The sequence below is a fragment of the Calliphora vicina genome, chromosome 2, assembly GCF_958450345.1.
Source record: "Calliphora vicina chromosome 2, idCalVici1.1, whole genome shotgun sequence".
In the NCBI taxonomy this organism is placed as follows: Eukaryota; Metazoa; Arthropoda; class Insecta; order Diptera; family Calliphoridae; genus Calliphora; species Calliphora vicina.
The window spans coordinates 22,801,870-22,941,255 of NC_088781.1; the positions used below are offsets into that span (position 1 = coordinate 22,801,870).

The 139,386-nt window shown below is 29.6% G+C and overlaps 1 protein-coding gene across 1 annotated transcript; it reads left to right on the forward strand.

Moving 5' to 3' along the window:
- Positions 1-22,091: 22,091 nt before the first annotated feature.
- wry (weary) lies at positions 22,092-113,470 on the forward strand. Its single transcript, XM_065499901.1, has 13 exons — positions 22,092-23,424; positions 23,560-24,424; positions 24,533-24,692; positions 47,538-47,683; positions 67,129-67,289; positions 72,850-73,122; positions 78,929-79,025; positions 82,940-83,067; positions 92,761-92,903; positions 95,522-95,644; positions 100,719-100,821; positions 107,701-107,882; positions 112,800-113,470. Exons 1-13 carry the CDS (start codon positions 22,092-22,094, stop codon positions 113,217-113,219), a joined length of 4,134 nt encoding a protein of 1,377 aa, XP_065355973.1. The 3' UTR covers positions 113,220-113,470.
- The last annotated feature ends 25,916 nt before the right edge of the window (positions 113,471-139,386 follow it).

The following is a 139,386-nucleotide window of genomic DNA, read 5'->3' on the forward strand; positions in this document are numbered from 1 at the left end:
AAAATTTTTTAATTTTTTTAAATTTAAAATTTTTTTTTTTTGTTTTTTCAATTTTTTTTTTTTGAAAAAAAACTTCGGGTTAAAATTTTTTTTTTCCGATTTTGACCCATTGTAGGTCCATCTTACTATGATCTTATATACGTCGTTGCAAATGTCTTTGAAATATCTATCATTAGATATCCATAATGTCTATATTAATGTCTTAGTAATCCAGATATAGGTCAAAAATAGGTCAAAAATCGAGTTTGTCTTGGTTTTTTCTTCATATCTCAGCCATTTGTGGACCGATTTTGCTGATTTTAAATAGAAAAATTCTCGAAAGCATGTCTGACAGAATTATTGAAGATTTGGATCCCGAAGATATCTGGGGTCTTCAGAAAATTGATTTCAACATTAATTAATTAATTAATTAATTAATTAATTAATTAATTAATTAATTAATTAATTAATTAATTAATTAATTAATTAATTAATTAATTAATTAATTAATTAATTAATTAATTAATTAATTAATTAATTAATTAATTAATTAATTAATTAATTAATTAATTAATTAATTAATTAATTAATTAATTAATTAATTAATTAATTAATTAATTAATTAATTAATTAATTAATTAATTAATTAATAAATTAATAATTAATTAATTAATTAATTAATTAATTAATTAATTAATTAATTAATTAATTAATTAATTAATTAATTAATTTTTTTTCCTGTTGTTTTTTTTTTCATTTTTTGGAAAAAAAATTTTTTCGATTGTTATTTAAAATTTTTTAATTTTTTTAAATTTAAAAATTTATTTTTTTGTTTTTTAAATTTTTTTTGGTGGAAAAATTTTTTTTTTCCGATTTTGAGCCATTGTAGGTCCATCTTACTATGATCTTATATACGTCGTTGCAAATGTCTTTGAAATATCTATCATTAGATATCCATATTGTCTATATTAATGACTTTGTAATCCAGATATAGGTCAAAAATAGGTCAAAAATCGAGGTTGTCTTGGTTTTTTCCTCATATCTCAGCCATTTGTGGACCGATTTTGCTGATTTTAAATAGCAAAATTCTCGAAAGCATGTCTGACAGAATTATTGAAGATTTGGATCCCGATGATATCTGGGGTCTTCAGAAAATTGATTTCAACAGACGGACATACAGACGGACGTGGCTTAATCGACTCCGCTATCTATAAGGATCCAGAATATATATACTTTATAGCGTCGGAAATGAAAAATGTAGAAATTACAAACGCAATGACAAACTTATATATACCCTTCTCACGATGGTGAAGGGTATAAAAAAACAAGTAATAGAGCTGTATTCGGCTATGCCGAATCTTATATACCCTTCGCCAAATTGTACTTTAAAATATTATACAATAATTGTAGAAGGTAGAATCACTAGGGAGAGTTTTCAATATTTAGCCCCATAACGTCAAACTTTTTGATTTTGATTTTTTTTCACATTTTTTTATATTTTCTTTTGTTTGACGTTACAAGAATTGTATAATTGAGAATCTATTTTCTACTGGGTGTACCTTATGTTGTTGTATCATGCTTTAAAATACAAATTTAAAATATATTTAGGTAAACAGAATTTCAATTTTTTTTTAAATTTAAAATTTTTTTTTTTTAATTTATTAGTGAAAAAAATGTATGACAAAAAAAATTGTTTGGTAAAAAAAAATACGGTTAACAAATATTTTTCCGATTTTGACACATTGTAGGTCCAAATTATTATAGCTTACATCGTTGCAATGGACTTTGAAATATCTATCATTAGATATCCATATTGTGTAAATCTATTAGTAATCCAGATATAGATCAAAAATAGGCTAAAAATCGATTTTCTCGATTTTAAATAGCAACCGAGGAGAATTCCCGATATATTGATGTACCATGTTTCTAAGATATATGGGGGCTACGGAAAGTTGATTTCAAGATACAGACGGACAGACTATATCGACTTCGCTATCTCTAATGGTCCAGAATATATATACTTTGTGGGCTCGCAAATGAAAAATGCAGAAATTACAAACGGAATGACAAACTTATATATACCCTTGCAACTCATGATGAAGGGTATAATTATATTTAATGACAAATTTTGTTTTAAAAGTTTAACTACCCTTCACATTTGCAAAATTGCAAGTCATTACCAAGTTTTTGGTGGCTTGTTAAACTAAGTATATTTGCAAAATTTTATATAAACTTTGTTATCACAATAACAATGATGACCTTTAAAAACTAGCCTTTTATTATATGAATTATAGTTGTTCAAAGTTTACTTTAATATTTCAATGATTTTGACATTTGCTATTTATGTATTTGTTTGTTAAATAAAGTGAAACCATTAGCTTTATTTGTATTTGCAATATATTTAAGCTTTTGAACAAAGTCTATGTTTACTTAACCAAATTCATAATATATTGGCTTGCTCAAATGCCAACACATATCTGTATTGTACACATTGCTACACATGGGCATTAGGGTGGTCTTGTTTTTATGGAAATATTTTTCCCCAAAATCTTTTCTATAACCTTACAAAAACGTAATTTGTGTGATTTTCCTGATATTGTCCCATTTTTCTTCTAAAGGAATATTACGCAGTTTCTTATCGTAGGCAAGTTATAGGCCCACTTTGACAGTTTAAATATTTATTATCCCACCTGGAACATATTAAGTGCTACGACTAGAGGTGTTATGTGGATGAAACTGGGCCTCTAAAATAGATTACAATATTGTCCCCAAATGCAGGACAGTGACAGAAAGGACGTTCACTTATCTCCTCTTCAAACTCGATGTAATGGATTCACAGCTCTTGAAAGTATCATTCAAAAATGGTATATTGAAATTAAGATTATGATATGAAATTCCATTATGATAATATAAATAATTCAACAGCTACCGAATAATTTCAAAAATAAAACTTTCTAAACCCTGAAAGTGCCCTGAATGTTCTTAAGAAGGGAAACATACTATATTGATGGTATAACTCTATTCATTCTGCCGAATTTCATTCAATTTATTGCTTATGAAAAATCATTTTAGTTCATACTTGTTACGTATGAGTAATATTTTTACTCAATTCATATAAATATAACAATATTAATCATACGCTCCATATATGTATTTAAATGGCAGTTTTGTATAGAGTTGTATCTGAAAATTATGAACAAAATTGTTCATTCAGATTTTTATGATATAATTGCTAGTGAGTTCTCTCTGCCAAATATCTTTGGCAATGAGTTGAAGTTTTTGTTAAATTTATTGCTTTTCCTTCACTAACGGAATGACACTTATACTACATAATTCGTTTGAATTAAGGGTAGTGCCAGCTTTCGAAAGTACATCAGCTCTGTCACCAAGTGTTGAAACCCATATAATAACCGCTGAATGTTTTCCTATCTTCTCCATCGGCTCCTTAGCTCCAAGTAAATGTATGTTAACCTTGTCTTTATCCAGAGGGTGGTGTTTAGTTAATTTGTTTACTAGGAGGAGTCTTTTGAGTTTACTGAAGGTCTTATCTTCCTAATATTCCGAATTGGCAAATGATGACAAGTATATCATGTTTTGTTGCTGATGGAGGAGACAACTTTATGGAAATATTGCTGAGAGGTATGAATGGAAATGGCTGAAATATCCTGCAAAGTTTTGAGTTCAGCATCGTTTACGGTGGCAGTATCGCTTTAAAATGAAAGCTTTTCCGGCGGATTAATAAAGGCCTTGAATAAAGGAAATTTTACCAAAATTTATGAATCTTATTGCTGAAGATCTTGAAAAGCAACACAAAAGTTTTCTTGTTTTATTTTTAATAAAAAAATAAACCTTTATTTCACAAATATGAACTTATGAACTCCAAAGCTAAACACCAAACTGAATATCCCTGCTCTTTACTAAATGGATAACTCTGGCTCTGTCAACAGCTATCTGTCAGTTGACTCCTGTGAAAATCTTAAGAAGCTGCATCATTTCGCTTGTGTTTGACATCCATTGATAGCAGACTATTATGTGACCTGAGAAGAAATGGGAAAAAAGTGAATATCGTCTGCTAATTAAGCATTATTGAAGAAAACATCACTCAAGTAAAGGCTGAGTTTGATATGGAAACTTTGCACCAACAATTTCAATGGCAAAAAAAATTATTCACTGAATTTCATTATGGTCGTACAAGAACGGAAGATGCCGAACGTTCTGGACGCCAAGTTGAGGTCTCCACACCAGAAACACCCAATCGAAGATTGAAAATTCGAGAGATAGTTTCTCAGTGGTTTCAATTCTGAATGATTACTTGGGTATGAGGATGCTTTCCGCAAGACTGTAAAAGTACTCAATTTGAGAGCCAACGATTCTTATCTGAACAACTTTTGAACTAAAAATAGTCAATAGTAGCAATCAATATGATTTGTATTTTTCAGGGACCGTAAGTGATATCAAAAAAGTTATTTTATAACAGTTTTTTTGTGACTTTAAAAATAAGAATCCATCTAAAACAGTTATTAATCAACGTAAAAATAAATGAAGAATTTTAAATAGCCGTCATAAAAAAATCAATTGAGGAGTTTTTTTTCCCCGTCAGAAAATAAACTCACTTGAGGAGTTTTATTTTTCTAGTCAGAAGATAAAACTCATTTGAGGAGTTTTATTTTCGGCGTCGGAAAGTAAAACTAATTTTATGTAAATTAACACCTAAAACTTGCCGCTTGTCAGATCAATACAATTTTTAAAGCACCTTGCATAGCAATTGAATAAATTGTCATTAAAATCAAAACAAGTGGGGTTTTAATTTGCTATTTTTTGATTCCTATTATTAAATTTTTTTTTCTTAAACAAATAAATTACTACAAACATTATATCAGATAGACTCAATAAAGAAAGATACTGAAAAAAGTAGAAAATAAACGAAAAGAATTTTATTTTCTGATGGGAAAAATAAAACTCCTCAAATGATTTTTTTTCTGACTTTAAAAATAAAACTCCTCAAATAAGTTTCTTTTATGACGGCTATTTAAAACTCTTTAAAATGTCAATACGAATCGATTGGAATATAACAGTATAGGTCTCCGTTGACTAAAACATAGAGAGTTTTTGATTTTAAATGTTCTGGATAACCGTTATTTATGGTCCCTGTTACTTTTGGATAATCAGAAAGTTTGTTACAGCTTTAATGGTTCAATTTTAAGTACTCAGGTACCAAGTAATTTCAATATGAATTCTTTGTTCAAGATATTTGCCATGAATATAGTTGTGAATAGTTTTACTGTTTTAATTTATTATAAGGGCAGGTCTAATTATCATACATAGTTACAATGGAAAACTAAAATATTAATATCTGTTAAGTGTGTAGAAGATTTGTGTGTATTTGAATGTCTGCCTGAGAGTGTGAGTGTAAAAGTGTAAATTTCATTTTGATTTATTGTAACCATAAAATATCATAAATTATTTTTGTTATTTGCAAATCACAGAGTTCTAACAATTTAACATTAATAAATATAAACAAGCAAAAATATACAGTGAAGGATAATAAAACTAACACCTGAAAATTTCTATAAAAAAAAATATTTTAAAAAAGTAAGAGGCTGTGGCGAATATTGTATATCCACCATCAATATGTGGCAATAAAATATTTTTCTGATATAGGAGTTCTAAGGGGTGTTGGGTAAATTATGAACCGATCCTCACAAAAGTTGATCAAAACATTTAGCTTCAAATAATTTCCAATTTCATAATGATATTAATTAAACTGTCCAACAGCATTTTTGGAACAGAATAGCGATAATTTTGAAAGGGCATGTTGAGTAGAGCATTTTTGTAGAATAAACTTATAGTCCAGCTGGTCTGAATTTTTATTTACAGTGGGTCAAAGTTTTCATTTTTTGATCGAAGGGAGCAGTATACTAACTGAGAAAAATGTTGTAAGTTAATATCTGAGAGAATTCTTATGGTCAGAGTTGTATTATGGAATTTTATGGGGATCATCTTAACCCCTTGTGGAAGATCTTAACACTTTAGCTCTTCTCTTTAGGGGTCAATTTGACCCTTTTTTTGAGTAAATCAAATAAAGTCCTTTCAAAAAGGACATTTAAGGATTCAAATATTCTAAATTTTTGCCGGAAAATTTCAGTGGGGGTCACCAAAGATACCAAAGTTGTAAATAAAGCCCTTTACGCTTAATTCGCAAGATTACACGCCACCATGGGTCTCTATAAAAAGCTAGAGACCCCTATAAAAAGTTACACGCATCCAAAGTTGGAACATGTACAAATGGCCGTTTTTTTAAGTTTTTTCAAAAAACACATTTTGCGTGGAATATATAAAAAAACGTTAAAATTTTTCAAAAGGGAGCAAGGTTTGTGGAGCTCCTGATGAACAGTTATAAGCTTTTGTATAAGTAGTTGGTATTGGTGAAATCCTTAGGACTTGAAGATTAACAGTTTAGTGAAATGAAATAATTTTATGAATTTTTCGGACTTCATTTACCTTAGAAACTATAAAATTTGAATATTGGGATTTTCCATGAACAAAAATATAAAATTTTAATTAATGTAAAATTTTAACGGTTAAAGATATTATAACAAAATTTGGAAATAGTGTAGATCCAAATGTCCTTAAAGCAATGGAATTATAATCTTTAACACTTTTTACTTTCAAATACCAAAATTCCTAATACGGGGAAAATGTGTTCCAAAAACTGAGTTTTTTAGAAAACACCCTACGGCGACGTTATTTTCTGTGTGATAGTAAAATAACTTTGTACGTGTTTAAATAAGATATAGGGCTATACACGCATGGAGCTTTTTAGAGGATCGGTGCTTTGCCTTTTTAGAATTTTTTGCTCAAACCAAAATTTTTTTATTTAATTGACAAAGTTTGGATAAGTCTGGAGGCGGCTAGGTCCACTTAAGAGAGACAAGTTTTACTTTCTACGCTTTTGCATTAGGTTTTCTTTTCGAATCATGTACAAATTTTATATAGTCCCGAAGAAAATTTTTGTCCACAAAAGAAAATATATAGGGACTTTTTTGGGAAAAAACGTAAAAAATACGGCCATGTTTACATGTACCAACTTTGGATGCGTGTAACTTTTTATAGGGACGACATGAAAAGTTACACGCATCCAAAAATTTAAAAAAGATCGAACAAAATTAAAAAAAGTAAATAAATAAACCTAAATAACTCTTGACCTAAAAGTGATAATCTATTTATATAAATTTTTGTAGATCTTCTCTAGGGCTATTTACATTTTAAATATGAGCTCATTCGAATTATAAATAGATTTTTGGCGATTTTTTTTAAAAAATGTGAAACCCAAGTTGGCGTGCAATTTTGCTAATTAAGCGTAAAGTGCTTTATCTTCATCTTTGGTATCTTTTGTGACCAGCACTGAAATTTTCCGGCAAAAATTTTCGTGGAATATTTTAATCCTTAAATGTCATATTTGAAAGGACTTTTTTCATTTTCTCGAAAAAAGGGTCAAATCGACCCCTAAGGAGAGGAGCTAGAGGGTTAAGATCTTCCACAAAAATTATCCCCATAAAATTCCACAATATAACTCTGAGAATAAGAATTCTCTTAGACATTAACTTACAACATTTTTTTCAGTAAGTATACTGCTCCCATCGGTCAAAAAATTAAAATTTTGACCCACTGTAGAAAAAAATTCCGACCAGGTGGACTATAAGTTTATTCTACAAAAATGATCTACTCAACATGCCCTTTCAGAATTATAGGGTCGCTATTCTGTTCCAATCAAAAAGTCTCAATTTGTTGGACAGACAATTATGAATGTTGTAGTGATATTCTGAGGGGGGCCTTCTATGTGGACTAGGGAAAAATGTATCTTTTACTTCAGCAATTTTAACTTTTCTATATTTATGTACTTAAACTTCAATGAGTTTTAAAAACTTAGATATCTTTATGCCGTATCTTTCTTTTTTGTCCCACTATATGGTTATATTTCTATTTTCTATTATATTTTTTAACTCACAAATATTCTTAATGATTTTGACTTTGTACTTCCCCTAGCAATATACATGTACACCAACAACTTATACATAATTAACAACTGACTCAGATATAATCGTTACAAATAACGATTACACAGAGAAAACAGATTCGTGATAGCAACCGAATTTGTAGCCAATCGAATGATTCTGTCTTAGTGACCGAATTTTACAGTTGTGGCTACAATATTTTGGAAGGGGCAACTAAAGTTTGGTTGCCTCAACTGAAATTCTTCTTTATCAACTGACTTTCTGTTGTTAGAACTGAAAAATTCTATGTGTGCAACCGAATCATTCGATTGGCAACAAATTCGGTTGCTATCACGAATCTGTTTTCTCTGTGTAGAATACATTCTATATAAAAGTAAATAATTACTACACACCATATTACTACACAACCACTTTCTCTCTTATTTATAACTTTAGCTTTAAATCACCACCTACTCATCTCATATACATACAAAGTATCCATCAAGAGTAAATAACATTTGCTACAATTTAATTTATTACAAAAATAAATACAAATACACCCACCTTAACCCATCTAAACATATAAGTAAAAATTCGAACAGTAAAATAAATAGAAATCGAAATAGAGTAATACTCATCATACTTACACATGAGTAAACACACATTACACTACATTGATTATTTAAGTGCTTGTCCTCATTTTCCTTTTAGCTTTTAGATTTAGTTGGTTTTTTTTTTGTTCTCTTCCTTTTTGTCCCCACATTTTCTCGCGCTTTCAGAAGTATGCAACAGTTTTTGTTTTGTAATGTAATATTAATGAAGCATCTTTTGTTGGGAATCTTTTCATCTTTGTATATTTTCTTTTATGTGTTTTAAATAGATTTTTGTTTTATTTCTCATTTTTCTTATATATAGATGCATTCTCTTTGCTCTATTACACTCTCAAAGATACGAGTACTTTATGTTTTTGTAGATAACGTGCAAAAACACTTTGCGTATGATAGTTTTTCTATTTGTAGATATAGTCTGTGAAATGATTATTAAATAAATAATTACTTTTTGGAAGGGAAGAACTTACTTCACTAAAGTAATAATAGCGGTGATTTTGTAGTGAGTTTTTTTTTTTTGTCATATGTTGAACATCTTTTAGTTGAAAGAATAAAGAGATATTTTTTTAGAAAATATTTGAAAATGAAACAAATTTCTAATTTAATTTGTGAGAGATCTAAGCTACCAGTAGTCTATTTTTATAAATTTAACAACTAAACTCAATTTTAGTTACATATAATTTGACTTTATTGAAAATAGCAAATGTTTGCTTTATATATGTATATATGTGTCATCTGTCATCTTATCGATGACTTCCACTCTTTTCGATATTCTATTTGATAGCTTGCTGAGTTTTCAGCTTTTTCGCATAGACCAGTGACTTCAGAAAATTCCAAACATAAATTCTGGACCACGTGACCTTGAAATCCATCAAATTTTCACTTTCTAGGGAGCTTTGTTAACAGTTGAGTGTGACCAATTATGGACCGATCACCATGAAATTAGGTCGTGTGATTTATGTCTATATGGAAGTTTATTATGTTGAATTTTGTGAGTATAACAACATTTTTAAGCGATTTATGCACGTTAAAGTGATTTTCGGAAGCGGGTCATATGACTAATTATGGACCGATCGTAACAAAATTTGGTGACATGAATTTTGTATATATAAAACCTATTTGGAGCGCAATTTGCGGAGATACATTTATAAATTAAACATTTATGACCGATAAAGTCCAATTTCGGAAGGACATTTGTATGGGACAATTGTATCGGTCCATTATAGGTGAAATAATGGACCGATTTCAGCTAGTTTCAATAGGCTTGGTCTTTGGGCCGAAAAAATAATATGTACCAAATTTGATCGAAATATCTTCAAAATTGCGACCTGTACTCTGCTCACAAGGTTTATATGGACAGCCAGCCAACCAGACGGACGGACATCGTTTAATCAACTCAGAAAGTGATTCTAAGTCGATCGGTATACTTTAAGGTGGGCGTTAGACTAATATTTTTTGGCGTTACAAACATCTGCACAAACGCATTATACCCTCCCTACTATGGTGGTGTAGGGTATAATAAGGTCCGATTAAACCTCCGGCATAAATGGGCACAATTCAAAGTTTTTGAGCGGATATAAAGGCTTATCTAGAAAACCCAGAAGTGCAAATTTTTTTTGCTTACACAGAGAAAACAGATTCGTGTTAGCAACCGAATTTGTTGCCAATCGAATGATTGGTTACTTCAACCGAAATTCTTCTTTATCAACTGACTTTCTGTTGATAGAACCGAAAAATTCTATGTGTGCAACCGAATGATTCGATTGATTCGGTTGCTATCACGAATCTGTTTTCTCTGTTTAGCTAGTACTCGACCCTCATGACAAATTAAGATCGAAAATTATTTAATAGCCAGTTGTGGTTCAGGAGAACTTATGGGTAATTTGACTGATCATCCGTGACATGAGCAGTCGGCGTAATAATGAGGAATTTTGACCACCTGCAATTTTATACTGTTTTGCAAGAAATGTTGGAATTATTTTTTAACGATCAGATTCAGTCAGACTTGGATGAATTGTGGATTAGGACTCAGAGCTGTTGCATCTGTCGAGAGAAGTGCGGGTGTTTTTTAACTGTTTAGCTATTTTTATAATATTAATTTATACAAAGGATTGGCCATTGCTAGCTCAGAACTTTGTCTATCTTTCTGGCTACATATGGATTCCGAGTCAAAAGAACTGTTAATCGGATACTCTGTTGCAAATAAAATCGTATCCCAGTGATAAGCGTGACTATAAAGCGGCCGAATATTCTGGGCGTTCTCGGCCACGGTTCGCTTCAAACGAATCAGTTCCATGTGATGGTCTGGACAGATTTCAGCAGCTCATATCAGACACGACACTTGCTCCTACCAAATTCAAAGAGAATTATTTTTGCACCATGGATATTTCGGCTGGTTGGATGGACTTCACATACGATCGTTACGCTTCGGCTAATCGTAATGGATATATTTTTCATCGCAATTAATTATTCGGGTCAAAAATGTTTTTCGTTTATAACGTTCATGCTGCATTTTAGACATACAAAATCGTCTACCAAGGTCTCTCATCTTTAATTAGTATGGTACCCAATTTCGCTGGTTTTGGATGAATCCGGCTGCTTGCTGCTTGAAATTACTAATTGAGTAGCTCCCAATGATTTTGCAAGCTCTTGTTGAGTTTGACAACACTATTCATGGAGTAAAGCCTCCAATTCTTGGTCTTCAAACTTTTTTGGCTAGGATGAGCGATTTTTGTTTTTTGTGTCAAAATTACCACTTCTGAACCGTTTTTTTTTTAACTTGAAAAATAAAGCAAAACTTCCCGCATATGACTCTTTGATGGCACAAAATTTTTAATTTTCGAAGCAAAAACAAAATTTTGTTTACACTATAATATTCAATAAGTGAGAATAAATGTACCCCTTAAAATCACAAAAGAAAACAAAAACTACGTTCAAAGCATACGCCTTCTATTGCAAATCCCGCAGTTTTAATTCATATACCCAATAATTGTATTCGAAAATACTGCTACATGAGAAAGTCCATAACAAAATGCAATAATTCCATTTTTAATTTTTTACTGTATCCAATTCTACTCATTTTAATCGATGTAACCATTGTTAAAAACCATACCATATGTCACTAATCCAAAATGAAAGTGAGATATATCCAATATTTAATTAAATTTATTCGTTTTTAACCAAAATAAATTAAATGTGAACTTACGGCGTTTTTTCGTACCTCTTTATATACATTTGGAGGTCTTCATTTTACGGACATTACACTGAATTTCAATTTAACTACATACGCGACCATACGCTGAGTGAAAATCTCGTTATGTTTTGTAACTACTATATACAAAGTTTATTTAAATATAAATTTGAAAAAAGAAAAAATATTGGTTTTACAAAATCAAATATAGAAAGCAGAGAATTGTTAAATTTTCTAATAATATACTACTACTTTCCCATTTGTTACATATATTTTATTTGGTTTTTCATCACCACCTTAAAGTTTACCATAACTTTTTAAATTTAACTGCTCTGTTCCATCTCCTCCATTAATGGCAAATCATCACACACTGTTTATTGATTCGTCTGCAACATTCAAAACAAGTACGTGTCTTTTACACTTCACTACATCTTAAATTGATTTTATAGTGTCATTTCACTTTTTCACACACTCTCTCCCTCAACTACTCTCTCATTCCTCATATTCCCTTTTCATTTCCTGCAGCTTTCTCTTACCTCAGTTTATTTTACGATAGAAAATTCATTTTTAAACTTGGTTATTTCCATGAAGCAAACATGCATACATGTTGACAATCTTAAATAATCTTTTACTTTGTACTTTATTCCCAACAAAACATTTAATAATTCCCCTTGTTCGCTGAGCTGTTTTTTTCTTTTGTTTTTCAACTTAAATTATTTTTAAAATCAATAAAAAATATTTGTTATTGTTTTTTTTTCTATTAACGTTGCTGTTTTTTAATACCCTACACCACCATAGTAGGGAGGGTGTTATGATTTTGTGCTGATGTTTGTAACAACCAAAATACTAGACTAACACTCATCTTAAAGTATTCCGATCAACTCAGAAAGTTATTCTAAAACATGTCCGTCCGTCTGGCTGAATGGCATTCAGTGAATGCCCATATAAACCTTGTACGCAAAGTACAGGTCGCAATTTTGAAGAAATTTCGATAAAATTTAATTATTTTCGGCTACTGAAACTGGCGGAAATCAGTACATTATTTCACCATACAAATTTCCTCCCGAAATAGGATCTTATCGGTCATAAATATTTAATTTATATTGGTATCTATACACATTTCTCTCCAAATAAGTTCTATATATACGGAAGTCATGTCGCATAATTCTATGATGATCGGACCATAACTTAGTCATAGCTCCCATATAAGGCCCTCTTTTGAATATCATTCCCGGAAATAAATTATTGAAATTTTAAAAGAAAAATTTTTTGCTCATTTACTCAGTGTAGAGTATTATATGGTCGGCCTTAACCTAACGTACTTTCTTACTTGTTTTATTTTCAGTCTTGGCAAAGTCTTTTCATATTGAAAGTGACATTAAAATACTTATCAAATGAGCTTAACTAATTCATGAATACCAAGCTTAGGGGGATGGGGGCTAAAACTTTGTCGTGGTTCTACTTACTGTGTATAATAAGGCGAACGTTGCTAGGGAATATCATTGTTGTGGCGGCTGAGGCAACTACTGCTGTAGCTATTCTTATAATACTTATATGAGTATTCCCTGAAAGAACAAACAAGTTGAAACTGTTCTATTAAATAAAGGGAAGGATAGCCGGTTAAAATAGTGGATATGTTTTAAAAAATTAGATCTTAACTTCTTTTCTATCATCTTTATTACTTATTTATATGACACCAACATAGTTTGTATTGTAATGTGTATCGTTTATTTAGAATATAGTTAACTTATTTTGGTTATACTTCCCTTAGCTCTTCAATTTCTAATAAATGTAAATATTTTACATCTTCTAGCTGTATGTATAGTGGTATAGAAGGAATTTTCATTGTCACTTGTTAGCAATATGTCTTTTCAATATGTGAGTAGTTTATGGTTTACTACAATAAATCTATGTACTTCAATCTATGTATGAGTAAATTTAATCGCAGCAGGAAAAAGAAGCAATGAAGATGCCTTCCTAAAAGGCCTTATTTTGAAACAAGACTCAAGGACACCCACCTTAAAGTATACCGATCGACTTAGAATCACTTTCTGAGTCGATTAAACGATGTCCGTCCGTCCGTCTGGCCAGCTGGCTGGCTGTCCATGTAAACTTTGTGCGCAGAGTACAAATCGCAATTTTGAAGATATTTCGATGAAATTTGGTACATATTATTTTTTCGGCTCAAGGACCAAGCCTATTTAAACTGGCTGAAATAGGTCCATTATTTCACACCATACAAATGTTCTCCCGAAATTGGACTTTATCGGTCATAAATGTTTAATTTATAAATGTATCTCCACAAATTGCGCTCCGAATAATTTTTATATATACAAAATTCATGTCACCAAATTTTGTTACGATCGGTACATAATTAGTCATAGCTCCCATATATGTCCGCTTCCGAAAATCACTTTAACGTACATAAATCGCTTAAAAATGTTGGTATACTCACAAAATTCAACATAGTAAACTTTTATATAGACACAAATCACACGACCTAATTTCATGATGATCGGTCCATAATTGGTCATAGCCCCCATATAAGGCCCACTTCCGAAAATCACTCAAAAATATAAATTATTGAAATTTTAAAAGAAAAATGTTTTTGCTCTTTTACTTAGTGTAGGATATTATATGGTCGGGCTTAACCGATCATACTTTCTTACTTGTTTTCATTTCAAACTATTTTTTTTTTTAATTTTTGAAATTTATTAGCGAAAAAAAATTCGTGTTTAAAAATATTTTTCCCGATTTTGATCCATTGTTGGTCCGACTTACCATGGAGTTATATACATCGTTGGAAATGTCTTCGAAATATTTATTATTAGATTAATGACTTAGTAATCCAGATATATGTAGAAAAAAAAATCGAGGTTCTACTGGGTTTTCCTTATATCTCAGCCATTTGTGGGCCGATTTTCTCGATTTTAAATATCAACCGAATCGGGTATATAGCGGATATATTGAAGTATGAATTATGTATGTAAGTTATTAAGCCTAACTTATCAGTTATCTTTAACGATCCAGAATATATTTACTGTGTGGGGTAGCAAATGAAAAATATCGAAATTACAAACGGTATGAAAATCTTATATAACTGATGGTGAAGGGTATAAAAATTATTTCATACTAACATCACAACACTTGCTGTTAAAAAAATATTAAATTTTGAGGAGGACTTTCTACCATCTTTTGGTTTCGTCTAACGGTTTATAATAAAGGAAGCAAAATAAATTTTATTCTAGAGAGACAACATATAACAATAATTGCAAACCCAATCATGTTTTAATTTTAAACAAATGTTTCTTAGACCATATTTTGTAATGCAAGTTTTAATGAGTTTGAAATTTTTTAGAAAGAGAAGCAAAGTCGTTCTATAACATCTGCTGAGAGAAGATTGGGTAAATATGTCTTTTGAAGGCCTAAAAAATGAAGCCCTAGCTTTATTTTCCACTGGGCCCTAAAACATTTCCGACATTCATACGCAAATACAGTGTCATTTAAAAATGTTTAAACCATAAAAGTCGAGGATAAACCTAAAACTAATTATATTGATTTATTATATCACTTAATAATGATGGATTTTTTCAAACTTTTAACTTTTATTTTTCAATATTTGTACAATATAAATTTATTCAAAGTATCGGCCATTGTTAGCTATGACCTTCTCCCGTCTCTCTGGCAACATATGGATTCCGAGACAAAAAAACTTCTTATATTTTGAGGTCAAGGCCGAATTAAGCTAATATCTGCTCTGTTTTTCCCAGAAAAAGCGTTCTGCATAGATTGAAGCAAAGAGTAGTCGGATGGGGCAAGGTCCCAACCACTTCCTTCGAAATACTTTTTAACAGGTATTAACTCAACCACATGTTGAGTGTTGTCATGATGGAATATTACGGTTGAATGACTGGCCGTATATTCTGGGCGTTTTATGGCCAATGCTCACTTTATAATATATAGGACCCTTTTTCACCCACAACATTCATACATATAATTACATAAGCGCCATGGATATTTGGCTTTGGCGTCGAGTCGGCTGGTAGGTATTGCTTCACATACAATCTTTTACGCTTCGGGTTATCATAATGGATCCTTTTGTTACCGCAAGTTATGATTCGGTGCAAAATCGTCTTTCAAGGTATCTCGGCTTCAATTCGTATGGTACCCAATTTTCCAGCTTTTGGATGAATCCTGCTGCTCGCACATGTTTTAAAATTGCAGTTTTACAAAAATCTTCATGGAGTAATGCCTCCACTTTTTTGGCTGGCCTGGGCGATCTTTGACTTCCGTGTCAAAATCAGCATTTCTGGACGGCACAAACAATCTCTCGCACATCAAACCCGATGGAACACATTCACCATAAGCTTCGGTGTGTTCTACTTCTTTTTTTTAAATTAAGGAAGTAAAGCAAAACTTCCCGAAGCAAAAAAACTTTTTGCTTACACTAAGCGACCAAAAACTGGACCTAAGCTTTACTTTGAGCAAAAAAATATTAAAAAATGTGCACATTTTGGAAAAAGTTAGATTTTGAAAAAAAAAAAAAGTAAAAAATTTTATGTCTTCAGTTACAAAATATTAGTTTTGACAGATATCCCACTCGCCACCCACTATTCGACCAAAAAGGTTTGCAAGGAAAAAAGTCTAAGCTTTCTATTAGGCAACAAAAATAAATAAAAAAAAGGCTATATTTTTAAAAAAAAATCAACAAAATTTTTGATTTTTGAATTTTTGAGTTACAATACATTTATTTTAATAGATATCGAACTCGCATCCCACTAAGCGACCAAATAGTCCTTCAATTTAAATAGCTATACTTTCATTAAAGAAAAAAGTCAAAAAAGTTTTAGATTTCGGAAAAAAAAATATTAAATTTTTTTATTTTTTTTAAATATTTTTTTCCGAAAGATTGAAGAAATAGCAATCTAACTAGTTACATTAATGAGAAAAAACATATGTTTGGCTCCCCTCTAACTCAGAGAGTTCTTGTTGTGTTTGAATTATCATCCAATAGGTTTAAGTAGTTAAAATGATATAAAGACACAAAATAATGTATAAGAATTGTTGCTACTAAAGGGATATAGTTTAAATCCTATTTAAATGAATTTTTTAAAGCGGAAAACGAGTTACTTTTATATTACTTTTATACCTCCTTCGATGATAAAGTTTTCAAAATTGAACGCAATAATTAACTTATGAAAAACGTTATTCAAAAATCTATTGGGCCCTCAAAAAATATCGAAATTTGCAGGTTTAGTGGATTAAAGAAAAAGTAGTCGAGATTATTAAGTTAGTTATGAGCCTGACTGTAAATCAATATACCGCACAAGTATGCGTATTTGTATTTACTTATATGACAGCATGAGCAGCATGAGCAGCATTGTCGTTATATTTTATAACAAAAATGTACAACAAATATAGACAGTTTAAGTGTTATTTTAGCCTTTCTAGGGTTTTATTATTTCTTTTACATTATTTCTTATTTTATACTTCTTTTGATTTAATATATTTCTTATATATAGTGTTGTTGTTATAATTGTTATATATATACTTAAGGGAATAACTACAAACTGTATTTAATACATCCATCCATACATAAGTATTTAGTTCAGACAATACATGTGACAGTACATTTAAACATATCTATGTGAGTGTATTAGATACGGTCTGTCTTTGTCTGAACTTTTGCAACAACATTTAATCACTGCTTTAATGTATGTATGAGTTTCAATATTTCTACTGTAGCGATAAAATCAATTTGTATAGATAATCGAAAATATACATACATGCTAGGGCAGTGTTTATTTTGCATTTTTTAGTTTTTCCAATCTGCCAATGTCTAAAATTGTTCCCGTCATCTAAAGCCAAATACTGAACAAATTTAAACCTCTAACTAAAGCAGGAGTTTGTTTGTTAACATTGATTTTTGTACTCTATTGAAATGTGAATATTACACAATTGATTATTTACTTAGACCTTGGAAGCATTGAAAATCGAGAAACTGGCAAAATAAGGGCCATCCTAATATACTTATATGTACTTTGTATATGAGTATGACTCTTTTTACTACTTACTTTAAATCTGTAATACTTTTACAAATGTATTTATTGTATTTATATTTTCTTTAACATGTGATTTATTATTTTATGTTTCTTTTATTTTTATTTTTATTCTCATTCCTTATTTGTTGTGTCTTTTATCTGGGGATTACTTTACGTGTTATTTTGTATTATTTTCCTCTTAAGCTTTTTACATAAACCAGTATAATTTATAATTGTATTGAATTTAATTTTTTTTTGCATGTTTTTGTTACAATTTTTTAAATTCAATTTGTTTTTAGTGTGAAAAAATAAAGTAATTTATGTGTTTAAGGGATAAAAATGTAATGTGGAAATTAAAAAAATTGTGTAATTAATATTTAAATTGAATATGTAGCAATAGGAATTGAATATTAAATACAATTCAATAAAAAACAAGTAAGAAAGTATGGTCGGTCAAGCCCGACCATATAATACCCCAAACTAAGTAAAAGAGCAAAAACATTTTTCTTTCAAAATTTCAATAATTTATATTTTTGAGTGAATTTCGGAAGTGGGCCTTATATGGGGGCTGTGACCAATTATGGACCGATCACCATGAAATTAGGTCGTGTGATTTATGTCTATATTAAAGTTAACTATGTTGAATTTTGTGTGTATACCAACATTTTTAAGCGATTTATGCACGTTAAAGTGATTTTCGGAAGCGGGTCTATATGGGAGCTATGACTAATTATGGACGGATCGTAACAAAATTTTGTGACATGAATTTTGTATATATAAAACTTATTTGGAGCGCAACTTGTGGAGATTCATTTATAAATTAAACATTTATGACTGATAAAGTCCAATTTCGGAAGGACATTTGTATGGGTGCTAGGTGAAATAATGGACCAATTTCAGCCAGTTTCAACACGCTTGGTCCTTGGGCCGAAAAAATAATATGTACCAAATTTTATCGAAATATCTTCAAAATTGCGACCTGTACTCTGCTCACAAGGTTTACATGGACAGCCAGCCAGCCAACCAGACGGTCGGATGGACATCGTTTAATCGGCTCAGAAAGTGATTCTAAGTCGATCGGTTTACTTTATGGTGGGTGTTAGACTAATATTTTTGGGCGTTACAAACATTTGCACAAACGCATAATACCCTCCCCACTAAGGTGGTGTAGGATATAAACAAGTTAGAAAGTATAGTCGGGCAAGCCTAACCATATACGAAAGAAATAAGTTTTTTTTTTAAATTTGAAATTTTTTTCTTCTTTATGTGAAGGGCCAAAATAGTTATAAAATTATGTTGAAAATGTTTAAAATTTTAATTTTAAATTATTTTTTGATGAAGAAGAAATAAGTCGTGAAATTAGGTGGCGTGATTTGTGTATTTACATATGTATAAAATATATTTAGGTTGATTTTTATTTGAATACCAACAATTTTACAAGATTTATAATTTTCTGAACTGGGCCTTATATGAGAGCTTTGTTCAATATGATGGCCGGTATTTTTGGAATTTCAATGCTCCCAAGGTCTAAAATTGTTCTACGCCTTTTGAAAACAAATGCTAAAAAATTTGAATTTATATCTATATATATAAAAATGAAATGGTCCATGTATGTAATGTCATCACGTGAGAACGGCTGGAGCGATTTGGCTGATTTTTTTTTTATTCGATTCGAAATTTTCAGGAGATGGTTTGTAAAGAAAAAAAATTCCGGGTAAATGTCGGAAATTCTTTTTTTTATGAGTCCAGTCAACTGTAATAAAAAAGCTCCCTAAAGTATGCTGTACAAATTTAGATATTTTATTTGCAAATAAATAAGAACAGGCTGGTGTACGTGGGTTGGATAAACTTGAAGAACTAACATCAACTAGTTTTTAATAATTTTTAGTGGTAGAGTTGTAACTTTACTGTCTTGGACAATTTTGAACCCAGATATAAAAGAGTTAACAACGTCCCAGTAATTAAAATTTGTACAAACTTAACAAGTAACACAATAAAAAAAATCTGAAATTAAATATTAGACAATAGGCTGCAAAATGCTTTCGAGTACTAATTTTAACAAATTTGTGACCAACTACTAACTTTACTCGAAATCTTAAACTTTCAAATTTGTACCACTAAAATCCATAATAATTACAACAGTTAAAATTTTAATTAAAGTATTTATTAGAATCTTCAAAAAAAAACTAATTTTATAAAAATTCGTTTAAATAAATTTTAAATTTGTAATTTGCTAATTTGCACCTTAACCCATTAATGCCTGACCCCCGAATCCGTTTTCCGATTTCTATAAAATACTTAAGCCATTTATATTGCCGTGGAAATTTTTAATTTTTTTTATCTGCCATGACTGAGCCTGCAGGGTATGGGTATTTTTCTACCCACTTCGGCATATAAGGGGGACCAAACCACACATATTTTACATCAGATAAGGTTGATACTTTTAGAAAAAATTATAATGTCTGATGAAATTCAAATAACTACTGAAAAGTCTGGTAAGTCTGAGATGGAGTGTATTTATAAGATCTAAAGTTGTATCTTGACGTTGAAAATAATGGAAATATTGGTCTCCATAAAAGAGGACCATTTTTATGTTAATGAAGAGAAAGTCTAGGAAACATTATATAAAACATATATGGGGTTATTGGGAATTTCTGCATCACTTTATTAATCCTATTCTACTTTTCTATAACTATTATTAAGACCATGGTAACATGGTAACTTAATAATGGATCTGGTAAAGTTTTCACAAATGAATAACAAATTGAGGAGGAATAGAACTCTCTAACTTTACCCAGTAGTTCGACAAGAACTCAATACACCCGTAAACTACACTAATTTTTACTATTGTCTAAACAACTGGCTGACTCTAACTGGTATGTATTGGGTCATTCGTCAAGAATGAACTCGTTGTAATGCAGAGAGATGGTTGTTACTTAAACATTCTCAGGTATTGCATGGCGGAGGCAGTCGTCACTTTGCTGGTCCTAAGAAATCTAGAGATGGGGACATTTGACACTTGTTTTTTTTTGTATTGTACTTCAGAAAGCAGTTATTCAACCTATTATGACAGGTTCGAATGCAGAGTAAATTGTCCATTTGCAATCGACAAAAATTAGCTATTGTCCCCAAAGAGTCAATATCATATAAAGCTTTAAGGTATTCACAATTATAGTACTCCAGTTATTCGAAAACAAACTATTGGTGTAGGTGATTTATCTAATCATGTCTATTTTCAGCCAAGCTGCGCTGAATGGTACTGAAGTAAATTCAGCGAAGTTTTGCGACTGTCTCAATTATAGTTCACCAGATATTTAATAATTACTAATTACTTTGTTTGGGTACCACGCCCACTTTAAATTCCAAAAAATAGTAGCATATGGTATCTTGCAGATATATAGGAAAATGTCAAGGCGATGGGTCCAGTAGTTTAGGATCCTATAACTAACAAATATATATGTTTATATGTATAGATAACATTTATGCTTATCCTTAAACACAAAGTCCACAAATTTTATTTTTCTAAAAATTGTTTCATTAACTAAATTTTTAAACAAACCATCGTTATAATACTTCCCTTATAAAAAATGTTCACCAATTTACAAAACAATAAGGCCAGTTACAAAACATTGTTTCAATTATTTACAAAAAGCCATTGTATTTTTTTTATTTTCTAATAATAATTGCTGCCATTAAAAGAATTTTTTTTATATTTTATTTAGCTTGCGGCTAAAACACACACATTTAGACCACAATTATATACAATTTACACATTTTTCAAATTGAAAGAAAAATGTGAATGCGAAAAAATAAACGACAACAAAATAATGAAAAACCAAAACTGAAAACAAACAAAATAATACATAAAATCAACCACAAACAATACAATTAATTAAAATCATTTACAACACAAAATATGCTATAACAAAAACGAAATTAAATAAAATAGAATAGAATAAAATTAAATGAAATAATTGTTGAGATTTTTATGAATTTTAATAAAAAAAAGTACATATTTTTTCATTCTTTTTATTTGCAGTAAAAAGCAGAAATATAAAAAAAGGAATTAAAAGGGAAACATTAAAATCCTAATACAACCAGGAATCAGCAGCAGTAAAAAGCAATATTAATGGACACTGGCATTAAATTGTTTTCCTTAATTAAACTGTGATTTTGGGTAGCAGTTTTCATGCCACCACATTAATGTTTTATTAACACTCACATTCTAAATTATAAAAAGTCTTCAATTAGCTGTTTAAAAAAATCCTGAAAATTCAATATGAATATTCAAACGAAACTCTTGAAAATCATGCTGCGATTATGGAGTCTAACGTTGGCTGTCAGTTTAATAAGTCTACAATTAACAACAGCCTCTTTGTTGGAATCATCCACAATAAAGGCTACAGACTTAGCATCATCAGTGACAGCATCACCAGCCTCTGAATCAACCACACAAGATACACAAACAAAAGTTCTGCGACTAACAACAACCGCCTCAACGATACAGTTAAGATTACAGGATAGTGATGATGATGATGACGCTGATGCTAAAGATAAAGAAAAACTTGTATTATCATCAAAAGAGTTTTCAAGTAGAGAACAGGAATTGCCAACATCAACTGCAGCTTTCACTACGATTTCATCTTCAATATCTACTCTGGGCTCTTCAAATGCACCGGCCACCATTACCAACCAGGCCAAGGATATGCTAACAAGACAACAAACAGCAGCAGCAGAAGTGGCTGAAGAACATTTAGAAAAAAGCCAGGAAGATAAAATAGCTGATACAACAACAGAAAAACCATATAAAAACAATGATGAATTAGAAAAGGAAATAAAAGAAACTGATTTAAAACAGGTCACAGAAAGTGTTGAGCAAGAACAACAGCAGCACCACCAGCAACAACAGATAACAACGGAAGTTAACTGGCAAAGGGAAACGGATATGCACAAACAATCAACGGGAAATGCCAGAAATGCAGAGAATGATATAAAAATTACAGCAACAATAGCAACACATTCCACCACTAGCAGCAGCACTACCACCACAACTACAGCGCCTCATGATACAACAACCAGCACAACCTTCTATGCAGACACCAACAACAATAATGAAGATGAGGCTGTTGTAGCTGCCACTTCCCCTACCGAACAACAACAGACAACGGATCATATTAAACAAAAGGAAATTGCAGGTGATAATATTCAATTTGCTACTCCACAGCCTTTAAATGGTGAAATGGAATCCATAACCTTGACTTTGACCCAAGACAGACAGGCTATGGAAGATTTCAGGCCTCTCATTAAGGATGCCAATGAAAAGTTAATCAAAGAACGTACCATATTCTCTAGTAAACCTGAAATCAGCAATGAGGAGTGGAAACAAAATCTGATGCCAAATGAATTGGAATATAAGGACAATAAACCTTTAAATTCCAAGAGCTATCAACATAATATTAACTGGAGTCCTTATTTACATCCAGCTACTCCGGTTACCGATTTTACCGGCAAACTATTGCAAGAGCAGGATGGTGTTATTACCGAAATAGAGCAAAAGTTTCGTTTAAATGAATTTGTTAATAATGAAGCCAAACCTACCAAGAATCCTTCCAGCACAACAGACAAAAGCTCCTTGGAGCTGACACAAACAACCACATTTTCCAAGGACTCCAATTTGGCACCTTCCTACTCGGTAAATCATGAAATTTTGGACATTAACAAAAGTCCCATATTAAATCGCTCGCCAGTGGAGTTTATAGAGAGAAGGGTAAAGAAAAGTTTTGATTTTCCCATGCATCGAGTGGCCAGTGATGCCCAGCACTTGCAGCAACACTTTGACTTTGCCAATACGAAATTCAATAGCAACACCAAGGAGCCACAAAATACCCTAGATGTTAACAGTGAATCAGGGCAGCAAAAGGAAGATGCTCCCGCTGCCAGGCCACAACCCGAGTTCTCCACCACCAAGTTTTACAATAGCAAGGAACTATACAATGAAATGCTGCAACACAAATCTAAACTAATGCAGCAGCAGCCACAACCTCTTTCACACAGCAATACTCACGAAAAAGACCTACAAGATCTCTCCAATAGAGCACCCTCGTTGGCTCTAAACAGTTTTGCGGTGTTGCACTCTCCCAAAATAGCCAAACTAGAGGAAATACACGAAACGAAAGAACCGCAACAACAGAAAAGTTTGGCCATTAAAAAAGTAACAGTTAAGACCACCAAACACAAGGAGTTAAATTTCTCTACTGCAACATCGACCACAACTAAAGCAGCTACCAGCAGCAGCAGCAGCACCAGCTCTACAACTACTATGAAACCCATTACTAAGGCAGCTCCCACAAAAGCCTTAACATTGGATACGTTAACAGAAATGCCTTTAGCTGCTTTGGTTAAAACGAAAAAATTTCAAAAGGAATTAAAACGAGCTAAGCTGTTAATCAAATCAATGATGCCCTTACAAAATACAACAGCAACATCCTCAATACCAGCCATAACAACAACTCTAACTGACAGCAACCATAAAGAAGAAATTACCACCAGCACCCTTTCTCCTTCCTTAACACAAACTCAATTGGAAACTAAAATAACCAGCCAAACACCAGCATCATTATTATCTATTCCCTATACAGCAGCCACAACATCAACATCGAGGCCAGCCTCTTCCTATTACCCCTTGTACCCTGAACATACATTGTCCGCTTCCACCTCTACAAATCCCCCCAAAACATCTTTGCGTCCCATAGTACGTCCACGCATTTTAAGTCGTCTACAAGAGAAAATCAATTCTTTGGAATGTGAATTGCAAAATCTGCCACAAGATTCACATTTATGGCGCGGCAACGAAACGCATGAATTGCTATTGCCCATAATGGTAAGTGTCACTTTAGTCGTGCTTGTACTTTATATAGATTTTCCATTTATTTTGTAGTTTGATGATGCAACCAGGGCTTCACTAGTTTTTTTTTTTTTGTTTGTATTAGTTGCATCCTTAATGCTTTTGTTTTGTTTGTTTTTCTTTCATTTTCTGTGTTTTACAAGGACTTTTTATCAGTTTAATGTTCCAGTTTCATTGTGGAGAGCGCTACATTTTAAAATAAGTTATATTTAGTTTAGTGGCGATGTTGAACAGTATTTAGGAAATCTAAACTATTTTAGTTTACAACTTAACTATTTAGCCAAATGTGTAAAAACATTTCCCTTAACTGCCATTTGAATTAATTATTTAGCAAATGCAAAAGCTTCACACTCGAGATATTCAAATTTGACATCTTGTGCTCGACCACAATAGTGTCTTCAAATAGGAACTTCCGAACTTTGACAGTTGATAGCGGCCATACTGTTGAAGCTATATCTGTCGAATTGGCAGTCATTTATTCAGTTAGTTTTGCCAAATAATCATGGACGGATATAGCGTTCAACAACACGTGCAAATTATAAAATTGTTTAATAAAAAAATGGGAGTTCTGTGCGAGCAATGACACGGGTACCTCCCATATATCCTAAATATATAATTTTGAATAAAATTCACAGTTATACTCCTAACATTTTAAAATTTCGTTATAATCATTTTAATAAAGTTATTGTTGTTTGTGGAAATATTTATTACAATCCCAGCAAGGATGGCTGCCATACATCCTTTTCCTTAAAAAACCTATAAACCTGAATAAAATTATTAATTTTCAGAAATTATTGTTCTCTTATAATATTAGATGCAAAATTATGAAAATTTCATCGGAAGGATATTCATAATTCCAAGACATCAAGATTTCAATATCCTGTATAACATCTAATTTTTTTAAAAAAAAACCAAGCATTAATTTAGTTATTAACATTTCAATTCTCGCATGAATTTACATAACTGCCATATATCCTTTTTTAAAAAAAATAGTGAAATATTGTACATATTTTCTAAATTCGGAAGGACGGACATTTTCAAATGTTCATAGACTTATGGTTCAGTTGTAATATTAGAAACTGTATGTTGGATTATACTTTAAGTGTTCATAATATTAGCAGAAGCTCATATTACTATCTCAACCTAAGGATATGTAGGTTATATTCAATATTTGAGTTACTTACATTTACGGTAAAAATGTATTATTTATGGGTACCATCAAAAACAAATTTTTTTCAAGGTCTAGTCAAAACGGACAGATAATGACTTAATATTATAATAAATAACAGATAGGAATTAGATAAAATTAAAGAAAATTTAAAATTGATTAACACGTTTTTTTCAAAATTAAATCAAAATTTGGAATTTTGTTGGATTTCAGCAAAAAAACATACAACATCAAGAACCAAATAAATACACTTTATGCCATTAAACTAATGTTGTTAAATAACGCAATATTTCTTAGTTATTTAAAAGTTTTTTCTTTTATTATTTTATAAAAAGACAAAAATCTGGAGCTATTTCCCCAATCTATTATACTGAAAATTTACAAAATATGAATTTATACATTTAAACAAAAACAAAATTTTAATAGATTTCATACGAAAGGATAAATAATGATTACATTATCTTATAGATAATACTTAACGCTATTCTATAGTAAAACATAATCAAAATAGATTAACATATATTTTACTAATATTCCAACGAAGTTTCAGAATTTCAGGCTTACAATAAAAAAATGTTAATTATTAAAAACTGCGCAGATTTAACAGTTAAAATTTTTTTGACAAAAACCGGAATTTCCCATAATTCCACATTAAAATTCTTTCATTTGCCGTCAATCGCAAGTTTATATCTTTTAAAACGAACTTTTAACAATTATTTTATTATATTATTTATTAAAATATATTTTTCTCTATAAAATTTATGTTGAAAATATACTTACTTTAGCGACCTCTAGTGACGACAAAAAATGATATTTATAAAAAATCTTTTTTACACGAATGTTTTATTTAGTTGTCTATTCAAAAATATAAATTTCATTAACATCAATGACATGAACTTGTTTTTGAATTTTGTCCATTGAACAAAGCACTGTGTAACGTGTCCTCTGTTAGTTTTTTTCTTGTGGGGTTTTCTTAAGTCACCAAACCACTGTGGCACTCAAAGCCAACATTAACATTGTCTGCGATCTAATCCAGACTGATAAATGAGATATCTTAATATCTTGTAGATAGTAGTTGAACATAAAAAGTACGTTTAAATGTTTGGGTTATCGCTTTTAGATCAAGAGACAAATTTTAAAACAAATTTTGGCCGAATTTAAAAGAAAGCAAGGCTTTTTTGTGAAGAAAATATCAAATTCGAATCAGTGTAATCATTTGAACAAGCTGCGACATTTAGTTTGTGTTTGACAACAACTGATAGCAGACTATCGCGTGACTTGAGGAGAAAATGGAAAAAAGTGAATTTTTTGTGCTTATTAAGCATTATTTTTTGCTGAAAAAATCATCACTAAAATCAAGACTAATCTTCATAAAAACTATTGAAAATTTCAATGGTAAAAAAGTGATTTACTGAATTTCGTATCATTTGATGTCTCTACATCCGAAACAAATCACGACCTGGTGTTGTGAAAGATATAGGCATCTCACATGGCTCACTGGTTTCAATTTTGAATAATCACTTGGGTATGATAAAGCTTTCGCAAGATGGCTGCCGCGTTTGCTCACAATAGTCCACAAACACAATCGTGCATACATGTGCAGTTTTCATGACAAACATCCATGAATTGTGCTACGAATTGCTCTCTCATCTGCCTTATTCTCCGGATTTAGCCCCGGGTGACTCTTTCTTGTTTCCAAAACTGAAGAAATGGATCGGAGGATTTGACTCCAACGATGAAATCATCTCACAAAAACTAACTATTTTGTTGACCTCGACAAATATTATTTTTTGGAAGGGATACAAAATTTGGAGAAACGTTGTACAAAGCGTATAGAGCTCAAAGGAGATTATGTTAGAAAATAAATTGATTTTTCTATTCAAAAACCTGTGTTTAGTTCAAAAAATCACGCATTTATTGAGCCGCCCTAATTAAAGTTGAAACTTATATAGACCGTAAAGTCTTTCAATCATTGGCTTAATAATTTTTACATTGTCTTCTCTCAAATACCAACATTTCTAAGAAGTGCAAAATATATTCCAAAAATTTTGTTTTTTCATGAAAGAAAGGCTCTGGCAACCATGATTTTTTTAAGATAATGAAAATCCTAAAATCTATCCATCGATTCAAATTAAGTTGAATAATAGATTCGGTTCTCAAAAAAAAAGTTTAAGTCGGAATATAATGATTTTTATGCTCTTAAAAAATCAAATACTCACTTCTGAGGCTGTGTGGGGTCTCAAATGAAAAATGTAGAAATTACAAACCGAATGACAAACTGGTACTCATGGTAATATATCCTTTTTATAAAGTACACACGTGTCTCTTACTAAGGCATTGATCAGAGGTATACTATATCATGAAAAAGACATTACAAACAAATGAACCTTGGTGATTAAAATTTTTAACATATTCTCTAAACGAATACTCTTGAGCCATTTGGACATTTCCATTTTTATGTTTTTTTAATTTAAAAATATCGATTTTGACTTTTGTCAAAAGTTCGGGCCATAACTGATTCAAGTCTCCATAGAAGGTTAAAACTACATATTAATGGTGGGTATACAAGATTCAGAACGGCCGAATATAACACTCTTAGTTGCTTAACTTCCACTCATTTTATTTTAATGACTGCAGTTTCTGGTTGCTTGGTTGGTTTATAAAACGAGTACATGGTGCATCGAGTAGTCCAATTAAATTAATAATTTTGATTTTCAAATGTTTCCCTCTAAATAACTGACAGCATTTTCATATCAACAGTGGGAATATAAATTATAGTTTCATATTAAGATTAAAGCCAGAAATTCTTAATCAAGTAAATTAAAATGCTTTTTCTTAATCAATATGACTTGATTATAAAAACACCCACTTTATTTAAATATTTGTAAACAAAGGCCTGCTATTGTATTATTTTCTAAATTAAAGTTCTTTGATTAAATAAATAAATGTCCAAAAATTTCTTTTTTATAAAAAAGTTTATTTTTCATTAAACATAAAAGCACAAAAGCATTTATAAAATTCCATTGAAAATCAATAATTGTCAAATATACAATTTTTGTACACTTCACCAAATTGCTAAATGGCTATCAAAAGTATACTTAATTGAAATTTCAAATCGTTTTAAAATATAAGCAATTTTTTTGTTTAACACCACAAAATATTATATTCATTTTAATTTTGCCATATATGAATATAATATTAAACATAAATTTTCAATTCAGCAAAATGCTTTTAGATTTTATGTTAGTTTAGTTGAAGCAATTGTCACAGAAATTGAATGGTTTTATTAATATATTGTTACGTTTTAACCTTTTCAAAACGCTGGTTTATTTCCTTTAAATAAACCGGATACTTTTGATTGCAAATAAAAGCCGTTTAGTAGTTTGAAAATTGTAACAACTCTTTATTTCTTTAAAATGTACAACAACAACAGAATTAAATAGCCACTCAATGTTTTTTATACACGTTTATAAATTCTCAGAAATACAGACACAATTTATAATGTACACGAATTTACTTGAAAAACACAACACACTTTAAGGCACTTAGTTGATGTTTATTCGAAAAGCGTCTCTGATAAACTCACTAACGACTGCAACCTCTGCTACTATTTATAACACTGCCATCTGTACTCTAGATTTCTCTTTAACTGTCTAGAGGTTTCTAATACATACGCCATCTGTGGTGTACTTTCTACAATGTTCTTTAACTGAATATTCGAAATCGAATACAGCGTTGCCAACTTACGATCAAATCAACTGAAATCTTTTATTTAATAATGCCCACAGATATGTTACAGTTATACAGCACTGTTATTTGAAAGCATTATGCTACTTTTAAATCAGCCGTTAAAATCGTTATATTTGAATTCAAGTACAATTTCGTAACAATATGTTTTTAAATGAATATTAATAATATAAACTTGGATATAAACAATTTATAGAACAAATTTCCTTAAATTTTATTTTATCTTTGAATACACAGGTGTTTTTTTTCATCAAATCTGTATAAAATATTCTTCTCACTAAACTTATTTCCTCATTTGATAAGACCATATAAAATAACTATTATTTTTCTTTTAATATACATGTCTCATTAACCCTGCAAAATATGGCCAACATAAAAACTAACCCATTTGTAAATAGAAAACACAAGAAAAAGAGTTTGCTAAAAATATATTTCCATTTAAATTTAGTTATTTAACAAACAAATCTAGATTTTTTTAAAGCATCTCTATGATAATAAATGAAATAATATTGTTAACATTTTATTCAATTTATCTACCGAAAAAGAAAACTAGAAACACAGCAAAAAATAAACTAACAATTCGATTATGCATCCAACACAATTTGTTTTAATAGAAGTGGACAGCAAAATAAACCCCAAAAGTTTTATGTAAATTTAGCTTGGGACCAAAAAAGGGCAAACAAAATGTAAGAAACCAAAAAAAAAGGTCTTTCTTAAAAAGTTTTCAAATCTTAAAGTTGCAGTAAAGGGAAATGTCGGACAACATATCCTTCCTTAACACTCACATACAAACATATGTAAATATAAATGTTAGTTAAATAATAATAACTATAAAAATAAACACAACAACAGTATTATTACAGTTATACCATACATATCTGGTATATAATGGAAAAGAACAACAAATTTAAATTTCTTATTTTAATAGAAAACAAACTGACCGGAAATATCTTTAGTTTTTCCGTAATTTAGCAGCTCACTTCCTTATCTTATTTGTCTACCCTCCACTAATACTCATGGTGGAAATGAAAACATAAGAAAAAAAGTATGTTGTTGGTGTGAACACCTAGAAAGATTTAATTACACGATAACTTGTTTTAATGCAAAACGTAAATTACTTTTTACGTTTTAAAGTTATCGATAACTTCTCTATAGAAAAGTAAAGTTATCGATAACTTTTCTATAGAAAAGTAAAGTTATCGATAACTTTTCTATAGAAAAGTAAAGTTATCGATAACTTTTCTATAGAAAAGTAAAGTTATCGATAACTTTTCTATAGAAAAGTAAAGTTATCGATAACTTTTCTATAGAAAAGTAAAGTTATCGATAACTTTTCTATAGAAAAGTAAAGTTATCGATAACTTTTCTATAGAAAAGTAAAGTTATCGATAACTTTTCTATAGAAAAGTAAAGTTATCGATAACTTTTCTATAGAAAAGTAAAGTTATCGATAACTTTTCTATAGAAAAGTAAAGTTATCGATAACTTTTCTATAGAAAAGTAAAGTTATCGATAACTTTTCTATAGAAAAGTAAAGTTATCGATAACTTTTCTATAGAAAAGTAAAGTTATCGATAACTTTTCTATAGAAAAGTAAAGTTATCGATAACTTTTCTATAGAAAAGTAAAGTTATCGATAACTTTTCTATAGAAAAGTAAAGTTATCGATAGCTTTTCTATAGACAAGTATATTTATTGATAACTTTTTTAAAGAAACGTTCTACAGAAACTGTTCCATAGAGTCTATTCTATAGAAAGTTTTCTATAGAAACTTCATTTTAGAAACATTCAAAAAAATTTCTCTATAGAAACTTCTCTAAAAAAATGTATACTATAGAATCTTCTCTATATAGAGACTTATCTAAAGAATATATTCTATAGAAGCTGTTCTATTGAAACTGTTCTATAGGAACTTTTCTATTGAAACTGATCTATAAAAACTATTCCATAGAATCTGTTCTATATAATGTTTTCTATAGAAACTTCTTTATAGAAACATTTCTATAGACATTTTGCTAACGAAATTTCTCTTTAGCAATATTTCCATAGAAACTTCTCTATAAAAAATGTATTTAGAAACTTCTCTGTAAAAAATTTATATATAAACTTCTCTATAGCATCTATTCTATAGAAACTGTTCTATTAAAATTTTTCTATAGAAACTTTTTATAGAAACTTTTCTTTAAAAAACACTCTACTGAAACTTCTCTATAAAAACCTTTCTTCAAAATATTCTCTATAGAAAATTTGCTCTAAAGGCTTCCCTATAGGAACATTCTTAAAATATTATATGAATCCTGTAATTTAATACAATACACTTTCTTATGCAAACTTTCCTCAAATATATTAAATACAGTCCAAAATGTATCTATTTTCCTTACTTAATTAAATGAATCGCATTTCTTGCAATCCGCTTTCATGTTTCATAGGTTTGCAAAGATAAAATTATAAACAACATAGAATTTAACTTACTTGTTACAAGTATTATTTGTTTATAAATTTCCAGCAACACTTTCGTGTCTAACACTTTGTTACTTTTACTATAAACAGGAGTATTTTCCTGGGTTTTTACACTTCCATAAACAATACAAGTGTATACAAGAGAAAACAAAGCAACAAGAACAGGAAATGCTTTAGCATGTTATCATCAGTATCCGTTTCCGTTTAGCCAGGGGTAGTTTTACAACACAACATTTCTCTATAAATATTTAACTCAGTGTGTATAGGAATTGTTTCTTGTATACTTCTTGTTTGTGTTTGGTTCTTTAGCAATTTTAACTTTGTTTTGTTACTTTTTTCTGCAGTTCAGCACATCCTTTTTCTTATACTTTGTTATTTAAATATGTGTCTATTCAAGATGGTGTCTAACACAATTATAACAGAAAAGGACCAAGAGCTGTAAAGAGTTAAAGCTTAAATTTGTTACAACATGTTGCCCATTAAGAGAGCTTTGATTTTACAAAATTTAATAAAGTTTTTAAATTTAATCAAATTTTTTATATTTTTAAATGTTTTATGAAATTAAGGCCATAGATAACTAGTTATTGTTATGGAAAATAAATATATATTTTATATAACGTTTTAATATGACACTGTTTTATATAGTATTTATAAATATGCATAAATGCATTTTTCCAATTCCGTTGAAAATCAATTATTATCAAATATTAATATTTTTACACTTCACCAAATTGCTAAATGGCTTTCAAAAATAGTTTAAATTGAAAATCTATTTGAAGATATATGCAATTTTTACTTTTAGCACCACAGAATATTAAATTTATTTTAATTTTGCCTTAGAAAATAAATAATATTTTAGATAAATTGTCAATTAAGCAAATTGGTTTTAGGTTTGAAATAACTTTAGTTATAAACAACTGTCACAGAAATCCACAGTTTTAACAGCGAACATTGTGCATGACTTTGCATTGAAATGTTAAATGCAATTGATAATTTGTATTTTTTTTATTAAGTTGCAATGCATTTTCTCAAATAGATTAAATATAGTCCAAACTATTCTATGGAAACTTTTCTGTAGAAATTTTTCTATAAGAAACATTTTTGTAGAAAACATTTCTATAGAAACTTTTCTATAGAAACTTCTCGATAGAAACTTTTCTATAGAAACTTCTCGATAGAAACTTTTCTATAGAAACTTCTCGATAGAAACTTTTCTATAGAAACTTCTCGATAGAAACTTTTCTATAGAAACTTCTCGATAGAAACTTTTCTATAGAAACTTCTCGATAGAAACTTTTCTATAGAAACTTCTCGATAGAAACTTCTCGATAGAAACTTTTCTATAGAAACTTCTCGATAGAAACTTTTCTATAGAAACTTTTCTATAGAAACTTCTCGATAGAAACTTTTCTATAGAAACTTCTCGATAGAAACTTTTCTATAGAAACTTCTCGATAGAAACTTTTCTATAGAAACTTCTCGATAGAAACTTTTCTATAGAAACTTCTCGATAGAAACTTTTCTATTGAAACTTCTTGATAGAAACTTTTCTATAGAGACTTCTCGATAGAAACTTTTCTATAGAAACTTCTCGATAGAAACTTTTCTATAGAAACTTCTCGATAGAAACTTTTCTATAGAAACTTCTCGATAGAAACTTTTCTATAGAAACTTCTCGATAGAAACTTTTCTATAGAAACTTCTCGATAGAAACTTTTCTATAGAAACTTCTCGATAGAAACTTTTCTATAGAAACTTCTCGATAGAAACTTTTCTATAGAAACTTCTCGATAGAAACTTCTCGATAGAAACTTTTCTATAGAAACTTCTCGATAGAAACTTTTCTATAGAAACTTCTCGATAGAAACTTTTCTATAGAAACTTCTCGATAGAAACTTTTCTATAGAAACTTCTCGATAGAAACTTTTCTATAGAAACTTCTCGATAGAAACTTTTCTATAGAAACTTCTCGATAGAAACTTTTCTATAGAAACTTCTCGATAGAAACTTTTCTATAGAAACTTCTCGATAGAAACTTTTCTATAGAAACTTCTCGATAGAAACTTTTCTATAGAAACTTCTCGATAGAAACTTTTCTATAGAAACTTCTCGATAGAAACTTTTCTATAGAAACTTCTCGATAGAAACTTTTCTATAGAAACTTCTCGATAGAAACTTTTCTATAGAAACTTCTCGATAGAAACTTTTCTATAGAAACTTCTCGATAGAATCTTTTCTATAGAAACTTTTCTATAGAAACTTTTCTATAGAAACTTTTCTATAGAAACTTCTCGATAGAAACTTTTCTATAGAAACTTCTCGATAGAAACTTTTCTATAGAAACTTCTCGATAGAAACTTTTCTATAGAAACTTTTCTATAGAAACTTTTCTATAGAAACTTTTCTATATAAACTTCTCGATAGAAACTTTTCTATAGAAACTTTTCTATAGAAACTTCTCGATAGAAACTTTTCTATAGAAACTTCTCGATAGAAACTTTTCTATAGAAACTTTTCTATATAAACTTCTCGATAGAAACTTTTCTATAGAAACTTCTAGATAGAAACTTTTCTATAGAAACTTCTCGATAGAAACTTTTCTATAGAAACTTCTCGATAGAAACTTTCCTATAGAAACTTCTCGATAGAAACTTTTCTATAGAAACTTCTCGTTAGAAACTTCTCGTTAGAAACTTTTCTATAGAAACTTTTCTATAGAAAAGTTTATAAAAATTTTCTAAAGAACTCAACAACATTTTCCACAAATTCCTGGAACTTTTTCCAAAAAAAAAGTTCTTCAGGAACTAGACAGCTTTTCCAAAAAAAGTTCTTCAAAAACAGAATAGAAACTAAACAACTTTGTCTATAAAAGTCGCTCAGAAATAAAACAAATTTTTCTATAAAAAGTCGCTTAGAAGCTGAACAACCTTTTCTATAATATTTCAAACTAATTTTTACAGACAGCGTTGTTAAGTTTCTTAGTTATTTTTAGGTATTTGATAATAGAAAAATTTGTTCAGTTTTTGAGAAAATTTGTATGAAAAAGTTGTACAGTTTCTGAGCAACACTTAACTTTTTATAAAATTATTAGTTTTTTTTAGACAATAGTTTTGAATAATTTTTTTTAGAAAATGAAAAGTTGTTCAGAAACGGAACCACCTCTTTTATAAAAAATTAAAAATCCCTCAGAAACTCAAGATCTTTTTTTTTAATAACTAAACAATTTTTCATATAGATAATTATTGTTAGAACAATACTGCACTATAACATATCATCAAAAGCTATCGAATTAGCACTTGAAAGCAGCAGAGTTTTAATCAACTTTAATTTATTTTTATCTAAAATAATTAAGCAGTCTGCTAAAGTCTTCCTCATGTCAGCCTTTGCTTTATTTCTTAACCTTAAAACTTTATGATTTTCTAATTATTTTTCTACACTATATAGATTTGCAAACCCTACTGGACTCCCACATCTTGGTTTGCTTTTAACAGATGGGTAATACGTAACTCCCGAAATTGTTCAGCAGCCAGTGATGTAAGTTGTATATATTTTTTTTGCTAATTGGCAGAGCTTAATGAAGCTAAATTGCTAGCATAGATGCAAAAAGCATAAGCTTTAGCTTAGACCAGCAAATGGCTAAAATTACTGCAAAAATGCTTTAATTTTAATTAAATATCTATCATATATAACTTGTGTTTATCGCATTGCACTTGAATCATTTAAAGTGGTAGAAATGTTTATAAAATTCCTAGTTAATTTATGGTTGTTTAGACAACAATTCTTAGTATAATCTTGAGACTGCTACAGACCTTTTTTAGTTTTTGGTTCGTTTGTGGGTACTTTTGACAGAATTTGCATTTTTGTGTGAAAATTTTAATAAAAATTTAAATAATAACAACAATATAAACTGGTTTACTGGCAAAAACAATGTACGCAATCATGAACAAAAACTTTTCTTTTGATTGTTGAAGCATTGAATGATGTTTAATTAACATCATTTTATATTGTTCAACACAGCCAACTATAAATGCATTCAGACATATAGAAAAAGATTTATTTATATTTATGTGTCTATGCAGAGATAATTGTTCAATCAAAGGGTAATCAAATATAAAGTGTTAATTTGGATAACTTAAGTCAGTACAGAAAAGCATTCTTATCTAATGCAAGTCAATTACAAAACCTAATAATTTTTAAACATTTATTATAATTCAGTTCCCATCATTTCAAATAACACTACTTGCATTTACACTTTGTTAACATTGAGCTTGATTTTGTTTATTTCTAACTCGATTTTTTGTTTTGCTTTCTTAAATTGTTTATCTATACACAATTTGTGAAATAATTAAGTTCACTTCAGCAAAAAATAAAAAATATACTTTATTTTTATAGAGATATATTTTTGCAGTTTTATTTTGGTGCTTATTTTGTACATTTCAAAGTTGTTAGAGATATGAAAACAGTAAAAAAAGATGGAATCTTAATAAATAAATACTTCAGTTGGAAATTTTTCTCTTGAATGTCTGCAATCAAAAAAGTAAATACAAACAGACATTAGTCTACAAACAGACATTGATTTAGTGTTAACAAAGAAAAAATTTTCATTTTTAAACCCAGCATGGTTAAATTGCAAGTTTATTTGAGATTTTATAAATTTAATTATTTTAGAAATGTCCAATTGGTTTGTGGTGCAAATCGTATAAGCAAGTCTTTGTTTAAACAGAATTAATAGTATTTTTTAAAAATTGTCTATATGGAAACGTATGGAGTTGCTAAACAAATTGGTTTAACTTCTGCATAATTTTCTGTACAAAAATATGTAAAGTTTCTGGATAACTTTATTATTTCTACAAAAGTTGCTTAGAAACTTAACTACTTCTACTATAAAAAGTCGCTCAGAAACTAAAAATCAATTTCTATAAAAAGTTCCTCAGAAACATAACAACATTTTATATAGAAAACCAATCAGAAACAGAACAACTTCTCCTATAAAAAGTTCCTCAGCAACTGGACATCTTTTTCTATGCGAAGTTCCTCAGAAATTGAAAAACAATTTCAATGAAATGTTCCTCAGAAACATAACATTTTATATAGAAATCCAATCAGAAACTATATAACGTTTTCTATAAAAAGTCGCTCAGAAACTGATCAACTTTTTCTACTAAAAGTGAACCAGAAACTGAAGAACTTTTTCTCAAAAACGTCGATCAGAGTCTGAAGAATAATTTCCATAAAAAGTCTTTCGGAAACTGAACAACTTTTAATAGCAAAAGTCGCTCAGAAACTGAACAACTTTTACTATAAAAAGTCACTCAGAACCATACTTACCTTTTCTAAAAAAATTCACATTTCTATAAAAAGTTGTTCAGAAACTGAACAACTTTTTCTATAAGAAATCGTTCAGAAACTGAACAACTTTTTTATAATTAGTCGGTTAGAAACTGTACAACTTTTTTTACAAAAAGTCGATCATAAACTTAACAACTTTTTCTATAAAAAGTCGTTCAGATACTGAACAACTTTATTTATAATTAGTCGCTTAGGAACTGTACAACATTTTTACAAAAAGCCGATCAGAAACTTAACAACTTTTTCTATAAAAAGTCTCACAGAAACTAAACAACTTTTTCTATGAAAAGTATCTCAGAAACTGAACAACTTTTTTATAATTAGTCGGTTAGAAACTGTACAACTTTTTTTACAAAAAGTCGATCATAAACTTAACAACTTTTTCTATAAAAAGTCGTTCAGATACTGAACAACTTTATTTATAATTAGTCGCTTAGGAACTGTACAACATTTTTACAAAAAGCCGATCAGAAACTTAACAACTTTTTCTATAAAAAGTCTCACAGAAACTAAACAACTTTTTCTATGAAAAGTATCTCAGAAACTGAACAACTTTTTCTATAAAAATTCGCTCAGAAACTGAACAACTTTTTCTATAAAAATTCGCTCAGAAAATAAACAACTTTTTCTATAAAAAGTCGCTCAGAAACTTCACAAGTTTTTCTATAAAAAGTCGCTCAGAAACTGAAAACCATTTGTATAAAAAGTTCATCAGAAACTTAGCAACATTTTCTATAGAAAGACGATCAGAAACTAAGTAACGTTTTCTGCAAAAATTCGCTGAAAATCGGAAGAATTCTTTCTCTGAAGAACTCTTTCTATGAAAAGTCATACAGACAGAAACTGAACCGCTATTTCTATAAAAATATACCCAGCAACTAAAGAACTATTTCTATGAAAAGCTCCTCACAAACATAACAACTCTTCCTATAGAAAGTTGCTCAGAAATCGACTACTTTATTTATAAACCTTGGCTCAGAAACTGAAAATTTTTTATATAGAAATCCAATCAAAAACTGAACAACTTTTTCTGCAAAAGGTTGCTCAGAAACTGAATAACTTATTCTATAAAAAGTCGTCGGAAACTGAACAACTTTTTGTAGAAAAACTGAAAATATTTTTCTATAAAAAGTATCTTAGAAAAAGTTTATAAAATGTCGCTCCAAAACTGAACAACTTTTTCTACAAAAATTTCCTCAAAAACTAAACAATATTTTAAAAACATCACAATAAAAAGTTTTTAACAACTTTTTCTATTGAAAGCCGCTAAGAAACAGAATAACTTTTTCTATAAAAAGTCGCTGCGACACTGAACAACTTTTTCTATGGAAAGCCGCTTAGGCACTGAACAAATTTTCTATAAAAGGTCGCTCAGGCACTGAACAACGTTTTTCTATGAAAAGTCGCTCAGGCACTGAACAATGTTTTTCTATGAAAAGTCGCTCAGGCACTGAACAACGTTTTTCTATGAAAAGTCGCTCAGGCACTGAACAACGTTTTTCTATGAAAAGTCGCTCAGGCACTGAACAACGTTTTTCTATGAAAAGTCGCTCAGACACTGAACAACTTTTTCTATAAAAAGTCGCTCAGGCACTGAACAACTTTTTCTATAAAAACTTTTTCTATAAAAACTTTTTCTCAGGCACTGAACAACTTTTTCTATAAAAAGTCGCTCAGGCACTGAACAACTTTTTCTATAAAAAGTCGCTCAGGAACTGAACAACTTTTTCTATAAAAAGTCGCTGAGGCACTGAACAACTTTTTCTATAAAAAGTCGCGCAGGCAATAAACAACTTTTTCTACAAAAAGTCGCTCAGAAACTCAACAAATTTTTCTATAAAAAGTCCTCTGATACCGAATAACTTTTTCTACAAAAATTCGCTCAGAAACTGAAAAAAATTTCCTCAGAAACTAAAAAAAAAATTATATATTAATTATATAGAAACCCGCTCAGAAACTGAGCAACTTTCTCTACAAAAAGTCTATTCATTCGCATACAAATTATTTACATATTATCCATGATAGCGTATGATTAATATGTAATTGTTTCTATGAATTAAATAATAATCATACGTTCTGTTGGCTAATAAAACAATTTCTAGTGATTTAAATTGTATTTGTTCACTGTTAGTTTGGAGTTTTCTTTATCCTAGAAACAAATTTTTATTACAAATTGAACTTTATATGGATGAAGAGCTAATTTTGTATTAGGCATTGAACTTGTTATGGGTGAAGAGATAATTTTTAAGTTTTTTTTAATTCAGAAATATAATTAGACATATTTGAAATACATATGGATACGCTGTAGTTGTGGACATTGACTGCAATGAAGAATTCTGGTAATTTTCTTTGGTTATAATTGTTGTACATGTTGTTCATCCTGAAACAAACTGTCTAGAACTTAGTGGAGTTTCATAAACATTAGTCTCTATTTTTTGTTAGCTTTTAATAATTTTGTATAAAAAGTTTAGAAATTTATTAAACGAAAATAAAACCAGCTGTCTAACTAACAAGCTAACAAACAAGAAAGCTCTTTGGAAAAGTATTTTAGTAATTACACTGAAATTCATGAAAATCCTTAAAATCAAAACAGCACTTCTAGGAAATTCTCGTTTCCTCTTACGAGCATTTTAATTGGCAACAAAAATTTACAAGGGAAAAACTTTTCCAGGAATAATTTCGTTCTTAAAAAACTCAATCTTTTTTTCTCATCGACAAAATTAATTATAAAATTTCATTCCTTTTCTTTATGCTTCATTAGTTCGAAAATTCATACTACGCAAACAATAGCAATTCCCTTCTGTTTGAACAATTCCCAGAAACTTTGATTGAATTAAACCTATATTTAGGCTGGATTTTACAAAGTTAATGTTGTTTATGCAATAAAAGTTAACAGTCACGTTAATATGATGTGAAATAAAGACTTTTGCATTTAACTATAAGAACAGCTAAGCTATAAATGGAAAATTCCAAAGCAGAAACCTATATACCTTTTCCTCAACTCAAATCAGCTCATCTCAATGAATAGTAAATAAACATTCGAGTTGAACTACAAACTAAATGCGAAACAAACATAATATTTAAAAAATAAACAAAAACTGCCAGCAATTTGAATTGTAAACGGTAAATATTTTAAAGAGAAACACAAAACACTTTACACAAGCCAAATTGCCACACTTCACAGGAATGAGTTCATGTCTAAAAGGATCTAACTATAGATATACGAGTATTATCCTTACAAAGAGTTGGAGGCATAAGGAAACCCAGAGTGTAGAGAGTCAAAAAAAAGGATTGTAAATATTACATTGATGGCCATTTAGTGCGTACTAAAGTGTGTTATTTTTTTGTTAATGTCATGCTGGGATGTAGTTGTTTTACCTCTTCACAATTACCAGCAACATTTTCTTTTTGTGTTTTGATTTTTTTTCTTTTCCAAATTCTTTACAGTTGGTAAAACTTTGCAAAATTGATTTTTAACGTTTTATTACACTTTTGGGAATAAATGTAAAAGAAAAATCTCTTTCTTTTTGTTGTTTGTTTAAAAAAGAAATCTAAAATTTGTACTTAAATACAATGTAAAGGGTAGATGTTTTTAATAGAGAAATCAGTGACATAATAAACAGACTTTTGATGGCACGGTAAAATAAAGGATTCAATTTTTTATTTAAATTACTTGTGCGTTATGTTAGTGTTATAAAAAGCGGTAATTTAAAAAAGAAAAATCTATAAATAAAATGTAATTTACTGCGAAATATGTTCTTGAATATTAACATGTATTTTAACGAAAAATAATTTTGCAAATTGAAAAATAATTTAAAGTTTGATAACAAAATTGAGTGAATAATTTAATATCACTTCCTCAAGACATATCACGAAGCTATAACAAGAAGAAAAGTATTTTTTAAACTATTTAGTCAATCAAAAACAAACATATGAAAACAATAAATATAACAAATACTTTTCAAATGTCGAAGCTAGCAATGCTTCTCATTTTTTCCACTTTTTCATTGTTATTGTTGCTTGTATTTAGGATACAATATTCTTTAACTTATATCTTATTTGATTTTTGTAAAAACTAGCTGAACCCGGTCCGCATTGCTGGCCCTTAGAAAACATCTGTTTTATATTGCATCTCGATTTCGAATTTAATATACAGTGTCGGACAAAGTCGGTGATCCAATCTTAAGCAGTTCGGCTGGTTCCAATGAATTTAAATATTCAATATGATAACCGACGCACATTGGGTTGAATAGCATCCAAAGTGACGCTTAACTCAGGCAATAATGTTAGATTTTTTCAATATATATTTTTTTAAAGATTTTGCCTTATTAAGTAAAAAAAAATAGAAAAAATTTTCACAAAAGAAGAAATTTTCAAGTCCATTGAAAAAAATGTTAAAACCAATATCTTCCGCTCGTGATGAGTTAGAGGGGTTCCAAATTTGACACTTTCACCAACCAGGTGTTTTTTCTCATCCCGAGTTACCTCAATTTGAGGCCTTGAGGCTTCGGCGCGTATTAGTGATTTAACTCCAAATTCAAAACTTAAACTCAGCTACACCTCCTCTATAGCCATGGGTAATTTTATTAAAATCCGACAATACGTTTAGAATTTACACATTTATTTCCATTTTTTTTTTCGTTTATTTCCAGTTTTTCATTTCCGCCACAGTGCAGCTCGAGTATTTTAATAAAATCTTAATTTAAAGAAAGGCGCGCAAAAATATGCAACATTTTTTTTGTTAAAATAAAAGCCTAAATGTTGTACTTTTTTTATTATATAGTTTAAAAACAAACAACTGCAAACATATTTAGTTATTATCCATCAACAATTAAAAATACTCTAAATTTGGAACATTTAGAAAAAAAAAAAAATATTTTTCCAAAAAAAATTTAAATAAAAGATATACTCAAATATCTAAAGTTGAAGGTTCCATCATAAAAAGTTAGCTTTTAAATGTTTTAAACAAAAAAAAATTATTTTAATTGTGTTTAATTTCTATTTTTATTACTTTATCTCAAAATACGAAAAAATTTTCCACTTTGACAGAATACTGCCGAAAAATTGCACGTTCTGAATTTTTGTAGTTGGTTGCAGAACTCCGTCCTTCAAAAATATTGCAATTTTTCATTGATTTGTTGTTGAATAAAATATAAAGAAAATTTCTAAATTTTTTGGTATAAAAAAGTGCAATACTTCTAAAGGACGTAGTTTTAAAGTGACATAGTTTTTAATTTAATTGGGATATTGACTTGAAATTTTTTATAAGACCAAGAATTAACTTATCTAAACAAAAAAAACAAAACAGTTCGAAATGAATGTGGATCAAATTTTTGATAATATTTGCATTCCTATTCAAATTTTTATACATATTTTAGTTTTAGAAACTCAAAAAATATGTAATAAAATCTTTATTTACTAACAAAACTCAATGAAATTTTTAATGTTTTTTTAAATTAGTCATTCTTAATAACAAAGTGTAAAAAACCTAGTCAGAAGGTCAAAAGCAATCCCGCCAAATTCTGATTTTTACAATTTTGCCCATAGGGTCCATATTTCCCTCGGGGCACACTGTGGTAGATCGCAAATCTAACTGGACAAAATTAATAAATCACGTTGGGTTCACTTCTCACTTATGAATCATATAAAAAATGAGTTCAAATATATAAACGATTATAAAAAACCAACTTTTTTTTCGCAATGTATTTTGGGAGTTTTTACCCATTCTTCAAAAATTTTCTTTCGTGAAAAAGTAGAAGTCATACAGGAAAAGTGAAAAATTGTATGGCGGTCGCAAGATGTTTTTGATTTACCTTGAAGTGAACACTTGAAAGATTAACTCAAATATAGTTTTACACCGGAACTATCCGGAATAAACAGCTTTAACTCTATTTGAAAAATGGAAATATTTTATTTTGTCTTTGTGTAGGTCATACTGGAAAAGTGAAAAAAATGTATGGCGGTCGCAAAAATCCGCAAGATGTTTTTGATTTACCTTAAAGTGAACACTTGAAAGATTAACCCAAATATAGTTTTACAGCGGAACTATGCGGAATAAACAGCTTTAACTCTACTTGAAATAAGGAAATATTTTATTTTTTTAAATTTCTGATCTTCTCACAAAAAGTAGTTTTTTTTAATAGTTACAATGAAAATAATTAAATGAAAATTGTTGCATATTTTCTTGAAATAGAGCTTAATAATAATATAAAAAAATTATGACAATAAAATCACCGTAGCCTTTTTAATGATAAACCAAAGTCACACAAAAAATACACTTCTCTTTGAAATCTTAATGTACCTGTTGACAACAACTGACTTTAAAGCTTAATTTTTCCTAATCGGAGCTAAAAACCAAAAAAAACAAAACATGAATTACAGTTCCCTATTGTATTGAGAAGCTCATTAAATGATCAGAAGGAATGTTGCCAGACATTTATTTTTTAATTTTGTCCAGCTAGATTTGTGATTTACCACAGTGTGCGGGGCTGGGATAAATACGGAACACACCAGGTTTCGAAAAGCTGCTTTCAGTTTTTTGATTCCAGCTTTGGTATTTTAGAACATGTGACCAAAATTTGAAAATTTTATAAAAAAAATAGGTCACATTCCGAAGGGAATAGGTTCGACATATTCGAAAAGTAGGCCATGTTTTTCATACCAAAATATTCTCCATAAAGATTCCTTACATAAAATTACAAAATTGTTGTATGATCTCAAAGACTATTTTTTTAATAAAAAAATAGTTAAGTCACCTTTTCGACAAAAAATAGCAAAAATCAAATATTTTTTGAATATTTCAATTGAAAATCGTTTATTTTTGGATCCATAATCGATATTGCTCTGAAATCTTCTGTATGTTATTCATAATTTAGTCCATTCGGTCCAAAAGTACGCCTATATTTTTAAAAAAGCGGACAAAGGTATGGCAAAATTTTAAAATTTAAATTTTAAAATGCCTATAACTGTAATGCCTGTAAATTCATACTTTTTATGAATTTCTATTTTAGGTAAATTCTCTGTGAGTTGTTGAGTTTTCCCCAATTAATTTGCCACGTAAAAAACATAAGGTAGACATGCTACATATGAATGGATAGGGGATTTTGTCTATTTTTCAAAAATATATATAACTTTTGACAATTAAAAAATTCATGGAATACTTTTTGAAAAATATGACAAAAAATTCTTTTCATTGAATTTTATTTATAAACCAAACATTTATTTTTGATGATAATTTTTTTTACTAAACATATTTTTATTTTCACCACAAATTTTATCGTTTATCCTTGAGTTTCATCCAGTTATTTGACAGCCATATTCCAAATTATGAACTTTTTTTCCATTTATAAATACTGATTTTCAAAATTTTGCTCAGAATATCTTTTAACGAAAAATCGTTTTCATTCGCATAAAAATTATTTACATATTATCCATACTAGCGTATGATTAATATGTAATTGTTTCTATGAATTAAATAATAATCATACGTTCAGTTGAGTAATAAAACAATTTCTAGTGATTTGAATTGTATTTGTTCACTGTTAGTTTGGAGTTTTCTTTATCCTACAAACAAATTTTTATTAGGCTTTGAACTTTTTATGGATGAAGAGCTAATTTTCAAGTTTTTACAATTCAGAAATATTTGAAATACAAATGGAAATGCTGTAGTTATGGAAAATGACTGCAATGAAGAATTCTATTAATTTTCTTTGGTTACGATTATTGTACATGTTGTTCATCCTGAAATAAACTGTCTAGAACTTAGTGGAGTTTCATAAACATTTTGTCTCTATTTTTTGCTAGCTTTTGATAATTTTTCATAAAAAGTTTAGAAATTTATTAATCAAAAATAAAACCAGCTGGCTAACTAACATTCTAACAAACAACAAAATATCTTGGGGAAAGTATTTTAGCAATTACACTGAAATTCATGAAAATCCTTAAAATCAAAACAGCATTTCTTTTAATGAAATTTTACACTTATATTATATTTTTATTTAAAATGTAAAAATAAAAAAAAAAAACATTTAAATTTGTAATCAGGAATCCTGCAGTTCCCATAAAATGGGATTTTATATTTTTTTTGGCTATAATATCCATACCATGAGCCGGGTTATAGAAACCCTCTACAAAACAATTAAGAACATATTGGACCATCTAAAATGGGTTACTATATTTTGATATCGAGTAAGCGATTTGAAAATTTTTGCCCTAAAATTGAATTCTATATAAAAACTATGAGTTTTTTGAATGGATCTGGTCCCCTCGGTATTAAAAATTTTTTTCCATTGAAAATATTTTATGTAAAGTTAGCTTTTCAAAAAGTACAAATTCTTTGTACATCCTCTTAGAAATGTTTTAAATAACTTAAAAAGAATAAAAGTACTTTTTTCCCAAAAAAAATCGCCTTTTCAAAATTGTTTAAATTTAAATGCATGTAACTTTGTACTCAATCAAGATTTTTAAGCAATTCTTTCTATATTGGATATATAAATTTGTTGTTAATAATATAAAAGAAAAATGGATAAAATCGGGAAATATTTGGAAATATTTGGAACCGCGGTCATCAGATTTGTGATGAGTAGAGGTAAAAATTTTAAAAATTTAATATCCAAATGCGAATATCTCCTAAACTATAAGAGATAATGGATATTTATAGAGATAATTGTAGTTTTTTTGAAATTGGAACACAAAAGAAGAAACAAGATCGTTTTTAATATTGAACATATCCGAGGTTTCCTACTTTGGGGACACCTTCAAAACTTAAACTCGACAACACTTCCCTTTGCTCGTGTGAAATTTAAAATCGGACTAACAGAAGTTACAGATTTATTTCCCTCTCTTTTTTTCTAAACCACTTCGCACTGTGCATTAGCCAATACTTTGAATAAATTAATATTGAACAAATGTTTCAAAATAACTTACTCTTTCCCTGTCATTCTATTCAGTATTGTAAAGATTGTTCCATTATCATAAAATTCTATATTTACCACTACTAATTTACCATTACAATTTATTTCGCAAAAAACTCACACTACCATGTTTATGCAAAACAAAACTTAAGGATATTATAAATTAATAATAAATACTGGTGTATTATTTAATTTAGATACTACTTACTTTATAAATAAATATTTAAATTTTGTAAGAGATAAAGATAGTAAAACACACAAAGTTATATACAATATATTTAAGCATGCAGTAATAAATGAAATTAAATAAGGATTATAAGGATACCTAAAAATAAAAACCAAAACACACGTTCACATACAATAAACCCACATCAAGGGGCGATGGCATATAAAAACACATGCATGGAAAATATATACAAAAAAGTTTGAGTGTAAAGCCTTAGATATGGAAATAAAAATTGCCAGGGGAAGGCACAGAAACGTTTTTGCATAAAATATAATAATGTTTTTATAACATATTTAAATAATAAAAAGAAAACCTAGAATAAAAAAAATCAAAAAGAGATTTTGATGTCCTTTTTTTTGTGTGCTGGTTGAATTTATTTTATTTTTCCCTTGTTTAGTCAGTTCTTTTTTGCAAATATGCTAAATAACCACAACCAAAAAAAAAAAAACCCCCAACAAATAAACTCAGTTACTCACACTCAACCACGTGCTCACACAAATACTTGTTAACCTTATATTAAGGATTTCACAAACATATTCACTTAAACACAAATATAGACTTTTTATTTCTAAGTATATGTGGAAGGAAATAATCAAAAAAAAAGGTTATGAAGGACATAAAGGATTTAGATTTTTCTTATTTTTTAAGCTTGTGTTGCTTATTTTTCGTTTAATTTTTTGTGTCTTGTTTTTGGCCAATAATGGAGTGGATAAAAAAAAATCTTTTTTGCTGCTTCTAGCCCAAAGCAAACAAAAATATTGAATATTTATTAAGCATAGTTGTTAAAACCTGTACATATATTTAAATGCTTTAATTCTGTAATCGTATACAATTCGTTTTGTTTGTATAAAACTTTAATGATTGCCGGGATTTTTATCTTATGAGTTTAAATACTCATGGAAATTTAGTTAACTTGTGCTTATCTGGCTGGTTTTTTTTTATTTGTTTTTTACTTACAGACTCCGGAGAATTGTAAGACCGATAAAGATTGCACAGCCATGATGGTTTCATGGGAGGGTGAGGCGGAAATTCAATCTGGTGATATATTAATTGTTGAAATAAATGATGCTCTATTGACTCCCAAGGATATAAACTTAACGACCAGGTAAGTTGTAAGAGGATACTAAAAATTGTTTAACAAAATATCTGATAAAAGGGAAGGGATAATAAAGATTTATTTTGTTGCGTTGCTATCATGATGAGAGTTTTAAAGTTGTATTTTAAACAGCCAGGAACCGGTAGCTTTTTATTGCAATACAATGACATTGATTTAAACATTAAAATAAACACAAAAATTTACGATAAATTGACACTTTTTCTTCCGTGTAATGATACTTTTGAAGAGCTATATTCGGCTGTGCCAAATCTTATATACCCTTCATCAAATTATACTTTAAAATACAAATTTTAAATATTTCAGGTAAACAAAATTTAAAAAAAAAATTTCAAAATTATTTCAAATTTTCAAAAAAAAAATAAAAAATTTTTTTTTCCAAATTTATTTTTTTAATTTTTAAAAAAATTTAATTTAAAAAAAATTCGATTTAAAAAATATTTTTCCCGATTATGACCCATTGTAGGTCCAAATGACTACATCCTTATATACATCGTTGCAATAGACTTTGAAATATCTATAATCCAGATATAGATCAAAAATAGGCAAAAAATCGAGGTTGTCCCGATTTTTTTCTATTTGTGGGCCGATTTTCTCGACCGAGCCTGAAGAGTTCCCGATATATTGATGTATCAATCATGTATGTAAGTTTTTTGGGGGCTACGGAAAGTTGATTTCATCAATAATGATGGACAGACGGACATGGCTACATCAACTTCGCTATCTATAACGATTCAGAATATATATACTTTGTGGGGCCGCAAATGAAATTACAACCAAATGACAAATAATAAAATTATACATTCCCATGCCACTCATGGTGAAGAGTATAAAAATAAAGTTTTTTATTTCACTTACCAATAGAGACAAAGAATACCTAGAAGGGAACATTATCTCACGATTTAACTTCAGATAAATTGGATAAAAAACTGTCGAAAATATTGTCCTTAAGATCATGAATAAACCTTGAGACATATGTGTCCATAAGTGAAGACTTATTTAAAGTAATGGAGTGTGAATTCCCAAATATATCTGCTACTGAATTTGCCTTTTACATGAAGATCAGCAGATAATATTTAATTTCTTTTAAAGGCTTCCGTTAATTTCCAAAAATTTTTGGAGCTCATTTCTCTGACTTCTTAATTCACATTTTAATATTGTAATATCAGAGATTTCTCGTTACCAAGAATGTTTGAGAATGGTTTCTTTAAATAGATATTAATTTATTGAAATACAAATCTGAATTTCCTTCTTCAGTAACCAATATGGTGGTAAGTATGTACAATTTGCGGGTTTTTGAAATTCGAACTTAATTTTGAATTATTTAGAACTTGTCAAAAATTAAAAAAAAATTTATAAAATTCAGCAGATGTTAAAAATGGATTTTTTACAGAATTTAATGTTTTAAAAAATTCGAACTTAATTTCGAATATGTCTAATATGGAGAAAATTTATTAACAATTGAACTAAAATACAATTACAATGTTATAGACTATTTTTCACAAAATTATCGGTTTTTTGAAATTCGAACTTAATTTCGAATTTTTTGGAACTTGTCAAAAATTGTGGAAAATGTTCTAAATTAAAAAAAAATGATTTTTCGAACATTAATTCGATTTTCTTCAAACTTGTAAAAAATTAAAAAAATATTATATAATTCAACAAATTACCCTTACTAATATTTAAAAAGCATTTTTCACAGAATTTTATATTTTAGAAAATTCGAACTTTTTCGAATATGTCTAATATATGAAAAGTTTATTAAAAATTAAGCAAAAAAAACTCAATTCAGATGTTATAGGAACTGGTTCACTAAGTTTTTGGGTTTTCTAAATTCGAACTTAATTTCGAATTTTTTCGAACATATCAAAACTTTTAGAAAAATCTATAAAATTCAACAAATTGCAATAACAGATGTTTAAAAAGCATTTATCACTGAATTTTAAGTTATAGAGTATTTTTCACAAAATTATCGGTTTTTTGAAATTCGAACTTAATTTCGAATTTTTGGGAACTTGTCAAAAATTGTGAAAAATGCTCAAAATTTAAAAAAAAAATGTTTAAAATGCATTTTTTGCGGAATTTTATGTTTTTGATTTTTCGAACATTAATTCGATTTTCTTCAAACTTGCAAAAAATTATAAAAATTTTTATAAAATTAATTAAAATTGCCATTACTTATGTAATTTCATTACTAATATAAATTTCACAGAATTTTATGTTTTAAAAAAATTCAAACTTGATTTCGAATATGTCTAAATATGGGAAAAATTTATTTAAAATTAAGCAAAATTAAGAAAACACAATTAAGATGTTATAGCAACTGTTTCACTAAATTTTTAGGTTTTTTAAATTCGAACTTAATTTTTAATTTTTTCGAAGATGTTAAAACTTTTTCACCAAATTTTTAATTTTTGGAACTTAATTTCAAATTTTTTGGAACTTGTCAAAAAGTAAAATTTATAAAATTCAACAAATTACCCTTAAAATAATTTTTTCACGTAATTTTAAGTTTTAAAAAATTCGAACTTGATTTCGAACTTTTTCGAATATGTTTAATATTGGAAAAATTTATTAAAAATTAAGAAAAAAAACACAATTCAGATGTTATAGGAACTGTTTCACTAAATTTTTGGGTTTTTTAAGTTCGAAATTAATTTCGAATTTTTTCGAACATATCAAAAATTTTAGAAAACTCAACAAATTGCCATAACAGATGTTTAAAATACATTTTTCACGGAATTCTATGTTTTAAAAAATTCTAAATTTTTCGAATATGTCCAATGTGGTGAAAATGTATTAAAAATTAAACTGAAACACAATTATAGATATTATAGGAAATTTTCCACTAAATTTTCGTTTTTTTGAAATTCGATGTTTACTTCGAATTTTTTTGAACATGGAAAAAATTTATAGAATTTAAACAAAATATTATTACAGATGCTTAAAACGAAATTTTTCATGGAATTTTACGTTTTCGTTTTTTCGAATATAATTTCGAACTCAACTTATAATTTATAATTTTATTTTTCACCACCATATTGGTGATGGGTATATAAGAATCGGCACAGCCGAGTATAACATACTTACCTGTAAGTTCTATTAGTGCTATATTTTAATGTTCAAAAATATAAACTTAAATTACATCTTACAATATATAATGTTAAAAACACTGTAATCATCCTGAACTATAAATAAATGTTTTAAATATGTATTTGAAATGTCTGCTTTAAAAGCATTCATTTGGAGATTACTCTTTAATTCAAACTCAAGCATTTTTATCGTAGCCACGTTTTAATGTTAAAAGGAATTTATTTCAAGAGAAATTTGTTACACTAAGGGCCATCAAATTATATGTCTATATAATGTAACTAAATAAACTTCTGTTAATTTTTTTCTTTATTTGTAAAACATATAAAATTTTATGTGATTAAACCAAATATAACAAAATATGAGGGTTGTTAAAAAAGTTTAGGCTCTATAGCAAAGTTTAATTATAAAAATTATAAATAAATAACGAAAAGCTTACAAATCCAAAAGAATTACTGTTTGGGACGACCAAACGATGTCCATCTATCTGTCTGGCTGTCCAGGCTTATATGCGCAAATTACAGGTCGCAATGTTGAATATATTTTGATCAGATTTAGTACGGGCCTTATATCCCGCTTCCAAAAAGCATATTATTTTCCAACGAGCATAACATTTGCTTACATAAATTTTGCTGTTAATGACTAAGTCATTAACACTATACTAGATATCTAATGATAGACATTGCAAAGGCCCAACGGACCGACAATGAGTTTAAATCAGGTAAAACAGTTTCAATCTTTATTTTTACATACACTTTGCTAAATAGTATATAAGATTCATTGTAGCCGAGCTATATTCCCTTACTTGTTTTATTTAACTTGTATATAAACGTTTGTAGTCTGCTATTTAAGGACATAAAAATAAAAGAACTTTATAGTTTTCGGCTAAAGAGCACACATTAAATTTGTTTTATGTGTTTGCATGTCTTTCTTTACAAAAACTAAAAGTAAAGTGTGTTAATAAATAGAAGAAACAGAGAAATTATCAAAATAAATTGTTAGAGGTGCTGATAAAAAAGCCAGTTGTTACCATTTGAACTTCTCATAAATTTTGTTAAATATTAGCAGGCAGGTTTACATGGACAAGAGCTACCCAGACAGACGGACGGACGGAAGGACGGTCATCGTTTATTCGATTCTGAGTCGATCGGTATATTTAATAATACTTGGGAGTTGCAAGCAGTATCACAAAAGCAAACATCTAAATAGATTAGACGATAGTGAGTTGGTCTCTCAGTCAGAGGATTGTGGGTTAGATTCCACCCATAGACTCTGCAGACTATCAAATCGCTTCACAGTTTGCGTCTGTTTTCACAAAAATATATGCTCAAAGTTTCAAATGAATTCTAACATTAGTAATCTTGAGTAGTTTCCTTTATTACTCTTCACCCTTTAATTTTATGACTTTCTCCTTCAAAGAAATCCCTCACCACCCTACACTTAAATTCACTTCCATTTACAAAATGGAAAAAGTGTTAAATATTGAATTTTACAACTTAGTTTCTGGGCCTTAGACAAACATAAAAAAATTAAATAAAATAAAATAGAAACGTTTAGGAAACTTTCATGTTTACTCGTGCTAGTGTAATTTGGGTTTTACTTCTATTTTATATAGATCTAAGTAAGTTCAACAAAATGTTTGCTAAAATATTTAATTTGATGTATTTAAGTTTGTAATTTACTTAATTTAGATTAGTGAACTGAAATTGAAAATATTTATTTAAGTTGATTGTGTTACGTTGGCCTAAAGTAAGTATTTATTTATTTACTTTAACTATATACAAGTAAATGGTTTATATATTTAGAAAGAGAGAGCAGGATAAATAAGGCAATTAGTTTTAAAAGTAAAAGGTCAAATATGTTAACATTTGTTTAAATGAAATAAGTTTGTTTTTTAAATATAAAACAATAAAGTAGTAACCATTAAACTAAACAGGCTCAGAGATATTGAAGAGTAAATATTTGATACAAGATGAAACAAAAAAAACAAATAAGAAAGTATGGTCGGTCAAGCCCGACCATATAATACCCTACACTAAGTAAAAGAGCAAAAACATTTTTCTTTTAAAATTTCAATAATTTATATTTTTGACTGATTTACGGAAGTGGGCCTTATATGGGGGCTATGACCAATTATGGACCGATCACCATGAAATTAGGTCGTGTGATTTATGTATGTCTATATGTAAGTTTACTATATTGAATTTTGTGAGTATACCAAAATTTTTAAGCGATTTATGCACGTTAAAATGATTTTCGGAAGCGGGTCTTTATGGGAGCAATGACTAATTATGGACCGATCATAACAAAATTTGGTGACATGAATTTTGTATTAGTAAAACTTATTTGGAGCGCAATTTGTGGAGATACATTTATAGATTAAACATTTAAGACCGATAGAGTCCAATTTCGGAAGGACATTTGTATCGTAGCTGGCAAATATTGTTCAGATTTATTACCTTGTCACAAAGCCAAATATAATAGCCACAAATTGAGATATCGTTCATAAGCATCGATTGATTCTATACGAATTTATTCACAATTAAGTGAAATCGCTCATTTTCACAAAATTGAAGTTTTTTGTTTGATATACATAAAATTGAGTAATTAGTGTTCTTCTTTTGATTGATTGAATTTTGACAACATTTTCTCCATACTATTTATAAATTTCCATGTATATACTGCGTTTTAATCGGCTCAGTATTTTCGGAGTTATAGTAACAAATTGAAGCAAAAAAAAATATTTTTTACGTGAAAATACCAAATTTTTTTGTTTTAAAAAAATCATGAAAAATCCAAAAAAGCTAAAATTTTTCAGATTTATTACTTTTACGCAAAACCACATGTAATAGCAACACAATGAGATATAGATCGTAAAAATCGATGGATTATTTTCGAATTTATTCACAATTAAGTGAATTCGATCATTTTCACAAAATTTAAGTTTTTTGTTTGATATACAACAAATTGAGTAGTTCGATTGATTGAGTTTTAAAAACGTTTTTCCCAACCTATGTACAAATTTTCATGTATATATTGCGTTTCAATCGGCTCAGCATTTTCGGAGTTATAATAACAAAATGATGGAAAAAATATACTTTTTACTTAAAAATGGCAAATTTTTTTGTTTTAAAAAAATCATGAAAAATCAAAAGCGGAAAATTTTTTTCAGATTTATTACCTTATCAAAAAGCCACATATAATAGAAACAAAATGAAATATCGATCATAAAAATCGATTAATTTTTTTCGAATTTATTCACAATTAACTGAATTCGCTTATTTTCACAAAATTTTTGTTTTTTGTTGGATATACAAAAAATTTAGTAGTTAATGCTCTTCTTTAGATTGATTGAATTTTGAAAACATTTTCTCCATGCTATTTAAAAATTTTCATATGTATACTGCGTGTCAATGAACTCAGTAGTTTCGGAGTTATAATAACAAATTTAAGCAAAAAATATATTTTTTACGTGAAAATAGGATTTTTTTGTTTTAAAAAATTCATGAAAAATTGAAAACGGCTGAAATTGTTCAGGTTTATTACTTTATCGTAAAGCCACATACAATAGCAAGAAAATGAGATTTGGATCATAAAAATCGATAGATCTTTTTCGAATTTATTCGCAATTAAATGAATTCGCTCATTTTCACAAAATTTTAGTTTTTTGTTTGATATACATAAAATATAGTAGTTACTGCTCTTCTTTCGATTGATTGAATTTTGAAAACATTTTCTCCATGCTATTTACAAATTTTCACGTGTATATTCCGTTTCAATCGGCTCAGTAGTTTCGGAGTTATAATAACAAAATGATGGAATAAATATAATTTTTACTTGAAAATAGCAAATATTAGCAAAAGCTAAAATTTTTCAGATTTATCTATCGCAAAGCCGAACACAATAGCAACAAAATGAGATATCGATTATAAAAATCAATTGATTTTTTATCGAATTTATTCACATTTCAGTGAATTTGCTCATTTTCATAAAATTTAAGTTTTTTGTTTGATATACATAAAATTGAGTAGTTAGTGCTCTTCTTTCGATTGATTGAATTTCGAAAACATTTTCTCCATTCTATTTACAAATTTTCACGTGTATATTCCGTTTCAATTAGCTCAGTAGTTTCGGAGTTATAATAAGAAATTGAAGCAAAAAATATGTTTTTTACATGAAAATAAGAAATTATTTTGTTTTAAAAAACTCATGCAAAATCGAAAATGGCAGAAATTGTTCAGATTTTTGTCTTCATCACAAAGCCACACAATGGGAATAAAATGAGATACCGATCATAAAAATCGATGGATTATTTTCGAGTTTATTCACAATTAAGTGAATTAGCTCATTTTCACAAAATCTGATGTGCTTACAAGCGTGTACTTTGAGTGGAAATTTGTTTTATTATTGTAACAAAAATGATGATAAAGTTTGTTAATTGTAACTAACAACCCTTAACATGAAAAGAACTGTATATTTATATAATTTATCAATTGCTTTGAATATAAGGGTTTGCTTTACATTTTGCTAGCTAAAATGTTTACCCACCTTCTGAATCTTTGCTAATTATCTAGCTACTCAAATATACGATTCGTGTTTGGTTTATTATTTATCGCACAAACGCCTTCTACTCTCGTAAAACATACAAGACAAATTTTGCTGTAATTCACTTGGCGTTTTGCTGTGTCATATATAAAAACACTCAGCAACCCCTCAAAACAATTTTGATTGATAAACACATGTTTGTACACAAATGTTAGTTTGTAGGTGGACGAGTAACGCTGTGTATGCCAAAGTAAAGTGTAAAATTCAATCTTTTCCAAGAAGGTCGCATGTATCAGAGCGTATGATTAACATTAATTACTCGTTAAATAAATATCAATCATACGTACATTCACATTCCTATATATTTATGTAGTAACATATGTTTGAAAGTATTTCTTTGATGGTAAGTGTAAATAAATGAGTTTTGCGAAATGTTAACTTGCTCAAAGGTTGAAATTATATTTAATTTCTTGCTAACAGAATGTGTGTTTTCTATTTAACTGTTACATATGTATGTAGGTGGTATTGTTTTGATCTCTAATTTATAATGTTTTCTTAATGAATTTAGTAGTTAACATTAATATACCTAAATGAGTGTGTAAACAATTTATGTTAACAAGGAAGTTATTCATAGGAATATGTATTGTAAATTAATATATATATCGAGTTTTATTTTAGACACGTTTAATTAGTTTTTAGAAAATTCTAATAATACTTAAGCAATTTTAATTTCAGAAAATTTTAATTGCGTGTCAGAACTTTACAATAATATTACTGAACATTATAAAATATAGAAAATTCAGAGAACTAGGTGGAAAGTTGTGAAAAACAAATGTTAAATTCTATATTTGGATGTGACAAATTGTATATACCCTTCACCAAAATTTACCTTAAGAAAAAAGTTGAAAGCAATTTTGGGTTAAAAAAAAATGTCGAAAAAAATTTAGCAAACACTAAATTGGTGAACAAATTTTCAAATTTTAAATTTTTTTTTTTTGAAAGATTGAAGCAACACATAGTAATCGGAAAGGGAATGGTCAGTGAGGCAAAACTTTCTAACCACTTCATTCTAAAACTTTTTAACAAGTATTGCAACATGTGACCGAGCGTTCTCCTGATAGAATATTATCGTTTCATGTCTGGCCGCATATTCTGAGTATTTTGCTCGCTTCATATGAATCAGTTGCGTTCGGTACAGGTGTTCAGTGAAGGTGATGGTCTGGTTAGATTTCAGCAGCTCATAATAGAGAGGACCCTTTTTGCTCCCACCAAGAACAGCACTACCTAAGCTCCACAAAATATTTGCTTTGGTGTCGATTCGGCTGGTATGCCGGCCTTCACATAGGATATCTTGCGCTTCGTGTTATAGTAAAGGATCCATTTGGTACAAAACTGATTTTCTTTTGGATCATCATCATTTCGGACATGCAAAATCATGATTCAAGGTCTATCGTCATTCAATTCATATGGTACCCAATTTCCCAGCTTTTTAAATTGCTGGCTGGGTAGCTACCAATGATTTTTTTGAGTTCAACAACAATCTTCAATACTTGGTCTTCAAACTTTATAGGCTGACCTCTACATCATCAGCACTTTTTTCCAAATAAATGAAGTAAAGCAAAACTTCCCGAATGTGACGATTTGTTGGTACAAATCTCCACATTTTCGAAGCAAAAAAAAAACCTTGTTCCTTACACTATAATATTCAATAACTAAGTGAGAATAAATGACAGATATGCAATCTTCAAGATTACATAGAAGATACTTAAAATAAAACCAGCGTTCAAAAGATACGTCATCTATTGTAAATCACGTATTTGTAAGTAATAAATTCGTATCCCTTTTGAATTTCACGAGGCATCCGCCCTCCGTATATAGTCCGTGTTCCCTTTTTTCCCTTTTTTCCCTTTAGCTCCACCATGAACAATTTCCCTTTTACTCTAACAAACTACCAACAAATTAAATTAATGCACAAAAACTAACTCTAAAATCAAACGTTGTAAAAACCATCAAATATTGCACAACCAAACAAACATTTTGCAAATGGCATTGAATGCAGTTTAAGCTTGAAAATCCCCAAAAAATAAAATCGCAAAAGTGCAACAAAAAAAAAAAACAAAAAGATTTTTTCTTTTAATCCGGTTCACACACTAATATATTCTCACATAGAGCTGTACAGACAGAACCAGAGACACACTGACAACTAAAAACATCAAAATCTAAATGGCGTAGAGTATGGAAGGTTCTTGTATTTGCTTAGACTCTACTTATTACACATAAAAAGAATTTTAGTTACGCCTGTGTTTCCGGTTTAACCTTTTTATGTGGGAATGTGTCTGTAGTTGTGTGTCTATAAGTATGTATATTAGGTTGGCCCCGATTTTGGTGTTGATGTTCCCAACTGAAATGAAACTTTAGTTTGTTTGAGAGTAACATTTCTCAAAATTTTTGTCGTGGCATTAGTATTTTCTGGATGAAAGGATAAAAATATAGCCTTATTTTCCTTTCTCGCAAAGCATACATATGAAATGTTCATATCGTGTGAAGGCGCTTTGACCCAGCGCAAAAAATACTGAACTAAAGAGAAATATTTTGAGAAACGGTTTTTTAAAATGAATTTAACTTTTATTTTAATTTGGAATATCCACATAATGTTTGGGTGCCATCCTAATATACATGAATCTGTTTTGCTGAATACATTTACTTTATTAGACTTATACACCTGTTTGTATGGCTTGTTTCAATTTACAGAGAATGGTTGAGGGTTAGTTTTGTTATTGGTCTATACGAGCTCAAACCAAAAAGTATTTGTAATACAATATTTTGGATTACACTAGTTTACAAGGTTTTTGTTCATGATGTGAAACATATCGTCAATTTAAATGAAAATGGATGCAACTATACTTTTATTTTTTTTACAGGAGAAGCAAAAAACGATATAAAAGCAATATAATAAAGTATTCTTGGCATTTTTTTCCGTTTGAATTTCTGCGATCATTTTTGATCACGACTCTAACTATAGGCTACTAGCATCTGCTAGTCCTAAAAGCCTTGATGATTCCATTCAATTCCGGTACAGTAGGGTCGACCGGAAGAAAATTGTTTATAAATCGGTGTCTTCTAAACTCCTGATATACAAAGAAATCATACAAGAGGACACAAGCTTTCAGAAAATGAAACTTTTTTACCTTTTAAAAACGGTGGTTTATGTCCTTTAAATAAACCCCATTCTTTAAACTGCAAATAAAATCGCCAAGTAGTTTAAAAATTGTAAAAACTCTTTACTTATTGAAATTTACACAACAATTTAAATAGTCGCTCTCTTTTAATACACATAATTTAAAACACACTACAATACATTTGACGTTATCTGTAACAGAGCATATGGTACACCGTACTATTCAACTCACCATTTATATACACAGTGCCATCTTCTAGTAGTTTCATGAATTATTTAATGGACAAAGCTAGAATGTTCTATTTCCACAATGATCACGTAGAGCTTTTAGTAGATTTAATGTTAATGTTAGCCGTCATAGAGAATTATACACAGAGACGAGACACTCCGTTTTGTCAAACAAGAATAACACAAATCATATGTTTGATACAACAACAAAATACATTGACTAGCATGTATTTTGCTAGTCAAATTTTGGTCTGAAATATGAGTGATCACAGATCTAGCCCTTTTTCTTGATTAAACGCTTATTGGCCAAGTTATTAGCAATTATAGATATTGTGAGTTTTTATATAAAAAATCGATTTTTGTTCAGAAATATCAGTGATCATAGATCAAGCTCCTTTTCTTGATTAAACGCTTATTGGCCGAGATGTTATCGAATTTAGATATTTTGAGGTTTTATATAAAAAATCGATTTTTGTTCAACGCAAATAGAAACACTCATCGTTTCTCGGATGGACCTAATGTGTCGTTGGAAAATAAATGGGGGAAAACTGGAACTAGAATGCCTTTTTTCCGCCGTTGAAATTTCTTTGACAATTGATTCCAAGCATTTCGGAGTATAGCGGCATTCGACCAAATTAATAATTCCGGCACATATGAAAAAATCTGGTCAATGTTGCATATGACGGTCAATCAACCATTTTCCAGATGTTATGTCACTACCTTTAAAATAATTAACGATTTTAAACCTGGTTTAAAACAAAAACGTATCTGTGACAAATACTCAATAAATAAATCAGCAGTTTCAAAAATTATAAAGAAATTTCGTGAGACCGGTTCTGTAAAAACTCAACATTTAGGTGGAAGACCTCGTAAGACTACTCCTAGACAAGATAATTCAATAGCGAGAGAGTTCAAGAAATTCCCAAAAATAACTCCTCGAGAGGTTGTTAATAGCCTAAAATTAGAAATAAGTACCCGAACAGTTAGTCGTAGGGCAAGTGAAGCTTAGTTGCTATCGTCCTGTAAAAAAAACACTAATTTCTAAAACCAACCATTCTGCTCATCTACAATTTGCCAGGGATCATTTAAACTGGTAGATACAGAAATGGAATACTCACCTCTTTTCCGACGAATCCAAATACGATTTAAGAGGCAGTGATGGGAGAACATTTGTAAGACGAACAAAGGGAAAAAGATTAGATCTAAAGTACACAAATAAGACTGTAAAGTTTGGCGGAGGCAATATTATGGTATTGGGATGTTTTTCAGGGCAAGGTATGGGCCCAATTCATATTATAAAATATACCATGACAGGTATAGGATAAAGAACCATATTAAACGATGTTATGTATCCATACGCTGAGGAAAATATGCCCCTAGTTTGGACATTCCAACACGACAACGACCCGAAACACACCTCTAGGGTTGTAACCGAGTGGCTACAATCCAAAGAGGTACGTGTTTTGAAATGGCCTGCCCAATCGCCAGATCTCAATCCCATAGAAAATCTATGGGAAATTGTAGATCGTAAAATAAGGACCCAAAATTACACCAGGAAGGAAGAATTATCGGAGGCGGTTATAAGGGAATGGCAAAATATTTCAAAGGAGACCATTAACTCTTTAATTGGTTCAATGCATCGTCGATGTGTAGCAGTTATAAAAAATAAGGGATACCCAACAAAATATTGAGTTATTACAAAGTTTAGACCATATTTGTTAAAATAATACCTAAGTTTCCATTGTTTTGTCAATGTCGTAATAAAGAAATCTTTTAATTTTGGTTTCTCATTTCTAGAATGTAATTAATTATGACCTTTGTTTTTTTTTAAGTTAAGTTAATAAAAGTATACAAATAAAATACTACAAAAATTTTAAAATTTTTGAAAAAATTATTTTAGGCCACTAATAAAATATTTGGAAAAGTTTCCATTGTTTGATTACATCAATATGTCCGCTATATCCCAACTTAAATTGCTATTTAAAATCAAGAAAATCAGTTCACAAAAGGCTTACTTAGATATAAGCAAAAAACCGCGACTACGATTTTTCAGATATTTTGCACCCAACATTTTTGTACATCAAAATTTTGATTCACGATTTTTTTTACCAAAATTTTTTTCACCAAAATTTTTTTTTTAATTTTTCTTAAACTATACTTTGGTGAAGGGTTTATAAGAGTCTGCATAGTCGAGTATAGCACTCTTACTTATTTTTAGTTGTATTTCATTATTTTTGTTATACATAGTACTCTGTATTTTGTCCCTTGTTGATATATGTCATTTTAATTTGAACAGCAACATAGTTTTTAACAAGGATATTTAAACACTTACCCACGTTGTTTTATTACAACGAAGCGATTAAGCCAACAGTTTCTTGTTTTTGTATCTAACAGCTTTTACCCTAACCAGTAAAACGAAAAACAACAAGAAACAACTGTAGGATTATTTTTTTTTTTACAATATTACCAAAAAATGTTTTGGCAATAACACGAATTTCCAAGAATAACACTCTTTTGTAAATCGCATTTGAATGGTCAAATGTGTTTTGAATGCTTTTAGCATTAAAATTTTGAAATTATTACCAAAGTGTATGTCTGTATATAAGTACTATGAGTAGGATTCTACTTTCATATATGTGTGTTACTGTATTATGTATTCTAAAAGGGATTTTAGATTTACGAGTATAGATTTTTAGAACAAATCCTCTTTAGTATTTTCTGACCAAAGCAATAGACTCCCAAAACGAACTAAATCAATTAAGGTAATGAACACATAAAATATACTTTTTGGGGTTATAGTTTTTTTTTTTTGAGGGATTTTGTTTTGTAATGGAAAGGATTTACAAATATTTTACAGGTTTTATGAATTGTTTCATACACTGGTTTATGTTGTCTGTTATAGGTTTTGCTTAAGAGAAGATTAAAAATGTTGTGGTATTAATAAATATTGCGGGTTGTGATGTTAGAAGAACCTCTACAGAACCTGACATCTTTAAAAAAACGTACTTTTCGAAAAGTTAATTTTTTAAAAAAATGTGCACACGGAATTTTGTTTATAATCTAATCTAATTTGTTCACCAACATTTTTAGAAATGATACATTTTTTGATTTGAGAAAAGTACTTTTCTGGAAAGTTAATTTTTTTAAGAATTTCTTCACAGAATTCATGGCCAAAGGTACATTTTTCAACCACTTTTTTTAAAACAAAAAATAATTTTCAAAATTTATTATACAACATTTGGATGTGTCAGAAAATTTATCAGTTTTATTATATATATTGCTATCTAACTAGTTCTGAATTCTTTGAAAATTATTTTGTTCTTCTATTATTTAATTTAAATTTTTCCATTTTATCTTTTTCACAAATATTGGAAATCAATTTTTCAAACACCACTCATCACATCCATTTATAAAATGGTATAGTTTTGTTGCAATAAGTAGTATTTTGTCAACGTACTTTCTCGTAAATATTATTTTGAATACGAAGTTCTCTGAAAAAGCTACATTTTAAGAGTGTTATTCAAAAAATATTAAATAATTTTAATTAATTTTATAACATTTTTAAAAAATATATTTTTTATCGTTATAAGTACTGTTTTGAAAAAAGTACTTTTTAATAAGTATTTTTTATCTACTTCTTTAAAAATTTTGTTGAGAAATGAATTTTGCTATATAACATTTATAAAATTGTACATCTGCGTTGCAATAAGTACTATTTTGACAAGTACTTCTCTAAAAGGGTACTTATTTATGCACTATACTAGTAAAAAACTAAGTAAAAGCGCAAAAACATTTTTCTTTTAAAATTTCAATAATTTATATTTTTGAGTGATTTTCGGAAGTGGGCCTTATATGGGAGCTATGACCAATTATGGACCGATCACCATGAAATTAGGTCGTGTGATTTATGTCTATATGAAAGTTATTTATGTTGAATTTTGTGTATATACCAACATTTTTAAGCGATTTATTCACATTAAAGTGATTTTTGGAAGCGGGTCTATATGGGAGCTATGACTAATTATGGACCGATCGTAACAAAATTTGGTGACATGAATTTTGTATATATAAAACTTATTTGGAGCAAAATTTGTGGAGATACATTTATAAATTAAACATTTATGACCGATAAAGTCCAATTTCGGAAGGACATTTGTATGGGGGCTAGGTGAAATAATGGACCGATTTCAGCCAGTTTCAATAGGTTTAGTCCTTGGGCCGAAAAAATTATATGTACCAAATTTGATCGAAATATCTTCAAAATTGCGACCTGTACTCTGCGCACAAGGTTTACATGGACAGCCAGCCAGACGGACGGACGCACTATGGGAGAAATCAACAATTTAGTGGCACAAAAAAAAATGCCACATATTTGATTTATTGTTACGTAGTTTCAATCTATAGTTGCTGTACTTAAAAAAATTTTACCATTTTTCAGAAATTTTTTTTATGAAGAATTGTTTTCAAAGTTTTTATTAAGGAGGATAGTACAAGGTTTTCTTTAAGTAATATTTTTACTTTTTTTAATGTAGATGGAATACGAGGCTTGGTAAATCAGAAAAATAAAAATATATTTGCCGCTATTTGTGATAACCAGGGATACCGGAAATATGCTCTAAAAAAAGTGTTTTAAGCGCTTTAAATATGCAGTAAAAACTTTAAAATATGCTCTTAAAATTTAAATGCTCTTAAAAAAACAAACTTTTACATAATTTTTAACCAAAAAATATTCTTTTATTTAAAAAATAAACAAAAATAACATGAACTAAAACAAGTCTAACAAAAAATATAATAAAACATACATCAAGTAAATGAGTAAAAATATTTTTCTTTTAAAATATCAATAATTTATATTCGTGAGTGATTTTCGGAAGTGGGCCTTATATGGGAGCTATGGCCAATTATAGACCGATCACCATGAAATTAGGTCGTGTGATTTATGTCTATATGTAAGTTATTTATGTTGAATTTTGTGTATATACCAAAATGTTTAAGCGATTTATGCATGTTAAAGTGATGTTCGGAAGCGGGTCTATATGGGAGCTATGACTAATTATGGACCGATCGTAACAAAATTTGGTGACATGATACATATAAATACATATAAAACTTATTTGAAAAGTGTAGAAACATAGATAAATTAAACATATATGACCGATACAGTCCAATGTCGAGAGGACATTTGTATGAGAGCTAGGTGAAATAATGGACCGATTTTAGCCAGTTTCAATGGGCTTGGTCCTTGGGCCGAAAAAGTAATATGTACCAAACATGATCGAAATATCTTCAAAATTGCGACCTATACTCTGCGCACAAGGTTTACATGGACAGCCAGCCAACCAGACGGACATCGTTTAATCGTCTCAGAAAGTGATTCTAAGTCGATTCTAAGTATTTAAGGTAGGTGTTAGACTAATATTTTTGGGCGTTACAAACATCTGCACAAATGCATAATACCCTCCCCACTATGGTGGTCTAGGGTATAACAATAGCAACTTAAGCTATGAAAAGGCCTCGAAAGGTATTTTTTGATGATATTTTATATAAATATAAAGTCACATCTTCAATTAAGGTTACTATTGCAATAAATTACAAAATATTGACTTAAATTTTCAAATAAAAATCGCTGTCTATTGGATCTGAAAACATTTTTATACATAGAAAATGTTCTTTCTTAAAAGACAATATTTCTTTAACACTTAGAACGGTTAAATTTGAATTAGAACTAAAATTTGATATTTAGATTGCGCTATTATGAAAATAGTGCTTATTTTATATTAAAAAAAAGCCATCTATTTTTCAATTTTGAATTTTAAACAAAGGAAGTAAAAACCTGTAACAGAACATAAAAATAAGTAAGACAAAATTTGTTTTTAATAAAGTCAAAATATGCTATTAAACAGTAAAATATGCCCTAAAAACGCAAAAATATGACATAAATATGCTCTTAAAACAAATATATGCAAAAATATGCATTTAAGGGTAAAATATGCAAAAATATGCACTAACAAATCGATGCCAAAATTCTTAAATATTTCTGAAACGTGTAAATATCTTATCCATGTGCTCATTAGACTCACCAGAAAAAACATGCATTTGCATATTTTGGTTTCCCTGGTGATAACCAATGGCCATATTCTTATAGAATTTTTTTTTTTACTTTTTGAATATTCGGAAGATTGCCAGTTACTAATGCTGTGAGATGCAGTCCTAATTTATTTTACCAATATCAAGGCTATATTATAGACTACATATGGTGAAAAATTTAGCTGCGAAAAAGTGCGAGGTGAATTTATATAATTTGTTTAAGAATTTATTATCGTTGGGACGATGTAAATCTCGTACTAATTTTGTTCCTCATTTTTTTTAAGATTGCATATAAGAAGTGTTATTGGTAATTACATTATATAAAAATTAAATTTATGTAATTCTAACTACTTACAAGTTGCTAAGAACAAATGCCCATATACCAAATTTAACATAAAATTATGAGTCCTTTTAAATATGGTAGTGCTTTATTTAGATTAAAAATATAACATTTGCAAAGCGTTTTATGTCAATCATCATCAAGTCATCTGCAAGCTATAACAATAACCGTTATCGAAAGATGTTAGGCAACTTTTGTTGGATCCATTATTTCCTAGTGATTCATCAGACTCTGAAGACCACTAATTTAAATAAATTTTAAAAATCTCATAATAAAAATTCACAAAATTATAACAAGTTAGCTTTACTTAATTACTCTTTATTTCATTGTTTAATTATAACTAAATTATTTATAATAATTAAATAGAATCATTTCATAACTAGTACTTGTTATTCGTTTTTAAAAATTTCGACCTATGCCGGCAATAGGGTAAATGTCCAAAACCTATAGATTTAAACATTTACTTGTTATAAATAAAATTACTTATAAAATTTAAATTTTTTGAACGATATATTAAAATAATTTCTTACAATTGAAAATAGTATAGAATTTTTTGCGAGGTAGTGTAGTTTAGCAGCCTCTCCCGATCATTCTACTGAAGTAGTAGTACACATTTTGCATTACTTTATTAGCTTACCCCCTTGCCTGCACTATTTCCATATAAATGAAATTAATTTGGCCAAGCGTTTAGAAGATACGAATTTAATTCCACTAAATTAGGGTTTTCTCCCACTGTGGGACGGACGGAAAATATTTTTTAACCAGATTTTTTTTTCCCAAAAAAATTTTTTTGTCATTATTGTTTTTCAATAATAAATTTTAAAAATAAAAAAAATTTTAAAAAAAAATTAGTTTTGTTTACCTAAAAATATTTAAAATTTGTATTTTAAAGTATAATTTGGTGATGGGTAAATAATATTCGGCTCAGCCGAATATATCTCTCTTATTTGTTAATGTCACAGAACTAACAGATGACAATATCAATCAAAGCTTATTACGTTGATAATTCGAAATATATGACACTGAACTAGCAGATATCCAGTTTTACAATATAGAAAAAAAAGATTTCGTTCCCATTCTAAGTGGAAGACAACGGCTTCGTTCATATAAATATGTAGTAATGGAAAATCAGTTCAGCTATAAGTCAAAGCTCAATGACTTTATATTTCGTTCAAAAAATTTTGACAAATGAGGAATACTGCAAGTAACTCCAAAAGAGTTTTCGAAATATTTCCTTTAAATTATAATCAAACCTATTAGATCCCTGTTCCTGGTTTTTGGCAATTCTAAGCAGTTTACGTTATTCTGTGTGGTTATCAGGATACATTTTCCTAATTTTTCTCATGTCATATGAGCCGTAGTCTCACAATTGAACATTTATCTTACATAAATTCCCTAGCAGTTTCAAAAATTATATAACAGTCAGTGCTAAACATATTAATAAAAATTTAATAAATTTGTAAGAACATTAGTTCGCAGTAAATATATGTCCTAAAATCACACGTATTTCTATCTTATTTATATTTTGAATAAATATTTCTAAAAACAAACTTAAAACAATTTCACAATAAAATATTTACATATTTAACTTAAATTTGATTTACTTTTATAAAATAAACATCAACTTTAAAAACGCTCTCTGTTATAACTTTAAAAAAATATCTTAAATCTTTTAAAAGCTTTAAAAACAGTGCCCTTTTATCGAATGATGTTTTTAATGTTTCTCCTTTCTTTTTTCCAACATTTTTCTAAAACACTGATTTGTTTTCCCTGTTTTTTTTATCTCTTTTCTTTTGCAACTGAACAATTTTTTATTTCCGTTTTTTCCTTTTTTGCTCTCTCTCTCTCCCTCCCTCCATTAACACTGCATACATGCTGCCAACTAAACTGGATGTTGCTGACGGTGCTGGTGTTAATGTTTTCTATGGATGTTGCTGTTATTGTGTGTCTGTCTGTGTGTTTGTATAGTGCACACAACACTCAGGTGTATCAAGTAACACGTTCCGGACATGAACATTGTGATGTTACCGAAGGTATACTGCTGGATATCACACCACTTATTGTGGATGGTAGAAAGTTGGTAACACTATACGATAAGGACCTTACCGAAGGAGTTAACTTGCTAATTGGTGAGTAGAAGAAATGCAAAAAAACCTAAACAAATAAATACAGAATAATTTTAAATAAAAGAAGAAAGTAATAAAATGAAAATAAAATAGCTAAAAATATTGTGTAATAAAACAAAACAAAACTAAAAATGAATTTAGTATAAATGGTTAGAAAAACTATAGAAATATAAAACAAAGTAGTTAAAATAAAGCTTAAGTTGAAGTATGAGGTTTACAAACCCAGCTACCTACCTTCAAATTAAGGTTGTTTGTTTTCGTTTAGCCAGTAGTAGTAATTCCATTGTAAACTGTATAGCCATTGTTAAAAACTACAATTACAACAGCAGCATTTAGCTGACACAAACATTAAAACATACAACTACTGAAACCTTTTTATATGTTTTGCATGTAGATACACTTCAGAAAAGTAGTGGTGGTTCTGTGTTTTTGTCTGCTGAATACCTCTAGAGAAATCCTGTTGTTTAAATACTTTAATACGCAGCTGTGGGTTTGTTGTATGTTTGTAATGTTTCATTATTTTGTATTTTAAAGTGTATGTGGTTTTACACCGGCAACTGTCGATGTCTGTTATTTTGGGTAGTTTACCTACAAAACCACAAACATATGTTGGGTTAGAGATAAAGTATACTTGGTTTTTTTATAAAATTATTTGGTTTTTACAGTGTTCCTTAAAAAAAACTATATGATCATGACAGACGATCAGAAATACATAAATGGTGATTTTCATAGATTCGGTGAACTTTAAATTGAAATGAAACGGAGAAAAACGTTTGGCTTTTTATAAACACCATCAAAATTCATATAATTGTCCGGGAATAATGTTTGAACAGTCATAAATATATTGATTATATCGAGCCCTTAGCGCTAAATTATCGTAAGCGACAAAACACAAATTTTACAGGCGATGGTTTTTTTGATTATTTTGAAATTTATACATAGAATTAAAAATGTTATGATGCGATATATAATATAAAAAAATATGACAAAAAATTTGTTTTATTGAATTTTTGCGATACAAATTTTTCGAATTGAAATTAAATTTTTATTTATGAATAGTTGTTACTCCAACAAACGACAATTGTAGAAAATCGGAAAATATTTGGACTGTTATCAAAAAACTGGAGTGCGGTGCGTAAAAATTTTGAAAATTTAATTTTCAAATGCGAATACCTCCTGAGCTATAAGAGATATTTGACAGCTAGGACAAAGTTTTTTATAGTGCTCGATGAGAAGATTATATGTGCATCGGAACACAAACGAATAAATTGGATCGTTTTAAAAATATAATATGCCCGAGGTGTCCTACTTTGAGGACCTTGGTCGCGCCCCCGGTGGGCCCATGAGGTCAAGGTTCAAAACTTAAACTCGGCAACACTTTTTCTTTGCGCATGTGAAATTTCATTAAAACCAATCTAACCATTTGGAAGTTACAGATTTATTTCACTCTTTTTTTTCTATACCACAGTGTGTCGTTTACGATAAATTTCGTTTTCTATAAAATATAAACATTGACTTACGATAAAATCTTACCCGCTATAATTTTTAAGTTATTAACGATTTTGATATTCTGAGAACGCTAAGACATCAGTCGGTCCATAAAATTTAAATTTTTGCAATAAAAAAAAATTTAGAAAATGTATTTAGCGACATTTTCTAAATTTTTTTTTATAAATAAATGTTTTTTATAATAAATGATAAAATGTTTCATAAATTAGTTCTAGGTACTCTGAAATTATACTGTAAAGTATGATAAAAATCGGGACACGTTTGTCTCTTGTCCCCCTCAGCAAATGACTTTAACATTCATAATTGCCTTAAAAAAAGTTATATATGAACATAAATCTTTCTGCCAACTTATGTGAGGATCGGTTCATAATTGACCATACCCCTGTAACGGCTACTTGCAACTCTCGTCATATTTATAAACATTTCCATCAGTAGACACTTATACTTATCAACAATGTTGCTAGCACGCTGTTATTAACATTGTTTATAAGTATGACAACATTAACTGTTAAAGATTCTAACATTAGCATTGAAGATGCTAAATGCTCTAGGTGATAATTATAGAAATAGAACATTCTAGTTTTGTCTGTTAGATAATTCCAGAAACCACTAGAAGCAGTATTAAAATAATGTGAGTATTTAAATTGTTCTGGTAATTTAAGTAAATAAAGGGTTGTTAGAATCATGGTACTGTTGTCCGCAAATTCATTTTTACTTTGGTGATAATAGAACCCGCAATCCTCAGACTGATAGTCCAGTACACTATCGTCTAGTACGATATGAAATCAACTTCACTACATGTACAAGTGCGGGAAGTTTATATGTATAGGTAAAAGTTACATAGAAGTGACGACAAGAGCCCACTTTAATGAACTCCTTACTGAAGTCTACGGGGGATTCTTCATTTGTCTCCATTCTGATAATTCACGCTCCATCCCTTTACGTTTTTGGATAGTGTCAATGCTTTCAAAAGGAGGAAGTTTCATTAATTAGGCCTCTGCAAATATGGATAAGCTGGGGAGAAGAAGCTGAAAGAGGGATATCGACCTGTACAGTATTTTCTCTTCCTCAGGTTCTAAGTTTCTTGGTATTAATATAATTAATGTAAAAATTATTTTAATATCTCAAAAAGAATTAGAATGAAGTTTTAGTTTATAAAAAGTCATATAAATAGTGTTAAGTTTTTACCTCTTAAAAACGATGGTTTATTTCCCTTTAAATAAACCGTATACTTTGGATTGCAAATAAAAGCGGTTTAGTAATTTAAAATTATAACAACTCTTTATTTATTAAAATGTACTACAACAACAGTTTAAATGTCACTCATAGTTCTTATACAAATACACGTTTTTCAAAAAATACTCTCTTAATTGTCTCTAATTTGTTAGTTAATTTGTCTTTACTTAACGATGTTTCACATAAGACTAACTGGTTGGTGTTCTCATGACCAATTTATATGTACTGCATTACCATCTAGATGCTTCTTGACAGCTCTATTTCTACAATGATCTTAAAACTATTCGAATTCTAGAGCTTTCGATGTTAATGTTAGCAGCTTAATCATTTAGTGTTGCCATACTTACAAACAATGCTCAACTCAAAGCTTTTATTCAATGTTGTATGTTACACAGCTATGTTAATAATATCCACAGATATGTTAACTGCTGTTAACATAAAATAGAAAAGTTGAGAAATATTATGCAAACCGTTATTTTTTGAATTCAAGTACAATTTCGTAACAATAGTATAAATTGTATATCCTTCAATATGAGTGAAAAATGTAAAAAAAAAATAAACAGGCAGCCTGTATAACAATTTCCGTCTATCTGTTACAATCAACTATCTGAAATAATAACCAAATAACTTACAAATATGATAGATACATCAATATATCGAGAATAGTCCTGGTTCGGTTCCTATTTAAAATCGTCCCACAAATATCTAAGATTTGTTATCATATTTTTGTAGATATGGATGAAAATGAAAGGTATTTCAGATACCTTTAAAACGGTACAAAAAGTTCGTACCAACAATGTGTCAATTTTGGGAAATATTTTTAAATCAAATTAACTTTTTCACCAATATTTTTTAGGAAAATTTTTTTTACGGTTTTGTGTCTTATGGTCCACAAGTTAAAATAAACTGTATGCCCCCAGTTACCAGTAGTTCACACGAACAACTCTGGTTTATGAACCAGGACGATTTAACTTGATAGAAATTTGAGTCAACAAAAAAGTTTTCTGTGTGGTTTCAACAAAATTTGGAGCCCTATAAAAACAATGATCTTTCTCATAGTTTCAGTTTTCAAATCAAACTTTTACGTTCGGTATTAAAAATGTTCGATGATAACATGGTACTACGATGGAAAAAAAAACTTGGAAAACGAGCTACCGTGGGTTATAGGTTTTGCTGAGTACATTACAAATTGTGTCAAAAACTTATTGACCAATTTTTGTCCGATTTTTAATTTCAACGTGTTTGGAAATAGATTCATTTATTGATAAATTTTTATTTTTTTTTTATTGAATATTTTCATCACGATATGGCACTAACAAAAAGACAGAAATTTGTTTTATTGTTGTTCAAAATATTTCCTTTTTTTTATTCCATTCCAATTAGAATTAATTTTAAATTACAATTTATATTTCCAAAATTTAAGTTAAAATCACTACTTTACAAATTCAAAGATCAAGAAGCTCGACTTTACAATACGAAATACTAATTAGCGATTCGCCAAATTACAACAACAAAAATTTATATTTTATACAAAAAACTATGAAAATTAGATAAAATATAATTTCTGTTCCAGTCGTCTGAATCAATGTATACAAAAATTTAGTACTTAACAAGGTTTTAATTTTTCAAATCGGATGAAAACTGTACAAGTTATTCAACTCATTAATATCTTTTCTAGTATTTTATTCCCCAGCGCATATAAATAGAAAAAACTAAAAACTATACAAAAAAGAATATTTGTAAAACTTTTAATTTAGAAGGTAATTTTTTTCAACTTTTTTCGAAAAAGTTTAATAACTTTTGCAAATATAAACCGATTTTAATAGGTAATGTCACGTTTTTGTCTATATAAAATAATCTTTAAAACACAATTTTTTTCGGTTTTCCTGGAAAAAATTTAAAATAAATATTGTTGAAAAATTACAAAGAAAATAAAAAAAATTTTAAACTTTTTATAAAAACTTAAACAATTTCTTGGAATATACATTTTATGCCTACATAAAAGAAAATCTTAATTCTTAGTCTATTCACAATTGTTTAAAATTTTGAAATCGACCTAAACTAAAATAGTTTTTTCAAAATTTTCAAAATCTTTGAAAACGGTTTTAGTATGTCCTCACCTAGGCCTATAACCCCCATTAGGTCGCTTTTCAAGTTCTGACAAAAAATGTGATTTTGTAGCAGAGTGTAATTCTATTCAGATGTATACAACACGAATATGAGCGAAATTCATTAAATAATTTGAGATTTTTATATGAAAAACTACAATACACTTTCTTATGAGACAAGTTTTCTATGTGCCGACCACAGATGTAGAGTATTTTACGAACAGTACCATCGTCTACATTTTCTACCACCTAATCAAACTCAAGCCTTTAAAACATGTCTAAATTTATTAAAATGATAAACAAAAACTACAAACCCAAACCAAAACCAAAACCAAAACTTCTTTTGCAGACTTATCTAACAAAAACTACAGCAACAAATTAATATTCACACATAAAAGTTTCAGCTGGTTTGTCCGTTTTTATGACACAGGAATTCACACCACACCCGAAGACCAATACCCTACCCCCAATCTTGTGTCATTTACATAATTAGTTTATATTTGCATGTTAAATTAACTAATTAAGAGATTTAAATAGCAAACGTGCTCATAATTTTAATGACTACAATGCTAAACATACATAAATAATATGACTATAAATGAAAAATACTTTCTTTTATATACAAATGTTAGACAAATTATTTCATTTTAACTCTTTGTTGGTTTACTAATATATTTTATTTAATTTTATTACTTTTTTGCACCTTTTAGTTGTGTCTGAACTGTGGGGCTCTCAGTGTGTACGTCTCAAGGTCACTACGAAAACCGAAAATTGTGGTGAGAATGCAGATTGTTCGGGCAAAGGCATTTGCTATTCCAACTATGATATGGAAGAGTATGAGTGTCAATGCTGTAGTGGTTTTGCCGGACCACACTGTGAGGAAATTGATGCTTGCACACCCAGTCCATGTACGAATAATGGCATCTGTGTGGATTTATCACAAGGTCATGAAGGCAATTCATACCAGTGTTTGTGTCCATATGGTAAGTTGTAGAAAAATATATATATATTTGCATGGATACGAGTAAATTTATATTTAAATAGAAATCTATGATACTGTGAAAAATGTTATTCAAGCTTTTAAAAGCAATTGTATAGTCCTAAATGCACTTACTTAATTATGCATAAGAGAAAAAAATACAAAAATTTAGTTAGAAAATTTATTTTGGGAAAAAAAATCCACATAAATTCAAATAGCTCTTTTATTAAATTTAGATAATTTTAAAAAGAAATCTATTTTATTAAATATCCTATATTTTAATAAAAAAAACTTAAAAAATATTCCCTCAAATATAAAAATAATTAATTGTCCACAACATTTCATCTTTAATTAAATATTGCGACAGCATAACTCAAATTAATTACATTAAATTAATGATTTTTATTTTGCGGTTTTCATTCTCACAAACGCGCGCTGCAGCATAAAAACCAAAACAAAGAGAAACATTCCCTCCTATTGTTTTTACAAAAAAATTAAAACAATTTGAAGGTTTTTGAGGGATATAAATTGAAACTACACAAATAAATAAATTACATAATTTCCCCTCTCTAAAAAAATATATAAATTAAATGTCAAAATTAAAAAATCACTAAATTATAAACCTACATACATAACAAACCACCACCCACTTTGCAGCGGTTTATGGCCTCTGTAAAGAGTCAGCATGGCTGAGGATGCCACAAACCTCTAAACCTCAAACTCTAACCAAGTATCAATTCGTTTCTTTATGTTTTTTTTATAGACAACTAGAGAATTTTATTCGCATTTACTGTTTGGGGGAAAATTTTGCATTGAAATGGAAGAAATAAATAAAAATAATTTGTTAGTAATTATTAGCAAAATTCAACAAAATTTTAACAAAATGTAAACTTATACATATTTAAAATTTATTTTGATAAGATTACATTTATTTTACTTTATTAAAAACAAACCTTAAAAGTTATTAAAAACTGAATTAAAAGTGGATACTAGCATGCATCCTACATCCAGTATTCATTGAATGTTTAATTTATTGAATGATTTTTGGAAAAAAAAAAAATCTTTTTTTGTTCACTACTTCATCAGAAATTAATTAGAGTATTCATATTTGTCTGTTGAAATTAACTTTTAGAAGCCCTCATTTCAGAATATGTCTATGTCTATGATGATGCCATTCCATTCACCGTTTTGGCGAAAGTAAAGTGGTGGCTCTAGATTTTTCTAAGACGTTCGATACAGTGTGGCATGGTGAACTTTTATCAAAACGTATGGAGTAAATATTGTGGAATAAGACGCTCTTGATATTCTGGGCATGAGAATATAATGTAATATCCGCTGGTCTAACCATATTTTTCAAGTGTCTCGGTTTTCTAAAACGGTGTAGGCGTTACTTCACTGCATCTGATCTCCTCAATATTTGCACTACCTATATCGAAAATTGAATACAACTCCCATGTATGAGCCAGTGCTTCAAAGTCTATTTTGTAGCTTCTCGACCGCGTGCAGGAGAGAGCAAATTAGCTTATTGACGACAGTGTCCAAATCTATTGATTCAATGAAATGTGTTCTGATGAAATTAGGAAACTTGTCCCTGATACCTACATATTTTTATGTAATATACGTTTTTCATCAAGAACACATCCCTTTGTAGTCGGTTGGCCAGTGGACCACACAACACGCTATAGGGAAAATTTGTTCTTTAGTCGTACTGTACGTATGTAGAACATACTTCCTGCTGAAGTCTTTCCTGTCAAACAAACACTTTCTTTCCTCCCTTCGGTAACCTATTTTTCTAGTTTCAACACAATGCGTTGCATGAGTAGAGGTCATCCCCTGAGTGCTGGTCCAAGAAGAAGAAAAAAAAACAACTCTCTGATACGTCTGATCGAGTCACTACCAAAACCCAAAAAAGTCTTGGTCATTTACGGTACAAACGAGTGACAAGTGGTGGTTCTGCATTTGAGCATGTCCTCCGTCCGGTTTGTTATTCGTTGATAAATCCCTTTGGAGATTTGAGTGTTCACATTATTGACAGCACCTTGTGCAACCAAAAGTTATGACGTCACATATTCTACCTTGTCGAGTGTATCCTCGATATTAACCAACAACCTCATGAAATGCTGTATGCACTAACCTCGGATCAAATAAGCGAATTATTCGTTTCTGAAGTTATTCTCTGAAAACATATTTGCATTGCTGTGGTTTATTATCCCTGCTTTGGGGATAAATAGCACTATATCCTCATCGTTCTTTCAATGCTGCATCTAAATATGTTGGCTAACCATTGCAGCAGAAAAACTCAAATCAGACCTCAGGCGGCTTTAAGTGTCACTGTTCACATATTTTTTAACTGTGGAAACTAAGAGCTCATTACTGATGCCGCGTGGTGACCCGATCTGCTTTGTGTAAAGTTGGCATTTCGTGTGATCAGTAAACCAGGCATACCGGAATCTATAGATAGTACATTTCTTAGATGTGATACATTCGTGGTATTCTCTTAATCTCTTTAAATATCTATTTATGATCGCAACTGTAATTGACTATCAATTCTTGTATTTCTTTTTATCAGTTTTTAGTCAAAATAGCTTGACTTCCTCATAAATTTGCACTCGTAGCATTGAGAGAATATTTTCATTAAATATTTCAAAGTAATTCTCATTGCGCCAGTATGACCTATAAAATCCTATATATTATTTTGTAGGAGTTTTTTATTACACTTTATCCACCAAATTATAAGTTAGACTTGGACCTAAAACTCCAGTATACCGGTAATATATCATGTTTAAGCCTAAGGAAGAGGCAACAGCCCTTTTACAAAAATTACATAATTTAGTTTGCTTTCAATACGGTCCTTCAAGTCGAATATTACACCAACATTTTAAACCTTTCTTATCATTATAAAATATGGGTTTATAATGCTCATAGGAGTAGAATAATTGATTTGAATTATAACAAAAGCAAACCAGAGAAAAATTTTAATTTCTCTTTTTGGGTCGATATATTTCGGAATTACATTTATAATACATTCATAATAATTACATTCATTAATCTTTGAATTTAAATAAAACAAAGTGCGTGTGAGATGTTAGCAGAATTTTGTATTCGTTTGAGAGGCCTGTTGATGCCATTATGTATGGAATATAACATCGTGCAAATGTCAGCTGCGGCTGCGCTGTTTGACGCACATAAATCAGGCTGAATTTAAGCGCTGGCATGCGTTATTCTCACTTAGAAGGGCTGTTGTTTGTGGCTTATTCGCATAGACATGCGATTTTATCGGTGGCCAGTGTATAACGTGAGCAGTATAGCACTTAGCGGTGTTCTGTTGAAACCACATGTCGTTGGTATCCATATTATTTCAAAACAAGTCGGTAGTCTTTGACCTATAGCGCTTGCCGTGATGGTAATGACTTGATAAATGTGTCACAGTACACCGCCAGCCCAAAATTAACATCAAACATTGTTTTTTTGGGGATGCATTGGACACTCTTGTATCTCATGTGGATTGGTATCATCCCAAATTCGATAATTTTTTTTGTTGACGTAACCATTCATCCAGAAATATGCCTCATTGCTGAAGAAATTGTAATTTTTTTTTATGACAATTTCGATCAATTTCCAACTGCTTCAGGGCCCATCAAGTGAACGGTTTGATAAAATATTATATCATTTGCCCATGGTAATGGTCCATGGTAATTTGGCAAAACATACTGAATAAACGAAAGCCAATTCGACAGATGTAGCTTCAATAATATTGCCGCAATCGACTGTCAAAGTTCAAAAGTCCCTATTGGAACTGAAAATTTCACATTACTCATACGCAACTTGCTTTGCCTCACTTTTTTGGATACGTATGAGTTATGTGGAATTATAGACAATTTTTTAAATTGGAGAAAGTTAAACTAATTTGAGAATAAATATATGTAGAAATACAAAATCAATGAGATTTCAATTTAAAGCCAGTAATTCCAATTAATAAACGACTCAGAAGGACATAAAATCAATGAAAAAACATGTTAGCTGGAATACTACCCTATAATTGAATAAAACAGTATCCAACTTATAGATGACAAAATTTTTTTTCAAAAATTAAACATCAAATCTTCAAAAACTGCTGAAAATTCCGAACAACCTCATATTCCTTTTATAACATAAGTAGCATACACTATAAAGTTCAAGCTGTGCAATACTAACTAAACTCAATTAAGAAAATTTTGTTATTTATCCACATTTTCTTCTGCTACTCCCCATCTCTCCCTCTTCCCCAAAAACATTGTAGTAAATAAAAAGGGTAAAAAAACCAGCTAAACAAGTAAAATTTGTTACATAGCAGCAGTGTAGCAAGGAAAACAAAAATTGTAGCAACAACGACAAGCATGCTCTTAAACAACACACTAACTGACTGCAACATAACTGGAGGCAACCAACAAAAAAGAATATGAGTAAAATAAAATAAAAAAATATAAATAAACAACAACTATAACAAGCAACATAAAAATAACGAACAGATTGAAAAAATCCAAGGCAAATTATAAAAATAAACCAAAAATTAAAAATTGTTTGTAACAAACCATGGATGGCATGATATAAAAAACATCCATTGCAAAGATTAAAAAAGTAGACAAAAAAACGTAAACGCCCGCAACGCTTAAATATCCTGATTTTTATATCCTTTTGTGGTTTCACAAAAGAAAATATAAAAAAAAGTAAATGAAAAAATAAAATAAATATTATGGAGCTGCACAAAATTTATAGAAACAACAATAAAGGTCCATTGATAAAGCTTCAACAATAGATGTGACAAACAAATTTGTGGGCCCAGTTAAAAGTAGGCAAGGGACCAGAAATGTGAAGAGAGATTTAATGCAGATTATGAGGCACTCATAATGAAATATATAATTTACGGTTTTATTATTTTTTTTGTGTGTCCTTTTTCTAATGAAAAAGTACCTGTTTAAATAAACAAAAAAAAATATAATACGGAAATCAAAATTAAAAAAAACTCTGCATGATATCATGCCTGAGGATGTTGATTATGATTGAATTTAATTTATTTTTAGAAAAAAGGAAGAAAAAAGAAACTTATTAATTTATATTGAAATAAATTAAAAGTTTTTGGTAACAGCTGTGCAGAAACTTATATATACTGTACTATGAACAATTTTTTGATTTAAATATAAATCAAGGCTTCCATTTCTGCTATAAACTACGAAAAAATTATGATGCTAGTTTGAAATGCATAGACATACCGTATGTGTGGAAAACCACACACGAGGGTAAACAACGTAAGTTTTTTTAGAGGGCAACAAAATGCATTTTCTCATTTTTTAGATCTGAAATTTTCATAATTCAAAACTTTTATAAACTTAATGTTAAACGAAAAAGTGGGAAAGAAAATATATGTACGCAATGTCTCAAAGATATTGGTTACTTTTCAATCACTTGCTTGCATTTTTTAGGACTTGTATTTTACTTTCTGCCGCCTACAGAGGTCCTAGTGTATTATAATATATCATTTATTTAGCCGCTAAAACAAAAGTATAACGCAATTATCATGTTTTTATCTGAATAACCTTTTATGCATAATTAAACGGAAACCGCTATTGTAAAGGAATTAAACTGAAAAATGTCACTCATGTATTTATATATATGAAAAAAAAAAACAAACATCAACTAAGGACATATTTAAAATTACATTTAAAAAGCACTTGTAGAAAATTACTAACATATAATTGCACTCCATACAACAATAAAAATGTGTAAAATAATAATACAATTTTGTAACCTTTAACAATTTTCTTTTATTAAAGGTTACACAGGCAAAAACTGTCAATATGAATTGGATCCCTGCAATCCGGCCGAGTGCATGAATGGAGGCAGTTGTGTGGGGAACTCCACACATTTTAGGTGAGTCAGAAAGGGTTTACAACTGCATCTTTTTTAGGGATAATGTGCAAAGTAAACCATGGTTAACTTTAATAATTGTTTTTGAATATTTATAAGAGTTAAACTATAGAAATAAAGAAACAAAACCTCATACATAAATTGGTAGACACTACACACATGACACTAGGCAACAACATCAAAAAAAAAAATTAAAGGTTCCAGTAGTACAAATATGGTCCAAATATTAAATTTTATTGAGAGGTTTTTTTTAAATTTTTAAATTTTATAAAAGTTGAGATTTACAAAAAATATATTTTTATATGAAAATAGCTAATTTTTTAAAAAATCGAAAACGGAAAAAAAATTTCAGATTTATTACTATATGTGTACATGGAATGGGGAAAATGTTTTTAAAATTCAATCATTCGAAAGAAGAAATTTTATTTTCATCAAAATTTCATTTCAAAATTTTGTGAAAATGAGCGAATTCAGTTAATAGTGAATAAATTCGAAAGGAATTTATCGATTTTTATGACCAATATGTTATTTTGTTCTTATTACATGTGGTCTTACGATAAAGCAATAAATCTGAACAATTTATGTCGTTATCGATTTTTCATGATTTTTTTAAAACAAAACAATTGATATTTTCACGTAAAAAAAAAATATTTTTCAATTTCTTCAATTTCTTATTATAACTCCGAAACAACTGAACCGATTGAAACATAAAATCTACATGAAAATTTTTACATAGCATGGGAGAGATGTTTTCAAAATTCAGTCAATCAAAAAAAGAATATTAACTACGCAATTTTGAATATGTCAAACAAAAAACTAAAATTTTGTTAAAATGAGCGAATTCACTTAATTGTGAATAAATTCGAAAGGAATCTATCGGTTTTACGATTTATATTTAATTTTATTCCTATTACATGTGGCTTTACAATAAAGTACTAAATATGAACAATATGTGCCGTTTTCGATTTTTCATGATTTTTTTAAAACAAAAAAATAGCTATTTTCACATAAAAATATATTTTTTGTTTAAATTTGTTATCATAACTCCGAAACTATTGAGCCGATTAAAACGCAATATTTATGCGAAAATTTATAAATAGCATAGGAAAAACGTTTTCAAAATTCAATCAATCGAAAGAAGAACATTACTTATCAATTTTATTTATATCAAACTAAAACCTAAAATTTTGTGAAAATGAGCGAATTCAGTTAATAGTGAATAAATTCGAAAGTAATCTATCGATTTTTATGACAGTATCTTATTTTGTTCCCATTACATGTTGCCTTACGATTAAGCAATAAATCTGAACAATTTCAGCCGTTTTCGATTTTTCATGATTTTTTAATTATAAAAAATTTGGTATTTTCACGTAAAAAAAATATTTTTTGCTTCAATTTCTTATTATAACTCCGAAACTACTGAGCCGATTGAAACATAAAATACACATGAAAATTTGTACATAGCATGAGAGAAATGTTTTCAAAATTCAGTCAATCGAAAAAGAACATTAAAACAAACAAAAATTTTTTGAAAATGAGCGAGTTCACTAAATTGTGAAGAAATTCGAAACTAATCCATCAATTTTTATGACCAATATATCATTTTGTTCATGTTTCATGTAGCTTTGCGATAAAGTAATAAATATGAACAATATGTGGCGTTTTCGATTTTTCATGATTTTTTTAAAAGAAAAAATTTGGTATATTCATGTAAAAAATATATTTTTTGCTTCAATTTGCTATTATAACTCCGAAACTACTGAGCCAATTGAAACGCAATATTAATGTGAAAGTTTATAAATAGCATGAGCAAAACGTTTTCAAAATTCAATACTCAATTTTATGTATATCAAACAAAAAACCAAAATTTTGTGAAAATGAGCGAATTAACTTAATTGTGATTAAATTCGAAAGGAATCAATCGATTTTTATACCTGATAACTCATTTTATTCCTGTGACATGTGTCTTTCCGATAGAGAAATAAATCTTAACAATTTCTGTCGTTTTCGATTTTTCATGATTTTTTTAAAACAAAAAAAAAATTCTATTTTCATTTAAAAAATATATTTTTTACTTCAATTTGTTATTATATCTCCGAAACTACTGAGCTGCTTGAAATGCAATACATATGAGAATTTGTACATATCATGGGGAAAATGCTTTCGAAATTCAATCATTCGAAAGAAGAGCATTAGCTCCTGAATTTTAGGTATATTAAACAAAAAACTAAAATTTTGGGAAAATGAGCGTATTCACTTAATTGTGAATAAATTCGAAAAAAAATCATTCGATTTTTATGATCGATATCTAATTTTGTTCCTATTACATGTAGCTTTGCGATAAAGTAATAAATCTGAACAAGTTTTGTCGTATTTGATTTTTCATGATTTTTTAAAACAAAAAAATTTGCTATTTTCTTGTAAAAAATATATTTTTTGCTTCAATTTGTTATTATAACTCCGAAACTACTGAGCCGATTGAAACATAAAATACACATGAAAATTTGTACATAGCATGAGAGAGATGTTTTCAAAATTCAGTCAATCGAAAAAGAACATTAAAACAAACAAACATTTTTTTGAAAATGACCGAGTTCACTAAATTGTGAAGAAATTCGAAACTAATCCATCAATTTTTATGACCAATATATCATTTTGTTCATGTTTCATGTAGCTTTGCGATAAAGTAATAAATATGAACAATATGTGGCGTTTTCGATTTTTCATGATTTTTTTAAAAGAAAAAAATTTGCTATTTTCACGTAAAAAATATATTTTTTGCTTAAATTTGCTATTATAGCTCCGAAACTACTAAACCGATTAAAATGCAATATATAAGGTTATATAAATCTAAATCTTTTCTAAGTTTATTTTATCATTAATTATGTGGAGAAACGTCTAACTAAATTTATATTTTTACTTAAAAATTAAAAAAAAAATCTCTTCATAGAATTGAAAAATTTTATAATTTTTGTACTTAGGTAGCATCAAATATAGTTCTATATTCAAGCCTTTTTTTGGATGAAGTTATTTTGATTTTATATGTTCACAATTATTGTTCTTTATGACAAGGCTACAACTTTGCCTCAGAGAGTAAATCAAAATTTCAAACTGTTTCTTAGATATGAAAATTATCACTTTTTTGCAAAAATGACAATGAGGCCCCAAATCTTTGGGGGCCAGTGGGCAAAACTGGGAGGCACAGGTATTTTTTTTTTGTCTTTTATCACGTACTGGAGTCCGTATATGATAATATTGCCATGACTTAAAAAATTAAACACAGTGTTACTCTAATTTATTTGTTAATAAAGACATTAATTATACCCTACACCACCATACTGGGGAGGGTATTATGCGTTTGTGCAGATGTTTGTAACGCCCAAAAATATTAGTCTAACACCCACCTTAAAGTATACCGATCGACTTAGAATCACTTTCTGAGTCGATTAAGTGATGTCCGTCCGTCTGGTCGGCTGGACCCGCTTCCGAAAATCACTTTAACGTGCATAAATCGCTTAAAAATGTTGGTAAACACACAAAATTCAACATAGTTAACTTTAATATAGACATAAATCACACGACCTAATTTCATGGTGATCGGTCCCTAATTGGTCATAGCCCCCATATAAGGCCCACTTCCGAAAATCACTCAAAAATATAAATTAATGAAATTTTAAAAGAAAAATTTTTTTTGCTCTTTTACTTAGTGTAGGGTATTATATGGTCGGGCTTGACCGACCATACTTTCTTACTTGTTTTATTTAAATTTTGTATTACAATGATATTAAACTTAAATCACCCAATCCTTTTGCTCATAAACCATAAATTTATACTAAACATCTTATAACACAGTAAATCGTGTAAATCATTTAATTTATTAATTAAAATTTCTTACATTTACTTGCACTTACTTCTAGATGCGATTGTACGCCCGGCTATACAGGTCCCCTGTGTCAACACAGTCTCAATGAATGTGAATCATCACCATGTATTCATGGTATATGCGTCGATCAGGAGGATGGTTTTCGTTGTTTCTGTCAACCAGGTAAGTTTATTGTAGCTGTAGTAAGTAACCTTAGGAGATACATAGACAAACACTTTTTGTTATAATTAATACCCTGGTATTATGTCCTTGCTAGAGAGTACACAATCGTCATGTCTTTCTCTTCGTACATACATTCACTCACTCATTCATTCAGTCATTCATCTATTCTTGCTGTGGGGAGACAAATGAATAATTATTTATTATTGCAGCAGTTTAGTTGCAATTTTCTGTTGTTGGGTTGCAGTAAATTCATCATTTACAAAGAAGATTTTGTAGTTGTCGTTGCCGTTGTAATGGTTTGTCTTTTGTACTAAATCATCTTATAACCATCATCATTTGTCATACAACATCAACAGAAACAATAACAAACAAACAGACACTGTGTTATATTGTTAGTAATACTGTTGTTGTGTTGGTCCTTTGGTCCGTCCGTCAGTCTGTCCTTCCTTCCTTTTTCCTCTTTCTGCCTTTGGTCTGGGTTGTGGACTAAATATTTATTTAAGATTTCATTTAAGTAAGAAATTTATCACTAGAACTAACAATTTATTGTCGGAGAAAAAAATAAATGAAATTTTTAGATTTTATGTTTCCTTTTTTTCTGTTATTTGTATGTAATTCAATTTGTTTTTTATTTTCTTTCTATTTGTACAAACTTCACTCAACCATTTTAAAGTGGTTTTGGTTTAATTGTTTATGATTGTTTTATTTAGTACAACTGCAATTGCATTTTTATTTTCGAAAAATATTTATATTTTGTATTTTCCAATTGTGGTTTTGGTTTGTGTATTTGTATTTTTTGTGTTACTAAATTAAGGACAACATGTTGCAGTATATTGACAAACAAATTAATTTTACAGAAAAAAATTTATACAAACTTTTTGCACAAATCGTCTTGTAATGGTTGCTAAATAATTAGGTTTTTGGTTGAATGGAAACTTTAACATGATGATGCAAGTTTATTAGGGTGGTCCCAAACCTGTTATGGAAGTTCTATAACAAAACCAGTACAAGTTTTATAACACAAAAATTGAGGAGAACAAATTCGAAAAAAAATTTAAATCCTTTTTAAATAAATATTCAATTTTGATGTATTGTGGTTTCTGTAGTACAAATATAGTCCAAATTTTAAATTCTATTGAAGTTTTTTCAAAAAAAAATTTAAGTAGAATTATTACACCGTACGACACACAATATTAGACACGAACCGAATGATATACATCTGAAACAATAAATTAAATGGAGAAAAACTGAGTTTTCATTTCGTGATCCTGTTTCCTTTTAAAAGGACTTAAAATTTTCAGAGGAGTACATTTTTAAAAAAATGTGTTAAAATACTTCTGATCATCCTAGTAAGTCAAGTTTAGTGTCAAATGATCAAGAAAAGTTGTAAAATATTTCGTATTATTTTTATTTTATCCTGTAAAGAGAAGAAGATGTCAAAAATGTCCTTTCAAATGTTTATCCTTGAATATCCTTTTAGATTTCCAATAATTTTTTTTTTAAAAAATAGCGAGTTAAAGATGCAAATATTGAATACTACATGCCAAAATTTCATCCTTCTATCTTAACTACTTAAGTGTTAAAAAATATTTTAAATTTGAATTATTTGATTTTTTATATTTTATTTTAATATTTCATTCGAAAAAATCCGTTGTGAAAAGCAACGAAGAAGACTTGTTAATAAACAAGTAAAATGGTATAGTAGGGCAAGCCCGACCTTATGATACCCTACATCGGGTATATGATTATAAAGAGTTTTCTTTTGATATGCAACTTATTTGTGTTGAATCTTATTTGAATACACACATTTTCGGTAGTGGGCATTATATGGGATCTATGACTATGACACAAAATTTGGTGGGATGAATTGCGAATATATGAAACATATTTGTATTGAATTTTGTTTGGATACTGACATATTTCAGAGATTTATGTATATTAATGACATTTTCGAGAATGTTGCTTACATGGGAGCTATGAAAAATATTGTTGAACGATCGTCACGAAATTAGGTCGTGAGAGTTCGGCTTACATAAAACTTAATTGTGCTGAATTTGGTTTGACTATGTTTATAATTAAGTTTGTGCCAAATTTTGTCGAATTATCTTTAAACCTGCGACCTGTAGTTTGATTAAAAGGTTTATATGGATGGACGGACAGACGGACGGACATCGCATAGTCAACTCAGAAAGTGATCCTGAGCAGATTGGTATACTTTAAGGTGAGTGTTGGGACAATATTTTTGTATATTTCAAACAACAGCCCTAACCCATTATACCTTTTCTTAATAAAACTTTTTTGTATACTAATAAATTTTTTTTTTATATTTTAATTTGAACTTTATATGTATATATAAAGGATGAAATTTTGACATTTAGTATAGAATATTTGACTCTATTATTTCTCTGCACTATTTCTTTAAAGGAATTTATTGGCAATCTTAAAGGGTATTAAAGGATAAATATTAAAATTTAAAGGACATTTTTGACATAGTTTGTTCCTTACAGGATAAAACAAAGATAATACAAAATATTTTACAACTCTTCTTGTTCTTTTGACATACAATTTATCATTGCTGGAATAGCAGGAGCATTTTTTGAAAAATGTACTTCTTTGAAACTTTGAAGTCCTTAAAAAAGCACACAGGATCACGAAATGAAAAACTGAAAACACAGTTTTTCTTCATTAAATCTATAGTTTCAGACGTATATCATCCGGTTCGTGTACAACGAATTTTTCTCCATTTGTCGGACGGTGTTATAACTTGAAATTTTTTTTGTTATAAAAAAATCTTGAAACAATCGAAAACGACAGATTTATTAGTTTATCGCAAAGCCACATGTATTAGAATAAAATAAGATATCCAACATAAAAATCGATTGATTCTTTTTGAATTTATTTACAATTAAGTGAATTTGCTCTTTTTAACAAAATTTTAGTTTTTTGTCTGATATACATACAATTCAGTATTTAATGTTCTTCTTTCGACTGATTAAATTCCGAAAACATTTTCCCCATGACATGTATAAATTATATATTGCGTTTCAATCGGCTCAGTAGTTTCGGAGTTATAATAAGAAATTGAAGCAAAAAATATATTTTTTACATGATTTATTAATTTTTTGGTTTCTAAAAAATCATGAAAAATCGAAAACTGCAGAAACTGTTCAGATTTATTATTTCATCTGTAAACCACATGTAATAGGAATAAAATGAGATATGAACCAGAAAAATCGATGGATTGTTTATGAATTTATTCACAAATAAGTGAATAAATTCCCAATTGGGATAAAATCTTGTTGAAAACTTGTGTCTGAGTTATTATCCAATAGAACCAACCTTGGTGCAAATTTAATCCCGATCGCCAGACATCGATTTCAAAAGTTGGTTCACTTGACATGAAATGCCCCATATATAAAAATCCGTCTATAAATATAAAATTATTCAACTTAAATATTGTTTAAAACTCTTCTTTAAATAGTGTTAAACTGAAATACATCCTATAGCATTTACTTACAAAAAATCTTTAAATTAAATTTCCTTTTTTCATTCCTCCAATTTCAATCTGCTCTTGCTTTTCCATCCAGTGCCATTACCTTTAATACTCATAATGTAATTTTCATATTTCTTCCACACTCCCATTAATCTCTCACTGTCAAAGTAAATAAGAAAACGTCATTTATTGATGTTGTCGTTTTTATATATTTTTTTTTTATTCCCAGCATTATTGGAAATGTTAATTTCCACTCACTTAAATTTTACTTCATTTACGTTTCGTTAATAATTTCGTTTTTCTGTTTTTTTTTTTGTAACAAAAAACGACAATTAAATGGCGGGAAATAAAATTTACATGGAAACTAATTTATTTTCGTCATATTTATGACGGTTAATGGCAAAAAGGAAAGAAAAGTGGAAATGTAATGAAAAATAAAAGCAATGAAATCAATTTAATAAAGTTATTGTATTTCGAAACACCTTACTATCGGATTGAGGGAATAGATAAGTTGTTTGTTTTAAGAAAAATCAATAATTTTAATTTAACAGAATCACAAAATATAATTTCATTAAAGGAATGCTAATTTTATAGAAAACTAAGTTCACATTTAATTATTTTTTAGAAAAACCTCTTTTCTAAGAATTAAAAAATAAAGTAAAGGATATATAAAATTCGTTGCAACCGACAATAACACTCTGTAACATATTTTCCACAACAACAAACTACTTGAAGATAACGCCACATTTTTGGTGGCAAGCAAACTTTAAAATAAAACACCAAAAGACGAATACAAATCGTCAATCAGAAAAGAAAATACTTACACGTTACCTGCTCCCAAATGGCAAAGAAGTGGAGAAAATGAAAATTTATATTGCCAGAAATCAAAATGTAGCAAATACATACATAAAATCATACAAAAATATGTATGAAGAAAAATAAATAAATGAATAAATTTAACGTAAAAACTGTTGGGTAGAAGAGAAATACAATTCGTAAATATATTTCTGAATAAAGAAACGCTAAAAATCAAAATGTTTAACTTAGATCACGAGAAATGTGACTAATAAATAATCAAAGGAATTTGTTTTCCAATTATTTACATTAGTATAAAAAGAGCATATACAAAAAATATGCGGCATACTTTTAGGCATGTATGAAAATAGATGCTGTGTTTAGCTTGAAAAGTATATGGTTTACGATTGTAATATTTAATGTAGTCTCTCTTTATATTGTTATAAAGTTAATTCTGAAACAAACTATTTACTGTAATTGTGGCTAGTGGTCAGCTAAGGCTAATAAAGGTGAAAGCTATTCAATAATCAAAAAAAAAAAACAAGTAAGAGAGTTATATTCGGCTATAATTTTATAGATATACCCTTCCCCAAATTATACTTTAAATTAAAATATAAAATATTTTTAGGTACACAAAATTTGATAAACAAATTTTTATTCAAATTATTTTTAAAAACTTTTTTTAAAAATTTTTTTTTTTTTTAATTTTTATTAAACATTTTTTTTTAATTTTTCAAAAAAATTTTTTTTCAATTTTTATTGAAAATTTTTTTTTTTAATTTTTGGAGAAAAAATTTAATGAAAAAAAATTTTTTTGGTGAAAAAAAAAATTCGGGTTAAAAAATATTTTTCCGATTTTGACCCATTGTAGATCCAACTTACTATAACCTTATGTTCATCCTTGCAATGGACTTTGAAATATCTATCATTAAATATCCATATTGTCTATTGTAATGACTTAGTAATCCAGAAAAAATAGGTCAAAAATCGAAATTGTCCCGGTTTCCTTATATCTCAGCCATTTATGGGCCGATTTTCTTGAATTTAAATAGCAACCCATCCGGGAGAATTCCCGATATATCAATGTATCAATCATGTTTCTAAGTTATTTGGGGGCTACGGAAAGTTGAATTCAACATACAGACTGACAGACGGACATGACTATATCGACTACGCTATCTAGAACGATCCAGAAATATATACTTTTCGGGGTCGCAAATGGAAAATGTAGAAATTTTATACGGAATGACAAACTTATATATACCCTTGCCATTTAGAATTTTTTTCAATCCATGTTTAGTCAGCCACTTTAAAAATTACAAAGTATCCACAAATCCAAATAGTAAATTTAATTTCTATTGCTATTAAAAATTTCCCAATAATTTTCCATTCACCTTCACACCCCATTCCATCTACTGAAGTCACTTTGTAACCCTCCACCAATAAATCAACAGAAACATACGTAATCCGCACAAAGAGGGAGAGATGGAGTAAAAACTACAAATTTAAGCTTCATTTTGCTTGGTGTGTTCATAAATCATTTTTGTGGCATGGCAACATATCATCTGCATAAATCTCATTAAAAATCATTTCCATTTGTACAAATACAAATAAAGATACAAATAATATATACAGCCAGCAACAACAACAGCAACGACTACAACAATTTCAGCCATTATTCGGCGGGTATTGTACATGCAACTGTATCTGTAGAATTGTGTTATTTGTAGAAGGAGTATGTGGTGTTCCCCACAGTTTATTCTTGCCATGGTAAAATATTATTTTGTTTGTTTTTATCCTTAAAAATGTCTTGCTTTCTCTTTTGTGTTAAAACATCAAATTGCTACAGTCATTCGGTGCTGTGCTATACATAAATAATTGACGGCACGAGGGAGGTGTGAGAAGCGATATGGTAATTCCTGAAGATCTTATCAAATTTGTTTATTCAAATATTATTACACAGGCCTATAACGATTTTGGTGCCACCGAAGTTAAGGCTGATTTGACGTATATTCGATACTTATTTTTCAATGCTACGTGTAAAAATATAAAAATGAAATGGTCCATGTATGTAATGTCATCACGTGAGAACGGCTGGAGCGATTTGGCTGACTTTTTTTTATTCGATTCGAAATTTTCAGGAGATGGTTTGTAAAGAAAAAAAAATCAAAAATTCGGAAATTTTAATTTTCAATATATTGCCTCCTTTTCATTTCTCATTTTTTTTAATAAGAGAAATTTTTTGGAGAAACTTGAAGAAATAATGTTAGCAAATAGCTACTGGGCGAAGCCGGGGTCTTCAGCTAGTTTTCGATAAATTGCAGGGGTAAAAGAAACGATTTTACAGGTTAGCAGCTTCTTTTTTTTATTTTCCACGATGGAGGTCCTTAGAACACTCCCGTGTGAAACTCCAACAGTTATCTGCCAGCGACCTTGGTATCTATCTTCCATCACTTTTAAATATTGATGGAAACGTTCTACTTGTTCTCCACTATACATTCTAAAATTGTCTGGAAATTTGTCGCTAAAAGAATAAAGGATAATGCTAGTTCCTCAATTCCTACTCTTTTAAGAGATGGCTAATCATGCACTGACCCCGTTGATAAATGTAATATTTTGGCTGAATTATTTGCAAATAATTCGAACCTACCGAAAAGCACTCAACCACTATCCAAAATCAAAAAGTATCAATTACTATGCCGAATATATTCTTAAAAAGGTTAAAAAGGTTTTTAGCGGATCTCAACATAAACAAGTCTCCTCTGCCTGATGTTATACCAGCAGTCGTCTTTAAGCAGTGTCCTTCAACGATGACTTACATCACTGAAATTTATCGCCTAATAGCAATTTGTTCTGCATTTATCAACGTTATGGAGAGTATGGTTAACTACCATCTTGTGAATTATATAGAGTCCAAGAATCTACTCAGCGATCGGCAGTATGGCTTTCGTAGAGGATTCTCTACGGGAGACTTGCTAACCTGCCTATTGGAAAAATGGTGTCATTAAATTCACCGTTTCGGCGAAAGTAAAGAGGTGGCTCTAGATATTTCTAAGGCATTTAATAGGGTGTGGCTAAACTTTATACCGAACTTTCTCAAAGATCGCTCTTCAAATGACTACGTAAGCGGTAAGCGTTCCCACTGTCTTAAATGTCTGCCACTGATGATTGTTGCCTCAATTAAATTTGATGAAAATAATTGACGGCTTGTTCTTCGTTCATTACTGTGTCAATTGATTTGTATTTCATTGTTTCGCCAGGCTGTTTCAATTGAATTTACTTATTGAGCTTGTTGACATCATAATTTTTTGGTGCCAAAATTGCACGTTCCCACAGCCAATCCGAATTCTTGTCAATGGCTTGAATATTCATTTGCATTTGGCAGAAGTTCCGCAGGAACGAAATCGGATTTATGAAGTTACCAATTGGAATTTTTCCATTTCAGATGTCCAACAATTGTTTTGAGAAGGTTTCGGCAGAAGGGTCTTGCAGAAAATGCACACGCATACTTGTCGATAGCGTTCGGCTTCTGTAGCTTCATTTCTAGTGAAATAAATTTGTAGGAACTTCGCATCATCATCGGGAAGCGGGAGCAGTGATCCAATTCTGTGGTACATTTGGCCTTGAACTTTAAAGGTTGTTTACAATATTAGTTGCCCCGAAGGACGTCATTTGAAAGCATGAGTTGTTCTTTCGGATATTTTGAAGGAAGTGCTTGGAAATCGGAGTGGAGCTGGAAATGTAACTTAAAAGCCGATCAGGCGGCTCAATAATTAGTGGCAGAACAACTTTACCGTTCGAGCAGCATATTCCCGGGGGTTCCTTAGGGAACTTTAGAATGCTGCAATGTAAGAAAAGTTTGTTCATTGCGCCAATCAGTACGTCCTTGTGATTCCTGTACTCATCATCCTTATTGTAATGAAATGCCGCCAACTTTCTCTTGATCGAGTCAATCGGGAGCGATTGGCCCGATAGCGTTCGGCTTCTGTAGCCTCATTTCTAGTGAAATAAATTTGAAGGAACTTCGCATCATCATCGGGAAGCGGGAGAAATGATACAATTTTTCGTTGAACTTTAAAGGTGGCCATGAAACCGACGTTGTTTACAATATTAGTTGCCCCGAAGGACGTCATTTGAAAGCATGAGTTGTACTTTCAGATATTTTGAGGGAAGTGCTTGGAACAACTTTAAGATTTGAACACCACATTCCTGAGGATTCCTTAGGGAAATTCAGATCGCTGCAATGTAAGAAAAGTTTGCTCATTACGCCAATCAGTACGTCCTTGTGATTCCAGTAATCATCATTCTTATTGTAATGAAATGCCGCCAACTTTCTCTTGATCGAGTCAATCAGGAGCGATTGGCTTCTAGTGTTTCGATATACTGTTGGGGTGTCTCTGCAGCTTTCGATGAAAATGTACTGCGACGCATTTTCTGAAGGTGTAATTCGCGTTCTCTTTTCGTAACTGCGGCTCTAGACGTAGACTTTTCGCGTTTTTCCTCAAGAAGTGATTCATGTTCTCATTCTATTTTCGCGTCTCTAGATGTAGATGGCCATTTGGGATTTTTTTTTAAATTTGTTGGACAAAATTAATATTTTTGACAATTTTTTTTTCAAATCACTGTTAGAGGAAACGTCGATCAACTTTAAACTCTAAATTTATTTTAAGTTTAATCAAACTTATATATTTCTTTCTATAAATAAAATATTTAGCTTCATAAATGAAAATGCGTGCTGTATACTAATTTTTGACTCTAACTGTATATAAATAGATTGAAATACGTGTTTCTCACTAAGTCTATTATAGGTTTTCTAAACTTTTTGGCTACAAATATAATAATGTTAACATCCATTTATTAATATGTAAAATGTACAAATTATATTACGAAACTGGCACGCGAATTTACTTATAACAGCCAATACTTAAAAATTAAGATGTATACAATAACGATATCTCGGCACCAACAGTTTTACCTTAGTTGCTGACCGGTTTTATTAGATAAACACGTCATAATATCCATTAACATTAAGACACTTTCAAAATAGCAATAGCTCTCATGTCAACTACTTTATGGTATGACATTTTCTTCATCCATCACCCCTTATATTCTCAAACCAAAAACTTTTCCTCTCAACCCTCCTACTTTACTATAAATGAATGAATTTAGCTGCAACATTGTTTCCACGTATTTGTGCATACATCCATGTACAAATTTTACTCGTATCTATATTTTTATGATGTATTGTCTGTAGAAAAATCCATCTTATTTTTTCTACCTTGTATTTTTTGTTTTGTTTTAATATTGTTGCAGTTCATTTCAATTTTATCTTGAATTTTTTTTGTATCATCATTGTTTTTGCTACATGTTGTTGATATATATTTTTTTCTATATATATCTTTCAGGTTTTGCCGGTGAACTTTGCAATTTCGAGTATAATGAATGCGAATCGAATCCATGTCAGAATGGCGGAGAATGTATCGATCATATTGGTAGCTATGAGTGTCATTGCAGCAAGGGATATACGGGCAATCGTTGTCAAATAAAGGTAATTTTATACAGGGGAATACTGTTACACATATTGTCATATACATATATACGTTTATACATACTATTGTACTAGCAAAAAGATACCAAAATTAATTTGCTGTTAAAACAACGTTTTAAAGAAAAAGACATGTTATGCAATGTGGAAAAAAAAAGATATGTAGGTACAATTTTTATTCATAATTAAATCATACATATGAAGATAAGAGTACGGCTCAGTGATGCCTGGTGATTGGATGACATCCTTGTGAAATATTTCATGGTATATATCAATAGCTGACTGCAGGATTTTTGCAGAAATGAAATTTTAATGAAAGTGCACCATATAAAATATGATTTTTTCAAAAAAAGAATATCAAATTTAGTAACCAGCCGGACATGTATTAAGCTATTTGCTTTGAATACCAGATCATATTAAAGTTTTGTTGATATACATTAGCGTGTCCCAAAAAAATTGTTTGTTGGGGCTCAAGCATAATTTGGAAGCTTATAGAGTAAAGTATTTTTGAAATTTTTGTCTCTAAATTATTAAGAATTAATTGATCTTTCAAACTGCATTTTTAGTTTTGCCTTATTTACAAAATTTATGAAAAAATTTCGAAAAATTATAATGTAGGGCACCTTAATGAGCCAATTCATTACAAAAACTGAAAATTTTTGATCACAAGAATAAAGCTCGGACATTTTTCTTTTAAACTGTGTCCTCAAAAGTAATGAAAATCGTGGATCTGGACAAAGTTATGAATAAAACTCAAAAAAATGCCGAAAAACCCGATTTTTGGCAAAAACTCGATTTGAGCGACCTCTAAACCACTTCCGAAAAATCTGAAAAAAATCTCAAAAATACTCTACCCTATAAGCTTTCAAATTACGCTTGAGCCCCCATGAAAAGAAGAAAAAAAACTTTTTTTGGGACACACTAATATACATATGAAAACCATACATTTTCAGATATTATTTAGACATTATATCGGTCATTTGTAAATTTCAAATTCATTAAGCGCTTCCAATTTGAATATAACAAACTGTGTGAGAGATATCATCAAAATTTGTTATTCATTTGCAAGTCCTATCGCTGTCATTATTTATGGAATGTCCGCAGCAGCTTCGCTGAAGGGCACTCTTCCGAATTATGCAATTTTCCATTAGTCTATCGCATAAATCAGGTGGAATTTAATCGATGGTATAAGTTAAGATAGGTTTGAGACTTGTTTTCCTAGACCTGCTACTTAAGAAAACCTCACAGGAAAAAGTCTAACGGTACCAGATCACATGATCGCAGTAGACAGTTCACTTCACCTCCACATGAGATTATCATGCCCTCAAAAAGCCAATGCAGAATGTCCTACAAGGTATGAGTAAAGTGGCATGTAGAACCTTTCTATTGAAACCTGTACAAAGAAATATTTACGTTTTTCGTAATGCACTGGACGCTCTTGGATCTCATGTGGATCAGTATCGTCCCAAATTCCACAATTTTGATTGTTGAGGTACCCATTCATCCATTCACCCTAAACTGACCGAAGCGCTCAGAACGAACACCAATTTTCATGAAACAATTTGATAATTTGCATTTGTTTTTCAATGCTATATCCTTTGATTGTGATTTGGCAAAATTAATTGAATAAATTACAGCCAATTTGACAGATACAGCTTCAACAATATGGCTGCTATCAACTTTCAAAGTTAGGAATTCCCTATTGGAAGACTCTTTGGGAACTGAAAAATGGGCTCAAGAGATCCAGCTTCCTTGAGGCAATGCTGAATACTGTTTGAAGTTTCTGAAATTAGGTCAGCACAGACCAAAACAGAACCTAACCAGAGCAGGTAAATGAATACAACCAAACCTCTGCCTCATGTCTGTACCGGACCGCCTCAGCGAATCTCGATATATTCAAATCCGATATACATCCAAGAGGATCAAAGTCATCACCACACTTTGATCCTCTTGGATGAAGTCTACTAGCACAACACCGAAGGAGCTATCTGCATAGATTTAGTTGCAACGAAAGCAACGTCGACAGTTTTCAAAGATCCAGTAAGCATACCTAATATTAAGCGGCAAATGTATAAGCATTTGCCGCTTAATATTATAAGCATTGGCCATCTTAACATCTCACCAACTAACAATAGGCTTTGTTATTGGTCCAACTTAATGGAATTATCTTCAACATTTCCAACCTTGCTTTGATCGCAAGGTTTGCATAGGCAGACGGAGGGACGTCATTAATGTTCGCTATTGAAAAACAGCACATAAGACAATTCATGAAGAGAGTCTGACTCGATTCGCATGATTTAAGACAGTGTAGCAGCATCAATTTGATCGACACTAACACCATCATAAACACATTATACCATCCCCAACTACAGCGGTATAAAAACTTACATTTCATATTACACGGTTACATTATTTACAAAATCCCTTGAGCTAAATATTTAACATGATTCTTGACAACATATTTTTTTTACAACATTTCTTTAACCACAACCCCTTTCTACCTACCCCCTCCCCCCTACTGACAGCTTCAAAATTTTATTTATTTAATTTTTCTTACTCTTTCTTATGCTGGTAATACTCAGTGTTTACTGTTTCATGTTTTCTTCTTACTCTACTTCAAGGTGGATTTTTGCGCTAATAAACCATGTCCTGAAGGACGACGCTGCATTGATCATGGTAATGACTACAGCTGTGAATGCCTCGGGGGACGCAATGGACCAGATTGTAATGAAATGCAAAGAACGGTTAGTACACGAAGATAAAAAAAAACGAAAAAACAAACATGCAATCCAGCAAAAACCAACAGAAAGAGTAGAAAGTATAATAAAAATAAGGAAGTGCAAAAAATAGTTATGAATAAATATTTTTTTCCACTTGAGTTTGAGTTGCATGAATAAAAAAAGAAATTGAGAGAACAAATAAAAGAAAAAAAATTATGCAGAGGGACAGGTAAAAACTATAAGTTTATATTGGGTGTAAATTGTGTTAACAAATGTTTGGTTGATTAAGCAAATTCTGTGGTAAAATAACAAATCAACTATATGAAGGGTAAATATCAATTATTATTTATGATGAAAGGGGTAACCCCCTAAGGGCTAAAATATTAAAAATGGATGTTTAGAGTTATGAAGGCATTGATTACATTCCAAAAAATAAGGAATACGATGTGATATTATTATATCAAAACTGAATTTGACCGACGCACAGTGGCTCATTATCGTTTTTCATCGGCCAAAACTCTGTAACTTTTGCACCGATAGACAGATAGATTGATGGACAGATAACTTCTTGAAGTTTTCTCCAGTTTTAATTTCATTAAAATCGGTTCAGCAGTTGTTGAGTAATTTAAGGTTAAAGTTGAACTTTTAATTTTTTATAGCATTTAGTATGAAAAAGCGGATTTTTTTATTTTTGTATCAGCTTTACTTATAAAAAAGTTGTAAGCAGATAAAAACAATTAGGGAAGTATGTTCGGTCAAGCTCGACCATATAATACCCGACACTATAATTTATTTTCGTCAATGATTTTCGGAAGAGGGCATTATATGGGAGCTATGACTAATTATGAACCGATCGCCATGAAATTAGGTCGTGTGATTTATGTCTATATGGAAGTTAGTTATGTTGATTTTTATGTTTATACCAACATTTTTAAGAAATTTATGCTCGTTAAAGTGATAAAGTTTGCGAGTAATGATAATTGAATTCTGATAAAATTTTCAAAAATCACATTTTTTATAAAATGACATAAAATATTTGAATTTAACAGCATGCCACGCACACAACTGACAATATTTTTATCTAATTTGTTGGCTACCTTAGTTTCAATGTGTTTACTATTGAATGACATTAAAATTTTTGAAATCGGAGTTAACAAAAAGTTGGACTTTTGGCCGATCAAATTGAGATATGAGTTTACTTTGAGGGCCGCTATTGTATATTCGCATAGACCTGCGAATTATGAAAACCCCACAAGAAAAAGTCTTAAGGTCGCCACTTCACATCGGCTCTACATAAGATGACCATGCCCTCAAATCGCTATTGCAGAATGTTCAATACGACATGAGCTGTGTTCTGTGGAAATATAAAGAGATCCTGCATCCTTGACGATTGGGGAAAAGCGGTTACGGCTCAAACATACCCAACACATACCAGACAATTACGAGGTAATGCTGAATACTACTACTGTGGAGGTCAATCAAGTCGAGACCAAGACAGATTCTAACCAGAGCAGGGATGTGAATACAACTAAACCTGTGCCTCTTGTCCGCACTGAACACGTTCACCGCCTCAATGAATCTCGATGTATGCCCATTAAAATCTCCAAGTGCAGATACAATTATTCGAAGGAGATGACATTAATTTCCCTCAACTATTGAAAATCTTCAAATCAAGTCTATTGGATTGTCCTGTACCAATGACTTGGCGTGAGGTTATAGTTGACTTTATACATAAGGCCGGGGGCAAAACTTTTTTTTTCTCCATTACCCCTCTTGGGAGCATTTGACTTCCACAAAGCATCTCCATCTAATACGATTTGTTTTGCAGTTGTTTTTCGCATATTTCCCATGTAAGATTGCACTCCTTGTTATTGGAGTATCGTGCGTCTTCATGTACGATGTTGCCATTAGAACCAGACTGCTGTTATTTTTGTATCAGTTTCGTTAAACGGTTGTTGTTCATGCTAAGTAGGTGATTGGTCTGCTGTAGCGGGTCCAAGGATACATGTAGGATATTGCCATAAGATCCAGCCTATTTTTATTTGTTACCTTGTGTCAGTTTCGTTAATCGGTTGTTGTTCCAACTAAGTAGATGATTAGTCTGCTGTAGCTGGTCTAGCATAATGGTGCTGCCATCTGTCGTTGCCTAGAAACAACGCCCTCTGTGTATTTGGTGTAGTGGTGGTGGTGAACCTTACTAATTTAATTCTTTGATTCCAACCTTTTTCCCAGCCTGACCTTTATCATGATGTTATCCTCTTTTCCAGGGGGAGGGGAGGTCAGAGGTATTCTTGGACGGATTGTTTAGAGGGGGGTTAATTTTTAAAAACTCGAAAACCATGATGAAAATTGTTCGTCCTCTCGATCGAACCTGGGGTGCTTGATTTTATAGGCAAGCACTTTAACCACTACACCATGCTGCCACTTGGGGGCAAACCTTAATAACTGCCAAAGGCTTACAGACGAATTAGTATCAGCTCGTTTTTCTGGAAAACAATAGAGGAACTACTCAATAGTTACATAAGATGAATATAATACATCGATTCCAGTTTACTTATCAACCTGGTAAATGTAAGGTAACTGCAATTCATCATGTGATGACGCCAATCGAGAAGGTCATAGGTGCCAATTACAAATCGCTATTTGCATTTATTAACATTCAGGGGGCCTTCATCAGTACTATTGATTGATTCATTCGGTGCTATTGAAATAGCACTACATAGTAAAGTGATTCCGTACATTATAAGGACATTAATTTTGGAAATGCAGTCATCGAGGGTTATTAAGTTGGACTTAGATGGATCATCGAAAACTATACGAACAACTGGGGGATGTCCATAAGGTGGCGTATTGTGGACTCTGGTTATCAATGAACTACTGAAAGAACTTAACAAATTACTTAGGATTCCGTACATATGGTTACGACGACGACTTAGTAATGTCTGTTACTGGGTGGGATGACGTAACGATATGGGAAAGGAGGCCATAGGTGCCAATTACAAATCGCTATTTGCATTTATTGACATTCAGGGGGCCTTCAGCAGTACGTCATTCGGTGCTATTGATCTAGCACTGCATAGGAAAGGGATTCCGTACATTATAAGGAAATTAATTTTGGAAATGCAGTCATCGAGGGTTATTAATTTGGACTTAGGAGGATCATCGAAAATCATACGAACAACTAGGGGATGTCCACAAGGTGGCGTGTTGTGGACTCTGGTTATCGATGAACTACTGAAAGAACTTAACAAATAACTTAGGATTCCTTACATATGATTACGCCGACGACTTAGTAATGTCTGTTACTGGGTGGGATGACTTAACGATATGGGAAAGAATGCAGCCTGCTCTGAATATAACCACTAAGTGATGCTTGGAAAGACGGTTGACCATCAACCCAGCCAAGTTAATTCTTGTACCATTTACCAAACTAAGAGTTATTAGACTCAGAGCCACATGCTAGAAGACTGGGGCTATGGTGCAACGACTACTGTATAAACTGTCATAATGAAGTAGAGGAGGAGAATGTATCTCACCTACTCTGTCAGTGCCCGGCTCTGATAAACCAGAGGGAATGCATACTCGGAATCCCATGCCATTCATCCAGCTTGAATGAGCTATCAAGGATGAATCTTAGGCGAATCTACTCCTTCATCAGAGAATCTGGTTGGTTTAAATTGGAGACAACGGACGTATAACAAATACTCTTAAATAGAAAACAATCTTTGGATGATTTTGTAATAAATTAAATTTAATATCATACGTGACATACCGTACGTGGCAGATTTTCCTCTTATAGTAAAACAATATAAATTTCAGTAAACAATTTGATAATAGCAAAAAAAAAAAAACAATCAGAGTCATATTCATTTCATACTACATGCTAATTGGGAGCTTAGTTTTCGTCGCACCAATTAAATTATATAAAATGCAAATACTCTTGGGTATCACAATGGGATCTGTTTTGAATGGAACCAAGAGTGGCTGTCCATTCAACATAACCTAAATCTACTAGCAGAACAACCGATGTCCTGTCTGCAACTCAAATAAAGAACCTATAGCGCTCGCTCGTTATAAATGAAATACCGATCGATGTCGCCGCCAGCCAATAAAACATTTTTTATGCATGCATTGGACGCTCTTGGATTTCATGTGGATTGGTATCGTTCCAAATTCCACAACATTACTTGTTGATGTACCCATTCATTCTGAAGATGATTTTTTGCTGAACAATGAACAGAACATCCATTGCCAATTTGGCAAAACAAACTGAATAAATGACAGCCAATTCGAGAAACGCAGCTTCTACAAAAAAAATGGCCGCTATCAACTGTTCAAGTTCGGAAGTTCCTATTGGAAGACACTTTATATTATCGGTCCTTATAAAATTTCAAGACGATCTAGCTATGTCCTTCTGATTGTTGAAGACAAGATAGGTCCTAAATGGACGGACTTGTGGAGATGAAATTTTTTCGAAAATATTACTTGTTGATCAGAAATATTTGATGTTGAAAACATGAACGTCTTAGGTTTAGAAGCAATTCTTACTTGTTAATTTCACAATTTTTGCAAAATATATTTTAAATTTTCCTTTATAAGCATAAAACTAATTTCACAAAAATTCAATTAATTGGCTGCACACAAAATTTAAATTCTCAAATGTAGAATGGATAACAAAATTTTAATTTCATTAAAATTTATGTGGGAAACTGCACACACATAAATTCTATAAAACCACTTTACAATTGTTTTTCATTTATTAAAATTATTGAATAAATGACGGTGTTTTGGAAAACATAAATACCAAAATTTCTAAACAATTAATTTCAATAAAATTGGGCAAAATATTTATACAGGCACTGGCGGCTTATTACTATGGAAGCCATAAACATAATACAGCTTAAAGCAGTTATTTAAAAGTATTGAAACTAAAAATCCATTCAAACCTTACAAATTTAAGTTTTCAAAATTATTTCCTATAGTTTTGTTGATTTTATTCCTTTAATTTACTGTCTCTACTCAAAAAAACTATTAATTATTCACATATAAAATAATATTTTAAAACTTATTTTTTTGTTTCTCTCTTTTACAATTGCAGCAATGTAATGTAAATCCATGTACACATGGTGGCACCTGCTGGTCTAGTGGGGATTCATTCTATTGTGCCTGTCGACCTGGTTACACGGGTACAATGTGTGAAGGTGAGTAATTGTTGTAAAATGTGAAAAATATTAAAAATGTGTACAAAAAGTAAACATTGTGTAAAAATATATTTAAGTAAACATGTTGTTGCATGAACTCGTATATTAAATTAATATCAATAACAATAATAACTACAACAACAGCAACAAATGAAAAGGTATTTTGACACACCACAGCATATAGAAAAAAAACTTTTATTTTAAAAATCTCTATTGTTATTTTACTAATAGAGCTGGGAGTCCCAAGAGGAAATTTTCATATTCCTGGAGAGATATTTTAAATGATTTGTGCAACAGACAGTAATCAAGTAATTGGCTTGTTTGTGTTACATATTTGAGTACAAGTATTAAAAATGGTTTTAAGGCTGCCTAGCTTTGTAGTAAACTTTAACCCTCATATTACGTTGTTTACCCTCGTGTGTTGTTTTCCACACAAAGTCAAACACATGACTTACTCTCAATAACATATTTATTTTTAGCCTAATTTATATGTTTCTTATCTAATTAGTTTATATTCAAGACATTTTACACAAATATTACATATCGGGCAAAAACTATACTTACAAAATAAGCTGAAAAACAATGACGAAAAGTCTACTTATTCGTAATATTCGTTTGTGCAGATGTTTGTAACGCCCAAAAATATTAGTCTAACACCCACCTTAAAGTATACCGATCGACTTAGAATCACTTTCTGAGTCAATTAAACGATGTCCGTCCGTCCGTCTGGTCGGCTGGCTGGATGACTGTCCATGTAAACTTTGTGCGCAAAGTAAAGGTCGCAATTTTGAAGATATTTCGATCAAATTTGGTACATACTATTTTTTCGGCCCAAGGACCAAGCCTATTGAAACTGGCTGAAATCGGTCCATTATTTCACCTAGCCCCCCTACAAATGTCCTTCCGAAATTGGACTTTATCGGTCATAAATGTTTAATTTATAAATGTATATCCACAAATTGCGCTCGAAATAAGTTTTATATACACAAAATTCATGTCACCAAATTTGGTTACGATCGGTCCATAATTAGTCATAGCTCCCATATAGACCCGCTTCCGAAAATCACTTTAACGTGCATAAATCTCTTAAAAATGTTGGTATACTCACAAAATTCAACATAGTAAACTTTCATATAGACAGAAATCACACGACCTAATTTCATGGTGATCGGTCCATAATTGGTCATAGCCCCCATATAAGGACCACTTCCGAAAATCACTCAAAAATACGAATTATTGAAATTTTAAAAGAAAAATGTTTTTACTCTTTTACTTAGTGTAGGGTATTATATGGTCGGGCTTGACCGACCATACTTTCTTACTTGTTAATAGTATGTATCAGTCATAACTTCCAATCAATTTTTTATCACTGTCTTCCACTACTGATCGTATATTTTGCATGGCGACATATCACTTTCCTGACTATTAAAGTTCCTATAAATAGAGATTTGAAATATAATTTGTAATTAAAACTTGTGGTGATTTATTGTTTGAGTCCTTATAAACCTCCTTAAAGTTCCTATAAATAGCTCTGTGAAATGTATCTCTGGAATGAGAGGTCTATTTCAATACTTTGGTAATCTATATATATAAAAATGAAATGGTCAATGTATGTAATGGCACGTATGTAATGGCATCACGTGAGAACGGCTGGAGCGATTTGGTTGATATTTTTTTATTCGATTCGAACTTTTCAGGAAATGGTTTGAATTCAAAAATTCCGTGTAAAACTCGGAAATTTTATTTTTTTGTGTCCAGTCAACTGTAATAAAAAAGCTACCTACAGTATGCAGTACAAAAAAAATATAGTTTTATTTGCAAATAAATAAGATAAGGCTGGTGTGTGTGGGTTGGGAAAACTTGAAGAATTAACATTAGTAAATGCTACCGGGCGGTCAACTAGTTTTTAATAAAAACGATTCCGTAACTCCTTCATCCGAATCATTGTCGTTTTTTTCGGTCATCATATTTATTAAATCTTCAACATCTAAATCTTTATTTATTATCAATTCTTCAATACCACCTGCACAAATTTTTTCCAACAGCAGTTGATTGCCTGAGTATTAAGTCAATGCAACATGATATACACAATCTAATATTGTAATTTTTTTGCATTAAAGGCAAATATTTTTGATAATTATAGATATATATTATACTAGCTGTCCCGGCAAAATTTGTTCTGCCATAGCTAACACAAAGTTTGAAAACTCCCGCTATAATAGTACTCCAGATATGCAATAATAAATTTTTACTTTGTATGGAAGGTGCCATGCCCATTGTGCCTATATAGGTCAATTGTGAATCTAAACCCACTCAAACACACACAACAAATTTCATCGAAATCGGCCCAACCCTTAAGGAGGAGTTTAGTTACTAATACACGTATAGAAGAATTATATATATAAAGATAAACATTTTTGATAATTTACTGAAAAAAATTAATTTTTTCTAAAAATTTAAAAAAAAAAATCGTGTAAATCGAGGTAATTTCCACATCCCTCGATTTACACGAAACCCCAAAAAAATCATGTAAAAGTGAAATCGTGAAAAAAAGTATCGTGTAAACCGAGGGATAGGTGTACTTACAAAATAAGCTGAAAAACAAAGACGAAAAGTCTACTTATTTTTCTAATAGAAGAAGTATTTATTTTTCTTTCGCGATGTAACTAAATTAATCTATTATAATTTGTCCTGCAGTAAAATATTTTGTAAGCAATTTATATACGATTCGAACCTTTCATCACTAAATCAGATGCCCTATCTATAATAATCCACAAAATATGATGTATACTTTTAGGGGTCAGCTATGAATATTGGCAAAAATTACAAACATCTTATATATAAATAGGCCTCACGTTTTTTGTGGTACACTTTTAAGTATGTTATTGTCCACCAATATTGATGAAATATTATTTTCTCTAGATGTGCACAATATAAATTTTTTTTAAAAAATTCTTTCCATAAAAGTGTTTTTAAATTTGCTAGAAAAACAACAACAATATGTTTATGCACATCTAAATACACGTGTATTTGTATACAATCGTATACTCAATATTTTTGCGTATACTCAAAGTAACTGTATAATTTTGTTATTAGTGGTCGAATTTTGACTACCAGACGATCCTAGTAATATTAAGGACTGCAACACCTTTTGAATTAACGCCTTAAACACAAAATTAATTTTGATGTTTAATTTACTATATTATAATCATACCTATTTGGCAACTTTCCAAATTACTTTTCAACAAACCGAAAAGAACAACTGTAATTTGCAAACAATATTTTTATAAAATTTTCCTATAAGGCTCACATTTAATCCATGGAAAACTTTTAATATTCAATATAAATACATAATAATAGTTATTATTAAATACACACATATCGACAGACAGCTAGACATAGTAAGACGAGGACAATTTCAAAAGTTTTTTTTTATTTTTATATCTATTATTGTAAAAGAAATATGTTCAAGAGCTTTGCAAAAAAAGGGGTTAAATTGTTTCACAAAAGAAAATGGCGTATGTAAATAACGTTCATGTCCAAAATACAAACCCATTTTTAATAATATTCACCAAGAAAAAAAACAAATAATCCAGACAAAATTTCAAACATTGACATTTCTGCATGGCTTGTTGTTTACCTTCTAAAAACGTATTTATTTGATTGCAAATAAAAACCGTTTAATAGTTTAAAATTGTAACAACTCTAGTATATTTATTTAAATTTACACAACAACAGTTTAAGTAATCACTCTGTGTTTTAATACACACACTTATATTACACACTTCATAATGTATCAGAATACACTGGTAACACAGTTGATGTTAATTCTAACAAAGCCTATGATCAACTGACGTGACAGCAATCGATATCACTATTTATATACAGCGCCAACTTCCAGTAGCTTCATGAATTATATTAACGGACAAGACTAGAATGTTCTATTTCTAGAGCTTTTAGCAGCTTCAATGTCAATGTTGCCATACTTACAAACAATGTTAATAACTGCTTGTTATCAATATCGTTGATAATTAGAAGCATAGAGAAACATAGAGCGGAAACTAGGAAAAAACTCAAACAAAATAATTACTCAAAATAATCACACATACGAGTGTTGTTTTTGTTTTCACATAGTTTTTTCTACTAATACATTCTCACCACTTAGGTTTCTGACAACTGAGTTAGGTCGTTGACAGGAGAGTTTCCGCTCTATGTCTATTCTCTATGATTAGAAGTTTCTACTGATCGAAATGATGCAAAAATAGGTATCAATGTTGATTGCAATTTTTATCATTTTTATTTTAAGTAGATGCTATTTACGATTTGTCACTGTTTTTATCAGATTTTCCCAACGAAATATCAATTTAAACAGATTCAATGCAAAGATTACGATATCGCTGAAACAAATATACATATGTTACAAATGAAATGTCAAAAGTATTTCAGAGGCAGGACCTCGTATTATAAAATATACACATATTCGTGCGTAACTACTTTTGTATCTATATGTAGTAATTTGTATGTATTAGTAAAAGCCACAATACATACAATTTAATAACGATATTTACACAAACACACCAGGATATGTTCCTCACACATGGAAAATAAAATATATAAAAAATTGTACATCAAAATTAGACTGGCTCTTATTTGGCATTTTTTATATTCTCAATGTCCCAAGATCTAATTCGTAGAACAAACAAAAATTTTTTTTTTTTAAATAAACATATTTTCTCATATTTTCTCATTTTTATTCATATAAAATATTCGGACCAAATTTCGTATTTTTAGTTCCATTAGTTTCGGTCATATCATGTTATTAACAGCGGATGTTCGCTGAGGTGGGTCAACGTATTTCCACATATCTTTATCCATATATGTTTTACCGATTTTTCCAAACATTTTTCAGAAACTAGAAACATTAATAATAAATTTCATATCCTTAGTAGTCCTTTTATTTTGGCTCTATCGCACATAAAATTCAGTATGTATATTCTGGATCCTTATAGATATCAGTCTGTCTGTCTGTTGAAATCAACTTTTCGAAGCCCCCAAATAACTTACATACACGATTCATACATCAATATCTCCGGAATTATTCTGGCTCAGTTGCTGTTTAAAATCGAGAAAATCGGTCCAGAAATTGCTGAGATATAAGGCAAAAACAAGGACAACCTCGATATTTGACCTATTTTTGACATATATCTGGATTACTAAGTCATTAATATAGACAATATGGATATCTAATGATAGATATTTCAAAGACCTTTGCAACGAAGAAGACCACAGTAAGTTGGACCTACAATGGGTCAAAATCGGAAAAAATATTTTTTAACCCGGATTTTTTTTCACCAAAAGTTTTTTTTTCGCTAAAAACAAAAAAAAATTAAAATTTAAAAAATTTTAAAAAAATAATTCGAAAATTTTTTTTAACCAGTACTTGTTTTTGTTTTTTTTTTTCATTTCCCTCACTGTGTAACAAAAGCTCGCTTTTAGGTTCTCGCACAACCACAATATCAGATTTTTTAACCATCCTCGGGTGAAGTTTATTGTTAATCATCTTTTCTGTCTTTCTTTCAATTCGAACAAGCCCATAGTCAAGTTTCTTAACAAGCTCAATAAAATGTTAGCATATTTAAACAAAAATACAAAATACGAAAGGAAAAGTTTCGCGTTAAAAATGGGAAGCTCGATTTCGATTTTAACCCATGGTTTCTTCGGCAAACCTTCTTAGAATTCACCGTAGACTACGATTTTGATCCATAGAAATTGACCCACTCTAATATACATATATAAGTTTTTCATTTCGTTTATTATTTCAACAGTTTTTATTTCCGACCCCATAAAGTATATAAATATATTCCGACTCGTTATAGCCATATTAGTCTGACCTTCTGTATATTGATATCAACTTTTCGTAGGCCCCAAATAACATACATACATGATTCATATATCAATATATCGGGAACTCTCTCGTCTCGGTTGGTATTCAATCAGCCAAATGGCTGAGATATTAGGAAAAAACCAGGACAAACTCTATTTTTGACCTATTTTTTATCTATATCTGGATTATTAAGTCATTAATATAGACAATATGGGTATACAATAATAGATATTTTGCAGACCTTTTTAACAGCCTAAGTAAGTCGGACCTACAAGGCAACAAAATCGGTAAAAATATTTTGTACCCCGATTTTTTTAAAAAAAAAAAATATTTATGAAATTTTTTTCGCTAATAAATTATCTTTTTTTCGTTAATAAATTAAAAAAAATTAATTTTGTTTACCTAAAAATATTTAAAATTTATATTCTAAAGTATAACTTGGTGAAGGGTAGATAAGATTAGCTCTCTTACAATGGGTCAAAATCGGGAAAAATATTTTTACACCGAATTTTCCACAAAAAAAATTTTGATATTTTATATTATAAACGTCTATGGATAAAAGAAGTTCGAAACTTCAAATTAAATGTGCTGCAAGCTCTTGACTCAGCCACCCTAATGCACACATATTTAACTAACAACCATAACATTATTTAAATTGTTTCTAATTTTTTGTTGTTCCTATGTAACTGTGTGTCTGTATGTAAATTAATGTGTTTTTATATTTTTTATAAACCACTACTACATAAACATTAAAAACTACTATATGGATGCTGTTGTTGTTTCCTTTTTTTTTGCTATATTTTCCTGTTGCTGCAGTTGTATTTGATATTAATTTAATATTTGTTGCTGTTGTTATTGTATTTCTTTATTTCTAATTTATTTTGTTATTTCTCTCCCCATTTTCTATGTGTTCGCCTGATTACTTTTATAATGTTGGCTCCAACGCTACCTACAAATGCATAAAAATACCACAAACAACAACTACAACTTAACAGATGAATTTGTTGTAGAAACTGTTGTTAGTTCCAGTGAATTTATGGTTGATGATACAAGTGCTCGGAATTTTAATGATAAAAGTTTTGGTTCATCGGTTGTTCTAAAGAGCCCCATTGAATTGCACAATGCATACACGGCGGCCATTGTGCTGGCATTAGTCATCTTTTTTGTCGCTCTCTATGTAAGTACACAAAATATATATAAATACTGTATATAAATGAATGAATACATATGTATGTAGTAAGTAAGTATGTGGAGTAATTGCTATGAGAGTTTAGTAGTTTAAAGTTCCTGTTTTTTTTTTACAGCTGCAACTAAACTTAATTAAATATTTCTCTTTGTATATTAGGGAATTTTTTTTATAAATATTTTATATAACTAAAAGAATGCGAGAGTGAATTTTGAATATGAGAAAACATATTGTAGTTTTTTATGTATTAAAAATTATTTTTTTCCTAATACATTTAAAAAGCATTTTTTCACGAATAGTATAAATATTTGATGCTTTTATATACAAACTATAATTAAATTATTCTTAATAATTAACAGTGGTTATTTTGTAAGTAACATATAAATATTATTGATAGAAAATTTAATTAATTGAAAATAGTTGAAGGTAGATATACACAGCGCACAGTGATTCATATTTATATAAAGACTGGACAAAAATAGCAGGCGTTATTGACAAAATATGCCATTTTCTAAAAAATTTTGTTCAAGGACTCATACAACTCCCATTTTACAAAAATGTTCCAGTATAATTCTGAAACTTAATATAGTATGATATGATATAGATATTAAAGTTAAACAAAATAAATCAGAATTTTTTGTTAAATAAATCTCAACAAAAAAATCATTTTATATGTTAATTAATTATAGCAATAGCTTTTTGCAATAAAAATTATTTAAAATGTGAATTTTCATTGAAAATTTTTTAAAAAAAAACTCTTTTTTATGATGGGGTTTCGCGCGTTTTGTTACCTAGAAGAATTATTTAAAAATATGAATTTTCATTGAAAAATTTTGAAAAAACCTCTTGTTTATGATGGGGTTTCGCGCGTTTTGTGATCTGTAAGAAACAAACAGCCTTATTAGACAGGAAAAGACCATACAATTTTGGAAAAATTAAACGTATTTACATATGTAAATAGTGCCAGGGTTCGTAGAAAATTATTGATGCCAGAGCCAGAGGATTAAACAATTGCTTAAAATTCTACTTTGTGGCACTTTGTGGCATCCAATTTTTTGTCCAGGCTTACTTCATTAGGCCTAGTTTCAAATTCAAAAATTAGTTTGGCGGCACTTCGGGGTACTTTTTTCTAATCCCTTTTCACATTAAAAATTTTTGACAAAAATATACTTTTATATATTTAATTGCAAAAGGTATTACTGAAATCATTTTCACTACAACAAATCATGTCCTCGTAATCTTTAGGAATTGTTTTATCCACAAATAATATGTAGGTTCAATAGCGCAATGAAACATGAAACCAAAATCCTTCATGAACGTACTACTTATTCATTGCATACATTTACGGCCCTGTATTTTCATAATTAACATATCAATCGAAAAATATTGAATGCAGTTTTTGGTAGCAACTATCATACAATTATTCTATGCTATAGGTTTATAAATTTGAAAAAAAAAATATTTTTTATAAGCTAGATTGGTCATTTTTCCCACAGTGCATCGGTGTTATTTTTGCAAAAAAAAGTAATAATTTTCTCAGGCTCATATCTTGCAAACAGTTTGGAATTTTTATTTACTCTCTGAGGCAAAGTTGTAGCCCTAGTCATAAAGAATAAAAATTGTGAACATAGAAAATAGTAAAAACTTCATCTTCAAGACCAAAATCGCAAAAAATCTTAAAACAAATCGAAATAAATTTTTTTAAAGCTGCCTAAAAGAATGCTTTAGTTTATAACAATTTAATTATTTAATGGCCCAAGAAACATTCCTAGAAAGTTCATATGTTCTAGAAAGTTATTTATTGAAATCTTAGGTACATTTTTGTAGTTGATTGTTTCCTTGAGTTTTGAACGGTTTGCTACCTATGGAACTGAACAGGTAAAAAAAAATTGTCTTTAAGTGTTTTGCGATTTTGATCTTGATTCATCTTTTGTTGATTTTATGTGTTCACAATTGTTATTCTTTATGACAAGGGCTACAAGGTAGCCAATAAGGATTATACCACGTGCATGCCAAAAAACGGTCACCATGACTTTATTCCTATGTTTTGACTGCTGTTTGTAATATTTGGTGTCTAAAGCTGTTACTTCTAGATTAGTCCGATTTGAATGAAATTTAACATGCGGAAAGAAAAAGAACTAAAAAACTAGTCTCAACTATCCATTATCTCTTATAGCTTAGGAGATATTCCCATTTGAAAATTAAATTTTCATAATTTTTACATCCTACTCCAGTTTGTGTAAAATAAAAAAAAAAAAAAAATTGAAGGAAGGAGTTTTAAAGTGGCATATTTTTGAATCTAATTGAGATACTGACTCGAAATTTGTAATTGTAAGACCCAAAATTAACTTATCTAAACAAAAAAATTAGTTCTGAATAAATGTGGATCAAATTGTTCCTAATATTTGCAATCATATTGAAATTTTTATACAAATTTTAGTTTTAGAAACTCAATAAATATGTAAAATGTAATAAAATCTTTATTTATTAACAAAACTCAATGAAATTATCATTCTAAATTAAAAATTTAAAAAAAAAACTTGTCAAAAGGTCAATGGATTCCCTTTGAACTTTTGACAAGCTATTCCTAAAATTTAGGAAGGAAAATCCCAAAAATTGTGTTTTTTCAAATTTTGCTCATAGGGTCCACACTTCTAAAGCTGCTTTCCGTTTTATGATGCCAGCTTTGGGATTTTAGACCATGTGGCCCAAAGTTGTAATGTTGATAAAAAATAGGTCAATTTCCGAAGAACGTAGGGGCGAAAAATTGGACATGTTTTTTATACCAAAATGTTCTCCGTAAAGATACCTTACAGCAAAACATATAATTGTTATATATTCTTAAAGAATTTTTTTTTTAATAAAAAAAAAGAGTTAAGTCACCTTTCGGTCAAAAAAACAGCAAACCTCTACTATCTTTTGATTTTTTAATTGAAAATCGTTTATTTTTGGTTCCATAATTGGTATTGCTCTGAAATTTTGTATATATTATTATTAATTTAGTTGTCTAACTAACAATCAAATTCGAGTCCATTCGGTTGAAAAATACGCCCTATATTTTTTAAAAAAGTGGACCACTGCATGGTCAAATTTTAAAATTTCAATTTTGAAATGCCAATAACTCGGAAATTATAAGATATATTTAGCACACTCAGGTTTTTTTTCAAGATTGGAAAATTTGTAGGGTCCATTTGAATAGCTTAAACTCGAATACTTCGTGGCTACTCTCACATCATATTTTATATTGTGAAGTTGTCATGCTATTGTGTTTGTGGTCAATTGTGAGAAAAGGCGACACTCATCTTGCGGAAAGCTTTCTCATACACAAGTGATCATTCAAAATTGAAATCACTGAGCCATGTGAGATGCCTGTGGCTTCCACGATTTCTCGAGTTTTCATTTTATTCTGGAAGAAATCATTTTCTGGAAGAAAACATTTTCTGGTAGAACTAGAGGCGCAACTAAGAGTAAAATATATTAAAAATATTTATTCTCTCTCTCTCAAATGTTATAGCTGACACAATCACAAAATACGTTGATTTACATGTATTTTTCTGTAGCAAGACTTAGGTTTTTGGTCTCTCAATAAAGCTACTATGTATATTTTATTCAATAATTGAAATATAATTCCAATTAAGCAGTCACAATTTACTCATTAAACAAAATTTATGCAAAAATATTTTTTATGGCAAAAATGAAAGCAAAACATCAAGAAGAACTCTTATATTTTCTTCACTAAATTGCTTTTACTCTAAAACAATGTCTTAAAAACAAAGCAATATTGATTTAGTTAGAAAGTTTATGACCGGTTATAAATTTGCATACTTTTCGTATTTTCTTTCGTTTTAATTAAAACAAACTCACCCTGCGGTATTCTTTGATTTTAATTGCTGTGTAGTTTCTTTATGAGTTGCCACTCTTTAATTGTGTGACATTTGCTGTTTTTAGCAATAAATTACAATGTTTAGCATTGCAAGTTTATGAATAATAAATTGTGGTTTTTGGTCATTAAAGAAAGTAGATTTGAAGAACGTTAAATAATAGCAATAAAGAAAAATGGTAATTTTTATGGTTATATTATTAGGAATTTGTTAAAAGAAAGGAATATAAGAGAATTTAAAAGGGCTGTATTACTTTATAGGTTTTAAAAAATACAGTTTTATATGTTTACTGTAACCATTTCAAAACAACCAACAATATTATGATCACTGTAATTATTTATATAATTACGGCAACCATAATATGTTAAAATTACCATTCACATGATTGCAGCAATCATATATTGTATATGACTGTAGTTAACTAATATATGTTTGCGACAATCATGTTGACGATGACTCAGAAGCCAAGAAAAACATAATATTGTAAGTCCTTCATCATAAAAATTATTGTCACAAACATATACTTATTTACTACAATCAATTATATGATTGCTACAATCATATGAGTCATAACTTTAACATATTATGGTTACCTCAATCATATAAATAACTACGGTGACCATAATATTGTTAAAAAACTTGTAAACTTGCACAACAATATTTTTTTCTTTGCGTTTACTTCTTAAACCTGTATTAAAGTTTGAAAATTCATCAAAAGCTGCAGTTATTTTCTAGCATTTTTTCATTGACTTTTCGCAACCAAAAAATCCTTTAGGGATTTTCTTAAAAATTAAAAAATGGCGTGATAATATATTAAATCAGTTCAATTAGCTGGCATTATTTTATTATTTTGGGGTCTGGGCTTAAATTTTACTTTATTTCTAATTTAAGTGTTTAACTACAAACAATTTAAACCCTTTAATTGAAAACTCATTATATGTTATTTTTTTTCTATATAAATTTAACTTAATTTTTCTGCCTGTTCATTCTCTTTTTATTTTAATTTTTTTTCTTCTACTAATTACAGCTCACCATCTGCCATTGTAAAGTAAATCAAACGTATCGAAAATTCTCAACACGTACATACGGTTTCCTGCCCATACTTGGCTTTCGTTTGCGCACCAAACAGGCAACATCAAAAATTAGCAGACATTGGTTGAGTGGCAAAGGTTTGGGCATTGGCAATGCAATGCGAGGTGGTGGTGGTGGTGCAACGTCATCATCAACAACATCAGCATTGCAGGCGACAACGGGTGCATCGTCACAAAGAAATAGCGTTGGACATTTGCCAACCGCAAAGGCGTCATCTGGTACCCAGCAACATACACACGTTGGTCAATTAAATGAGCGGCCCTTTCAACGTCATTTGGCCATGAACTTGGAAAACGACATGTACTATACAGTAGATTTTAGTGAAAATTCTCAACACTCACCGCTGATACAGTGAGATTTAACGTCAGCACAAACAGCTAAAGCAGCAATGTTAAATAGTGGCAGCAGTGGGCAACGGAAAGGTGGTGGTGGTGTTGGTGGCGTTGATGCTGTGACAGCTGGAGTAACGGCCGTTGGTAGTTGTAGAAAAAATCTTGTTAATGCTTTGGTTAAAACAAAAAATAATGGTAGCTCCTTTGGTATGAATAGTAATAATTGGTTAGTTAAATTTACAAAACGCTCTTATTAAAACCAAAAAAAAATGTTTTTGTTTTGTTTAATTGTTCATGTCTTTGTTTTTTTGAGGTTAAGTTGATGTTTTTTTTTAATATTTAACAGAATATTGCTACTGTGTATGTATGTATTGCTATTTCATTTGATTTTAATAAAAATATTATTAATAAAATATTATGAGTTTTTGGCTTTAAAGTTACTGATGAGGGAAATTCTTTTCCTATTCCCAACAATTTACCAGTTAGTTAATTTGATTTCCACGAGACTATTGGTCGATCAGCAGGCCTTTAGATTGTAATAGCTCTGCGGTACAATGATACAAATCCTGTATAACTTCTCTTGAACTTTGTGAAAATAACTCCAAAATAGACCCTTAATTATGAAGACTTTTCAGTACTTTCTCAATTAAACAAAAATAGGCCCCAAACTCTGTGAAAGCTTTTGTTTACACAAAATACATTTTCATGAAGTCTTTCAAATGTCTGGTATAATACACAAAATATTGTTGTACATGTTAACTGTAAGCATTTTAATATTTTTACAAGTTTTTAAAAAATATTAAGTCACTGTAATTATTTATATGATTGCGGTAACCATAATATGGCAAATTTTACAAAAACATGATCACAGCAATCATATATATGATTGTGGTAAATAAATATATGTTTATGGCAATCATGTTCATGATGAATCTTTATATCGTAATATGTCATTCTCAGATTATGATAACCATAAGCCAAGAACAATATAATGTGGTAAATCCTTCATCATAAGAATGGTTGTCACAAACATATACTTATTTACTACATATGATTGCTACAATCATGTGAATCATAACTTTAATATATTATGGTTGCCGAAGTCATATAAATAATTACAGTGCCCTTAATATTGTTAAAAAACTTATAAAATTTGTATGTATAGGTCGAACTTAATAGAAAGTCATTTATGGTTTTTAAAATTTGTGTTTATAAATATTTTTCTGGTGATCCAATTATGCATTGCTAATGTTACAAATCTTCCATTTTAACTTTTTAAAAATAGCTCGAAAATACTCAATTATTTTCCCTGAAACTATTAGTCGATCATTAAGTCTTTACTGTACACCATCCATTGTTACAAATCGCTGTAAAACTTTATATCAATTTGGTGAAAATAACTCCAAAATACACCTTAAATCAGTAGCACATTTCGAATTTTGCTTAATTACAAAAATATCAGGTTCCAAACATTCAGAAAGTTTTTTTTGCTACACGAAACATCATTTTAAATCTTTAAGTCATTGACATTTCTGTAATCTTTCACTTAAACTTAACTTTCTCACCATCCAAAACAATGGTTGTTATATACAGCCACCAGAGGTCAAACGCAATAGAATTTCTTCAGCAACAACAACACACAGAAAATCACAAGCAAAACAGAAACAATTTCTTCAGCAACAACAACACACAGTAAATCACAAGCAAAACAATATTACGATATAGAAGACTGTTAAAAAAAAGTTTAAAATTTCTTTGAGATTCTCTGGTTCATAACTATACTTGTGCTAATACGATTTTGCTAAATTTCAATACCAAACTATCTAGGATATTGATAAATATTGTGGATGAATTTCATTAATTTGGAGTTTTTATATTGGCCAATATTATGATTTACACACACGCGCATAGATAAATTGACCTAGAATGCATATAAATATTGTTACGATCAAAACGGCATACTTATATTGGGTGTATGACTTAAAAATCCGGCATTTTTTTTTTCAAATCTTTACTGTTATTTTGTTATCTATGAGCTTTTCCCATCTTTCTGGCATCATATGGATTCTGAGCCAAAATAACTGCTCATATTTTAGACCAAGAACAAATCAAGCCAATAGCTGATACTTTTATTTAAAGCAGAGTATGAAAACAAACAAAACATTTTGCAAACGTTTGGAAAATGTACAAAACAAATCAAAATTTTTATTGTTTATTGTACTGTACATGAGCAAAAACAAAACAAAAACTTTTCAAGTGACAAAGAGAGAAAACGAAACGATTAGCTTTTCACTCATCTGCATTATTTAATTTACCGTTACAATCGTACATTTGAGTACAAAACAGATAGCGAAACGTATTTTTTATTCGTTTTGTTAAACGTTTTTTATCTGAATGTTTAAAATTGTTCTTACTCTTTTCTTTTCTAGCAGCGTACGTTCACAGAAAAAATTATATTTCAATTCAAACATTTATCCCATATTGAACTGGTTTCAATTATTTCATAATTAAATCAAGTATTCATTTGCTCAAAAACAAAATTTCTTGATATTTTCTATTGAATTTTGAGTTTTGAATTTGATTATTTTGACAATTGAATATACAATTTTCGTTATTTCGTTATTTCAAATACAAAAATTATTGAATAGATAATTTTCGCAATTGAAACACAAAAAATAACAAAAATGTGTTTTCAATTACGAAAATGCTCTATTCAATTTTTGATTTAATTATGAAATAATTGGAACCAGTTCAATATGTGACAAATATTTGAATTGAAACGGTTTAAGAAATAGTTTTTTCTGTATTTATATTAATGTACAGTTTGCGCTCATGAGCAAAAACAATACATAACAAAATGGGACAATCATTCTCATTGTTTATGTTTGGTTTTTGTTTTACTCACTGCAAAGAACAAAACGAAACGATAGCAAACATTTCGATTTGTTTATTTCCGTACTCTGATTTAAAGTGCTGCGTCTTACAGAGATAGCTATCTACATCAATCAATAATATTAGGACAGGACAAGGAATGTACTATAAAGCGGGTGAGACTGAGCTTCCCTTCTAAATACTTTTTAACAGCTATTGCAACATGTGGCCGAGTGTTGTCATAAATATTACGGTTTCATGTCTGGCTTCAAATAAATCAGTTGTGTTCGATACAGGTTCCCTGTGATGGTCTGGTCAAATTTCAGCAGCATCTAACAGATATGAACCTTTGGCTTTGGTGTCTATTCGGCTGGTTGGTCGGGCTTCATATACAATCTATTACGCTTCGTGGTATTGTAATGGATCCATTTTTCATCGCAAGTAATGATTCGGTGCAAAAATAAGCTCCTTTTATATCATTCACGTATCATTTCGGACATGCAAAATCGTCTTTCAAGGTATCTCGGCTTCAATTCGTATGATAGCCAATTTCCCTATTTTTGGATGATTCCTGCTACTCGTAAACGTTTTAAAACTGCTGCTTAAATAGCTCCCAATTATTTTACCAGCTCTTGCTGAGTCTCCAATTATCAGCTGCGTTCGGTACAGGTTTCATGTGATGGCCTTAGATTTCAGCAGCTCATAATAGATAGGAGCCGATTCTGCTGGATATCACGTACGATCTCTTACATTTCGGACATGCAAAATCGTCTTTCAAGGTCTCTCGGCTTTAATTAGTATGGTACCCAATCCCCTTCTTTTCGATACATCCTGCTGGATTAGTTCCCAAGGATTTTGCAAGCTTTTGTTGAGTTTGACAACAATCTTCGTGGAGTAATGCCTCCATTTCTTGGTCTTCAAACTTTTTTGGCTGGCCTAGGCGATCTTTGTCTGCCGTGTCAACACCACCACTTCTAAACCGCACAAACCATCTCTCTTGAAACCAATGAAACACATTCATTATTAGATTATATGAGCAATTGGTGTGCTTCAGCTGCACTTTTTTTTTAAATGAAAGAAGTAAAGTAAAACTTTCCGCATATGACGCTGTGATGGAAAAAAATTCGACATTTTCGAAGCAAAAAAACGTAACTATTTACATTATAATATTCAATAACTAAGCGAGAATAAATGACAGATATATACCCTTCAAAATGACATATTAGTTATTAAAAACGAAAACCGTTTTCAAAAGATACGCCATCTTTTCTAAATCCCATATTTTTAAGTCATGACAATATACATATTTGGCCAGTAGATTGATTTATACTCACGCGCCTAGTTAAATTGCATTATTGCTGCGAACATAACGACATATATATGAAAATCCCTATTTAAAACAAGTATTGATGGACATTGAGATTCTTTGGTTCATAAAAATTTTTCCGCTGAGACGATTTTGTTAAATTTTAATACCAAATTCACTAGGACTATACTAAATTTTTGGGATAAGTTTCCTAGATTCGGGTTTTATATTTTGGTCAATAGCGTGATTTAAACACATGCGTATTCGGAATGAATGCTACAAACGGAATGACACAAGTATAAAAACCCTTATTTGAAATAAGTTATGATGAAGTGAATGATATCAAAGTGTAGCTTTTAAACCTATAACAAAGCAGTAACATATCGCAACATTTTTGAAAAAAAAAAATTGCGAAATTCTAGCTCAACGCAAAAATAAATAAGGTTTGTTTTCTCATAGTCGACCACTGATTTAAGACCGATAATTTAACATATTTCTACTTTCTTCACAAAAACTATCTACATTAATAATTTAAACTTCTTTAAAACTACTGCCTTCAAAACAATGTAATTAAAATTAACTTCCTTTTCCCCCCATCAGTACAAAGCCATTACAGAAAAACAAAATTCCCCAAGAAAACAGCATACCGAAAAATCATAACTGAAAATAAATCTCTAAAATATTAAGTAATATATAAAAAGACAAAATCAAATTTTCTTCTTAAATTTTTAGCCTACAACAAACAAATTATATCTTAAAGATTTATAAATACAAAAACAAAATGGAAAATATTCAATAATGTTAATAAAAACCAAAAACAAATTAATAATATAAACCACAAACAAAAAAGAATATTAAATTTACGATAAAAAAAAACATAAATAAACAAAATAAAAAGCAAAATTTTAAAAAAACAACATAAACTTTTTTTGTAAGAAGGATTTATAGTATTAAGGGCAAGGATTTTAAGATAAGTTTAAATAAATTACAATAAATATAAATAATAAATTAAAGAAAATCTAAAACTAGTTAAGTATACTTACAAAAATAATATTAAAACAAACAAAATTGGGATAATGGTTAAAGTTAAAGCAAATAAACACAAAAACGACAAAGACACAGACACAGACACCGACTTATTTGGGCCACAAAACCCATATTACACGCACGACAGACGGACCGACAGACAGGACTCCTAAATAAACAAAAAAAATAATAAATACAACAACAAAAAAGGATAAATAGCCTTATGTTTTAAGGATTTATAAACGCTTAAAAAGTAAATAATCAATAATAAAAACTGGATTATAAATTATTTGCAAAAATGAGAGAAAAAAAAAGAACAAAATTGTTTTTTTATTGTGTTTTATTATTGTTTAAGCTTTTGGCAAGGACATATACAGAATAATTGGTTTTTGTAGCCTTGTTATGATGGAGATTATTATATTAAAAAAGTAAGTATTTTTATTTAAATATGTATGTTTATCATAAGTATACTTTTACAGCTCTGCTAACTATATCATTGGTTTCAATATTCAGTATTTTTATCAATGCCATATACCACTAATTTGTTACAAATGTCACCACCATTCATGGATTTCTAGAATTCTCTTTCAAGTCCTTCTAGAAATTGCCAGTTATTTAAAGTAAGCACGTTTTCACTTAGGAGAGGAAGTTGTCCACCAGAAGTTGTCCATAGTCGGACCGCCTTACATACCTCGGTATTCACTTAGATAGGCGGCTTACTTGGTGTAGGCACACAGAAGCCAAATGGCTCGCCATGAAACTGAAAGCATTTAATTTACACTGGCTAATCCAACAGCAATCGAAATTAGGAATAAACTGTATAGATCTCATATACAGTGTAAGACAAAAATGTGTAAATGATGGTCATATATTTACACTTTGTGACACCATTTTTAAAGTGCAATGTTTATAAAGAAACGTTTTGTGTTTTTTTAAACAATATTTATTAAGGATATTTTAGGACTAAATAAATAAAATATTTCCTTAATTATACTCCAGTAATCTAAAAAAAATAACTGCAACCCATTTACACACTTTTGGCGCAGATTACTAAAGTAACTTTTTTAGTACTTCGAATAATCTGCTTTCGCGTCAATGGCAGCCTGAATTCTGGAGGGCATACTCTCCACCAGTTTGCGACACTCTTCTTGCATTATAGATCCCTAGATATCATGGGAGCGCTCCTAGAGCTGTGTTGTGTTTCTAAATGCATTTTGATAATTATAAACGCGACGTTTTAGAATTCGCACCAAATTCTCAATCGGATTTAAATTCTGAGATTGTGGGAGTCAATCCAGCAATATAATTTTGGCGGTTTTTAAAAAATTAAGCGTCTTTTTAGACTTATGTTTGTTGTCGTTATCTTGTAGTATCACAGCGTTTTCAATTTGTCCACGCCAATCATTCAGACTATCCACATCTGTTGTCTTGATAATGTCTATATACATTTCTGCATTCATATTACTACCAATTTTATGGAGTTTTCCTACACCTTTCGCAGAAAAACAACCACAAAATGGCAATATTCCACCACCATATTTCATAGTCGTCATAAAATCACGGTCTTTTAATGGCGCATTTCGTTTTTGGTAGTCATATTTTGGTCCATCAGTTCTAAAATGGTTAATTTTCGATTCATCTGTACAGATAACTTTTTCTCAATTATCAAAGGTCCATTTCTTAAAAAAATTTACAAATGTTAGTCGAAGAGACTTGTGTCTTTCAGTTAAACGAGGTTTTTTAACAATCTTTATTGCATAAAAACCACATCTTTTGATTTCTCTAAGAGATGCACGTTTTGAAATCTTAATTTGGTAGCATGAAGATAGTTTTGGTTGTACCTCACGGGGACTATTTTCTTCTCCTGATGCAACTAGACGTTATACAGTGAGACCATCTTTTAACAATAGAATTGAATTCCGTCCACAAATTGGTGCTGGAAAAGCCAAACCACATATATTCGCTATGTTCTCAACAGATTAAAAGAAATATTGAATTTGGTGGATATTTTTCGATGGGAGATACCATTTTTCAGCTGCTCGGTAACAGAATTTGCAACTTCGGTGATAATCTTCTTCATATTCAATATTCCTTAAAGAATTGTAAATTGTTAACTAGTAACATGTTTTAACTAACTGTCATTAATGAAATTGATTAAAATTGTTCTTTTTCTAAATAATAATAACAAGTTTATTTAACTTTAAAGAAAATGCGACAAAATTGTGTAATTCAGTTTTTAACTTTTTGATATCCTGGTATTTAAATGCCATTACTTGAAATTAATTTTTTTGTATTGCTATACTTCACTAATCATGATGATCTTCATATTGTGTAAAAAATATTGTCAGATTGGTAAATGTTGAGCATAAAAATTCAAATTATAGATATTTCCAAATTTATTTACACATTTGTGTCTCGTACTGTAGATGGCAAAATACAAAATTCTTAGAAGCATGACGGGAAATTAGAACATCCACAGAGATCCATGACCAAAGGCACTTATGGATGAATTTAGAAAAACTCGTGAAGGTTATTTGTCAAAATTACATCCAACAATTTCATCAAGACTACGTAGAGCTGATTTACCAATTATCTGATTTGAGGCTACTTTGCTAATTTGATTCTCCAATTAATGGCGTATATTCTAATCGCGGTTTTTGTTGTTAATAACGTACACACAGCCTCAAAAGTGAGTAAACAACACAAATTATAAAATTTTATTTATAAGATAATAAAAATGCTAAAACCTATCCATCGATTAAAATTTAAAAGTTTCGGTTTGTTGCAGATTGGGTTGAATCACAGATTCGATTCTGAAAAAAAGTTTTAAATCGGATTATAATGATTTCCATGATCCTAAAACAACCAAAAAATTCACTGGTGTTTTCTCACTTTTGAGGAGATGTGTATATGAGGACCTCATTTAAAATTTTTGGGAAATTGAGTTTTATTTATAGGCTCCTTAATAATTTTGTTAGAGTTGAGACGATTCTTCAAATTATCCATATTAAAGTTTTATATTAGGAGCGTTCTTTTCAAAATAAGCTGACCGCAAATTTTTGATTGACATTTTTTTTAAACCGGCAAACTTTGCTTCTGAAAATGTCTTCCAGTCGAAGTAATTCAAAGGATTTCTTCTTGCATTTGATACCATTCACTTGAGGCACAAACTGATCTTTTGCGTATAAAACATTCTATAGTACTATTAAGATATTGGATATTTTAGGTATAAACACATTTAAAACATTAATATATTCAAAATTTTCTTTTAAATTTCATATATTTTAAAAGAAAACGGGATAATAAATGTGTACTTATGTATTTTTTCTTTTTCTCATAAAATTGAAACTATTGCATCTATAGTTACGAAATTTTCAGGAATGATGCTAATAGACCTAGATTATCGATTTCCATAAAAAAAACGAAAATCTTATATCATGTCGCTTACGTCCGTTTTGCGAAAAGGGATCGATATAAACAAATTACACATTGAAATTAAATACTTTTTTTTTCGTTTTATACTAGTGTTGTACGTTTTGTTAAGCACAAATTTTTTTACAACCCATTTACTTAGTAAAAAAATTAAAAAAATTTTGCTAACTTGATTGTATCATAAAAATACCAAAAAAAAAAACAATTTTTGAAAAAATGTGAAAAAGTACCTTTTGCTCTGGGGGCTCCTCATATATTATTTTGAAGGGTACATATCTGTCATTAATTCTCACTTAGTTTTTGAATATTATAGTGTAAACAACTAAGTTTTTTTTTTGCTTCGAAAATGTCGAATTTTGTGCCAACGGGAAGTTATATCATTAATTTGAGAAAAAGTGCTGCCGAACCATACCGATTGCTCACAGAAGCTTATGGTGAATTTGTTATATCGGTTTCAACGTGTGAGACATGATTTGTGCGGTTTAGAAGTGGTGAATTTGACACGGAAGACAAAGATCACCCAGTCCAGCCAAAATGGCTTGAATACCAAGAACTGCTGGCATTACTCCATGTAGATTGTTGTCAAACTCAACATAATCTTGAAAAATCATTGAGAGCTACTCAAGCAGCAATTTCAAAGCTTTTGCGAGCAGCAGGATTCATCCATACGATTTGTAGCCTAGAGACCTTGAAAGACATGTCCGAAATTATGGTTTAAATAATAAAGAAAATAATTTTTGCACCCAATCATTACATGCGATGAAAAATGTATCCATTACGATAACCCGAAGAGTAAAAGATCGCACGTGATGCCCAGCCAACCAACTGAATTGACACTAAAGTCAAATATTCATGGATCGAAGGTAATTCTCTATATTTGGTGTGAGAAAATCTATTATGGGCATTTTGAAACGAGCATTTGCCGAAAAACGCCCAGAATAGGCGGGATTTGTTTAGATCGATATAGAACGCTCTCTCTGGTATACGCTTCACCATAGAACAGAGTATACGATATGGCCTTGATTCGTTCTAGGCCTCAAATTATTACCAGTTATTTTGGTTCGGAATCCATATGTTGCCAGAAAGATGGGAAAATAACATAGCTAACAATAACCAATACTTTGAATAATTGTTCAAATGTTTCAAAAGCAAAGCTAAATATTTGAAAAAATCCCGCATTTTTAAGTCACACACCAAATTTTTTTTAACATTTTTTCAAAATTTTATTTTTAATTTTTTAGTAAACAAAAGTTTATCATAAATTTTTTTTTTGTGAAAAAATTATTTGGATTAAAAAATATTTTCCCGATTCTGACCCATTGTAGTACCGACTTACTATAGCGTTATATACTTCGTTGCAAAGTTTCTTGAAATATCCACCATTACATATCCATATTGTATATATGAATTATTTAGTAATCCAGATATAGATCAAATATAGGTCAAAAATAGAGGTTGGCCTTCTATCTCAGCCATTTGTGGGCTACCTAGACAAACTTATGGGGCATTTCTTGTCAAGTGAACCAACTTTTGAAATCGATGTCTTCCGATCGCACAGTGTGGTAGATCGCAAATCTAACTGGACAAAATTAATAAATCACGTTGGGTTCACTTCTCACTTATAAAAAAACAAATTATTTTTTCGCAATGTATTTTGGGAGTTTTTACCCATTCTTCAAAAATTTTCTTTCGTGTAAAAGTAGAAGTCATACTGGAAAAGTGAAAAAACTTTATGGCGGTCGCAATAATGCGCAAGATAGTTTTGATTTACCTTGAAGTGAACACTTGACAGATTAATCCAAATATAATTTTACAGCGGAACTATGCGGAATAAACAGCTTTAACTCTACTTGAAAAAAAGGAAATATTTTTTTTCCAATTTCTGATCTTCTCACAAAAAATAGTTTTTTTTAATAGTTACAATGGAAATAATTAAATGAAAATTGTTGCATATTTCCTTGAAATAGAGCTAAATAATAATATACAAAAATTATGACAATAAAATCACCGTAGCCTTTCTATTGGATAGAAATTCAGAAACAATTTTTCAACAAAATCGGTCGAGAACTCTTTGAGGTCGAAATCAAAAACTCTTTTGACTTTTTTTTCAAAATGGGCTACAAAATATTTATTTTGATAGGTATCCCACTCACATCCCACTAAACGAAAAAATAGGTCATAAAGGACAAGAGCAAATAAAAATTTAAAAAAAAGGTCCATATTGGAAAAAAAAAATTTTAATTGTATGTCTTGCGTTATAAAATATTTATTTTGTTAGATATCCCACTCGTATCCCACTAACCCCCAGTAACACAAAGTCTGGTTATGTATTAACTAATAGTTAAACTGACAGTTTTCATACAAAAATATTTTTAACCGACAGTATAACTGTTAGTTAGGACCTAACCAGGCTTCGTGTTAATGGGGGTAAGCGACCAAAAATATCTTAAAGGAATAGACCTAAGCTTTCTTTTGAGAAAAAAAAATTAAAAAAGGGCCCATATTGGAAAAAAAATTCCATTTTGCAAAAAAATTTCAAAAATTTTATTTCTTGAGTTGCAAAATATTTATTTTGATAGATATCCCACTTGCATCCCACTAAGGAATCAACAATATCTTAAAGAAATGAACCTAAGCTTTCTTTTGAGCAAAAAAAAAAATTCCAAAAAAAAATTAAAAATTGTATGTCTTAAGTTGCAAAATATTTATTTTCAAGGAAAATATCTCAGCTTTTATTTGAGCTAAAAAATTTGAAAATGATTCATTTTAAGCGACCAAACAGGTCTTCAAGGAAAATATCTAAGCTTTAGTTTAAGAAAAAAAGGGCCCATTTGAAAAAAAATCAAAAAAGTTTTTGATTTCGGAAAAAAATATGGTTACGTTTTAAGCTTTTCAAAACGCTGGTTTATTTCCTTTTTATTGCAAATAAAAGCCGTTTAGTAGTTTGAAAATTGTAACAACTATTTATTTCTTTAAAATGTACAACAACAACAGAATTAAATAGCCACTCAATGTTTTTTATACACGTTTATAAATTCTCAGAAATACAGACACAATTTATAATGTACACGAATTTACTTGAAAAACACAACACACTTTAAGGCACTTAGTTGATGTTTATTCGAAAAGCGTCTCTGATAAACTGACTAACGACTGAAACCTCTGCCACTATTTATAACACTGCCATCTGCACTCTATATTGCTCATACGCCATCTGTGGTGTACTTTCTACAATGTTCTTTAACTGAATATTCGAATTCAAACAGCGTTGCCAACTTACGATCAATGGTCAACTGAAAGCTTTAATAATGCCCACAGATATGTTACAGCCTGCCATTACAGCACTGTTATTTGAAAGCATTATAAATCAGCCCTTGAAATCGTTATATTTGAATTCAAGCACAATTTCGTAACAATATTAAAACTATTTTATTTTAAAAAATTTTTTTTTTTTCGAAATATTGAAGAAAGAGCTATCTAAACTATTTGGGATACATTTTGCTAAAAATAATAGGTAATAAGTTACATGGATAAGAAAAAACACCTGCTTGGCCAAAATTTCAAGTTCTTGACCGATCTTATTAAAAAATTGTGTCAAATTTCATCCCGATCGGAAGACATCGATTTCAAAATTTGGTTCATTTGATATGAATGCCCCATATATAAAATTTCTCAAATAAATATTCTACAAATTAAAAAAGGAACTATTATATATCAATATATATCAATGAAAAGCTGAACTATTATACTTTTATAAAATATATATTCGTATTTTTTGAATATTTTTTTTCTTTTTGGATTTAAGCTTTTAAAAAAAGGACCTTATAAGGAAGTGTAACAATGATGGTTTGTATAATAAAAACAACAGTTTATATACTCTTTTTATGTTTCATAAACAATTGTGCAAACTCCACCCTACACTTTACATTTGCTTTTTTTATTACATTTAATTGTCAACCACTTAATGCAGACTTGGAACATTTTGTTGAAAAGTAAAACAGAGGTAACCCATTGAATTTTCTCCTATATAGATGACCATAGTACGTATGATTAATTTAGAATATATGGTGGTAAAAATATCACTCATACGTATGAGTAGCGAATGTTTGTATAATGAGAGAATTTTGGCTACTATTCAAAACTAATAACTGATTTTAAATCTTCTCTACTATTTATCAATAACAGTAAGTAAATAAAAAGTACAATAAACCCTATTTTAACTTTAATTCCCTATAACAAACCAATTAAATCAACCTACTTCAGCTACTAACAAATACAAATGATTAACTTAATAACTTCAAATACCATTTCCTCTTAGTTACAACATTTCATGATTAATCCAAAGGGAATTTCATTTGTTTCACTCCAATGACAGTCGTTGCCAGTAATCAGTGGAAAACTCATTATTAATAATTTTCCAAACAAAAAACTATGATATTTACTTATTTTTTATGTACATTTAAATGACTTTTGTTTAATATTAATTAAAAATTGTGAATTAAAATTAATGTTTCCTAGATGACTAGTTATTGTGTAACAATTATGGAAAATTTATTTATTAACAAATTAATTAAAATTTATAAGTAATAAATTTTATTACAGTTTTTTTTGCCAGAGTTTTCATAGACAGAGTGCATTTATATGGTGACATTTGGGAATATTATATGAAATTAAAATGCGTTTATGAAAATTAAAAGTTGGAAACGACTTTGGAATGAACTAAAGTTGAATTTAATTATAAAACCCAAATTTAGCTAGAGTTATGCTCAAAAAAATTCACTAAAATCAAACTACAGAATTGCAGACATCACCAGAATCTTTTCTGTTGTATTTACTTAGCTTCTTTTCTTCAAAATATTGAAATGAAAGCACAATATTTAATTCTTAAAAATTTTTTCTAAAAATTGTCAATTTTTCCTTTTCTATACCATTTTATAGAGCTGAGAAAGGGTGTAAACAATTCGTTGCAGTTTTACTTATGTGTTTTTGCTGTTTTATAAACATTTATAATTTATGATAATTTAAATTCATGAAGCCTGTTAATATTTTTTTATAGCTAGAAGGGAATCGCAAACAATTACCTGTAACAAATTGTTAAGCACAAATTAATGGTGGCAATATTTGTCATAATTAAAATTATACAGCAATGCAAATAAAATTATGTTGATTAAAATAACCAGCACTTTCAACAGTTTGACAATGAATTGACAAAAAGATTTTAATTAAAAGGAAATCAGTTTTGTACCGAATCCATTACGACAACCCTAAGTGTAAGAGTTCGTATGTGAAGCCTGGTCAACCAGAAGATTCGACACCAAAGCCAACTGTCCATGGCTCAAAGATAATGCTTTGTATTTGGAGGAACCAAATGGGGCTTATAAGTTATGAGTTAATAAAATTTGGCCAGGACATCACAGGGAACCTGTACCGAACTGATTTCTTTGACATGACCTGACAAGAAACCATAATATTCTATCATGACAAAGCTCATCCATATGATCAAATACCTGTTAAAAACTATTTAGAATGAAGAGATTGGGATGTTTAGCCTCACCCGCCTTATAGTCCAGAACTTGACCCAACCGACTGCTATTTATTTTGATCGATGCAGAATGCTCTCTCTGGGATACACTTCACTTCAGAACAGAGTATCCGAAACTGGCTTTATTCGTCCTTGGCCTTAACAGATGAACAGGTCTTTTGGCTCGGAATCCATACATATGTTGCCAGAAAGATGGGAAAAGGATATAGCTAACAATGGCCAATAGTTTAAATAAAGTTATACTGTACAAATCATGTTTTATTTTTAAATACATATTCATATGTATACATAAATTGCTATTAAAACAAAATATAAATTTTTAATGATTTAAACATAATTAAAATTTAAATAATTAAAATGTCATTAAAAACTTTTCTATCTAAAATTTTTTTTTAAATTTCTAAAAAATAGTTTCTGCATAAACATCATTTTAAGTTACACACAATGTATATATAAAACAATATATATTTTTTTATTATTAGCAATTAAAACCATAAACATAATACTAATTGTTATTTAAGTACTATTCGTTAGTAAGCCCATATACACTCATATTAAAACCAAATAACAAAAACTCATCATAAAATAAATAAAAAAGTTAAAAAAGTATTCCATTATTTAGACCATAGTTAGAAACCAGAGTTAAACACAATGCCACACCATAATCATTGTCTGAATACGTGTGTACGAGTATTTAATTGTAAATTTTTAAACAAATTAAATTTATGCAAACTTTTTTATGGCCATACATACATTTTATAAACTTTTAAAAAGTTTTTCTGTAATTTTTTGAGGCATAGTTTTAATTATGTTTTTATATTATTTAGTAATATAAATTGTATGCGGGTAGAAATAACATTTTTCGACAAGTTATATTGTTCCACCTTGGAACCAAAGGAATCAATATATACAATATATATCTTACTTAATCACTTTCATTATACAAAATTTTAAATTCCTTAAAATTATGGTTTGCTATGGTTTGGATTCTATCGAGTTTCAAAGTTCAAAGTTCAAATTGCGTATAAGAATAATTTGAAATTGTGCAGGTTCTATTGTATATAACTTTAGAACGACTTATCTAATATTTAAGATTTTAGCCTCATAATAATGCCTAGCCTATGTAACCTAGTTCCAATATATTTTCCAAAAAGTTCTTTTCATCTGAACACAGGATAATGAACCAAAAGTTGTGTTTGAACAAGTACAATATCAAAACAACCTTCGTCCATTCTCTAATGATTTTCCTCAATAATGAGCCATCGCACAGTGGTCGGTGCTGTATGGAGTCGGCGGCCAAAAATACTTCCAGTGTAGGTATCAACTTGTAATTTCGGTCACGGGAGTGTTTGATGACTCATACCCACCCCCTACCATACCTTAGCATCCAAATTCACCACAACGCTCAGTGCGAGGTTATGACATTCTAGTTAATCAAAATTCCATATCTCAGTAATAAATAATAGTACATTTATAATTTTTGGTACAATATATAATAAGGATATTACACAAAATTTTTTCAAAAATGGGCGTAATTGTACAACTGCCACACCCACTCCCCATATAACTGAAACTATAAACTTTTTAAAATTGATAAAAAATTAAAAATCAATAAGAATTCTTACTAAAAAATTGCAAACTAAATCTGGGTGTGGTCCGCCCGCTCATGTGAGTTTAATAAAATCGACTCCTTTTAGGCAAGCCAATCAGAATATGTATTTTGAACTTTTGTTTTTATACGATTGCATGTTTGCCAAAATTTTGAAATTTTTTTGCCATTATAATTTGAGCGTGTTTCTAAATTACATTCTTCAAATGTGTAGCCCTCATTTTTAATATAGTTTTTCACGACATCCTTCACATTTCGAGCTTTTTCAGCATTTTAAGCACCAAATATCAAAAATATGTGAGCGCGAAAGTTTGCAATTATAAGATGTGACTACTGCAAAAACAATTTATACTAAGACCAAATTCATAAAGTAAAAATATTAAAAGTCAGTGGAAAAGAAAAAAAAAACAAACACAATTCTTTACGTGCATAACAATAACAAAGCAACGCGAACATAAACTAACAAAACACCTCACAAAAATTCAAAGTTGGACATCGAAAACAACGAGGCCGCTTTGGTGTATGGGACATAAATCAAAGAGATGCAAAAGGATGCCGCTGAAATTTCAAATTTTAGAATCTTGGAATATTAACTAATAAACCAGAAAAAATCCCATTGGATACATCAGGGGGAAACACAACTAAAAATCTAGTTGAAATTGAAATATATGGTCGAACGAACACTAGAAATGACACTGGGCAAATATTAATTTTATAAAAAATACACAAGAAGCTAAACACAAACATATATTTGTTTACTGTAACCATATATATGGTTGATACAATCATGTGAATCATAAATTAACCATATTATGGTTACCACAATCATGTAAATGGTTACTGTGACTATAATATTGTTAAAAATCTTGTAACACTATATAAATGGTTACAGTAACCATGCCCAATTATATTTTTTCTCTGCGTGCATATAAGCAACATTCTCGAAAATTTCATTAATATACATAAATCTCTGAAATATGTCAGTATCCAAACAAAATTCAATACAAATATGTATGTTTCATATATTCGCAATTCATTCCACCAAATTTTGTGACGATTGGTCCATAATTAGTCATAGCTCCCATATAAGGCCCACTACCGAAAATGTGTGTATTCAAATAAGATTCAACACAAATAAGTTTCATATCAAAAGAAAACTCTTTATAATCATATACCCGGTGTAGGGTATCATAAGGTCGGCCTTGCCCGACCACTTTACTTGTTTATTAAGAAGTCTTCTTCGCTGCTCTTCACAACGGATTTTGTTATATTTTTTTCGAATGAAATATTAAAATAAAATATAAAAAATCAATCAAATATTTCTTAACACTTAAGTAGTTAAGATAGATGAATGAAATTTTGGCATGTGGTATTCAATATTTGGATCTTTAACTCACTATTTTTAAAAAAAAAAATTATTGGAAATCTAAAAGGACATTCAAGGATAAAAATTTGAAAGGACATTTTTAGCATTTTTCTATCCTTACAGGATAAAATAAAAATAATACGAAATATTTTACAACTCTTCTTGATCATTTGACACCAAATTTGACATAGTAGGATAATCAGAAGTATTTTAAAACATTTTTTTAAAAATGTACTCCTCTGAAAATTTTAAGTGCTTTTAAAAGGAAACAGGATCACGAAATGAACAACTGAAAACGCAGTTTTTCTCCATTTAATTTATTGTTTCAGACATATATCATCCGGTTCGTGTCTAATATTGAGTGTCGTACGATGTTTTCATATATATTTTCCATAAAAACTTTTCTCGTTATGGTGACGAACGAGTAAAAGTTCTAAAATTTATTTTTTTATAGAAATTTTTCATTTCGTGCCTTATACGGATTTAAAGGATCATAACGAAAGTAAATAATTTTCATAATCTTAGCGAAAAATAGCAGAGAGTTTTAAAACCAGTTATAGTAAAATGTTTGTTTATGCAAACAACCGCTACTTATACGAATGATTAATATTTTTAACAGCACATGTAATTATAAGTAGATTAATCATACGTACCGTTGACATCCAAATATGAGAGAATTCAACAATTTTGAAGATTCTCATTATACTCTACACCACCATAGTGGAGAGGGTATAATTGGTTTGTGCAGATGTTTGTAATTCCCAAAAATATTAGCCTAACATACACCTTAAAGTATCACTTTATGAGTCGATTAAACGATGTCCGTCCGTCCGTCCGTCTGGCGCAAAGTACAGATCGCAATTTTGAAGATATTTTGATAACATTTGGTACATATAATTTGTTGGGCCCAAGGACGAAGTCTATTGAAACTGTCTAAAATCGGTCCATTATTTCACCTAGCCCCCATACAAATGTCCTACCGAAATGGGACTTTATCGGTCATAAATGTTTAATTTATATATAAATCTCCACCAATTTTGCTCCAAATAAGTTTTGTATATACAAAATTCATGTCACCAAATTTTTTTACGATCGGTCCATAATTAGTCATAGCTCCCATATAGACCCGCTTCCGAAAATCACTTTAACTTGCATAAATTGCTTAAAAATGTTGGTATACTCACAAAATTCAACATAGTAAACTTTCATATAGACATAAATCACACGACCTAATTTCATGGTGATCGATCCATAATTGGTCATAGCTCCCATATAAGTCCCACTTCCGAAAATCACTCAAAAATATAATTTATTGAAATTTTAAAAAAATCTTTTTTCTTATTTACTTAATGTAAGGTATTCTATGGTCGGGCTTGACCGACCATACTTTCTTACTTGTTTTTAGTATGCTATCTGTTGATTCCTTCTTCATTATTTTTTATTTAATTTTTCTCAATAAATTAAAATGCTTAAAACTTGTTTAATTATAATTAAAAAGAACAAGTTAGTAGCTATCAGCATATTAATTAATTCATACATTTATTTTAATCTCATTAATTTTATAAATGCTCAATTTAATTTGGTATTAGCAATGAAAAAATATTTGTTAATATTTTAATAACCCAAATTTTTTTTGGAATTTGAATCCTAGTGCATAAAAATCCTAATAAAATGTTCTTATGTACATATTTCCAACAGTTATTTTTTTTAAAGTTTCTTTTAATTCAAATATGTACCTCAAAGTGTCAATTAATTTTAACTAAAATGTAATGCTTAAAAATATTTTCGAATTTCTGATGAAAATTTTATTTTCAAATCTAAATTATCTAAAATTAAATAGTATTTTTACTAGCCACTAAACGAATACGTTTTCATCAATTATCTCAAGATATCCACTGGAAAGTAAAACAAACTTCAACTGTTTTTGTTCAATGAACAATGAATGACCTGAAGTGACATTTAAACGATTTTATAAAATATTTATAATATTGCAGCTTTATTTAATACGATAATAATTATTTTTATTACTATTATTATTATTGCTTTTAAATAAATCCATTATAATATGTAGTTTAAAAATTAAAATGTTATTATGGCATTAAAATTATATACATAAATATGTAAAGCTATGTTAAATATTATTTCATGAAACAGCTATGCATGATTTGTCATTGAAAGTGTAACAGTCAACAGCATTAATAGAAATTAGTAAGTTCTGGAATGCTTGGTACTACCTTTAAAGAACGGTCACGCACAGTTTGATTTACTTAAATTTAAATATAGGAAACGTTTCAGGAAAGACCCTTTAGTTGGAAAAAAGTCGATTATTTTAAAATCTTAAAAAATTTTAAAAAATCGGAAAAATTCGAAAGTACGAAAATGTTGATATTAAATGGCATGGAAAAGCTGACTAGTCATATTAGAAATATGTAGGATGTTATTGGATTCTATTTCTTCCAATTAATTTAATCCTTTATGCATTTTTATTTGCTATTTTTTATTGTTTATTCAAATTTAATACAAAAACTAATAAATTTAAAATTTGTTCAAAAAAAAAAAATTGTTTTAATAACTAATGTTGCATATTAAATTGTTAGAATTTTTTTACAAACATTTTTTTCTGTTTGCATATTTGATATGGTTTTTTGCATAAATAATTAAATAAATTTATATTCATTTTTATAGCATTTTATATAAATCTAATTAGAAATATAATAATTAGAAAATTTTATGGTAATTACACAGTCAAAGCGGCCACTTTAATGAATCTGTGTGTGATTGTAAATATTTTATTGATTTTTTTTATGATTAAGTAGAGGGTTATGGTTTTGTTTGAATGTACTTCTATTATTTATTTAAGATCAAATAAACATTTACTGAAAATAATGGAAATGCTTATTTAGTCAAAAATTACAGAAAATTCGAAAATTCCCCAGAAATTGTCCCAAAAATAAAATTGGCGTAAAACTAATCATATGTAAAGTCTATTTATTATTAAATTTTTAATTTAATATGCTTGGCTTTCATTTTCCAATATATATTATTAATTTAATATCATCGTACAATATCAAACATAGCTTTATTAAACTAATTCAGTGAAATATTACAAAATTTCCATAATTAATTGAAAATAAAGCCATATTAATTTCACATTTCATTGCTTAATAGTTTGTTTTATTTATATTTAAAAAAAATGTTTGGAGAAAATATTCAAAATATTCAACTGCATTATAAAAACAATGAAAAAAGCCTTAGCATTTTGTGGCTTTAATACAAACCATACATTTTAGTATTCCATTCCATTCATCCCTTCATAAAACCATATAATACAAAAGAAAAATTTTATAATTTTTTAAACTTTTAACAAAAACGCATATTGTTTAATCAACTACAATACAAAATACAAACATATGTAAATATCATTACTCAGCCCCACTATTAGTCAAACATATGGATATTATGGTGGCCCTTATTTTGCACATTTTGAATTTTCGAAGATCTCAAGACTTAAAATTATTATACCCTTCACCATGAGTGGCAAGGCCATTCCGTTTGTAATTTCTACACTATCAACCCCAAAAAAAAATTAAAAAAAAGCTGTTTAACTGATCTTGATTTATGCCAAATCGGGAAAAATATTTTTTAACCGGAATATTTTTTTCGCCCAAAAAAAATATTTTTCCAATAAAATTAACTAATAAATTAAAAAAAAAAACTCAAATATTACAAAACAAATTTTGACATAAAATTATTTTACTAAAAAAATTAAAATTTTTTCTTTAAATTTTGAAATGAAAATAAAAAAAAGAATTTAAATCACGAAAAAAGAATTTTAAATTTTGTTTACCTAAAAATATTTAAAATTTTTCACCCTAACTATAAAAGAAATTTTAAAGTTAATTTTTGTTAAAGTCGACTTTATTTTAAAATAGAATTTTTGTTTTTGGAACCATAAGAAATATTACAAAAAAAGCTTTCAATCAAAACTTTTTTAAATACATACATTCAAATATATGAAAATATTTTTCAATGAATTAAAAAAACAAAATGTACATAAAACTTCAAAACTAAAATATTTTTTTTAAATAATAAAACAACATTTTAAATTATATTTGAATTTTGTTTTATGGTACGAAATTTATAATAATAATCAACTTTATGAACTTAAAATCGACTTTAAGTCTTTTGTAGTTAGGCTGTTTACTTTTAAAGTATAATTTGGTGAAGGTACATAACAGTCGGCACGAATAAATTTCTATTACTTTTTATTGGCTCACTCTTTATAATAGCTATGATCAATTATGGGTTGATCAGAAAAAAATTGGTAAATGTGATTTCCTTATATAGAAGAACATTTATTTGTGGAGGACCTTGTATATATTCTTATATAAGTCAGATATGTATGACATTAGTATGGGGGCAAGGTGAAGTTATAGAACGATTTTTAGCAATTTCAATAGATTTCGTTCTTGGGCTGAAACAAATGTATATGTATACCCATTTTCAAAACTGCGATACAAACATTTCTTGTGCCCCTAAAAAATATTGAATAAACATATTTTAGAGGAAATTGTCCAACGATTTCAAATCTGCTACTATTATTACTTTTTTAGTTCAAAAGATATAGCACTTCAAAGTTGACTGATTTTGAGTGCTCAAAAACACAGACCATTTTTAGGTAATTGGGTCCGCTTTCAGATACAGTATCTCAAAAGCTAGATAAAAAAAAATTGTACTGTTTACTTTGTGTTTTTCTAGATAAATCGAAAATATCTTTGATGGAAAATAAAATATAACTATAAATAGTTATATAAGTTCTTTGATTATTATTTTACCTAATGCAAAAATTTCCAGCTGCCCGTCCTTGCTCCATTTATTGCTAGAGGTAAAATTTTGAAAAAAAACAAAAATGTGTTGCATGCATTTTTGGGCAATTTATGACATATAACCCCATGCACACCCATTAGATATACCTCCTTTTACGATTTATGAGCAATATTTAACAAAAAATAAATTAAAAAAGAAATAAAAATTTAAATCTCTTCTCGAATATTTTACAAAATATTTAACCCTAACCATACTGACAACATTTACACACGTAGACTCCTGACAAGGGTACCGGGTATCGGTTGTGTAATACAGCCAAAAGCTATTCTTTTACACAGGCAAGCCAGAAGTGATCGATTTCTACAAACAATTTGGAATACTGTAACAATAGACAATATTTTACCTCACCCCTTTCACCAATCGACTACAAGTTAGATGAATAAGTCTCGTCGGTACCTTCGACAAAACAAAGCCTATATGTATTCCAAAAGAGCTACGGACAAACCCAACGTACGATATAGGTAAACCCCGATATGGTTTCAATAAAAACGGATCACTTGTCTGTTGTGACCAAGAATAAGAAGGGAGAGACAACTATTATTGGAAAAAAGGCGGAGTGGATGCTATGGACCAGATGGTGTCTAAATATATCATCAAATGCACATGTAGATGGATATTGCTCGTTTTTTTCAACATGATTGGCGTGGCTGCATTGGGTGTATTTTGTGTATACTCCAGCCTCAATCGATGCGCCGTCGAGGTTTTTTGACATCATTAGGCATTGATTTGGCAACTAAAAATATTGACAAAAGAGCCAATAATAATCAAATACTCTAACGTCAGGGAAACTCTAGAGCTTTTGGCAAATAAAATCATCCCTTAAGATGATTACGATATACAACTGTACGGTTGCCAATAAAGGGTCGCTGTCACCTTTGTGATACAAAATCTGATCGAAAAACACAAAAAATGGCTGTAAACGACCAATGAACAATACGCATAGTAAAACTATTGCTCCACTATGCACTAGATGTTAATTGCTTTTATTTTTTCTTTTATGCAACAATATTAGTACAAAGTTTGATCTAAAATATTTTTTATTTCTGAATAACCAATAACCAATAAACATAAAAATACTATAATTTTTACTTTTTTTCATATCAAATGTAAAAAAATATATGAGGATACGCGGGTACCCTTATCAGGAGGGAAAGGACTATGTGACTTTGGGTGACTCCAGAGTCAATCCAAACGAATCAAGATTACTTTGAATGGGAAAAAACGTTAGAAAATGGTTATCTGAAGGAACTTGCGGAACATTAAATTTGTATTTTACTTCGTTTAAGAGAAATTTCATTTTAAAGTTCGTTCGGTTACCGGCGTACCCGTATTAGTACGGTTAGGGTTAAAAGAAAAAAAAAATTTTTAATATTTTCTGGAATAATTTTAAATCATAAAATAAAATTTTAAATCTCTTCTCGAATATTTTACAAAAAATTTTTTAATATTTTATTTTACTTCCCATAAAATTGATTTGTCCACAAATTTCAACTTTGCTAACCCATAAGTAGGCACCTAAAGCCTTTTTAAACACTCGTTTCATAGATTGATCAATTGTCTATCATATTCCTTTTTAAATTTCTTGATTTTCTTATTTGGTTCAAAAGTTATGAAAAAACTCACATGGCGCCACTAGGCGTCGTTAAATCGACTCAGAGAGTGATTGAAGGTGGGTTGAACTAGTGTTTGTGGACGTTACAAACATCAGCACAAAGTCAATATACCCTCCCCACTATGGTGGCGTAGATTATACAAATTCTACCAGTAAGGGATTAATTTTTATAAAAATCCACCTTACAGGAGAAGGAAAAAACTCAATAAAATCTGAAAGTGAAAGCCAAAAACTAACAACTAAAAAATTGTAATATATCAAAAAATACTTTTAGAAAAGTTGTTTGTTTTAATATAAACTAAAATATATGCATTCAACATTTATTAGGGGTTTTTCTTTCAAAAAATTGTTGAAATAAGTTAGAGTTTTTTTAAATTACTGTAAATCTGTTACTCTTCAACATAGAAAACTATATACTTGAGTTTTGTCTACCAGAATATGTAAAAAACCCGATTTTGAAAAAAACGAGATACGACCTTTCTATATTAAGTCATCGACATGTATTTGTCGAATGAGAACATTAGAATAAACGAAACTGAAAACACTACTGAAATGAGTTTTTATCGGAAGTTATCGAAATTATTAAAAGTATTTAAAATCTAAAAAATCCAAAAAGGACCTCAATGGTATAATGGAAGATTTTATATGCTTAGAAAAAAACTAAAAAAATAACTCAGATATTGGATATTCTTTATCATGACTTACTTTAGTTTTTTCCAACATCTACAATCAGCGAGAGAGTTTTTTTCAAGTCGAGTTTTTTAAAACTAAGGAAAATTATTTACTTATTGGTTGAATTATTATGTGTGTAACGCCCAAAAATATTAGTCTAACACCTTAAAGTATACCGATCGACTTAGAATCATTTACTGAGTCGATTAAGCGATGTCCGTCTGGTCGGCTGGCTGGCTGTCCATGTAAACCTTGTGCGCAGAGTACAGGTCGCCATTTTGAAGATATTTCGATCAAATTTGGTAGATATTATTTTTTCGACCCAAGGACCAGGCCTATTGAAACTGGCTGAAATCGGTCCATTATTTCACCTAGCTCCCATACAAATGTCCTCCCGAAATTGGACTTTATCGGTCATAAATGTTTTATTTATCTAAATATGTTTTATATATACAAAATTAATTTCACCAAATTTTGTTACGATCGGTGCATAATTAGTCATAGCTCCCATATAGACCCGCTTCCGAAAATCACTTTAACGTGCATAAATCGCTTAAAAATGTTGATATACACACAAAATTCAACATAGTTAACTTTAATATAGACATAAATCACACAACCTAATTTCATGATGATTGGTCCATAATTGGTCATAGCTCCCATATAAGGCCCACTTCCGAAAATCACTCAAAAATATAATTTATTGAAATTTTAAAAGAAAAATGTTTTTGCTCTTTTACTTAGTGTAGGGTATTATATGGTCGGACTTGGCCTACAATTCTTTCTTACTTGTTTTTATTTCAATTTATTATTATAACTCCGAAACTACTAAGCCGATTGAAACGCTATATATAAATGGAAATATATATATACAAGGAACGAAATGACATGTTCAATTGCTAGCTAGCGTTTCCAAACGAGTTATTCAAGAAAATGTAGACGCTGTTATGGCGAAGACATCAGAGAGAAGTGCGAAATTGCCGAGAATTGGCAGCAACAAAAGATTTTAAACAATAATTTTGTTTAGTGTCTTTTGGATTATTAAGTTGTATTAAAAAAAATAAACTCTACAACAAAACAAACATAGCCATTTCGCTGATTGTTTCATGTAAAATGCCAAAAACGGTGATTATTTTTAAATTTTTGTATGGTGACCACCCCAGGGGGATTCCAGGAGGTGTGCCACTAGCATGGGTGGGTCAAAGTGGGATTTTTCAAAATTTGATCTTTGGGTCAAAATAAGGAACATCAGAATTCATTTCAGATGTATGGCTCCTTTGGCAAAGTTTCTTATTTTGATCCCTAGAATACGATTTTCCTTGACACTTGGGCTATTTTTTTGCATTCCTACAAATCGACCCACCCTAATATACTTAGTACATGCATACTTATGCCTGCACCAACTCTCACTACCGGATGTGCTGATATAACGGGATTATTTAGTATTTAATATAAACTCAGCAAAGAAAAAAAAGTCCAACACTCTCATAGCACAGCAAAAGAGAGAAGCTATAAAACTGCATAAAACTAAAATAAAAAGCAGCCAACAAACATCCTTTACAAGCAAGGACTCACATTTGCATACTCTCTTATTTTCACATACAAAAAAAGCACTTCAATGTAAATTGTTTATGTGTAGGAAAACCATTGTGTGTTTGTGAATTTGTAAAGACTAAATAAAATTGTTCAATTACGTATTTGATGGTGCGAACACAACAACTACCAGAACTAAAGAAGAAAAAAATATAACTATAAAAATCGTTAGATACATAAACAATGCTAAATGGCAAAAACATTTCATCTTTATAAAAAAAAGACAACAGAAATATGCAAAGATATATACAATGCATCAAGACCAGGAATTCTT

What these genes read in the sequence shown, in the direction of transcription:
- wry (XM_065499901.1), top strand. Translation starts at nt 22,092, where the DNA reads ATGAATATTCAAACGAAACTCTTGAAAATCATGCTGCGATTATGGAGT. An exon ending in CCAGTGTTTGTGTCCATATG is followed by an intron (nt 73,123 to 78,928) that starts GTAAGTTGTAGA and finishes CTTTTATTAAAG; the next exon opens with GTTACACAGGCAAAAACTGT. An exon ending in GCAATCGTTGTCAAATAAAG is followed by an intron (nt 92,904 to 95,521) that starts GTAATTTTATAC and finishes CTCTACTTCAAG; the next exon opens with GTGGATTTTTGCGCTAATAA.